We start from the raw sequence: 102,689 nt of genomic DNA on the forward strand, positions 1-102,689 counted from the left end.
GTGTGTGATATAGGACTGTGGTAGGAGGATCGTTGTGGTGGGCCTCTCAGACCCCCTCCCAGAGGTTTCTTCTCACTTCATCTGTTGACTTGACCTTGAGCCGCATTCCTCGCTCCTCCCTGGTTCCGTAGCTGGCATGCCTTATCAGAGACTAACTATTGCCCTTTGCCTTCCTCCTTAGAAACATGGAACAGAATATTAACTTTCTGTACTTAGTAATGTCGAGTCGTGTCAATTCGAATCTGGTATTAGAACAAATGATTTGGCAAAGAGTAACTCAAGTTTTCTTTGTTCTTTAATTATTGCAAACACGTCGGTGTGCAGGCTGGTCCCAGCCTAGTGACGCACTTCCTGTCGCCGGGTGTAGTTCTTGTCTTCAGCAGTTGATTTATCCGTAGTTTATATACTTAATATTGTAGCATAGCTTCCCCGGTATATTATATAGGTTATGCAAACAAATAGCCAGTTCAACCCTAACAATCCCCCTTTTCACACCCCTTGGGGTGTGAACATACTCCAATAAGAAATTTCAGGGAAATTTAGGATTCCCCCTTTGACACCCCCTAGGGTGTCACTCAACACAATTTGTATATCTCCATTTTAATGATTAGATGATTAGTAAAAAACCCTCACATCCTTCCGGCTACACCTCACTTGTACTAGGTTGACTACCAGTCACCCAGGAACTTCAAACCTTCACATAAGGAAAGACAAATAGTATACAGGATAAATTCAGAACATACTAATTTAAAAACATATAAAAAGAAGACCTTCTTGCGACAGTGGCTACACCTAACATGTGTGGGACAGACACTTTGTCCCAGTACTTAAAACCTTCACATCCACCTGCCACTACATTCAATACATATGAATTTATTGTGCATACGCTTTATTCAACCACTTCCTTAACAGCAAACCAAGGATCGTCCTCGGACAGATCCATCTTTTGCCCAGAGCTGGATTTAGTGTTCTCCGGGGTCAATTCCATCAAAGGCATCATTACGGTTGCTCTGACAACTTCTGTAAGAGACTTTCTTAAGCATGGGATTATACAGGCAGTACAACATATCAATAATAGGAACACAAGCACTAGGGTCAGAAATCCAGTAACCACCACAGATGTGTACTTGCCAAAAAAGATATTCATCCAATTCCCCTCGCCTACCCCTGCTACACCCTTCATCTCAGCAGATAGTTTGTCAAGTCTCAATAGGGCTTAAAATCATATAATTTCCATTACAATCCACCCGTTTTGCTAGATATTTCACATACATTATAACACATCTATTTTTATTGGATTCAGAAATTTCACACAAAATCAAACTAATTCATGAATCCCAATAGACGGTCTCATCTAACATGTGCTCCTCATATTTGAATGAATCCTCCACCTTGCTCGGCGGTAGGTACTTGTCGTCCCATTGGTCTGAACTTTGACTCGGTCCATATCTCACCATCTGCTCCGTTATCCATCTTTCTAGAGTTCTGGTGATTAAACCTCATACAGGTGAAAGCAGGCCATAATAAGGTTCTTACAACACTTTTTCATTTCCCAAACAAGAGCTGTGTTATCAGGAATGTACGTACAGCAATGAACCTAATCATTCTACTTACACCATCCTCTTTGCCAGTAACATATCGAAAGTCAGTCTATTTTACCAGGTCATGAGGGAGGTAGCGGATAATTGGTCAGAGAACCTCTTTAGTGCATCCCCGGTTTCATTCATGAATCTCTGTAGATTATAAAAGATGTCATTAATCCAATCCACATTTTTATTTATTGTCAACTACCAAAATAATGTAGTGTTAAATCCTTCACATATTTGATTCATAGCTTTGTATTCATCTGGATCTTCCCTGAGGATGCCAATAGCATCCATCTAGACAAAGCTAATCCCATCCTGGTCAAAACTCCTCCTGTGCCTACTTTAGCCTCCTATAACTGGCCTCTGATGACTAACTCGAACTGGTTGGACCAATAGCCCCGGGCGCAAGTTCCTAACCACCCTTTGTGGTAGTTTCTGTCGTATGCGTCCTTTGCTGGTACTAGCCCACCCTACATCAGTTATAGGTGCTGTGAGGTTAAGAATTTTCTATTCATCTTTCAAACCTAAGTCAGTCACATTAACAATTACTTTCCAGCTATTAAAATCATCCAAGTTCTCAGTGCCATTCTTGTATCTATAACACTGGAGCTCATCAGGAATTTAAGTGAACCTAGGTGTGTTGGCCGAGTACTTCAATCTGACCCACCCAGTCCCTGTACAGTTTTCTGCTTCACCAGGAAATTGTTTAATGTTTACCTTAAATCCTACATCTTGATCTTCTTTGACTCCTTATTCTGTAAGTCACTCATCAGTGTATTATATAGTTTATCTTCTACTTCTTCTCAATGACAACGGTATCGTATGATTAGTACCAGAAGGTGGTGGATCTGAATGTATCAGAAAGATTAGACTATGATGCAGCTCAGAGTCTCTACTCTTCCCAAAAACCGCCAACCCTCTCCTGCCCTTAGTCTCTCTGCTAGGTACCACCCCATACTCACACCTCTAGGAGCACACACAGTGATGAACGGTCGGGATAGGGAATCTTCATTAAGGAGGTATCCCCCGGACCCTGTTGGTACTCGGTTCTTCTCCTAACTCTGTGTGTGATCAGCAGTGCTTATATGTGTACATACCTTCTTGCAGTGGATAACGTGGACCCAAGTGACTCTCAGCTTTTCTAATGGCAAAGGCAATGGTTTAACAGAACCTGGTATGGGCCTTCCCAACGGGACTGCTTCCAGTTTTTTCTCCTCAGGGACTGGATCCACACCCAGTCTCCTGGTTGGATTGAGTGAATCATCTTCTCCTGTAATTCACCTGTTGGACACAAATTCCTGGACATACGGGTTTGGTTAACAAACAGTCTTCTCATGTGTTCTGCTAGTATTTCTTCAACTTCTATGTCTGCTTGTTCTATTCTCCCTAACTCTGGCATTCTATAGGCTCTACCTGATTAGCTAAAATGTCATCCATCATTTAAAGAGATAGATTTCAGTACCCCAACCCTAGGGATATTATCTTGTCCTAATTTATTAGTTACCATAATCATGTCCACCAAGTAAGTTGGGAACGCTTCTACCCATTTGCTATACTTATCTGTTATTGTTAAACACCCCTTCTTCCCCTTAATTCGGAATAGTTCAATAAGTCCATTTCCAAATGTTGGAATGGATATTCTACAAAAAATGTTTTTGCTTAAGTAATATGTTCTTGTTTAAGTAATTATCCTAACCTGTTCTATCGCCTGCTCTACCATACTCTCTACCATACTCCCCCTATTTATACATGGCTCAAGCCATGTATCAATTTTGCTGCATATCTAAACAATGTCTTTGATAAGATCAGTATATTATCCTTATGTCAGCCCTTCTCTTGTAGGATTGCCCTCTTTCATTTTCCACATGTCCAACTCTCCCTGGGGCATTCTTCCTTAGTTACCCTGTAACAATTCTCTGTCAAGTGTCTTAAGATTTATCTGTGCTGCTTTGTGTGGTTTTAAATGCCTATGTGCTTGTCTGTGTAAATAGTCAAATCTCTCCTTAGAGAATTTACCAAACATAAACTTAAAATCCAAACTAAAATACATGCCAGTCTCTCCATGTATTAATATCCTAACTAAACGAACCAAACAAAATTATCCTCTTATCTTCTATTCTTATGTATTTTGTCTGTCCCAGTGTTATTTCTGTCCTCACCTGTTTATAATTGAACTATGCTTGTTGAGATTTCTAGCTCACTCAGGAAAAGAAAAATAAATAAATATATATAAATAGATAAAAGAGAAGCAAATGGGTCTGATGTGTTCAATTAAATGGGGAACGAGTGATTTCCTTAAGTTTCTTAGATGCTCAGATATGTTACGTTATGTGCGCATGCGCAGCTTCACTAGAGACTTAAATAAACAGCACCTGGTAATCACTTCACCGTAGACAATCATCAGGAGCACACAGCCCGTTGGTATGTAACTGCGAACTACTCAGTCTAGCGTTGATGTTTGTCACTTATATGTTTGTGCACTGAACGTTTACCTCACTGTGTCGGTGTTAGTTGGCCGGGAGTAACTTGTAGCTCGCTGGGTGCGGTAGCTCAGCGAACCAGATGCTATATAGCATTAGGCTATTATTATCAGCCATTTGCATTGTGCTGATTTGTTCGGCGCACTCTGCTGGTTTCTGGTGGCGGTGGTGATAGCGGTGGTTTGGTTCGGTGATCCATGGTGGAGTGCCGCATTATGTTGCGTTTGTGTGTAAATCCTTTGGACGAGGCATGTGGTGGCAAGGGTTCTGTGTCCTGTGACAGCGTCCATAGCAACCTGTGACGGCAGTCACTGTGCGCATGCTCCTCTGGCGCTGGGCATTCTGGGTGATGTAGTCAGTGCTGTTTTAAGCCAGATTCGCAACATCTTTGATGGTGTTGCAGGCTTATTTGATTTATTATTTACATTATTATTATTATATTACTTGAATAACATACTAAATAATATATCTGAATAATATATTGTCATTACTTGTTTGTTGTATTTCAGGTTTTTGACCTGTGGTCATTTGATTTAAAATAAAATTAAGGACAAAACACGAGTCATGACATTGTGTGCTTCCTGGTGAGCCTTTTCGGAGGGCTAAATAACGAAAATCCGAACAATGCTGGTCTTCACTCACTAACTGTTATCTAATTCTTCTGTTTCACTTTTATCTTCTCTTCCTGGCTTATGCTCTCCTGCTACTTCCAACCCATCAAGGTCTCAGCAGTGCAGGGGAGTACTAAATGTCTCATTGTCTTATTACATAGCTACTTAAATTTATCTTGATACCCTCAATGATCCTGGATCACCTACAGATGACATATATTCCTGTCTTGTTGACAAAAGTCTACCATTACTAAACTTATTCAACAACAAAATATAATAATACTATTATATTAATTCCACAGCCTTGTTGTGTTAAATCTCTTCCACTGAATACAACCTCAGCTGACTTCCTAAGGGAAAATAAACTTATCTAGATAATGTAAAAAGTACCCTTAATTATCAAACGATATTCACATAACATAATCAGATCAAAATGACTAATCTGAACTACTCCACAAAGAAATTATTGTACCCTTATCGTCATTTTGTCTTCTCATTGGTTCAAATTTTCAATTGTGTCTAAGAACTTTAACTCCATCATAATTATCAGTTCTACAAATTTCCTTAAAGTCAGTTTCACAAATGACCTTAAATTCACCATCCAAATGGCTTTTCATTGTGGCTGATCAGACCACAAAAGGAAAAGTCACCAGAGGGGTCAAAAGTCATACCACCCTTTCAGAACCGTATTTCTTACTACATTAGACAAATGAAGGCTAAGAACTTTATCTACATTTTGTATCCCAGGTTCCCAGAACATTCCCTATCAAAAGAATTTCACGTGTTTAATAAACTCAGAAAACAAAACTTCCAAAATGCCATGTGTGTATACCCCTTTAAGATATCATGTCCCTAGGATTTTTTCCCCCAGAGAGCTAAGCGCTTCTTTTTCCATAAAATAACCACTTGGTCAGCGTTTCATCCTACCACACTGATTCAAAAACCCAAAAGTTGACTACAAACAAAACTTCATAGTACTTATAATTCCGTTGTACCCCCCCCCCCCCCCCCCCCCCCCCATTAGTTTTAAACTTTCTCAATGGTTTATGTGATTGAACATGCCTTTCCTTCCTCCCTCCTCTGAGTCTGGCTGTGGGCGCCTGACCTCGCTGTTTTTGTCTCAACCCCCTCTCTGGCATCTCTTGCCTCTGTTACTTCCCTCAGATCTGCTAGCCCCCACCCTACGAGGTTCTGTTTGATGGCACAACTTATCTCAGGACGCATTCCACTGAGGAAAGCAATTTTCAATTGCTGATAAAACGGGGCATCAAATCCATCCACTACTGGGGGTTCTATTAACCCACTATTAGCGTTGAACACGCCCTTTACTCTCTCTAGGTATTGTCTTATATTCTCATTGTCTTCTTGTTTACCCTCGTGAACCTTAGAGAAATCTGCTTACCATGTCGGTAATGGTGATCCCACAGATTATTACACAGCTGTGTGATTTTCTCGACATATTGTCCATCTGTCACCCAGGGCACTACTATCAAATCACCATGTCCTGGTACCCAATTCATTTGTTTAACCATTGACTCCAATCTTTCAACATTTAAAACGCAAATGAAAAAGGTATTTCAAATAACCAAATGCAACCTAGCTAATTTCCAAAGCATATGTAATTGTTTTATTACAGAGGTACCAAAACTATACTTCAAGGGCTCAGAGCGATTGACCTCACCGATTGAAACGCTATTAGCGCGCACCACCGCGGTTACACTCACCCCCCTTACTAAGAGCGCATCCTCGAGTTAGCTTGCGACTCTACGTCCTACAGGAACGCGCACGCCGGCCAGGCACACGCACAACTATAATTAATTTGCACTGTTCCTGCAAAATAAAATTAACTCGCCCTACTATCCACCTTTCTGACCTGACATTGTTTCATGCAATGGAAACATAATGTTAGCATACATTCACTTCCCTTTCATTTCACTGGTGTTACTAATCAATCAAACCACGAATCAATAACCAGAATTTATCACATCACAAAAAGCTTCTTTCCCGCCAAACATAGCCCAGCGCTTACACCCAACTCTCCTTTTTTCACCCGTAGGGAAAAACATTACCTCTTTTCAAACAGCGTTCTGCCTTACCTTTATCGTAAGATTAAAACCAATGTTACAACTGTATCTCTCTTTCGGCTTCACACTTATGAAATGTCTATGACCTTATATGTACCATGTAAATCGCCAAATTTATAAAATACTTAATACAACTCCCTTCAAACCTATCCGCTCATTATAATTCATTAGATTTCGGTAACTGTCTCTTCAATTTAAACTAAACAAGCCATCAAAACGTTCGGTTTATATCTTAAACAACCACTATCAACCGTATGGTTCCATTCAAAACAAAAAAATAACACAATTTTAGTCCCATGGTGCATGGGCTGGGATCCGAACCCGGGCCTCCTGCATGGCAGGCGAGAATTCTACCACTGAACCATCAATGCTATTACTTAGAGCTGCAATTTCGGTGGTTGTGTCCTACTCGGTCACAATGTTTACAGGGTGTTTTACAGTTTCTGGCGAGATGTCCCGTTCTATCGCAGTTAAAACACCGCTTCTCTCCGTCTCTGTCAGCGTGTCTCCCTGTTTTTCCCCTTCTGTCTACGGAGTCTCTGCTCCTCCCCGCTATTTCTCCTAGGGTTGCTATCAGGTACTCTGTTACCCCGACAGTTACTGTTAGATGCTCTATCTCAACCGATTCACTCTTTTTACAGTTTCGACTTATTTTATTGCAGTGTTTACACAGAACCTCACATTCTCTAGCAAAATGACCCGGTTTGTTACAGTTAAAGCATCCATCTCCCCCTTTCTTTTATCTATTCCTATCCGGACTTTGGTTATGGTAAACGAGTTTACTGAGGGCTCTGGGTTGTGCAGCACCACCAACACGCTCTCGACCCCTAGTTCTCATCATTATATCTCCCTCTGTTTCTATCCACTTTTTCAATAAAGTGGCTAAATCTTGTCCTCCTCCCTGTGTCTCTTCCTCTCTACCTCCCTCGGCTCCCTGAGGACCAGCATATGGGGGAGGGGGTATTGGTACGGGCGGCACTTGATGTGGTTGCCTCCGTCTCACTACCACCACCTCGTTATCTGGGTTCTCCCGCCACCCCTGGTCAGCCAGGGATGGGTATAATTTGGGTTTAGATGGTGTCTCTGTGGGAGCCGTGGGAGTCCTCTCTGTCTTTTCCTGTTCCTCCTCGTTACTTTGTTTTTTCCCCCCCCCATTTTCTTAAGTTTCTCTATCATTGTCAGTCCTATTCTCTCCTGTCAGGCTTTCTCCATTGCTTCCTTGATTTGACCTTTTCTGGGTTCTCCCGCTTTCTTCCATTCCCCCTCTGCTTTCTGAGTTTTCCGCTTCAATGCTCCCAGTATTCTACCTGGCTCACCTTCTGTGGGAACTCCATCGGGGGACAATACCCAACCATCCTCTATCCATTCCATATAGAGTTTCTCTCCTCGTCTCTTCCATTCCTTCCCTTCATTGATTTCGAGCGTGGATTTTAGAGCCTTTAATACTCTCTCCGCTTCTTCACTGGTAGTCATTTTTGTTTTACTGTATTATTTTCGTTTTTATTTCTAACCAATTTGATAATTAGTCCCTTATTTAAAGCACGTTAACCTATTTATTTAAATCAAATTGTTTCAACCTATTTAGTTAAACTCGGTTCTTATTTTAACCTAATTATTTGGAACCGGAGTTATTCAATACAATTCAAATATCAAATCAAATATCACTCCATAACATTTCAACCCAATTATTTAAACCCGTGTTTTAGTGTCAAGCTTCAAATATCAACTCAATTGACAAATCTCCAGTCGAGCCAACAATCTCTCATTTAAACCATATTTTCTTCAGACCCAACCACTCCCGCAGTATGGGCCTTGCCAATAGCCACAATTATCGTCCTACCTTTAATATTCCTCCAATCCATTTGATGTCTTTTTGTTTGTAAATTCTATCAGCTATATATCTCCTTTTATTTTACACCTAAATTTATCATATTATTTTATTTCCAATCCTTTTATTATACCATTATTCTCTTATCTTTAAATCCTTAATTCATTATTCCTCTTTTACCTCGCCTTATAACCTCACCTCCTTTCCCAAGATTTACTCTACCGAACCCAATCGTACCTTTTATATTTACGAATCTTGCCGGTCACCCAGTATTCTAAAATTTCCCGTTCCTTGCCGGGGTAATTCCTCGAACCTAATCGCATCTTTATATTTACTAATCTTGCCGATACCAATTATTCCCTATCTTCGAACCTAATTGTACCTTTATATTTACGAATCTTGCCGAATGATTTCAGTATTCTCCCTGAACCCAACCGCACCTTTATATTTGCGAATCTTTCCAGTGGACCAATACTCTATGGTACCATGGTACTAACAACACATTCACCACAGGTTTGCATGTCACAATAGTGACTCTATCTACTCATAACAATTCATAATTTAGTTCACTTACATCGAACAGGTGCTTCACAAAATTAATTTGGATAAAGCCAATATGCAGATCTTTAGTTATTATAACATTCGGAGTCTGCTTACCTCTTTTTAGTTGTCCGGACTTTTTGTGAAACACACGGTCCCACGACAGCGTTGTCCAATCGGCTGATCAATACTCAGCGACGTTCCTATACCAGACCACGTTCGGGGTCACCAATATTGTCGAGTCGCGTCAATTCGAATCTGGTATTAGAACAAATTATTTAGCAAAGAGTAACTCAAGTTTTCTTTGTTCTTTAATTATTGCAAACACTTGTATGGTAAATATGTTGTTCGTATATATACGGTCTCGCTGTGACACCACGCAGGGCAGACAGAGAAGAGAACGTCACATCCTATTGTTCTCCCTTATATACTCTGACAGAGATAGTTCCCGCTCAATGCTGGCCTGTCAGAGGGAGGATGAGCGTGGTTTAAACTTGCTCATCCTAACGTCGGCGTGCAGGCTGGTCCCAGCCTAGTGACGCACTTCCTGTCGCCGGGTGTAGTTCTTGTCTTCAGCAGTTGATTTATCCGTAGTTTATATACTTAATATTGTAGCATAGCTTCCCCGGTATATTATATAGGTTATGCAAACAAATAGCCAGTTTAACCCTAACAGTAACTTTTCATACATCATGTCCCTATCTACCCTTCATTGACCCCAGCATATACATTCCTTATACATGTAAAGTAATCAATAAGTTCTAGTGTGGATACATGAATAAGTATATTTCAAGCTAGAATCTAACAATAGTATGCCAAAAGTTCCCGGATGTTGTACTACATTCGCCAAAATATGAATTAAACAAGCACTGGACAATATTTCTGTGCTTTTGGAGCCCATAATGCTGCGCTAGCCTTACGAACCACGTAGCATATCATTACAGCAGTTGCTTGTATGTGCAGGTATGTTAGCTAGCTATTAACATTAGTTGGCTACTAATACATCAAACTCGCTAGTATATTAACTATATGCTATCTAACTAACTACCCCACATTTATTGACTTGATTATTCACGTCATTCTTAGCTTAGCTAGTGATATAGTCATTGTGCATTCTCAATAGACATTGTTAATGTAGTCGTAAGATGCTTAGCTAGTAATTTGTTAGCTATGCTAAAAAGCTAGCAAGAAGTTGCATGGCCACAGCATCAACTACCAGACAGCTAGGTGAAGCGCTAGTACACTCAACTGATAGGATACCGTTCATTTACAGTATACTAAAATGAACCAATAGTATGTAGTATATACTTATGATATACTTATGAAGTATGTAGTATACAGTATGTTAGTATGGGTATTCGAACAAGTCCTTCCTTGCAGCACTCACCCACACGACTGGGCAAAAATCAAGATTAGACAAAACTAGAGCCTGCAGAACCTACTTTTTGGAGTGTGGTGTCAAAAAAGCAGAGTATATCTTTATTACAGACAGACCTCTACCCATCTTTACAACAATTGAATCTACAGTATATGTTTTGACCATGAGACTTTACAAGGTGACACCAAGTCATTTTATCTCCTCAACTTAGCCACACCATTCATTACCAGATTCAGCTGAGGTCTAGAATTTAGGGAATGATTTGTACCAAATACAATGCTCTGAGGTTTAGAGATGTTTAGGACCAGTTTACTGGCCAGCCATTCCAAAAGAGACTGCAACTCTTTGTCAAGGGTTTCAGTGAGTTTCAGTTAGCTGTGGTTGCCGATGCGTATATGGTTGAATCCAGCATATATGGACACACATGCTTTGTTTAATGCCAGTGGCAGGTCATTGGTAAAAATAGAAAAGAGTTGAGGGCCTAGAGAGCTTTTCTGCGATACACCACACTTTACATGTTTGACATTTGAGAAGTTTCACTTAAAGAAAAGCCTGAGTTCTATTAGATAGATAGCTCTGAATCCACGATATGGCAGAGGTTAAAGAAGCCATAACACATAAGTTCTCATAATTCCATGTGTTATTTCATAGTTTTTATGTCTTCACTGTTATTTGACAATAGTACAAATAAGGAAAAACCCTTGAATGAGTAGATGTGTCCAAACTTTTGACTGGTGTTGTATTTTAATACATTGCATGTTAATATTGTGAACCTATGTCATATATTTTTACCTCCTGTTTCAGGAAGTGATGTCACTGAGTACTGCACCTATATATAGGACCTTCCACCCCCACCTGGGATATGGATGCCAGATGAAGACCTAAAGGTCAAAACGCTGTTATAAATTAAATCATCTGGGTGCATTAGCATCAGTGTGAAGCGTTTTCCTTTCTGTTTTCCAATGCAAGGACATAACATCTATAGTATATATTCAAAGCCATATCAATGTAATGCTTCGAAAATATCTTACGTCAAGGGTTTTTTGAAGTGTTGTGGTTGCAGGTTCAGTTGGCACATCTAAAGCCTTTTCTTTTGGGGTGTTGCTATAGGCCACCAAGTGCCAGTAGTCGCTATCTAAATAATATGTGTGAAATGGTTGATAGTGTATGTGATGTAAACAGAGAGGTCTACTTTCTTGGGAACCTGAATATTGACTGATTTTCATCAAGTTGTCCAGTCAAGAGGGAGCTTCTCACTGTAACCAGTGTCTAATCTGGTTCAGGTTATTACTACATGATTCCATGTGTGTTATGTCATAGTTTTGATGTCTTCACTATTATTCTACAATGTAGAAAATAGTTTATAAAAAGAAAAGCCCCTGAATGAGTAGGTGTGTCCAAACGTTTGACTGATACTGTATATGGTCATACACAAGGATTGTGATCAGTATTTACAGTAATATCTATATATACACAATATTAAATTAGTATAAAAACACAATCATTTGGACATTTGTCAAACTCCTCGTTAAGGCCAAGAGGAGGCAGTGTGTTGAACCTGTGGATCCAGAAAGATTCCCTTTGAATAAGTTTCCTCTCAATGTCCCCTCCCCTGTGTGACATCTTGACCATTTCTATTCCAATGTATCTCAGAGAACTAATAGGATGTCCAGCTTGTGCATGAATTTGCCTACAACTCCAGAACCTGTGGAACCTGGATGTGCGTATGTTCTTCAGCTTTTGTACATGTCCTTGTATTACTAATGCTGTATCATCAAATTAATTATCTATGTGAGTCTCAGAAATGGCTAATATATTAATGTTATCTGATGTCAGCAAGTTATTGATTTTATGACCCTTATTTCTAAGTCTACATATATTAACAAAGCTAATTTGAGAACAAGACTACCTAAATTCTACCAGCCCACTGATTGTTGTGCCTGCTCGAGCAAAACACTGGACCACTGCTACTCTAACTTCTGCAATGCAGACAGGGCCCTCCCCCGCCCTCCCTTCGGGAAAATCCGACCACGACTCCATCTTGCTCGTACCGTCCTTTAGGCAGAATCTCAAACAGGATGTACCCGTGACTAGAACCATTCAACGCTGGTCTGACCAATCGGAATCCACACTTCAAGATTGTTTTGATCACGTGGACTGGAAAATGTTCCAGGAAGCCTCAGACAATAACATCGATTTATACTCTGACTCGGTGAGTTTATTAGAAAGTGCATTGGAGATGTTGTACCCACTGTGACTATTAAAACCTACCCCAACCAGAAACCGTGGATAGAAGGTGGCATTCGCACAAAACTGAAAGCGCGAACCACCGCATTCAACCATAGAAAGAGGGCGGGGAAAATGGCTGAATATAAACAGTGTAGTTATTCCCTCCGCAAGGCAATCAAACAAGCGAAATGTCGGTATATGGACAAAATGGAGTCCCAATTCAACGGCCCAGATACGAGACGTATGTGGCAGGGTCTACAGGCAATTACGGACTACAAAAAGAAAACCAGCCACATCAAGGACTTCGACGTCATGCTTCCAGACAAACTAAACACCTTCTTTGCCCGCTTTGAGGATAATACAGTACCACCGTCGCGGCCCGCTAAAAAGGACTGCGCCCCCCCTCTCCTTCTCCGTGGCCAGATGCACAATCGAGAGCATCCTTTCGTATTCTGGCTACCCCAGAATACCACTGCACAATGTCTTCTTGCGCCTCTACCGGATGGAAACAACAAGTGTAATGGCTGCACTCAAAGCAATGGCACTTACAAATTTAGATCCTTCAAACACCCTTAAACAGGGAAACATTTCCCAATCAAAGATGTTTTCACTTTCTCCACTAAGGCAGTTATTTATCTAGTAATTGGGGTAAAAATTATGTGGGCAAAACAATGCCCAAACTAAAAGTACGAATCTCTGAGCATCGTAGCGCCATTAGGTGCAAAACTCCACATACCCAGTTTTTTAAGCGGACCGCTTTATTTCATCCCAATATCTGTCACGTCCTGACCAGTATTATAAAATTATTGCATCTGAGCTCCTAGAGCGTGCGGCTCTCCTTTTTTCTTTTTCAAACGATCTAGTCACACAACAGGACCGGTGAAGGTGACTTTGTTCCAGGTCGTTTAATACAGTAACAATGTGGCTCAAAGGAAACGGTACAATCAGTTACAGTAACTGGTAAACATTTATGTTCAGTATAGTAACAGTATGTAACCATGAGGTTCCTTACTTTGTCAGACTCCATTAGCGGCAGGCTGTGTGGAGAACCTCTCTATACCAGACAAACCCTGGTGATAACATACACATACACCATAGGCCATTAAACTAATCACATCACACACAACAAATAATACATTAGCTAGCTGCTAGAATGCAACAAGGTCAATCTACTGACCATTTTTTATTATCCACACTTGTGTTTCATACCCAACCCGCCTCATACAAAACACAATATTACATGTTTAAAAATTCTTGTGGATCAGTGGGACGCTAGCATCCCATTTCGACAACTTCCGGTGAAATTGCAGAGCGCCAAATTCAAATTAAATAACTATAAATATTAAACTTAAATGAAATTACAAGTGCAATACATCAAAATAAAGCTTAACATGTTGTTAATCCAGCTGTTGTGTCAGATTTCAAAAAGCTTTACGGCGAAAGCAAACCATGCGATTATCTGAGGACAGCGCCCAGCACACAAATGCATAACAAATCATTTTCAACCAGGGAGTTGCGACACATAAGTCAGAAATAGCGATATTGATTGGTTTTCATCAAGTTGTCCAGTCAAGAGGGAGCTTGACTGGACAACTTGATGAAAAGCAAGTTAATAAACAGATCACTGACCATTTCGATTCCCACCGTACCTTCTCCGCTGTGCAATCCGGTTTCCGAGCTGGTCACGGGTGCACATCAGCCACGCTCAAGGTACTAAACGATATCATAACCGATATCGATAAAAGACAGTACTGTGCAGCCGTCTTCATCGACTTGGCCAAGGCTTTCGACTCTGTCAATCACGGTATTCTTATCGGCAGACTCAATAGCCTTGGTTTCTCAAATGACTGCCTCGCCTGGTTCACCAACTACCTTGCAGACAGAGTTCACTGTGTGAAATTGGAGGGCCTGTTGTCCGGACCTCTGGCAGTCTCTATGGGGGTACCACAGGGTTCAATTCTCGGGCCGACTTTTCTCTGTATATATCAATGATGTCGCTCTTGCTGCTGGTCACTGTGTTAACTAACCTCCAAACGAGCTTCAATGCCATACAACATTTCTTCCGTGGCCTCCAACTGCTCTTAAACGCTAGTAAAACCAAATGCATGCTTTTCAACCGTTCGCTGCCGGCACCTGCCCGCCCAACTAGCATCACTACCCTGGACGGTTCTGACTTAGAATATGTGGACAACTACAAATACCTAGGTGTCTGGCTAGACTGTAAACTCTCCTTCCAGACTCATATTAAACATCTCCAATTCAAAATCAAATCTAGAATCAGCTTTTTATTTCGCAACAAAGCCTCCTTCACTCACGCCGCCAAACTTACCCTAGTAAAACTGACTGTACTACCGATCCTCGACTTTGGCGATATCATCTACAAAATATCTTCCAACACTCTACTCAGCAAACTGGATGCAGTCTATCACAGTGCCATCCGTTTTGTTACCAAAGCCCCTTATACCACCCACCACTGCGACCTGTATGCTCTAGTCGCCAGACCCACTGGCTCCAGGTCATCTATAAATCTATGCTAGGTAAAGGCTCAGCCTTAACTCAGCTCACTGGTCATGATAACAACACCCACCCGTAGCACGCACTCCAGCAGGTATATCTCACTAGTCATCCCCAAAGCCAACACCTCCTTTGGCCGCCCTTCTTTCCAGTCATCTGCTGCCAGTTACTGGAACGAATTGCAAAAGTTGCTGAAGCTGGAGACTTTTATTTCCCTCACCAACTTTAAACATCAGCTATCTGAGCAGCTAACCGATCGCTACAGCTGTACATAGTCCATCTGTAAATAGCCCACCCAATCTACCTACCTCATCCCCATATTGTTTTATTTACATTTCTGTTCTTTTGCACACCAGTATCTCTACTTGCACATCATCTGCTCATTTATCACTTCAGTGTTAATCTGCTAAATTGTAATTACCTCACTACTACAGTCTATTTATTGCCTTACCTCCTCTCGCCATTTGCACACACTGTATATAGACTTTCTTTTTCTATTGTGTTATTGACTGTACGCTTGTTTATTCCATGTGTAACTCTGTGTTGTTGTTTGTGTCGCACTGCTTTGCTTTATCTTGGCCAGGTCGCTGTTGTAAATGAGAACTTGTTCTCAACTAGCCTACCTGGTTAAATAAAGGTGAAATAAAAAAATGAAAATAAAAACACTTCTATATTCATGTGGATGCTACCATGATTATGGATAATCATGAATGAATCATAAATAACAATGAAAGGTTAGAGGCACAAAGATCATACCCCCCCCAATAAAATGCTTGTTTTGTCTCACTCCTCAAGATTCATTCATGATTTTTCTTAGAGGCATTATCGGGATTAATTTAGAGGTGTTCATTAACATTTTATCTACTCACTTAGAAGGAAAATTACCTGTCATCATAAAGTTACAATTGGGCAAAACACCTCCAAAAACAAACTGCAAACACTTCCAATGAGTGTGTAAACTTGATGTAGTCATTGCGTGCGAAGAATATGGGACCAAATACTAAAAACTTTTGAGTACTTTAACACACTATAAGTAAATTTGTCCAAATACTTATAACACCTTCAAATGAGGGTACTAGATACATAAATGACTTAATTTCTAAACAGTAAAACAGATAGGTATGAAAATACCCTCAAATAAAAGGTGACATTGTGTACTGTCCCCTCCTATGAAACACTTGATCTGAACTCCAAAATGTTGGAGTACAGCCAAATGTAACAATTTTGCCACAATGTCCAAATACAGTGGGGGAAAAAAGTATTTGATCCCCTGCTGATTTTGTACGTTTGCCCACTTACAAAGAAATGATCAATCTATAATTTTATTGGTAGGTTTATTTGAACAGTGAGAGACAGAATAACAAAAATATCCATAAAATTCTCTGGTCTGACGAAACCGAGATTGAACTCTTTGGTCAATCTTCGAGCGTCACATCTGGAGGAAACCTAGCACCATCCCTACGGTGAAGCATGGTGGTGGTAGCATCATGCTGTGGGGATGTTTTTCAGCGGCAGGGAGTGGGAGACTAGTCAGGATCGAGAGAAAGATGAAGGGAGCAAAGTACAGAGACACCCTTGAGGAAAACCTGCTCCAGAGCGCTCAGGACCTCAGACTGGGGCGAAGGTTCACCTTCCAACAGGACAACGACCCTAAGCACACAGCCAATACAATGCAGGAGTGGCTTCGGGGACAAGTCTCAATATCCTTGGAGTGGCCCAGCCAGAGCATGGACTAGAAACCGATCGAACATCTCTGGAGAGACTTGAAAATAGCTGTGCAGTGACGCTCCCCATCCAACCTGACAGAGCTTGAGAGGATCTGGAGAGAAGAATGGGAGAAATTCCTCAAATACAGGTGTGCCAACATTGTAGCGTCATACCCAAGAAGACTCGATCCTGTAATCGCTGCCAAAGGAGCTTCAACAAAGTACTTACTAAAGGGTCCGAATACTTATGTAAATGTGATAGTTTTTTTTATTTTTAATACATTTGCAAGAATGTCTAATATCCTGTTTTTGCTTTGTCATTATGGCGGTATTGTGTGTAGATTGAGGGGGAAAAAACTATTTAATCAATTTTAGAATAAGGCTGTAACGTAACAAAATTTGGAAATAGACTGAATACTTTCTGAATGCACTGTATGGAGGGGAGTGTGTCAACATTTGTGTATGTACCAATCAAATAGAGTTTTGCCCTTGTTATATAATTGTAATTTGACTGCAGGATTCTTCTGTTGGAGTGAAGAATTCATGTTTATATTGATACCACAATATTCCATGACATGACACAGAATATATATATATTTTAATTAAGGCAATGATTATTTTTTCCAGTTTTATTTTACACAGCAACAGGAAGCATGACAGCACTACAGTATGTGGACCAATGCCATAAAACAGACAAAACAGGTATGTAAGCATAACACTTGCTTGCTCCTAATGATGAGATAATTATACTGGTAAAATGATGATCATATGATACACGTCACTAAATTCTAAATTAAGTGTTTGAGTCTCGACTAAAAATATGAAATACATGATCAAACTGAGTGGCGAATTCTCCATTGTTAAAAACAAACACTGGATTTACTTCCAATTATACCTTTCCACGTGTATTTTATTACTCATGACAAGGCTTTAAGCCATCTCGGAAAGTTCCCCTGGTCAATGCACAGTAACAAACACACACTTATGCCTAAAATACTGGTAACCAGTAATGGGGATATAACATCCAATGAAACAATGAACTCAGCCTTCTGGACCATATACTATTGTTGTACTCGACATAAGAATACAGAGGAAAAAGTTCAATAAAATGGTTGAAATTCCATTAAAATGACTTTAAAAAGCCGTAATATATATATTGCTGGTAATCGTATATTTAAAAAAATATATAAATTGTGCGATTAAAGCTTACAATACAGTGCTGGCAGTAGCGCGGCCGGTTTCCATGGAGACCAAACAGAGCCATTCATGGAGGTGCCATACGTGTGCTGTCAGACTCCCGAGAAAGAAACAATTACGTGCCTCTACCTGCAAACACTACCACATCCCTTACACCAACTCTGTATGACGTTCATCAAGGTGAAACGCTGCAGAGATCACTTGGTGGATGCAGACGGCCGCAGCAAAAGTATAATATCAAACTCACACAGAGACAAATAAAGTGGCAGAGGGTGGGGACAGGGAGTGAGTGAGAAGCTGTAGTGTCTAGTCTGGTCCAGCGGGGGGCAGGCTAAGCATTGACTCAGTTGACTTGGTCCAGGGCACACAGCAGATCCTCGCCCTGCAGCAGGTGCTGGCGACCCACCACGGGGGCATTAACCTCACAGTCATACCGGGTCAGCTGTGGAAGGGTGAAGGGCGAGCCGCTGCCCTCCAAGGAGATGCCAAGCAGGCAGCTTGCCAGGTCTAAGAGAAACAAGAGAATATAAGGGACACTAGTGTCATTTTTTCATGTAAATGCTATTTAAAACAGAGTGCCTTCAGAAAGTATTCAGACCTCTTAACTTTTTCCACATTTTGTTAGGTAACAGACTTATTCTAAAATTGATTACATCTTTTTTCCCTCAATACACACACACACACACACACACACACACACACACACACACACACTACCCCATAATGACAAAGCAAAAACATTTCAAACATATTTTTGGGGGCTAATAAAAAAATAAACTGAAATATCAAAATTTACATAAGTATTCAGACCCTTTACTCAGTACTTGGTTGAAGCACCTTTGGCAGCGATTACAGAGTTTCTCCCATTCTTCTCGGCAGATCCTCTCAAGCTCTGTCAGTTTGGATGGGGAGCGTTGCTGCACAGCTATTTTCAAGTCTCTCCAGAGATGTTCGATCGGGTTCAAGTCTGGGCTCTGACCGGGCCACTCAAGGACATTCAGAGACTTGTCCCCGAAGCCAGTCTTGTGTTGTCTTGGCGGTGTGCTTAGGGTCTTTGTCCTGCTGGAAGGTGAACCTTCACCCCAGTCTGAGGTCTTGAGCGCTCTGGAGCAGGTTTTTGTCAAAGTACCTCTCTGTACTTTGCTCTGTTCATCTTTCTCTCGATCCTGACTAGTCTCCCAGTCCCTGACACTGAAAAACATCCCCACAGCATGATGCTGCCACCACCATGCTTCACCGTAGGGATGGTGCCAGGTTTCCTCCAGACGTGACGCTTGGCATTCAGGCCAAAGAGCTCAATCTTGGTTTCATCAGACCAGAGAATCTTATCTCATGGTCAGAGTCTTTAAGGTGCCTTTTGGCAAATTCCAAGCAGTCTGTCATGTGCCTTTTACTGAAGAGTGGCTCCCGTCTGGCCACACTACCATAAAGGCCTGATTGGTAGAGTGCTGCAGAGATGGTTGTCCTTCTGGAAGGTTCTCCCATCTCCATAGAGGAACTCTAGAGCTCTGTCAGAGTGACCATCGGGTTCTTGGTCACTTCCCTGACCAAGGCCCTTCTGCCCAGATTGCTCAGTTTGGCTGGGCAGCCAGCTCTAGGAAGAATCTTGTTGGTTCCAAACTACTTCCATTTAAGAATGATGGAGGCCACTGTGTTCTTGAGGCATTTCAATGCTGCAGAAATGTTTTGGTACCTTTCCCCAGGTCTGTGCCTCGACACAATCCTGTCTTGGAGCTCTACGGACAATTCCTTCGACCTCATGTCATGGTTTTTGCTCTGACATGCACTGTCAACTGAGACCTTATACAGACAGGTGTGTGCCTTTCCAAATCATGTCAAATCAATTGAATTTACAACAGGTGGACTCCAATCAAGTTGTAGAAACATCTCAAGGATGATCAATGGAAACAGGATGTGCCTGAGCTCAATTTCGAGTCTCAAAGTAAAGGGTCTGAATACTTATGTAAATAAGGTATTCCTGTTTCTGCAAACATTTCTAAAAACCTGTTTTTGCTTTGTCATTATGGGGTATTGTGTGTAGACTGCTGAGTATTTTTATTTTATTTCATCCATTTTAGATTAAGGCTGTAACGTAACAAAATGTGGAAAAAGTCAAGGGGTGTGAATACTTTCCAAAGGCATAAGTTTAATGTCAGGCCTTGGCTGTTGTGCATTCCAGGACTAACTACCTGTAGGTAGGAGCAGTATGGTCCTGTTGGAGGGAGCCTCAGAGCTGCCCAGCTCAGACACCTTGAGCTTTTTACCCGGCCCAGGAGGGTCCTGGAGCAATGCCCCCTAAGAAAAACAACATTCAAATTAGCCCTCAATATGCCAGATGTTATCAAACAGAATATCTCTGCTAAATGTTTTTTTTTTTATATGTATAATGTGATAAAAACATTTCTAAAGGTCCTACACACATTTACTATTCCGACAGCCTGATACAGAGCCAACTTTCTCTTGCGCTGTGAGTTCTGGGTGGCCAGTGTCCTGAGGTAGATCTCTATGTCCATCTGAGGCGCCCTAGAGCACAGAGTCACACACCATGTCAGCAGTCAGAAAACACTGATATGCTTTAGTTTTGAGGAAAGGGTAAGTTGGAAGGAGTGTGTGTATGTGGTGGGACTTACCTCATGGTGAGTAAGGAGGCAGGGCAAGGGCTAGCAGCCAGCTCCGGGGCTGGGGAAGCTGTCCGGCTGCTTGGGGCACTAAAGGTGGAATCAGTGTAGCTGTGGACATCCTGGGTGAGGTGCAGAGGAGAGCACAGAGGAGAGCTCTCCAGAGGTTGGGCTGGGCCACATGACAGGGGCTCCTCTGGGGACAGGGTGCGCAGCTGGAAGTCATCATCCATGGGGATGTATGGAGCCAACATCTCCAGATCCAGGTCCTCCATGCCCTACAGGGGGAAACAAAAACATATGTCAGATCAGACTTTACATGAATCAAGTCATATCCTTTAAAAGACGTTTAGAATCCAAGCAAGTTCAGGGAAGTGGTGGAATGGAATCACATCAATTACATCTCCGCCTACAGTATTTAAACCACACAACAGCTGATTCTCGTTTCATTTAGATTCACCATTGTACCAAGATGGACGCGTCCCACTGCCACCCCAGTCTCTTCCTTATATTTTTCACTACCTCCTCCAGCTACTGATAGTGTGTAACCCAAGCTCGTGACATTTTTCTGGTGACCACACGCTTTTTCAGTTCTGGCCACAGATTTTCTATAGGATTGAGGTCAGGGCTTTGTGATGGCCACTCCAATACCTTGACTGTTGTCCTTAAGCCATTTGGCCACAACTTTGGAAGTATGCTTTGGGGTCATTGTCCATTTGGAAGACCCATTTGCGACCAAGCTTTAACTTCCTGACTGATGTCTTGAGATGTTGCTTCAATATATCCACGTAATTGTCCTCCCTCATGATGCCATCTATTTTGTGAAGTGCACCTGACCCTCCTGCAGCAAAGCACCCCCACAACATGATGCTGCCACCCCCGTGCTTCACGGTTGGGATGGTGTTCTTCGGCTCCCACTTTTTCCCTCCAAACATAACGAGGGTCATTATGGCCAAACAGCTCTATTTTTGTTTCATCATACCAGAGGACATTTCACCAAAAAGTATTACCTTTGTCCCCATGTGCAGTTGCAAAGCGTAGTCTGTTTTTTTCATGGAGGTTTTGGAGCAGTGGCTTCTTCCTTGCTGAGTGGCCTTTCAGGTTATGTTGATATAGGACTCGTTTTACTGTGGATATAGATACTTTTGTACCTGTTTCCTCCTACATCTTCACAAGGTCCTTTGCTGTTGTGGGATGGATTTGCACTTCTCGCACCAAAGTACATTAATCTCTAGGAGACAGAACGCGTCTCCTTCCTGAGCAGTATAACGGCTGCGTGGTCCCATGGTGTTTATACTTCCGCACTATTGTTTGTACAGATAAACGTGGTACCTTCAGGCGTTTGGAAATTGCTCCCAAGGATGAACCAGACTTGTGGAGGTCTCGGCTGATTTCTTTACATTTTCCCCTGATGTCAAGCAAAGAGGCACTGAGTTTGAAGGTAGGCCTTGAAATACATCCACAGGTACACCTCCAATTGACTCAAATGATGTCAATTAGCCTATCAGAAGCTTCTAAAGCAATGACATCATTTTCGGGAATTGTCCAAGCTGTTTAAAAGGCACAGTCAACTTAGTGAATGTAAACTTCTGACCCACTGGAATAGTGATACAGTGAATTATAAGTGAAATAATCTGCCAAGAAATTTGTGGAGTGGTTGAAAAACAAGTTTTAATGACTGTGGCGGATTAATCAGAATTAGTTGGGCAACATAGATAATTAAGATGTCATCTGCATAATATGCTTATGTGATATACTTGTTATTAGAATGTATCCCTTTGGACTCTGGTGTTGGCAGTTGCACTTCTTCCCTCAGCTGGGGCTCAGTCACTTGGGGCCCAGAGAGGGGAGAGGTCAGGCTTGTCTTTTACATGTCTCTGGTGCTATGCAGAATATCAGAAAGGGAAGAGGACAGGATGGAACATTGTCTTCATATGTGAATGTGTCTTTACCTATTCTTAAACCATGTGAAGGGATGGCGTGATTAATGGGGAACCAATTACTTGTCTCCACAATGTCTGTGCGCAAGTCACTCCCTCCTTTGGCATTGGGGGGAGGTGTATGGCAGTGTATGGAACCATTGTATGTCCTCTGATGTTGCACTTATCCTGGGATAGTGTATGACCTAGAGGCTCACTCCCCTTAGTGAGCTTGTCCAGGAGAGAGGTCAAGAAGGAGTTTTACTTGAAATGGGAGTATCTAGAGTTGACAATTGAGTTATGCCATTGGATGAGTTGGTGTTTTTGTGCTATGAAGTACCAGGAACGAGATTAGAACCTCGTCTTAGGGACCAAACTGAACGATCATTTATAGTGAATGCTATCTGGCTACGGGATACTCCTTTCTCATTATAAAGTCTTCCTTTGTGAACTGTGCCTAATATCTGTGGTTTGTTATGTCGACTAGGGGGGTGGATCTTTGCTATAAAAGATCTCAGTAGCCATTGTGCTGTCACTATCAACGGTTCATTAGAAATAGGGAATCGTTGAAAGTCATTGCTATTGCAAAGCTCTTATTATTAAAGATGTAGTTTAAGTATAACTCTGACTGGTGTGTGAAGTTTGTCTCTCTCCTCATTTGGTAATACAGAAATTAACCACCACAATAAATTAACCATACACCACAAGTGTATGTAAACTTCCGACTTCAACTGTATGTAAATAAAGGGTATGTTTTTATTTTTAATACATTTGCAAAAATGTCTAAAAACCTGTTTTCACTTTGTCATTATGGGGTATTCTGTGAAGATTGATGAGGAAAATATTTTATTTAATCCATTTTAGAACAAGACTAACGTAACAAAATGTGGGAAATTTCAAGGGGTCTGAATACTTTCTGAATGCACTGTAGGTACCGTACCTGTGAGGTGAAAGGTGTCTTGGGCTCTGTGGCGATGGCAAACAGTCTTTCCACCAGGTCCAGTTTAAGCGCAGCACTGATGTCAGAGTCCATTGGAAAACAGAAGTTCAGTGGGATGTCAGGCTGCAGAGAACATTACATTGGTTAAAAACTAGTATTTGTGAACAGAAGTATTTTTGACATGGCAACTTTGCATTGCGTTCCTGACGGGCAGTTTTAAAAGTGGTCCGTCTGGACGTGGTATCCCTGCTCACCTCAGTTGAGCTGTGGCTGCCTGGGGTGCTGAAGGAGTCTGGACCTGCCTTGGTGTCCACTGAGGCGCTGGGGATCAGGGGCTGCTCACTGGGGGGCTGCATAGAGTGAGGCAGGGCCACCTTGTCACTGGTGGAGGGCAGCATCACATCGTTGTAGAGAGGCACCTCCTTCAGCAGGATGTCAGAGTCTGCAGGGACAGTAAAGAGGGGGTCAGAATGAGTTTGGGTTAGTAAAGTAAAGCGTGACTTTATCACTAATTATAAAGTTCATCTTCCATTATAAAGTTAATCTTCCATTAAAAAGTAACTATCACCCAAAGCTCCAGGCAGGGCAGGGTACTGACCGGGGCTGCTGAAGTCCAGGGAGATGATGGTGTCTCCTACGGCAGGGGCCAGAAGGTTGAGGGCCTCTGGTTCCTCCTTCAGTCTGTCGTACAGGCTGGCCAGCGACAGGGGCTCCATTGCCTGGGTGAACAGCTTAATCACATCCACCTTCTCCTCCTTCAGGAATACAGGGGACACCTCTGCCTCTGAGCCCTCGTCCTCTTCTTCCTCCTCCACCAGCTCCTTCTTTACAGACCTCATGTCCTCAGTCTGCTCCAGAGACAGCACCATCTTCTCCTCAATGCCACTGGAGCAAGAGGGAGACAAAAACAGTTACATATCATGTCTTACTCCACCTTACAAAGGGAAAATCTGATTGATTGGTTGAGTCAGAACCCAGTGGAGTCAGTCCACCAGACAGTTTAAACCCCTGATCAAACTATCCTCTAACACACTATGTAGACCATGACAGTACCTGAGCACAAAGTTGACAGAGACAACACACTGGGGCTGGGAGTTCTTGTTGTTGTAGATAACAGTGGCCTGAGTCTCCACCCACACAAAGCCACCTATCTTAGCCAGCATGCGGTACTGGCCTGTGCTCACCTGGCCCTTAACAAACACTGGCGAGAGCCAAAGAAAGAAGAAAAGGGTTAGAGAAGAGGAAAGAGAGACTGCAAGTAGCTACCTAGTACTCCAACATTATATGACGTACTGAAGTATATTGCCAAGCATTGGGCATTTTCAGACTACGTGTCTGCTTTAACGGGGAATACCTTTGCATTGTCATATTTATGTGGGGATGCTTACAGTTGTGATGGGTCTTAATGAGGTGGTCTGAGTCCAAGGCATGGTAGTACTCATACACAGAGCGATTTAACAGGTCCTCTGGATCATAGCCCATCAGCTCAGTGATCCTGGACAACACAGAGTTAGGGGACAGGTTTATCCTGCTGCTTACTGGAGTGTCATTCAACCTATTGGACACAAGGTGGCTCTGTGGCACTACATTCAGGAGCCACCTATTATTATAAATCACATCTTTGTGTGAATACAAGTCATTTAACTTTAAGGAAAAAATCTAACGCAACATATATTCTTACAACAATAGCCCCTATTCTTATATTGAGTAAAGCTTCGTGTTAGATTCAGTATTCTTCTACTAAATTATTCATGCTGCTGCTGCAGTCAGCGGAATGGTAGGTCTCAGTTTCACCTCTCGTCACAATAGGTGAACTTCATGTCCAGTGTGTGGCGGCTGAGGAAGGTCTTGGTGTCCAACGGCGCCTTGATGTTGGAGGGGTGGGGGATGGGGTCACAGACCAGCACCAGGTAGGACACGGGTGGGTCCTTGTGCCCACAGGGGTTCTGCTCAGCTGGGGCTTCATGGACTCGCACATGGCCTGAGCAGTGGAGAACCTTCCAGGTGGCTGATTTGACATTGACAGTGCGCCCCCTGCTGGTGAGGGTACATTTCATCCGCAGGAAGAAGCTACGCTCTGTGTTTGGTCCCTTGGACTTTTTAGAGGTCCCTGAACAGGCAGAGTAGAGAGAGAAGGTGAGACTGAGGTTAAGAAATAAACAATTACATTTAGTGTTGGTGTGATGTGCAAAAAAGGAACGGTGCCAGTGAAGCAGAGTGAATACCAAGGGAAAAGACAGTAGCCCACTAATCACCCTGACCTCAGGGCGTGGGAAAGGATAACTAGTTCTGACAGGCTCCGACTTTTGCTTGGAGCTGCTAAATTGAGCCCCACACTACTTGTTACACTGATATTCCAGAGTGCTGTGTGTAGCAGAGTCTATTCTCAGTAGGAACCTTTAGTTTGAGTGTGTTTTCACAGGGGTGGGTCTCACCTGTTCTGTGTACCAGGATCTCCCTTAGCTCCTCGTGGTCACAGGGGTGTGTGTACTCAAACACACTAAGTCCTGTCAGGTCAAACTGCACATGGACAGAAGAGGAAGGATGTTTAGAAATAACATATTCATGGCAAGGAAAGAACAGCAAATGTGACTCATTTCAGGAAACTAGGCATATGTCGTCCGTTACTACTTCACAGGAGAGCCATTTGAACGTAAACTTTTTTTGAAATCAAAATGCGCTTTTTGTCAGAAATGCCTTCTCGAACGTGAACTTTCATGTGCCTTAATAACAAACTTGTATGCCATCTGTAAATACAAATGATATTGTTAAGTTACGAGCCGAGTTGGTTATGCCACAGAAAGACAGGAACCTTCCCACTAGCCAATATTGGCTGAGATAATGGGTGGGCCATGTACCATGCTTCTGTCTGTAATATGAGCTGGTCAGTACGTGTTGGTAATCCTATCTAAGGCGCAACTTTTTTGAAAGAAATCATGTAGTAGAACTGCAAAGGTGTTGTTCTCCACTTTCTAAAGGATCGAGTTTTGAAATTAGTGGGATGCACGGTGGAATTCGAGTATGACAACAACACGTTTGAGTGCAAATATGCAGACAGAGTCGAAAAGAAAACACACGGCTGTTGTATAAAACACCTGTCTCCGGATTACATATTCAAACTAAGGCAACCATGGCATCCGTGACAGAGAGGGAGAAGCGTCCATCCATGTATACGGGTAAGATATGTAGCTACAGTGAGGGAAAAAATAATTTGATCCCCTGCTGATTTTGTACGTTTGCCCACTGACAAAGAAATGATCAGTCTATAATTTTAATGGTAGGTTTATTTGAACAGTGAGAGACAGAATAACAACAAAAAAATCCAGAAAAAGATGTAAAAAATGTTATAAAATGATTTGCATTTTAATGAGGGAAATAAGTATTTGACCCCTCTGCAAAACATGACTTAGTACTTGGTCGCAAAACCCTTATTGGCAATCAGAGGTCCGACGTTTCTTGTAGTTGGCCACCAGGTTTGCACACATCTCAGGAGGGATTTTGTCCCACTCCTCTTTGCAGATCTTCTCCAAGTCATTAAGGTTTCGAGGCTGACGTTTGGCAACTCGAACCTTCAGCTCCCTCCACAGATTTTCTATGGGATTAAGGTTTGGAGACTGGCTAGGCCACTCCAGGACCTTAACCTGTTGGGGGTAGGGGGCAGTATTTACACGGCCGGATAAAAAACGTACCCGATTTAATCTGGTTACTACTCCTGCCCAGTAACTAGAATATGCATATAATTATTGGCTTTGGATAGAAAACACCCTAAAGTTTCTAAAACTGTTTGAATAGTGTCTGTGAGTATAACAGAACTCATATGGCAGGCAAAAACCTGAGAAGGTTTCATGCAGGAAGTGGCCTGTCTGACAAGGAGTCGTTCTTCTTGTTTCTGTTTATTGAAGAGTGGGGATCTTAGCTGTAACGTGACACTTCCTACGGCTTCCATAGGCTCTCAGAGCCCGGGAAAAAGTTGAACGATGACGAGGCAGCCCCAGGCTGAAACACATAATCGCCTTTGCCAAGTGGCCGATAAGAGGACAAAGGAATTAGGCGCGTGCCCGATTCGACCCCGTGCTGTATTTTCTTTCGGCTGTTTACCTAATTGCAGATTCCCGGTCGGAATATTATCGCTTTTTTACGAGAAAAATGGCATAAAAATTGATTTTAAACAGCGGTTGACATGCTTCGAAGTACGGTAATGAAATATTTAGAAATCTTTTGTCACGACCGTTATTTACCATTGGGATAGTGTCTTGAACGCACGAACAAAACGTCTCTGTTGGAACATAACTATGGATTATTTTGGACCAAACCTAGATTTGTTATTGAAGTAGAAGTCCTGGGAGTGCATTCTGACGAAGAACAGGAAAGGTAATCAAACTTTTCTAATAGTAAATCTGACTTTGGTGAGTGCTAAACTTGCTGGGTGTCTAAATAGCTAGCCTTGTATCTACTGAGAATATTGCAAAATGTGCTTTCACCGAAAAGCAATTTTAAAATCGGACATATGGATTGCATAGAGGAGTTCTGTATCTATAATTCTTAAAATAATTGTTATGCTTTTTGTGAACGTTTATCGTGAGTAATTTAGTAAATTGTTAGTAAATTCATCGGAAGTTTGCGGGGGGTATGCTAGTTCTGAACGTCACATGCTAATGTAAAAAGCTGTTTTTTGATATAAATATGAACTTGATTGAACAAAACATGCATGTATTGTATAACATAATGTCCTAGGTGTGTCATCTGATGAAGATCATCAAAGGGTAGTGCTGCATTTAGCTGTTTTATGGGTTTTTGTGACATTATATGCTAGCTTGAAAAATGGGTGTCTGATTATTTCTGGTTGGGTACTCTGCTGACATAATCTAATGTTTTGCTTTCGTTGTAAAGCCTTTTTGAAATCGGACAGTGTGGTTAGATTAACGAGAGTCTTGTCTTTAAATAGCTGTAAAATAGTCATATGTTTGAGAAATTGAAGTAATAGCATTTCTAACGTATTTGAAAATCGCGCCACAGGATTCAACTGGCTGTTACGTAGGTGGGACGATTTCGTCCCGCCTGCCCTAGAGAGGTTAATGTGCTTCTTCTTGAGCCACTCCTTTGTTGACTTGGCCGTGTGTTTTGGGTCATTGTCATACTGGAATACCTATCCACGACCCATTTTCAATGCCTTGGCTGAGGGAAGGAGGTTCTCACCCAAGATTTGACGGTACATGGCCCAGTCCATCGTCCCTTTGATGCTGTGAAGTTGTCCTGTCCCCTTAGCAGAAAAACACCCCCAAAGCATAATGTTTCCACCTCCATGTTTGACGGTGGGGATGGTGTTCTTGGGGTCATAGGCAGCATTCCTCCTCCTCCAAACACGGCGAGTTGATGCCAAAGAGCTCCAATTTGGTCTCATCTGACCACAACACTTTCACCCAGTTGTCCTCTGAATCATTCAGATGTTCATTGGCAAACTTCAGACGGGCATGCATATGTGCTTTCTTGAGCAGGGGGGACCTTGCGGGCGCTGCAGGATTTCAGTCCTTCACGGCGTAGTGTGTTAACAATTGTTTTCTTGGTGACTATGGTCCCAGCTGCCTTGAGATCATTGACAAGATCCTCCCGTGTAGTTCTGGGCTGATTCCTCACCGTTCTCATGATCATTGCAACTCCACGAGGTGAGACCTTGCATGGAGCCCCAGGCCGAGGGAGATTGACAGTTCTTTTGTGTTTCTTCCATTTGCGAATAATCGTACCAACTGTTGTAACCTTATCACCAAGCTGCTTGGCGATGGTCCTGTAGCCCATTCCAGCTTTGTGTAGGTCTACAATCTTGTCCCTGACATCCTTGGAGAGCTCTTTGGTCTTGGCCATGGTGGAGAGTTTAGAATCTGATTGATTGCTTCTGTGGACAGGTGTCTTTTATACAGGTAACAAGGTGAGATTAGGAGCACTCCCTTTAAGAGTGTGATCCTAATCTCAGCTCGTTACCTGTATAAAAGACACCTGGGAGCCAGAAATCTTTCTAATTTGATAGGGTGTCAAATACTTATTTCCCTAATTATAATGCAAATCAATTTAGAACATTTTTGACATGCGTTTTTCTGGATTTTTTTGTTGTTATTCTGTCTCTCACTATTCAAATAAACCTACCATTAAAATTATAGATTGATCATTTCTTTGTCAGTGGGCAAACATACAAAATCAGCAGGGGATCAAGTACTTTTTCCCTCACTGTAGCTAGACTTTTCAGATGTTACACATTTCTAATTTTGTCAGAAAGTAATTTATCTGCCTGGCTCACGAGCTAACGTTACATGTATGATCTGTGTAGTAATATTATTTGTATCTCAGAGCCATTTCCAAATACACCTCTGCTGTCTTCAACCAGGATCTCAGTGATCACTGCTTCATTGCCTGCGTCCGTAAGGGGTCTGCGGTCAAACGACCACCCCTCATCACTGTCAAACGCTCTCTAAAACACTTCAGCGAGCAGGCCTTTCTAATCGACCTGGCTCGGGTATCCTGGAAGGATGTTGACCTCATTCCGTCAGTAGAGGATGCCTGGTTATTATTTAAAAGTGCTTTCCTCACCATCTTAAATAAGCATGCCCCATTCAAAAAATGTAGAACCAGGAACAGATATAGCCCTTGGTTCACTCCAGACCTGACTACCCTTGACCAGCACAAAAACATCCTGTGGCATACTGCATTAGCATCGAATAGCCCCCGCGATATGCAACTTTTCAGGGAAATGAGGAACCAATATACACAGGCAGTTAGGAAAGCAAAGGCTAGCTTTTTCAAACAGAAATTTGAATCCAGTAGCACAAACTCCAAAAAGTTCTGGGACACTGTAAAGTCCATGGAGAATAAGAGCACCTCCTCCCAGCTGCCCACTGCACTGAGGCTAGGAAACACTGTCACCACCGATAAATCTACGATAATTGAGAATTTCAATAAGCATTTCTCTACGGCTGGCCCTGCTTTCCACCTGGCTATCCCTACCCCGGTCAACAGCACCGCACCCCCCACAGCAACTTGCCAAAGCCTCCCCCATTTCTCCTTCACCCAAATCCAGATAGCTGATGTTCTGAAAGAGCTGTAAAATCTGGAACCCTACAAATCAGCCGGGCTAGACAATCTGGACCCTCACTTTCTAAAATTATCCGCCAAAATTGTTGCAACTCCTATTACCAGCCTGTTCAACCTCTCTTTCGTATCATCTGAGATCCCCAAAGATTGGAAAGCTGCCGCGGTCATCCCCCTCTTCAAAGGGGGAGACACTTGACCCAAACTGCTACAGACCTATATCTATCCTACCCTGCCTTTCTAAGGTCTTCAAAAGCCAAGTTAACAAACAGATCACCAACCATTTCGAATCCTGCCGTACCTTCTCCGCTATGCAATCTGGTTTCTGAGCTGGTCAAGGGTGCACCTCAGCCACACTCAAGGTCCTAAACGATATCATAACTGCCATCGATAAAAGGCAATACTGTGCAGCTTTATTCATCGACCTGGCTAAGGCTTTCGACTCCGTCAATCACCACATTCTTATCGGCAGACTCAACAGCCTTGGTTTCTCAAATGACTGCCTCGCCTGGTTCACCAACTACTTCTCAGAGTTCAGTGTGTCAAATCGGAGGGCCTGTTGTCTGGACCTCTGGCAGTCTATGGCGGTGCCACAGGGTTCAATTCGGTATCAGCTTTTTTTGATCCTCCAATAAATCAGTATCAGCGTTGGAAAATCATAATCGGTCGACCTCTAGTCTAAACCAAAGACTCCACTATGAAATTAACCATTTAAATAGAATTTTTCATGATGTCACTGTGATAACTGTTGATAGACGTAGCTGGTAAATTCGCTCTGGATATCTACTCCGATTTCAGAGCACTCGTCTGACTGTGCCAGAGCGCAGAATAACTGACGAGTTTACGAACGCTAACCCGTTGAATATGGCCGGTGTCATTAAAGGTTGGGGAATAAAAGTGTAAGAAAAAAGCGTAATTAAATTGTTGCCAGCAGCAGTCAGCAACGCTCTGGATAACATAAAGACAGCCTAACCAGCTCTGCTAGAGCAAGTAAAATGGTCAGAGTGAGCTGTTCCCTCATTTGTGTATGAAAGTAGCTAGCAAGCTAGCCAACGTTAGCTTGGGTGCTTGACTGCTGTTAGGTCAGAACGCTCGGATCAACCCTACTCCTCGGCCAGAGCATCCAGTGTGCGCACCGAACGCTCCGAGAGCGAAACGCTCTGAATTTACATAACTGACAATCTGACAACGCTCTGAGTTTGTTTACGAACGCCCAGGGCACACTCTGAGCACACTTTGGCACATCAGATTGAATTTACAAACACACCCATACTATAAACCAGGCTTTAGTCTTGACATTTTTGTGTTGTTTAGTACATGGCCTCACATGTGAATCCTTAAAACAGCTGGGTGGGGCTAAAGTTAAGAGGTTGTGAACGATGCTGAATGGGTGTAGACAAAGAGCTCTCCAGTAGGTATACAAAAACATTCAAAAGGCCATTTTCTCAAAAGTGAGGTTACAAGTTATTCAACTTTCAAAACAGAATTACTTTCCAATTGTTCCTCAACTGTAGTGAATGATATACCATTTTGTAGCTCTGAGTCTCTACTTTTATACAATGTAAAAAAAAAATCACATTTTGCTACATAAAGACCGAATCAAGCTGGTCAATCACAAATACAGGTAAGTTCAAAAATAAAGGAAATACCAACATAAAAAGTGTCTTAAAGGGATAATCCAGCCCCAAATCACAAATTCCAATGATTAACAATGTTAAATAGTGTTAAATGATACTAATATGTGAAAACAAGTTTTGGGAACAAATGTTTAATTTCGTAGTTATAACAAGGTTGGTAGAAACATGTGAAAATCCATTTTGGAAATCTGTTGTAGAGGTCGACCGATTATGATTTTTCAACGCCGATGCCGATTATTGGCGGACCCCCCAAAAATCCGATACCGATTAATCGGCCAATTTTTTTATATATTTATAATGACAATTACAACAATGCTGAATGAACACTTATTTTAAGTTAATATAATACATCAATACTATCAATTTAGCCTCAAATAAATAATGAAACATGTTCAATTTGGTTTAAATAATGCAAAGACAAAGTGTTGGAGAAGAAAGTAAAAGTGCAATATGTGCCATGTAAAAAAGCTAACGTTTAAGTTCCTTGCTCAGAACATGAGAACATATGAAAGCTGGTGGTTCCTTTTAACATGAGTCTTCAATATTCCCAGGTAAGAAGTTTTAGGTTGTAGTTATTATAGGAATTATAGGACTATTTCTCTCTATATGATTTGTATTTCATATACCTTTGACTATTGGATGTTCTTATAGGCACTTTAGTATTGCCAGTGTAACAGTATTGCTTCCGTCCCTCTCCTCGCTCCAACCTGGGATCGAACCAGGAACACATCGACAACAGCCACCCTCGAAGCAGCGTTACCCATGTAGAGCACGGGGGAATAACCACTCCCAAGTCTCAGAGCGAGTGTCATAAACAGCGTAATGCTTGAAGAATTGCGAAGAGCTGCTGGCAAAACGCACGAAGGTGCTGTTTGAATGAATGCTTACGAGACTGCTGCTGCCTACCATCGCTCAGTCAGACTGCTCTATCAAATATCAAATCATAGACTTAATTATAACATAATAACACACAGAAATACGAGCCTTTGGTCATTAATATGGTCGAATCTGGAAACGATAATTACGAAAACAAAACGTTTATTATTTCAGTGAAATACGGAACCGTTCCGTATTTTATCTAACGGGTGGCATCCCTAAGTCTAAATATTCCTGTTACATTGCACAACCTTCAATGTCATGTCATAATTATGTACAATTCTGGCAAATTAATTACGGCCTTTGTTAGGAATAAATGGACTTCACACAGTTCGCAATGACCGGGCGGCCCAAACTGCTGTATATACCCTGACTGCTTGCACGCAACGCAAGAGAAGTGACACAAATTCATGTTAGCAGGCAATATTAAATAAATATGCAGGTTTAAAAATATATACTTGTATTGATCTTAAAACAAGGCATTGATGTTTATGGTTAAGTACATTGGTGCAACGACATTGCTTTTTCGCAAATGAGCTTGTTAAATCATCACCCGTTTGTCGAAGTAGGCTGTGATTCGATGAGAAATTAACAGGCACCGCATCGATTATATGCAACGCAGGACACATTAGATAAACTAGTAATATCAACCATGTGTAGTTAACCTCTCTGGGCTTGGTGGGACGCTTGCGTTATTCAAATACCTTAGAAATGCTATTACTTCAATTTCTCAAACATATGACTATTTTACACCATTTTAAAGACAAGACTCTCGTTAATCTAACCACACTGTCCGATTTCAAAAAGGCTTTACAACGAAAGCAAAACATTAGATTATGTCAGCAGAGTACCCAGCCATAAATAATCAGACACCCATTTTTCAAGCTAGCATATAATGTCACATAAACCCAAACCACAGCTAAATGCAGCACTAACCTTTGATGATCTTCATCAGATGACAATCTTAGGACATTATGTTATACAATACATGCATGTCTGTTCAATCAAGTTCATATTTATATCAAAAACCAGCTTTTTACATTAGCAGGTGACTAGCATGTGACTAGCATTCCCACCGAACACTTCCGGTGAATTTACTAAATTACTCACGATAAACGTTCACAAAAAAGAAATTACTTTAAGAATTATAGATACAGAACTCCTTTATGCAATCGAGGTGTCCGATTTTAAAATAGCTTTTCGGTGAAAGCACATTTTGCAATATTCTAAGTAGATAGCCCGGCATCACAGGGCTAGCTATTTAGACACCCAGCAAGTTTAGCACTCACCAAAGTCAGATTTACTATAAGAAAAATGTTATTACCTTTGCTGTCTTCGTCAGAATGCACTCCCAGGACTTCTACTTCAATAACAAATGTTGGTTTGGTCCCAAATAATCCATTGTTATATCCAAATAGCGGCGTTTTGTTCGTGCGTTCAAGACACTATCCGAAAGGGTAAATAAGGGTTACGAGCACGACGCATTTCGTGACAAAAAAATTCTAAATATTCCATTACCGTACTTCGAAGCATGTCAACCGCTGTTTAAAATCAATTTTTATGCCATTTTTCTCGTAAAAAAGCGATAATATTCCGACTGGGAAATCGTTTTTTATTACAAAGAGAGTGAAAGTAAAAGCATGCTATCCCCTCATGCACGAGCCTCAGTCTGATGGCCCTCTGATAGAGCACTTGCCAAACGCGCTAGTGTGTTTCAGCCTGGGCCTGGAATTACGTCATTCAGCTTTTTCCCGGGTTCTGAGAGCCTATGGGAGCCGTAGGAAGTGTCACGTCATGCCAGAGATCCCCTGTTTTTGTTAGAGATGATCACGGAGGGCAAGAAATGGTCAGACAGGCCACTTCCTGTAAGGAATCTTCTCAGGTTTTGGCCTGCCAAATGAGTTCTGTTATACTCACAGACACCATTCAAACAGTTTTAGAAACTTTAGGGTGTTTTCTATCCAAAGCCAATAATTATATGCATATTCTAGTTACTGGGCAGGAGTAGTAACCAGATTAAATCGGGTACGTTTTTTATCCGGCCGTGCAAATACTGCCCCCCTAGCCCCAACAGGTTAACTAGTGATTATGTTAAGATTGATTGTTTTTTCTAAGATAAGTTTAATGCTAGCTAGCAACTTACCTTGGCTTCTTGCTGCCCTCGCGTAACAGGTAGTCAGCCTGCCATGCAGGCTCCTCGTGGAGCGCAATGTAAGGCAGGTGGTTAGAGCGTTGGACTAGTAACCGGAAGGTTGCAAAAACGAATCCCCGAATCCCCCCTGAACAAGGCAGTTAACCCCCGTTCCTAGGCCGTCATTGAAAATAAGAATGCGTTCTTAATCTGACTTGCCTAGTAAAAAAAAAAGTAAAATGTAAATATTAAAAATTAAATTACAAAATTTAAAATAAAATAGGCAAATTGGTGGCCAAAAATACCGATTACCGATTGTTATGAAAACTTGAAATCAGCCCTAATTAAAATCGGCCATTCCGATTAATCGGTTGACCTCTAATCTGTTGCATCTCAAATCTACTACAAAGCACACAATGCAATGCTCTCTCTCTCTGGGCTGGCTGGCTGGCTAGCTAGAACACATAGCTACCAGAGTCAATATCAGCATGTCAAATAGCTAGCTAGCTGTCAAAATTGGCTAAATAAAACTGCACTATCAATTTAGGAGGCTTACTTACCGAGTTCAACTTGAAGTTAGTCTCGGTCATTGAGCTATAAACTGCATCTCTGCCCAGAGCGAGAGCAGAGTAACGTTGCTTACTCACAGATACTTTTGAGGAGATGGGGAAACTCCATTAGAATCGTTTTAACAAGTTTCCCATAAGTCATCAATGGGCCGCGCAGGGCATTCTGGGTGATTCTGGGAGAAGGACACCTCTCCTTCAAGGAGTGAATGGGTTAATAGGGCGTGAACAATGCATTTTGTGAGATAATTAACTTGTTCTCTGAAATATCGTATAACTTTGGAATAGTAACATTACGTACATTTGAGGAAAATAGGCAGGTTTCTCAACACATACCCTGACTTTGGGAAGGTTACGTTTAGCTTAGCAACCGCGTGACACAGCATGACAACATGAATGCAATGGGTTGACAGTCAGTGGGTGGGGAGTTTCTTCATTCATTGCCCAAGTAGATTCCAATCGCCTCCATTCTGTAATATATCTCCATTTCCCACAGACACAGGGCACATTGCGACATGGTACTTGAAGGAGAAACGGAGTTGAACAATTTGGTACACCAATTTAGAGTGAGCACACCTAAGCGAAATATATATTCTTTGTCATGACAATATAAACGGATGGATGTATTCAAGACATGTATTCCCATACCATCTATTGGCTGATTTGGCGATCTGGAGTGCAGGTAATTGTTTTATATCGTGTGTTTTTCCCCATCTAGTGATGAGAATTATGTAGCTATGACTCAATCCTACACAATATCCTGATTTTCACAGACGGACCACTTATAATTTAAATCATGGGGAATTGTTTTATTTTACCCACTGACAGAACATAGGCTTTCACCAAATTGACGAATATAAATAATTGTATTTCTGGCGGTGGATTATCCCTTTAATAGGGTGTTGGGCCACCACGAGCCAGAAGAGCTTCAATGCACCTTGGCATAGATTCTACAAGTGTCTAGCACTTTATTGGAGAGATTAACACCATTCTTCCACAAGAAATTACATCACTATGTTTTGTTGATGGAAAACGCTATCTCAGGCACCGCTCCAGAATCTCCCGTAAGTGTTCAATTTGGTTGAGATCTGGTTATGGAGATGGCCATGGCATATGGTGTACATCGTTTTCATGCTCATCAAACCATTCCATGACCACTTGTGTCCTGTGGAAGGGGGCATTGTCATCCGATGGGGACATAGCTATGGTAGCCAAAATAGCCTGCCCAGCATTTTTATACATGACCCTAAGCATGATGGGATGTTAACTGCTCAATTAACTCACAAATCATCCCTGTATGGAAGCACCTGCTTTCAATATACTTTGTATCCCTCTTTTACTCAAGTCTTTACATTTTTGGGGCATTCTTTATCGGTCTATCCTAGTCAGTTCTGTCTCTAACGGGACACCAGACCTACCTGTGCCAGACCCAAGTACTTGTTGACATTCTCAGAGAGATAGATCATGTCCCCGTCTTCAGACAGCACCATGAGGAAGCCCTCCAGAGCCTTCAGATAGGAGACATTCAGCTGGGAGTCCATCTCACTCTCCTGCTCCTCTACTACTGTCTTATCATCTGGAAAAAGAGAGCGAGAGAGAGGGGTGAGGGGGTGAGAAAGAGAATAAGAGAGAGGGAGGTAGCAGAAGGGACCGCGTGGCAGACACAGGGACATGAAAAAAAGCAGGATATATGATTTCTAGCCAACACACATGCTTGTGTGGCAGGGTACTGCAACATACACAGAAACACTAAAAGGCTCCGTTCACATAGGCAGCCCAATTCTGATATTTGTTCCACTAATTGGTCTTTTGACCAATAACATCAGATATTTTTCAGAGCTGATCTGATTGGTCAAAAGACGAATTAGTGAAAAAATAAGAAGAATTGGCTGCCTGTCTAAACGCAGTCAAAAAGTGCCCAATTATTGACACCCTTGATAGAGATGAGCAAAAATGACAGTATAAAATAAATAATTGTAATACTGAGCTATCCAGGCTTTATCACATCCGGCCATGATTGGGAGTCCCATAGGGCTGCGCACAATTGGCCCAGGGTCGTCCGGGTGTGGCCAGGGTACGCCGTCATTGTAAATAAATAATTTGTTCTTAACTCTTACATCTAGATGTTCCGCTAGCGGAACACCTGCTCCAATATCCAATGATGGGCGTGGCGCGAAATACAAATTCCTCTAAAATCCGAAAACTTCAATTTTTCAAACATATGACTATTTTACAGCATTTTAAAGACAAGCCTCTCGTTAATCTAACCACACTGTCCGATTTCAAAAAGGCTTTACAGCGAAAGCAAAACATTAGATTATGTCAGCAGAGTACCCAGCCAGAAATAATCAGACCCCCATTTTTCAAGCTAGCATATAATGTCACAAAAACCCAGAAGACAGCTAAATGCAGCACTAACCTTTGATGATCTTCATCAGATGACAACCCTAGGACATTATGTTATACAATGCATGCATGTTTTGTTCAATCAAGTTCATATTTATATAAAAAAAACAGCTTTTTTACATTAGCATGTGACGTTCAGAACTAGCATACCCCCCGCAAACCTCCGGTGAATTTACTAAATTACTCACGATAAATGTTCATAAAAAACATAACAATTATTTTAAGAATTATAGATACAGAACTCCTCTATGCACTCGATATGTCCGATTTTAAAATAGCTTTTCGGTGAAAGCACATTTTACAATATTCTCAGTAGATAGCCCGGCATCACAGGGCTAGCTATTTAGACACCCACCAAGTTTAGCACTCACCAAAATCAGATTTACTATTAGAAATGTTTGATTACCTTTGATGTTCTTCGTCAGAATGCACTCCCAGGACTTCTACTTCAATAACAAAATGTAGGTTTGGTCCAAAATAATCCATAGTTATGTTCCATCAGCGACGTTTTGTTCGTGCGTTCTAGACACTATCCGAATGGTAAATAAGGGTCGTGCGCATGGCGCATTTCGTGACAAAAGATTTCTAAATATTTCATTACCGTACTTCGAAGCATGTCAACCGCTGTTTAAAGTCAATTTTTATGCCATTCTTCTCGTAAAAATGCGATAATATTCCGACCGGGAATCTGCAATTAGGTAAACAGCCGAAAGAAAATAAATCACGGGGTCGACTCGGGCACGAGCATGAAGCCCTTTGTCCTCTGATAGACCACTTAGCAAAAGCGCTCGTGTGTTTCAGCTAGGGCTTTGAATTACGTCATTCAGCTTTTTCCCGGGCTCTGAGGGCCCATGGAAGCCGTAGGAAGTGTCACGTAACAGCAGAGATCCTTTGTAATGGATAGAGAGAATCAAGAAGGGAAAGAAATGGTCAGACAGGGTACTTCCTGAACAGAATCTTCTCATGTTTTGGCCTGCCAAATGAGTTCTGTTATACTCACAGACACCATTCAAACAGTTTTAGAAACTTTGGAGTGTTTTCTAATTCTATGCATATTCTAGTTTCTGGGCAGGAGTAATAATCAGATTAAATCGGGTACGTTTTTAATCCAGCCGTGAAAATACTGCCCCCTATCCATAACAGGTTAACCTCTTACATATAGATGTTCCGCTAGCGGAACGCCTCACCAATATCCAATGATAGAGCGTGGCGCGAATTACAAACTCTTCAAAAATCCAAAAACTTCCATTTTTCAAACATATGACTATTTTACACCATTTTAAATACAAGACTCTCCTTTATCTAACCACATTGTCCGATTTCAAAAAGGCTTTACAACGAAAGCAAAACATTAGATTATGTCAGGAGAGTACCCAGCCAGAAATAATTTTGTTCAATCAAGTTCATATTTATATCAAAAACCAGCTTTTTACATTAGCATGTGACGTTCAGAACTAGCAAACACACCGAAAACTTCCGGTGAATTTACTAAATTACTCACGATAAACGTTCACAAAAAACATAATTATTTTAAGAATTATAGATACAGAACTCCTTTATGCAATCGCGGTGTCCGATTTTAAAATAGCTTTTCGGTGAAAGCACATTTTGCAATATTCTGAGTAGATAGCCCGTGATGGCCGGGCTAGCTATTTTGACACCCACCAAGTTTGGCACTCACCAAACTCAGATTTACTATAAGAAAAATGTGCTGTTCTTCGTCAGAATGCACTCCGAGGACTTCTACTTCAACACCCAATGTTGTTTTGGTTCCAAATAATCCATAGTTATATCCAAATAGCGGAGTTTTGTTCTTGCGTTCAAGACACTATCCGAAGGGTGACGCGCCGGCGCCTATCGTGACAAAAAAATGCAAAATATTCCATTACCGTACTTCGAAGCATGTCAAACGCTGTTTAAAATAAATTTTTATGCGATTTTTCTCTTAAAATAGCGATAATATTCCGACCGGGAGACGTTGTATCCGTTCAAACACTGAAAGAAGAAAATGGTGTCTTCACGTGCACGCGCGCACCCGTGTCATTGTTCTCAGATCGACCACTTTCCAAATCCCCTACTGTTTTTCGCCCAGGGACTGCAGAGTCATCATTCCCAGTTCTGGCGCCTTCTGAGAGCCTATGGGAGCCTTAGAAAGTGTCACGTTACAGCAGAGATCCTCTATTTTCCATAAAGAGGCTACAGAAAGACAAGAAATGGTCAGAGAGGGCACTTCCTGTTTGGAATCTTCTCAGGTTTTTGCCTGCCATATGAGTTATGTTATACTCACAGACACCATTCAAACAGTTTTAGAAACTCTAGGGTGTTTTCTATCCAAATCAAACAATTATATGCATATTCTAGTTTCTGGGCAGGAGTAATAATCAGATTAAATCGGGTACGTTTTTTATCCGGCCGTGAAAATACTGCCCCCTAGCCATAAGAGGTTATTCAACGTAGACAAACTGAGCATTGTATGTGTATATATATATCTGACTTGGCTCATAGTGACTTTGAGGCGAGCCTTGTATTTCGTTTTCAAAGTGGGTGACGGAAGCAAAACGGCCACCTTTCACCGAGATGTGCTCGACATGAAGATTTTGCTTCACACAGAGTTTGAAGAAGGATGTAAGGCAACTTGTAAGGGCCCTAATGATGGAAAATGGAGCAAGACAAGGGTCGGCTTGGGGCCAGAGGATGATGACTTTGTGGCTGAACTGATCTACAATTATGGAGTGGGAGAATATCGCCTAGGCAATGACTTCCTCGGTTTGACTTTGCAGTCTAGCCAGGCTGTCAGCAATGCTAAGCGGCTTGGTTGGCCCCTCACTGAGGTTTGAAAAGGCCTCTATCTGGCTGAGGCCCCAGAAGGTTATTGCTTCTACCTGGTGGACAAAGAACAGCCTCCCAATGATCCTGTCCAGAAGGTGTGTCTGGCGGGGACTGACCTGCAGAAATCAACACAATACACTGCTGCTCCTCCCTTCTGGGGATGAAGGTGAACAAGGGCAATGAGAAGACTGTGCTGATGGGATTCACAGACACTCACTGTCAACTAGAGCTTCACAACATTGTTGGGACAGTAGATCATGGGACAGCCTTCAGGCGGATAGCATTCTCCTGTCCACGTGAGCAGTTGGCAGATCTTGAAGCCTTGATGACAAAGGGAAACCATAAAATCCTTACTATCTTAGTTAGCCTGGACACCCCTGGGAAGGCTACAGTAGGTAATTTGGGCTGATTCAGATGCCCATGAGATCTGCTTTGTTGTTTGAGTGTTTATTGTGTTTATTGTGTTGTGGGTTCCCAGACACAAAATACCAATTAGGGGAACAAATATCACAATTGAGCTGCCTATGTGAATGGAGCCTTTAGTGTTTCTGTGTATGTTGCAGTACCCGCTCCCTTCTTTTTCCCCATAGGGTTTTCATGTCAAATAACAATGTGTTCAAAGTGCCTACTATTATATTCTAACTATAGAATTATAATAATTAGTGTTTTGATCTAAATTGCAAGATTTGGTTAAAAATAAGGCTTACATTTTTTCTGACAATATCCTGCAGAACTGTGTGACAATGTGGAATTGCAGCAATTGATGAAAATGCTGAATTGTTTTTATAAAAAAAATAATAATTGTAGGGGGTTAAAGTTTAATTGAACAGTATAAAACAATCAGAATGGAGAAAGACCCATTTAATCATTTAGAAATGTATGTGTTGCCAACCTAGGTTCACGCACTACTCATAAAGCAAATTTACAATTTGTATTATTCAAAAGCATCAAATACCGTCATACTGTGAACATTTTGAAAAATACAGTGATGTGATATTTTGGCCATATCGCCCATCCCTACTATTCATATAGGCCAATTCCCACAAGTCTAAAGGGTTAACACGGGCCCAGGACCAGTGGAAGCAAAATAGCCCCATAACATCAAAGCTCCACCACCATATTTTACTGTAGGTATGGTGTTCTTTTCTGCTTATGCATTCTCATTTCGATGCCAAACCCACCGCTGGTGAGTGTGGCCAAAGAGCTCTATTTGCATGTCATCTGACTAGGGCACCGTTTCCAATCCAAGTGCCAATGCCGTTTAGCGAAGTCCAGGTGGTGCTATAGTCAAATGACATGAAAATTGAGCACTTTGGCCACGCACACCAGTGGTGGGTTTGGCATTGAAAAACAAACATGCAGAAAAGTACCTCATACCTACAGTCAAATATGGTGGTGGATCTGATATTATGGGGCTATTTTGCTTCCACTGGTGCTGGTTCCTTGTTGATGTCAAAGGCATCATGATTTTTACCCAGTACCAGGACATTTTAGCCAAAAACCTGGTTGCCTGGAGGCTGAAACTTAGCCACTTGTAGATCTATCAGACGGTAACACCAAGCACATATCACAATCCACAAAGACATAGTTAATTGGCCACAAAATCAGCATTTTGCAATTGCCGTCTCAGGGCTTGAAACCAATTGAATACCTGTGGTTTGATTTGAAGAGGGCAGTCCATAAGCGCAGACGTAGGATATCATGGATCTGGAAGGATTCTGTATGGATGAATAGTCTAAGGTGAGGTGCTGTATTAAAAACAGGTGTCAATTTTGACTCCTACTTTTCTTGAGAATTTTTTTATTACTTGTTAAACAATCTCTTTCTCTAAGCAACTGTAAAATATGATTTCAACATTTTTTGAGCATGCAGTATTTAATTAATTTATTTTATTTAACCTTTTATTTAACTAGGCAAGTCAGTTAAGAAACCCCACCACCGATGTATTCATCCGCGATGCATAAGCAACATTTTTCATAGCCAACCTTCTCTCCTACGGCGACCAGAAAGTCCTCCATAGTGACAGTGGCTTCAGTAATGCACCTAAAGCCGTGCCAAGAAATACAATATACTTAATTCTACCACAAAAAGAAAAATAATGAACCTTAATCATGCATAGAAAAACAAGAAAGAAAACACAGGCAATGTAACTCCAGACAACACTCGCTCATACAATTCCTAGCATGCACCAAACACTCCCAGCAAGCAGAGAGAAACCGAGAGAAACCGAGAGAAACCGAGAGAAACCGAGAGAAACCGAGAGAGAGAGAGAGAGAGAGAGAGAGAGAGAGAGAGAGAGAGAGAGAGAGAGAGAGAGAGAGAGAGAGAAACAGACCGAGAGACCGAGAGAGAGAAACAGACCGAGAGACCGAGAGAGACCGAGAGAGAGAAACAGACCGAGAGAAACAGACCGAGAGAAACAGACCGAGAGAGACCGAGAGAGAGAAACAGACCGAGAGAAACAGACCGAGAGAGACCGAGAGAGAGAAACAGACCGAGAGAAACAGACCGAGAGAGAGAGAGAAAGAAACAGACCGAGAGAGAGAGAGAAAGAAACAGACCGAGAGAGAGAGAGAATGGATTAGAAAAAGCTATAAAGGACAATCAAAACCCATTGGACTCCCCAATTACTGACCAGGAGCTCTATAAGAAACTTCAGGCTCTCAAATTTAAAAAAGCCTGCGGACCTGATGGCATCCTAAATGAGATGCTCAAACTCACTAGTGCAAAATTTCAATTGGCTATATTAAAACTGTTTAATTTGATCCTGAGTGTAGGTTATTTCCCTGACATCTGGAATCAAGGACTCATAACCCCAATCTTTAAGAATGGAGAGAAATTTGACCCTAACAATTAGAGGCATTTGTGTGAACAGTAACCTGGGGAAGGTTTTCTGTAGTATCATCAATGTAAGAGTTCTAAACTTCCTTAATAAGCACAATGTCTTGAGTAAAAGCCAAATTGGATTTATACCAAAACATCGCACAACTGATCATATTTACACCTTACACACCCTGATAGATAAACATGTCCACCAAAATAATACCAAAATATACACTTGCTTTATCGACTTCCAAAAAGCATTTGATTCTATTTGGCATACAGGACTGTTCTACAAAGTTATTGAAAGTGGTGTAGGGGGTAAAACATATGACATAATTAAATCAATGTATACTGGCAATACGTGCAGCATTAAAATTGGTAAGAAAAGAACAGAATTCTTTAACCAGGGGCGGGGCCTTCGTCAGGGTTGCAATCTGAGCCCTGCACTCTTCAATATTTACATTAACGAATTGGCCACTATTCTAGAAAAATCCTCAGCCCCTGGTGTTAGTCTCCACAATTCAGAAGTTAAATGCCTACTCTTCGCAGATGACCTATGCCTGCTGTCACCCACAGCACATGGTCTACAGCAGAGCCTGGACCTGCTAGAGCAGTACTGCCAGACCTGGGCCCTGGCAGTAAACCCCAAAAAGACTAAAATAATGATTTTCCAGAGAAGATCCAGATCTCAGGGAATTAGACCAAAGTTCTCAATTGGTACAAAATATATAGAGTACTACACACACTACAATTACATAGGTTTAAAAATAAGCTCAACTGGACACCTTAATGAGGCAGTTAACCTGTTATGGTATAGGGGGCAGTATTTTCACGGCTGGATAAAAAAATGTACCCGATTTAATCTGGTTACTAATCCTACCCAGTAACTAGAATATGCATATACTTATTATATATGGATAGAAAACACCCTAAAGTTTCTAAAACTGTTTGAATGGTGTCTGTGAGTATAACAGAACTCATTTGGCAGGCAAAACCCTGAGACAGATTCTGACAGGAAGTGGATACCTGATGTGTTGAATTGACTTTAAGCCTATGCCATTGAAAAACAAAGGGGCTGAGGAATGTTTTGGCACTTCCTATTGCTTCCACTAGATGTCACCAGCCTTTACAAAGTGTTTTGAGTCTTATACTGTGAGATCTGACCGAACAAGAGCCTTGGAACGGTGATGGCCCATTAGACACCTGGCGTGCGAGTTGATGTTGGGTACTCTCGTTCCCATACGTTTTAAAAGAGAACCCAATCGTCCGCCTTGAATTTTATTCATGTTCTGGTTAAAAAAGGCACTAATGATTTATGCGATACAACGTTTGACATGTTTGAACGAACGTAAATATATTTTTTCCGTTCGTGAAGTGAAGTCCGGCTGGCTTAGATCATGTGCTAACAACACGGAGCTTTTTGGACATAAATGATGAGCTTTTTTGAACAAAACTACATTCGTTATGGACCTGGGATTCCTGGAAGTGACATCTGATGAAGACAATCAAAAGGTAATGGATTATTTACATAGTATTTTCGATTTTAGATCTCTTCAACATGGCGGTTAGTCTGTATCGCAAAGCGTATTTTTCTGGGCGCAGTGCTCAGATTATTGCAAAGTGTGATTTCCCAGTAAGGTTATTTTTAAATCTGGCAAGTCGATTGCGTTCAAGAGATGTAAATCTATAATTCTTTGAATGACAATATAATATTTTACCAATGTTTTCTAATATTAATTAATTATTTTGTTGTGATGACTTGACTGCCGGTTATTGGAGGGAAACGATTTCCTGAACATCAACGCCATAGTAAAACGCTGTTTTTGGATATAAATATGAACTTGATAGAACTAAAAATGCATGCATTGTCTAACATAATGTCCTAGGAGTGTCATCTGATGGAGATTGTAAAAGGTTAGTGCATAATTTTAGCTGATTTTATGGTTTTGGTGACGCCTGTCTTTGAATTGACAATACATTACACACAGCTATTGTCAATGTACTCTCCTAACATAACCTAACTTTATGCTTTCGCCGTAAAACCTTTTTGAAATCGGACAACGTGGTTAGATTAAGGAGATGTTTATCTTTCAAAGGGTGTAAGATAGTTGTATGTTTGAGAAATTTGAATTTTGACATTTATTTGGTTTCAAATTTGCCGCTCTTGAAATGCACCTGCTGTTGATAGGGTGCGCCACGGGTGGCACGCTAGCGTCCCACATAGCCCCAAGAAGTTAATGAACTGAGAGAGAAAGCACGCAGGGCATTCTACGCCATTAAAAAGCAAATTCAAATTGAAATACCTATTAAAATTTGGCTAAAACTAATTGAATATGTCATTGAACCAATTGCACTTTATGGCAGCGAGGTGTGGGGTCCACTTGCAAAACAAGATTTCATCAAATGGGACAAACACCCCATTGAAACCCTACATGCAGAGTTCTGTAAGATTCTCCTACATGTCCAGAGGAAAACTACAAACAATGCATGCAGGGCAGAATTAGGCCAATATCCACTAATAATAAAAACTCAAAAAAGAGCAATTAAGATTTGGAAACATCTAAAATACAGTGACCCCCTCTCATATCATTACCAAGCCCTGCAATGCCAAGAGCTGAGCAAAGAAAAAAGTCCCCTCATCCAGCTGGTCCTGGGGCTGAGTTCAAACCTGTTCTACTAACACACTGAAGCCTCAGGACCAGAACATCCAATCAATCAGAATAAACCAAATTACAACACAGTCAAAACAAAACTACATTGCTTATTGGGAAACACAAGCACAAACACAAAGCAAAATGCAGTGCTATCTGGCCCTAAATCGATAGTACACTATGGCTAAATATTTGACCATGGTTACTGATCAAAACCTTAGAAAAACCTTGACAAAGTACAGGCTCAGTGAGCACAGCCTTGCCATTGAGAAGGGTAGACACAGGAAAACCTGGCTCCCTGTAGAGGAAAGGCTGTGCAACCACTGCACAACAGCAGAACCTGAGACGGAGCTGCATTTCCTGACAAAATGTCCAAAATATAAAACAATTAGAGAGTGTCATTTCCCCAAATTTGAAACCCTTATTCAAGGTTTTAAAGACCTCTCTGATGAGGATAGGCTACCCGTCCTGTTGGGGGAGGACGCAGAGAGCTGTGTGTTGGCAGCGCACTACATTGCTGCCTGCCATAAGATGAGGGACAGTGTCTGACAGACCAATAAACCTGCACATGTACTCTACTGTATGATTATTGTTGTTACTGTTGTCCCGTTGACAATTTTTGATTCTCATTTTTATATTGTAAATATCCAAAATAAGCTTTGGCAATATGTATATTGTTACGTCATGCCAATAAAGCGAATTAGAGAGAGCGAGAGACCGAGAGAGCGAGAGACCGATAGAGAGCGAGAGACCGATAGAGAGCGAGAGACCGATAGAGAGCGAGAGACCGATAGAGAGCGAGAGACCGATAGAGACCGATAGAGACCGATAGAGAGCGAGAGACCGATAGAGAGCGAGAGACCGATAGAGAGCGAGAGACCGATAGAGAGCGAGAGACCGATAGAGAGCGAGAGACCGATAGAGAGACCGATAGAGAGCGAGAGACCGATAGAGAGCGAGAGACCGATAGAGAGACCGATAGAGAGCGAGAGACCGATAGAGAGCGAGAGACCGATAGAGAGCGAAACACCGATAGAGAGCGAGACACCGAGAGAGAGCGAGACACCGAGAGAGAGCGAGACACCGAGAGAGAGAAACCTCATGGGCGAAGGAGCAATGGCTCCGCTTGCAGCCAAATATGTATTTGCCTGCCATAGCCTGAGGGACACTGAATAATAACATCTGCATAGTAAGCAGTAACTTACTTATTATTACTATTATTGTTATTACTGTTATTATTGTTGTTTATCATTCCAAATAGTAGTGGTATGGGTAGTAATGGTAATGATAACAGTTTAATGATGGTAGTGGTAGTAGTAGTGGTAATGATGATAGTAGTTGTAGTACTGATGTAATGGTGAAGATGACCGTTATTTAGTTAGAAGTTAGTTATAGATTCATTTTCCATATTTATATTTATTACATTCTACTATTTTACTATTATTTGACTACTATTTTATTGTTATTATTTTTAATTTTGTATTATTATTTACTGCCATTTTATATTATTATTTGTTATTGTATTACAATGTATACATTGTTGCTTTGGCAATATTAACACAATGTTTTTCATGCCAATAAAGCAGCTTGAATTTGAAAAACCGAGAGAGAGAGAAACCGAGAGAGAGAGAGAAACCGAGAGAGAGAGAGAAACCGAGAGAGAGAGAGAGAGAAACCGAGAGAGAGAGAGAGAGAAACCGAGAGAGAGCGAGAGAGAGAAACCGAGAGAGAGCGAGAGAGAGAAACCGAGAGAGAGCGAGAGAGAGAAACCGAGAGAGAGCGAGAGAGAGAAACCGAGAGAGAGCGAGAGAGAGAAACCGAGAGAGAGCGAGAGAGAGAAACCGAGAGCGAGAGAGAGAAACCGAGAGAGAGAGAGAGACCGGCCGAGAAAGCGAGAGAGAGACCGGCCGAGAAAGCGAGAGAGAGACCGGCCGAGAGAGCGAGACAGACCGGCCGAGAGAGCGAGACAGACCGGCCGAGAGAGCGAGACAGACCGGCCGAGAGAGCGAGACAGACCGGCCGAGAGAGCGAGACAGACCGGCCGAGAGAGCGAGACAGACAGCAAAAGAGCTGAATCAAGTAATGGAGTAAATTATAAAAATTGACATTACACACACACTGCGTATCAAATTTAACAAACCAAACATTAAATATCATTATCGAAGGTAAAGTAAAAACCCAAACCGGTCCATTCATCAATACCGGTATATAGTCAAATACGCTATACCACCCAGGATAGGGCTAAATTGAAATATTTCTTAAAGAAGAAATAACCAAGGTAGCAATTGAAAGGGAACAGTTAATTGGAAAAGTATTAGACCAAAAGGAGTACACAACAGTTCACCTGACAAGACTGAATCCAAACATCACACTGTTGAAAGGTATTGAAACCCCTATCTTTCAAACAAAATCTTTCTATGAGCAATTGTGTTAGTATAAAATATACATTTCCCAATTTTTTTGAGCATACAATAAAGCTCAGTATTTCAATTATTTATTTCATACGGGCATTTTTGCTCCTCTTTATCAAGGGAGTCAAAAATGTCAGACCCCCCTGTATATCCTCCTGTCTGCAAGTTTGTAGATCTCCCAGGGCAGTCCAGGCCGCCCACGCTGCTCACCTCACCGCTTTTTCTCACCTCCCACTTCTCTCCTCACCCCCACCCCTTAACCCCCAAGGCACTTTGGACACTACCATATTCCTCTTCCTCACTCCCCCCAGGGTACTGACCTGTGCTCAGCAGTTTCCTCATGTGCAGGTAGCTGATGGCCAGTCTCATGATAGAAGCCTTGTCTAGGTTGGAGGTGACACTGTGGGGCAGGGGCAGCTCCTGGGCCAGCTCATAGAACACCTCCGACTCCTTCCCCCTCCGGTATCGCGCTGCATCCCGGGACTTCTCCTTCCTCCGCTCCGAGCTCACCCTGCTGTGGTAGACAGGCCGGTCAACAAGATGCAAGTCAGAGTCCGGGCCTAACACACACACCACCAGGGATTGCATCCTTGTTGTCTGCCTGCCTGCTCTGCACACTGTTCACTAAGCCACTGGCCAGACAATGGGAAAGGCTGCAGCGACTGGGGTCTGCAACAAGCTCCAAGTCCAACCGTCTCACCCTAGCAGGCTCATTTACAGAAGCTGGCCCAGCCTGCCATCTTATTGGCTGCAAACCAAAGGAAGCACAGTGAGCCCCCCCATGGCATCATTGGCTGGGAGTGGGGACTTGTTTGTGTGTGATACACAGTAGATTCTCCACTCTGCCTGCTTGGTGCACTGCCAAGCCTCTCCACCAATCATCCTGACATTTACTGCCAATGCTACAATCCTCCACTATTGAGGGACAGCGAGGAGGGACAGACGGTCCTCGTTTAGGGGACACACATTAAAAAACACAGGCTACTGGACAAATGACAGCCTCCTAAAAAAAATGGTCCACTTCATGCAACAACAACCATAAGAGGAACAAAAAGGAGGCCGGTTTGAACCACGTGAAAAAACAATGCGGGCTAGGTCTCTGCCAAGATCAGTCCCTCAAAAGGTCCAAAAATATATATAAAGAAATGCTGTACAAATATAGGCCATGATGCAATTCTCCATTGAGTGAGAGAATGTTAAAATATGTAGGCTAATATAAGATCTTAACTACACAGTAAAAAAATATCCTCTGGGAAAAAACGACAAGGAGACTTTTTAATTCCGTAGAAGGGTCTGCCGAAAACAAAGGCAACAATAAAACATTTCATTCCCCTTCAGAGTTTCTTGTAAAGAAATATATACACAGTACCAGTCAAAAGTTTGGACACACCTACTCATTCAAGGGTTTTTCTTTATTTTTACATTGTAGAATAATAGTAAACACATCAAAACTATGAAATAACACATACATTTTCCGTATTGACTGACCTTCATGACCCTAAGTAATGATGGACTGTCGTTTCTCATGAAGTAACCAAAAAAAGTGATAAACAAATCAAAATATATTTTATATTTGAGATTCTTCAAAGTAGCCACCCTTTGCCTTGACAGCTTTGCACACTCGTCATTCTTTCAACCAGCTTCACCTGGGATGCTTTCCAACAGTCTTGGAGTTCGCACACAAGCTGAGAACTTGTTGGCTGCTTTTCCTTCATTCTGCGGTCCAACTCATCCCAAACCATCTCAGTTGGGTTGAGGTCAGGGGATTGTGGAGGCCAGGTCATATGATGCAGCACTCCATCACCCTCCTTCTTGGTCAAATAGCCCTTACACAGCCTGGAGGTGTGTTGGGTCATTGTCCTGTTGAAAAACAAATGATAGTCCCACTAAGCGCAAACCAGATGGGATGGCATATCGCTACAGAATTCTGTGGTAGCCATGCTGGTGAAGTGTGCCTTGAATTCTAAAGAAATCACAGACAGTGTCACCAGCTAAGCACCCCCACACCTCCTCCTCTATGCTTCACGGTGGGAACCACGCATGCAGAGATCATCCGTTAACCTACTCTGTGTCTCACAAAGACACAGCGGTTGGAAGCAAAAAGCTCACATTTTGGCTCATCAGACCAAAGGACAGATTTCCACCTGTCTAATGTCAATTGCTCGTATTTCTCGGCCCTTGCCAAGAAACATAGTTGGATTTTTTTTATTTAACTAGGCAAGTTAAAACCTCTACGGGCCACGGGGGCAGTGTTGAGAATTTTGAAAAAAATATGTGCCCATTTTTAACTGCCTCCTACACCAACTCAGAAGCTAGGATATGCATATTATTAACACATTCGGATAGAAAACACTCTGAATTTTCTAAAACAGTTTGAATGGTGTCTGTAAGTATAACAAAACTCATATTGCAGGCAAAAACCTGAGAAAAATAGATTTTAAAAAATGAGAATTTTGTGGCTGTACTATTTAGTGTCATTGTTTATTAGATACCATAGTGAGAAAGGAGTCAGTTCGCAACTCCTACGGCTTCCACTAGATGTCAGCGATCTTTATAAAGTTGTGTGAAGCTTCTATGATTAACAGGGAGCAAATTAGAATGCATTGAAGTTGACGTCCCTGGGATGTCGTCACTTCCATTATGGCCTGCACCTGCGCAATCATGAGACACGAGACATTTAAAAAAAAAAACGTTTTTCTAGACACAGGTGAGGTCGGGTTGAAACATTACTGATGTTTCACGTTAAAAATGGCTCTAAAGATTGATGCTAAACAACGTTTGACATGTTTGAACAAACGTAAATAGATTATTTTTGTAACTTTTTTAACTTTTCGCCGTGACTTCACACACCCCCCCCGCGCTACTTTTTAGTAGCCACCGAAGCGCTAACAACATGGAACAACTTGGAGTTATTTGGACATCAATTATGAACTTTGTCAAAAGAAACCACATTTGTTGTGGACCTGGAATTCCTGGAACTGCCAATGGATGAAGATAATCAAAGGTAATGGATTATTGACAATAGTATTATTGATATTACATGGTTACAAGATGATGCTAAGCTAATTAGGCTAGCTTATTGTTCTTAGCACAGCACCCGGTTTATTGCAACTTGTGATTTCCCAGTAAAGTTATTTTGAAATCTGGCAAGACAGTATCATTTACGAAATGTTAAACTATAATTATTTGAATGACAATATTATAATTTACCAATGTTTTCGAATAGTAATTTTGAAAATTGTAACGTTGTTCACCGGAAGCATTTCAGAGAAGAAAAAAATCAGAATTTCACCGCTACTGTAAAATGCGGTTTTTGGATATAAATATGAACTTGATGGAACAAAAAATGCATGTATTGTATAACATAATGTCCTAGGAGTGTCATCTGATGGAGATTGTCAAAGGTTGGTGCATAATTTTAGCTGGTTTCTGCTTTTGGTGACGCCTGACCTTTAATTGAAAATGGATGTTTGTACTTTTGTGGCTATGTACTGTCCTAACATAATCTAACTTTATGCTTTTGCCGTAAAGCCTCTTTGAAAATCGAACAATGTGGTTAGATTAAGGAGATGTTTATCTTTTAAATGGTGAAAAATAGTTGATCGTTTGAGAAATTGAAATTATTAGATTTTTGATGTTTTGAATTTCCAGCCTTGCTAGCAATCCCGTCTCAGGGTTCATTGCTAACCCGTGGCCTCAACAGGTTTAAGAACACATTTTTATTTACAATGACAGCCTACAGCTGCCAAACCCGGATGACGCTGGGCCAATTGTGCACCGCTCTATGGAACTCCCAATCACGGCCGGTTGTGACACAGCCTGGATTCAAACCAGGGTGTCTGTAGTGATGCCTCTAGCACTGAGATGCAGTGCCTTAGACCGCTGTGCCACTTGAACTCATTTATTTGGGCTGCATTCTGATGCTGGTAACTCTAATGATCGTCTGCAGTAGAGGTAACTCTGGGTCTTCCTTTCCTGTGGCGTGGAGAGCCAGTTTCATCATAGCGTTTGATGGTTTTTGCGACTGCACTTGAAGAAACTTTCAAAGTTCTTGACATTTTCCGTATTGACTGACCTTCATGACCCTAAGTAAATGATGGACTGTCGTTTCTCTTTGCTTATTTGAGCTGTTCTTGCCATAATATGGATTTGGTCTTTTACCAAATAGGGCTATCTTCTGTATACCACCCCTACCTTGTCACAACACAACTGACTGGCTCAAACACATTAAGGAAAGAAATTCCACAAATAAATAAGGCACACCTGTTAATTGAAATGCATTCCAGGTGACTACTTCATGAAGCTGGTTGAGAGAATGGCAAGAGTGTGCATAGCTTTCATCAAGGCAAAGGCTGGCTACTTTGAAGAACCTAAAATATTTGATTTGTTTAACACTTTTTTGGTTACTACATGATTCCATATGCTATTTCATAGTTTTGATGTCTCCACTATTATTCTACAATGTAGAAAATTGTAAAAATAAAGAAAAACCTTGGAATGAGTAGGTGTCCAAACTTTTGAATTGGTACTGTTTATACATCTCCCACATGTGATGTGAACACATGCATGGCTATGTATTGAAGCATGTAGAGATTGTAGACAAGTCAAGGCAATGACACCAATGCATACCAGAGGCTGCTGCTGAGTTGTGGTCTTAACCCTACAGACAACAGCGTAAATCAAAGTGTGCAACGCTCTCCATGAAAATAAAAACATCAGTAAAAAAAAAAAAATCCCCCCTGAAACATAATTGCAATTGATCTCATATGGAGTTAGAGTCAAATAAATTATATTATTTGAGACTGTCTGTAAAAATCAGTGAAATGCTTCAGTTAGCTAATTGAACGGAATTTTTAAAATATAATTTACTACTAGCCTATATAGATTTGCACATTTCCTAACATTTTGAGTACAGAAAGTCCCTCCTAACAGTTGACAGAAACTGATCCACCTCAATGTACATCATGTGCACACACAAATGAGTAGGCTAGATGGAGGTCTGTTTTGCAACCCAAATATTTTGCATGCTCAGTGAATGTGTCTGCAGGTTTTGCATCATGTGCATGCATGATGAGAATAACCAATGTAATACCTTAACCTGAAGTCAAACTGACAGACAGGCAGTCAGTCAGTAGGTAGCAGTTTGTGCCTCTTTACCAAGCTGACAGACTGACTTTGCAGGTCAGGAGCTCAGTCAGCGGGGGCCAAATATTTACACTATCCTCGGTCAGATCTCCCAGACCACATGAGGTCTGCCTCTCTGGGGTCTGAGTTTGAAAGCTGATCCTCTGTGTAATGCAACCAGTTCTGCATAGTGCCATCACACTTCTCACCCTCCGCTACAGAGACCTTCCTGGTCACTTGCCATAGACCAGAGCAATATCTTTCAATAATCATTTCTTTCAACCAACCAACTACTGCTAAGTGAAGCAGATATATAAAAATTTAAATATGAGTATCTAGGTCTTCACCCGTGGAAAAATCGGCCACATGAAGGTAAAATAAAATCTAAACATATATCTGTGCTATGTATTGGAATCTATTGTGATGTGACAGACAAATATGGCTTATGAACAGAGAATACAGGAAATGTCTGGAAACCCTTTACCTGAAAAGTCCTGGTTTAGGCTGGACCACCAACTCTACAAAGTCAGTTAAGCGCAGTACAAACCAAGGCTGCTACAGTAGACGGGCTTCTCGTGCTGTTTTAATGGTGCGTCACCCCCTCCACACTACAGAGGGGAGGTGGTTGTCTTTTCTCTAAAAATGATACATCTCAGACATCACTCCAGGGTTTGGTTTGATGCTCTTGTGGAAATGAAGCTCATGAAATAGGTCCATCCTGTAGCTACAGGTTTAGTACAGAACAGGATTCAAGAGCTTTTCAGGCAACCAGCAGAATATCGACGAGTTCCCAACCGAGTACACAACTTGTCCCTTGTCTAGTCAAAGCTGCTAGCGCCTTCACACGAGGGCGACAGCCGCCGGTGACCATAGCAAACAAACAAAGATTATCGACGTGCAAAAAAAAAATTAAGCGCTTTAACGCCACAAGCATATATAAAAACGTATTTACATGCAACAGAAAAGGATTAGAAAACAATGATGGTTATTATTAAACGTGACTCTGTAAACTGATAGTATTCGTTAGTATTTGAGACTACATTTAAAATACCCAAATGCGGTACAACAGGATGATTTTGTAGGGACATTCGCAGGTGTAGCCTAGATAAACATTTGGCAGCACCCCCACACTAGTGATGGGCATTCCGACTCTTTTCAGTGAGCCGTCTCGTTCGGCTCAGCTCACCAAAAAGAGCCGTCTCTTTAAAAAAAACAAGTTTTGTATTTTTTCAAGTCAAACAGTTTGCGATAGTTTGACTATGATTGGTGTTAATTCTAATTCAATTATTAAATGAAATCACTCTACCTTAACCACAATGTATTTAAAAATGCATGGTTTGTTATGAAAAAGAATGCTATAAACATTTGCATTTAAAGTATAACTAATGTATATAAACAAAGTGCATATAAATCTAACCATTCAAAACTAATATAATCTGAACAGCATAATAGAATATTGCACCATAAAGAAAAATAAATAACGTGCTAAACTGCAGCATCCCACTTAAAACATTAACTTGTCTCTCTTTTCTCTCTCTTCTTTATTGCCATGTTATTACCAGCAGCACACAGCAATGCTGACCATATTTTGCTATTATGAGAGATTTGCATTCAGAAATGCAAGCTGCCTCACTTCTGAGGGGCTGATGTGGTTTCTTCTCAGTATTATTTGTCCCGTTTTCGAGAAGACCCTCTGAGGGAACAGATGTGGCCACTATGCTGAGTCTCCCTGTCATGACTTTAGTAAGCAGTGGGAAGACAGAGGCCTTGTTCTTCCACCAGCTCAGAGGATCTGCAGATCTTTGGAGGGGCTCCTCCAAATAAGAGGACTTTGTCCATTGATGAACATAGCGTGTCCGTCAACTCTGCCACGTCCTGTGGTTACATTTGCTTCTCCTCTCTGGCGACTGGCTGTGATTCGCTGGAGACCTTTACACAGGAGTATCATTTTTGAGACTGTCGCATAGCTGAAAAGAGAACAGTAACTTATTAGTTCAGGTTCATGTTTTGTCTAATGATACTACATTCTCTTTTACTCCTCATCATCATATATAATACTGGATGAAATGATGTAGTAACTGCTTACTGTACCTCTTTCTCCACAGTGACCTGGTCAAAGGGTTCCAGGACTCTGCACACCTCCTCCACCACCTCCCATTCCTCTTGGGTCAGAGCATCAACAAGTGCATTGACAATGGCCAGGGTAGAGATGATGGCATCCTTTGACTCAAGAAACCTCTTCAACATATAAACATTTTGAATTCCACCTTGTAGTGCAGTCTTGTTTAGGCCTCAGCTCAGGCATCCCCATCTGGCGTTGTGTAGACTTCAGTTTTTCCGCACCTACTGTGCTCCTGTGGAAGAATTCCACAGCTGCTTTCACTTTGTCCACAGTGGGCTTCATCACCTTCAGAGCATCTCTTACATCAGGTTGATTGTGTGGGCAAGACATGGATGATGAGTCCATTTTAAAAACCAAAGCCATGAAAGTTTGTTAGCTGCATTAGACAATAACATAACAGACCACTTTTCCATCTACTTGCCATTCTCTGGCCACTCAACAGTTCCTCTGCCAAGTTCTGAGGTGTGTCTGTTGTTGAACTCAAAGCAGTCCAGAAGACAGCTAGACACCTCTCTCTCCTCGGCTGCTAAGTGTGTGACTGAGTGAGTTGGCTCAGCCCTCCCTCACGCATCTTGGTTCATTGGTTGACACTGCGTGTCTGATTGATAGGAACAGGTGAGGCTGTTTGTCTTCTCAGACAGTCAGAACGAATGTGTGCGCTTGGGCATTTAGGCTTAAATTGTATTTATTTTGTCGTTATTTGAATTATTTCAATTAATAGAATTAACTCCTGATAATTCATACCTGAATTTCTTTTATAAAATAGAAGATTTTATAAATCTTCTGACATGCAAGCCGGCTCCTAACGTTCACCCGGCTCTTCGAACGACCCATCACCCCCCCCCCCCCATAAAATGTATTTATAAAGCCCTTCTTACATCAGCTGAGATCTCAAAGTGCTGTACAGAAATCCAGCCTAAAACCCCAAACAATGCAGGTGTAGAAGTACGGTGGCTAGGTTTAAAAAAAAAAAGGAAAAAAAATAAAAAATAAAACACTCCCTAGAAAGGCCAGAACCTAGGAAGAAACCTAGAGAGGAACCAGGCTGAGGGGTGGCTAGTCCTCTTCTGGCTGTGCCAGGTGGAGATTATAACAGAACATGGCCAAGATGTTCAAATGTTCATAGATGACCAGCAGGGTCAAATAATATTAATCACAGAGGTTGTCAAGGGTGAAACAGGTCAGCACCTCAGGAGTAAATGTCAGTTGGCTTTTCATAGCCGATCATTCAGAGTCCCTCAACCGCTCTTGCTGTCTCTAGAGAGATGAATACAGCAGGTCTGGGACAGGAAGCATGTCCGGTGAACAGGTCAGGGTTCCATAGCCGCAGGCAGAACAGTTGAAACTGGAGCAGCAGCACGGCCAGGTGGACTGGGGACAGCAAGGAGTCATCAGGCCAGGAAGTCCTGAGGCATGGTCACACACACACACACACACACACACACACACACACACACACACACACACACACACACAAATCCCCCTCTCGCTAATGGTGTAGTGCCAATGTCCTAGGTGCAAGAGAGCAATCAAAATGTAAATGACAATTTCAACACTTGTACCGACATTATAGAATATGCATAAAATGCCCGGGAGACCCATGAGGGGGTGCACAATTGGCCCAGCATCATCCGGGTTAGAGGAGGGTTTGGCCGGCCGGGATGTCTTTGGCCCATCTCACTCTAGCTACTCCTTGTGGGGGGCCAGGCCACCGGCACGCTGACTTCGGTCGTCAGTGTTTCCTCCAACACATTGGTGCGGCTGGCTTCTGCGGTTAAGCGAGCTTGGCAGGGTCGTGTTTCGTAGGACAAGAGTTGCAGCGATGGGACAAGACTAACTACCAATTGGATATCACAAAATTAAGGGAGAAAAAAGGGGTAAAGAAAAATAGCATTCTCCAAAATCTGACTATGCCCACACATTGAGCGTATAAAAAGTATTTTAAAACTTCAAAACAAGAAGTTAGGCATACCTTATTCCCAAATTGTGTCTACATGCCAATCATTTCATTTCAATCAGTTTCATGGGAATATGCATTCAGATCTTCTTGAATTAGTGTTACCTGAGCACATTAATAGCAGATGGTGTTAAACTGTATATAGCCTTCCTGTATTTTGTGTCAATCAAAGCACATTCTGCCTAGTGGCACACGTTGAATTTTGGCCACACGATTATAATTTTTTTCATGCCAGGAGATCGCTACCTGCCCGAATGCATAGTGCCAACTGTAAAGATTGGAGGAGGAATAATAATGGTCTGGGGCTGTTTTTCATGGTTCGGGCTAGGCCCCTTAGTTCCAGTGAAGGGAAATCTTAACGCTACAGCATACAATGAAATTCTAGACGATTCTGTGCTTCCAATTTTGTGGCAGTTTATGGAAAGCCCTTTCCTGTTTCAGCATGACAATGCCCCTTCGCACAAAGCGAGGTATATACAGAAATGGTTTGATGACATAGACACAGCCCTGACCTCAACCAAATCGAACACCTTTGGGATGAATTGGAACGCCGACTGCGAGCTAGGCCTAAATCGCCAAACATCAGTGCCCGACCTCAATAATGCCTGCAGCAATGTTCCAACATCTAGTGGAAAGCCTTCCCAGAAGAGTGGAGGCTTTTATAGCAGCAAATGGGGGACCAACTCCATATTAATGCCAATGATTTCGGAATGAGATGTTCGACGAGCACTTTTGACCATGTAGAGTATCTTTCAGTCGAATACGACTACTTACTTACAAAAAGTGTACTTCTAATGAAGAGCTACAAAAGTAAGTAGTTAGGTTTAACTGTCCTCTCCAAGTTTAGCTGGAATTTGGGCTAGTTAGCTAGCACGCGGTGTCACTCTAGTCTCCCACTGGCAGTACTTACGTATACCGGTCGCCTCACGCATGCCATTGGCCTACATTTCTTCTTGCGCACCAAATCAGAACTCAAAACGGATTGGAGGAGTGTTTAACGTCACCAGCAGGCTTAAGCTACCAGATAATTTGGAAAGTATTCAGACCCCTGTACTTTCCACATTGTTAGGTTACAGCCTTTCCCTAAAATGTATTAAGTTGTTTTTTCCCCCTCGTCGATCTACACACAATACCCCATAATGACAAAGATACATTTAAATGCAAATGTATAAATAAAACAAATCTCACATTTCCACAAGTATTAAGACCCTTTACTCAGTACTTGGTTGAAGCAGCGATGACAACCTTAAGTCTTCTTGGGTATGATGCTACAAGCTTGGCACAAGCACAAGTCTTGGCACAAGTCTCTCTCATTCATCTCTGCAGATCCTCTCAAGCTCTGTCAGGTTGAATGGGGAGCGTCGCAGCACAGCTATTTTCAGGTCTCTCCAGAGATGCTTGATCGGGTTCAAGTGTGGCCTCTGGCTGGGCCACTTAGGGTCATTGTTCTGTTGGAAGCTGAACCTTTGCCGTCATTGTAAATAAGAATTTGTTCTCAACTTTCCTAGTTTTAAAAAAATATTTAAAAAGTTTGAGGTCCTGAGCGCTCTGGAGCAGGTTTCCGTCAAGGATCTCTGTACTTAATGTCATTCATCTTTCCCTCGATCTTGACTAGTCTCCGAGTCCCTGCCGCTGAAAAACATCCCCACAGCATGATGCTACCACCACCACGGCTCCCCGTAGGGATGGTGCCAGGTTTCCTCCAGACATGACGGCTGGCATTCAGGCCAAGGAGTTCAATCTTGGTTTCATCAGACCAGAGAATCTGGTTTCTTATGGTCAGAGTCCTTTTGGTGCCTTTTGGCAAGTCCAAGTGGGCTGTCATGTGCCTTTTTCTTGAAGAGTAGCTCCCGTCTGGCCACACTACCATAATAGCCTCATTGGTGTAGTGCTGCAGAGATGGTTGTCCTTCTGGAAGGTTCTCCCATCTCCATAGAGGAACTCTAGAGCTCTGACAGAGTGACCATCAGGTTCTTGGTCACCTCCCTGACCAAGGCCCTTCTCCCCCGATTGCGCAGTTTTGCCGAGCAGCCAGCTCTAGGAAGAGTCTTGGTGGTTCCAAACTACTTCCATTAAAGTGATGAAGGCCACTGTGTTCTTGGGGACCTTCAATGCTGCAGAAATGTTTTGGTACCCTTCACCAGATCTGTGCCTCGACACAATCCTGTCTCGGAGCTCTGAGGACAATTCGTTCAACCTCACGGCTTGGTTTTTGTTTTGGCATGCACTGTCAACTATATAGACAGGTGTGTGCCTGTCCAAATCATGTCCAATCAATTGAATTTACCACAGGTGGACTCCAATTAAGTTGTAGAAACATCTCAGGAATGATCAATGGAAATATGATGCACCTGAGTCTCATAGCAAGGGGTCTGAATACTTATGTAAATAAGGTATGTTTTATAAATTTGCTATAAAAAAATAATAATCTGAAAACCTGTTTTCGCTTTGTCATTATGGGGTATTGTGTGTAGATTTCATTAGGATCTCTTTTAGTCCTCATTTGGACTAATCTTCCAAGAGTCCTTAAACATTAAAATACAATTTATAATACGATCACATTTCACGTATAACACAGTTACAAACAGACATAAAACACTGGCATATTGACCAGAAATACTCTAACAGTAGATTGATTGATTATTTTTCTACCATAGTCCAGCACAACTTGCCTATGCATTATATTTTTAAAATGGTTTTAAAGTATTGTTTGAATTTATAAATTGAAAAGGTTTCTGGTTTGCTCAGAAATTATTTAAATTTCTGTTGCTCTAAATCAAAATGTTATTTTGCCTATTTCTCTTTTCTGTCTGGAAAATACAGATGGTGGACAATCTATTCCTAGTATTTAGGGAATCTGTCTCTTACCAACTGAATACTGTTGTGAATGACATTTTAAACAGTGTATATTATGAAATAAAATATGTTTTTTCCCCCAATTATCTTGTTGGTTGACGACCAACCAAGAGCATTCAGCATGACTACAACAGAAAAACCATCTCTCTACCTTAAAACAATCCTTGCTGCTTTGTTCTGTACAATCTGCAGTCTAATGTCACTTGCTGATGCATTTCCCCAGACCATAGAACAGTGATTCACCTGACTCCCAATTAATGCTTGGGTTATTTGCTTAAGAATCTTTCCCGGTAAATATTTAGCTATCCTTCTGATCTAGCAGAATATTATTATTATTATTTTTTTTTTTACAAAGACGACCATGATAAGCAGTTGTCTAGCTGCACTCCTAGTAGTTTGGTTTCTGCCACTTCCTCAATTTGTACTCCCCCCCCATACTTAATTTTATCCCATGCTGTGTTGACCTTTTCCTGGTGGAACAGACCAACATAACTTTGGTTTTCTTGGTGTTTAAAACAAGTTTGTTGTGGCAAATCCACACCCTGATATTTTCCAAATCTACTTGTAGAGCTTGCTGTACGTGTTGAACCAATTGTCTTGCTGTATAAAATGTATCATCTGCAAATATAGTAGCTTGAGTTTCAGATAAGGAAGGTCGTTGGTATATATTAAGTAAAGTGGCGGCCCAAGGCAGCTGCCCTGCGGTATTCTACAGTTTAAAGCATGAGGGGAAGAATATGAACCATTGATATAGGTGGACTGTTTCCAGTCAGTTAGATATGACAGTACCCAATTCAATGCTTCCTGTTTAAAAACCTCACTAGGGTACGTGTTAACCTCTCTTGGGTATGTGGGATGCTAGCGTCCCACCTGGCCAACATCCAGTGAAATTGCAGAGCGCCAAACTCAAAAACAGAAATACTCAATATAAAAATTGATTTAAAAAAAAACATACAGGCGTTATCCATAGGTTTAAAGATAAACTTCTTGTTAATCCAACAACGGTGTCAGATTTCAAAAAGGCTTTACGGCAAAAGCATACCATGCGATTATCTGAGAACAGCGCCCAGCAGACAAATCATTACAAACAGTAACCAGCCAAGTAGAAGAGTTACACAAGTCAGAAATAGAGATAAAATGAATCACTTCATATGATCTTCATATGGTTGCACTCAGAAGACATTCATTTACTCAATTAAATGTTTGTTTTGTTCGATAAAGTCTCTCTATGTCCAAAAACCTCTGTTTTGTTCGTGCGTTCTCTTCAGTAATCCACAGGCTCAAACGCAGTCACAACAGGCAGACAAAAAATCCAAATAGTATCCGTAAAGTTTGTAGAAACATGTCAAACGATGTTTATAACCATACCCAAGGTTGTTTTTAGCCTAAATAATCTATAATATTTAAACCGGACAATAACGTTGTCAATATAAAAGGTAAACAAGAAAGGCGTGCCCTCGGTCGTGAGCATGAAAAAGCTCTGGGCCACTGCAGTGTCCACTCATTCAGACTGGTCTTACTCCCTCATTGTTCAGAATACAAGCCTGAAACAAATTTCTAAAGACTCTTGACATCTAGTGGAAGGCATAGGAAGTGCAATTTGAGCGATAAGTCAATGGATACTGTAGAGGCATTCAATAGAAAAGTTTTTTAAAAAAGAAAGAAATCCTACTTCCTGAATGGATTCTTATCAGGTTTTCACCTGCCAAATCAGTTCTGTTATACTCAGACATTATTTTAACAGTTTTAGAAACTTTAGAGTTTTCTATCCAAATCTACCAATTATATGCATGCCCTAGCTTCTGGGCCTGAGTAGCAGACAGTTTACTTTGGGCACGCTTTTCATCCAAAATTCCGAATGCTGCCCCCTACCCTAGTGAAGTTAAAACCATAATGCATTCATTTTGTCAAAATGATTTCATGATCCACTAAATCAAATGCTACACTAAAATCTAAAAATAGTACATCCACAAACCTGCCATTAGCCATAGCATTGAGCCATTTGGCCAGTCATGTCAACCAATGCAGTGGTAATGGAATTGTTTTTGCGATAAGCATGCTGATTGGCTGTAATCAGATCATTCTTTTCCAAGTACACCCACATTTGTCTACTCACAATACCCTACAATATCTTACTGAGTGAAGGGAGTAGACTAATTGGTCAACTATTAGCAGGAGTAATGGGCTCTTTGCTGTCTTTCGGGATAGGACACAGTTTAGCATGCTTCCATACATTTGCAAACATCCCCTTTTCCAGTGAACAATTAAATATGTATTTCAGTGGCGCTGCAATCTGGGGCACAGCATAGCAAAGTAAAAAAATTGTCCATAAGATCACAACCTGTATATTTACCATCAGGTAATGACTTCAATAGGTTTAAAACCTCTGACACCATTTGTAGACCCCCCCCCAAAAAATGCTTCTTTTTTTTAAAACTCAAAATATGATCATCAATCCATTGGACAATAGCTTGTTTTGAAGAATGGGTGTTTACGTTATCTTTTTTTTTTTTAACAAATCTACAAAATGATGGCAATACAAGATTGTTTTGTTATTGTTCTCCTGTCAACCTCCACACTAAATAGGCATGATGAAATAGATGTACCAAGTAAGCCCTTCGCTTACTTTTTAAGAATAATTTTTAAGAATTACATTTACATTTAAGTCATTTAGCAGACGCTCTTATCCAGAGCGACTTACAAATTGGTGCATTCACCTTATGATATCCAGTGGAACAACCACTTTACAATAATGCATCTAAATCTTTTAAGGGGGGGGGGGGTTAGAAGGATTACTTTATCCTATCCCAGGTATTCCTTAAAGAGGTGGGGTTTCAGGTGTCTCCGGAAGGTGGTGATTGACTCCGCTGTCCTGGCGTCGTGAGGGAGCTTGTTCCACCATTGGGGTGCCAGAGCAGCGAACAGTTTGGACTGGGCTGAGCGGGAACCGTGCTTCCTCAGAGGTAGGGGGGCCAGCAGGCCAGAGGTGGATGAACGCAGTGCCCTTGTTTGGGTGTAGGGCCTGATCAGAGCCTGAAGGTATGGAGGTGCCGTTCCCCTCACAGCTCCGTAGGCAAGCACCACGGTCTTGTAGCGGATGCGAGCTTCAACTGGAAGCCAGTGGAGAGAGCGGAATCATTTTTACAGTCAATAAAAGCATTTGTAAAATGTTTCTTACGATTTAACTGCATAATTACATAGTGTCCTACAATTCTGTTCATCAATTTCTTGTTTAAATTTGGCTGCTAAGACTTTTGACATATTTCTTTGAGAAAAAGCCTCACCCAGTTCATCATCAATCCATGGAGATAGAGTACAGTTGGGGCATGATGGTGCATTAACTCAGTGAGTAAAACAATAAAACATTCTGTAGCATGAATTAAATCATCCTCTAGATAAACAAGCTCCCAAGCTCCCAGGGTACAGCGGACAAATATTTTTGAAATAGTTCATGACCACAATCCTTAGAGGTTTCTTTGGAACCTTGGTGTTCATGATTATGGTCACACTATTATGGTCTGTCCAGCCCACTGGCATTGATCTGGCTTTTAAGCATTGCAATGGTATATTACAGAAGATCATATCAATGCATGTGTCTGAACGGTGACCTAACTTAGTTGATGATCTAGTAGTATAATTAACCATTTGTTTCAAACCACAGTTCTCTGCATATCTCATCAATTTAGTTCTATTTGAATTATGATTCTTCCAATTTATATTAAAATCACCTAAGATAAATACATCTCTGTTACTGTGGCCTGGTCAAACCCAGTGCATAAGTCATCCAGATAGGACACCTTAGAGCTAGGAGGTCTATACACACACACACACACACACACAATATGGGTGCCTGGTGAGGCAGATGTACTTGAGCCCATAGTGCCTCTATTTGACGTACATTAAGGTCAACCCTCTTAAAAAGGTATATGATTCTGAATGTACAGTGCTACACCCCCACCATTTCTATTCCTGTCCCTTTTAAGACAACTATATCCATGAATGTTCTTTTGCCCATCATTTACAGGTGCATCTAAATGTGTTTCGGTCAAATCAAAATTATTAATATTACTTATTTTGACAAAGTTAAAAACCTCATGTATTTTGTTAGGAAGGCTACATACAGTTGAAGTCAGAAGTTCACATACACTTAGGTTGGAGTCATTAAAAAAAATACTTATTTTTCCAACCGCTCCACAAATTTCTTGTTAAACTATAGTTTTGGCAAGTCGGTTAGGACATCTACTTTGTGCATGACACAAGTCATTAAATCAAAAGAAATCAACCAAGACCTCAGGAAAAAAAAATTGTAGACCTCCACAAGTCTGGTTCATCCTCGGGAGCAATTTCCAAACGCCTGAAGGTACCACGTTCATCTGTACAAACAATAGTATGCAAATATATACACCATGGGACCACGCAGCCATCATACCGCTCTGGAAGGAGATGCATTTTGTCTCCTAGAAATGAACGTACGTTGGTGCGAAAAGTGCAAATCAATCCCAGAACAACAGCAAAGGACCTTGTGAAGATGCTGGAGGAAACAGGTACAAAAGTATCTATATCCACAGTAAAACGAGTCCTATATCGACAACCTGAAGCACGGGGTGGCAGCATCATGTGGGGGTGCTTTGCTGCAGGAGGGTCTGGTGCACTTCACAAAATAGATGGCATCATGAGGAAAGGGAAATTATGTGGATATATTGAAGCAACATCAAGACATCAGTCAGGAAGTTAAAGCTTGGTCGCAAATGGGTCTTCCAAATGGACAATGACCCCAAGCATTCTTCCAAAGTTGTGGCTAAATGGCTTAAGGACAACAAAGTCAAGGTATTGGAGTGGCCATCACAAAGCCCTGACCTCAATCCTATAGAATATTTGTGGGCAGAACTGAAAAAGCTTGTGCGAGCAAGGAGGCCTACAAACCTGACTCAGTTACACCAGCTCTGTCAGGAGGAATGGGCCAAAATTCACCCAACTTATTGTGGGAAGCCTGTGGAAGGCTACCTGAAACATTTGACCCAAGTTATACAATTTAAAAGGCAATGCTACCAAATACTAATTGAGTTCATGTTAACTTCTGACCCACTGGGAATGTGATGAAAGAAATAAATCAATCCTTCTCTCTACTATTATTCTGACAACCCACATTCTTAAAAATAGTGGTGATCTTAACTGACCCAAGACAGGGAATTAATACTAGGATTAAAATGTCAGGAATTGTGAAAAGCTGAGTTTAAATGTATTTGGCGAAGGTGTATGTAAACTTCCGATTTCAACTGTACATTAACCTGAGATATATGCAACCCTTTCCATGTCAAGTGGAGATCAAGAGAGCATGTATTCGTTATAGTTGAAGTCATGAGTACACTACAACAAACTCAGATTTGAACATTGAATAAAAAAAGCCAGGGAGTTACTCTAGAGTTCCGATACACTTGCACATTGATGCAAAGTGTATCCATCACCATGGAGACTCGTTGATTGAGGCAACGCTTTTCCTTCATGATGGGAGACAGTTTTCTCCTTTCATTCATCTCCGTGGGGAATTGACCATTCATTGTAAAATCAGTGTTTGAGTTCTCTGCCCCTGCTCGTCGCCATTTCCTTTTGCTTAAAATTGTCGAAACATGCCCGTGGCCTATTCCCTGAGGCCTTACCCATTCTATGGACCCTTGAGAAAATGACATTACGCACAACATCTGTGGGCAGTTTCAGTTAGGTTGACAAGTCTCGGACAGTGTCACAGCTTCTGCTGTTGTCATTCTCCGGTAGCCCTGAAAAGATCGTACCGCATTGATCAACACCGTACATCAAGCAAGGTTTGTTTAAGCTGTTCTCCCTTTGCACCACCTCCACCGTGCCATGAACGGAGTCTGCAGTACCTTCCAGCTCCATATTCTCTTTCCTTAGATCAATCTGACAATGGCTGAATTCTGGACTGGCACACAATGCATTAATGTCCTCTCGTAATAAACTCAGAAAGAAAAAAAAGAAAACGTCCCTTTTTCAGGACCCTGTCTTTCAACGATAATTCATAAAAATCCAAATAACTTCACAGATCTTCAATGTAAAGGGTTTTAAACACTGTTTCCCATGCTTGTTCAATGAACCATAAACAATTAATGAACATGCACCTGTGGAACAGTCGTTAACCTGTTTGGGATAGGGGGCAGTATTTTCACGGCCGGATAAAAAAAAAAAAACGTACCCGATTTAATCTGGTTACTACTCCTGCCCAGAAACTAGAATATGCATATAATTAGTAGATTTGGATAGAAAACACTGAAGTTTCTAAAACTGTTTGAATGGTGTCTGTGAGTATAACAGAACTCATATGGCAGGCCAAAACCTGAGAAGATTCCATACAGGAAGTGCCCTGTCTGACAATTTGTTGTCCTTCTGTAGCATCTCTATCGAAAATACAGTTACTGTGCTGTAACGTGACATTTTCTAAGACTTCCATTGGCTCTCAGAAGGCGCCATAAAGTGGAATGGGGTGTCTGCTGTCTCTGGGCGAAGAACAGCAGGAGAATGTGTGTGTGGTCAGCCTGGGGACAGTGAGACAGAGGCGCGTTCACGAGAATTCTCCATTTTTTTCTTTCAGCCTTTGAATGAGTACAACGTCGCCCGGTTGGACTATTATCGCTATTTTACGAGAAAAATAGCATAAAAATTGATTTTAAACAGCGTTTGACATGCTTCGAAGTACAGTAATGGAATATTTTGAAATTTGTCACGAAATGCGCTTGCGCGTCACCGTTCGGATAGTGACCTGAACACACAAACAAAACGGAGCTATTTGAATTTAACTATGGATTATTTGGAACCAAAACAGCATTTGTTGTTGAAGTAGAAGTTCTGGGAGTGCATTCTGACGAAGAACAGCAAAGGTAATCCAATTTTTCTAATAGTAATTCTGAGTTTAGGTTGTCCCAAACTTGGTGGGTGTCAAAATAGCTAGCCGTGATGGCCGGGCTATGTACTCAGAATATTGCAAAATGTGCTTTCACCGAAAAGCTATTTTAAAATTGGACATAGCGATTGCATAAAAGGAGTTCTGTGTCTATAATTCTTAAAATAATTATGTATTTTGTGAACTTTATCGTGAGTAATTTAGTAAATTCACCAGAAGTTTGATGGGTATGCTAGTTCTGAACATCACATGCTAATGTAAAAAGCTGGTTTTTGATATAAATATGAACTTGATTGAACAAAACATGCATGTATTGTATAACAATGTCCTAGGAGTGTCATCTGATGAAGATCAAAGATTTGTGCTGCATTTAGCTGTGTTTTGAGTATTTGTGATGCATGCTAGTTGCTTGGAAATGGCTGGGTGGTTTTGTGTGTCTATGTACTCTCCTAACATAATCTAATGTTTTGCTTTCGCTGTAAAGCCTTTTGTAAAGCTTTTGTAAAGCCTTTTGGACAACGTGGTTCGATTCAGGAGAAGTGTATCTATAAAATTGTGTAAAATAGTCCTGTGTTTGAGAACTTTGAATTATGACATTGTGGTTTTAAATTTGTCGCTCTGATTTGTCACTGGCTGTTGAATAGTGTGGGACGATTTGGGAGACTGGATGGACAGCTGATCATCCTCGCAGCGGCAGACCACGTGTAACACCACCTGCACAGGATCGGTATATCCGAACACCACACCTGCGGGACAGGTACAGGATGGCAACAACAACTGCCCAAGTTACACCAGGAACGCACAATCCCTCCATCAGTGCTCAGACTGTCCACAATAGGCTGAGAGAGGCTGGACTGAGGGCTTGTAGGCCTGTTGTAAGGCAGGTCCTCACCAGACATCACCGGCGCCTATGGGCACAAACCCACCGTGGCTGGACCAGACAGGACTGGCAAAAAGTGCTCTTCACTGACGAGCCGCGATTTTGTCTCACCAGGGGTGATGGTCAGATTCGTGTTAATCGTAGAAGGAATGAGCATTACACCGAGGCCTGTACTCTGGAGCGGGATCGATGTGGACGTTCCGTCATGGTCTGGGGTGGTGTGTCACAGCATCATTGGACTGAGCTGGTTGTCATTGCAGGCAATCTCAAAGCTGTGCGTTACAGGGAAGACATCCTCCTCCCTCATGTGGTACCCTTCCTGCAGGCTCATCCTGACATGACCCTCCAGCCATACTGCTCGTTCTGTGCGTGATTTACTGCAAGACAGGAAAATCAGTGTTCTGCCACGGCCAGCGAAGAGCCCGGATCTCAATCCCATTGAGCACATCTGGGACCTGTTGGTGAGGGCTAGGGCCATTCCCCCCAGAAACGTCCGGGAATTTGCAGGTGCCTTGGTGGAAGAGTGGGGTAACATCTCACAGAAAGAACTGGCTAATCTGGTGCAGTCCATGAGGAGGAGATGCACTGCAGTACTTAATGCAGCTGGTGGCCACACCAGATACTGACTGTTACTTTTGACCCTCTCTTTGTTCAAGGACACATTATTCCATTTATGTTAGTCACGTCTGTAGAACTTCTTCAGTTTATGTCTCAGTTGTTTAATCTTATGTTCATACAAATATTTACACATGTTAAGTTTGCTGAAAATAAACGCAGTTTACAGTGAGAGGACGTTTCTTTTTTTGCTGAGTTTATATCCAAGATATCAAGTTTGCAAGCCTTTCATTGATGGATTTTAACAAGTGAACATCCATATCAGTGAACCTCCCCACGCACTCCCTCTTGTTTGGGGATGGTTTGGTGCCATTGTTGATACTTCTTGGCCAACTTGGCTTTGGTTTGTTGTCCTTAACAGTGCTTGAATCCTCCGAAATCAGCAACATGTTTCTTTGAGCTCGTAAGTATCTCTCGTCAATTAATAGTTCAAGCTCTTCAATGGATTCTGAATCATCCAGCGTGTTTGCAGGCAGAGTAAAACAAATAACGGATGTATCTTTCCGGACCTGTACAGGCTGTCGGTTGATACACGCAATACATTTTGTTTTACTATGTGTGTAGTAATGGGTATTTTGTCCCTCACTGTATGTAATGGGACAAGCTTATAGGTCCTTATGTAAAACGTGTTCCTCATGAGAAGATGCATGTACAAAATGTCACAAGATGGATGAGGAAAACCATTAAATGAATCCATTTTAGAATAAGGCTGTAACGTAACAAAATGTGGAAAAAGTCAAGGGGTCTGAATACTTTCCTAATGCACGTACAAATATTTTTTTAAAGATAGATAGATATATATCTATCTAAGCACAACGTGACTGTAAGAGACAAGTTGGAATGTTTGACTGACATGTCTAACACCCTGTCTGCGCCTTGAAGCTATCCCTATGCCAGAAAATATATTTCAGACCACAGCTGTGCAAAACGCCCATGGATCATTAAAGACCCATACTTGCACACAAAAATGCTATCTTAAATAGATGTTTTGTTCAGTGGACAGGCTTTTTACTTAAATTTGGCCTAAGCACAAAGAAAGTGTCAATTAAAGGCCTTTCCTGGCAACTAGTGAATTGCCACACACACTTTATGCCAGGAACTCCCACTGACGTCAGGCTCTCCGTGATTAAGACGTGATACAGAAATAACAAGGTCACAGCAATCCGTGGAATGGCAAACACTATAACATTAAAATAACCTTGATACTTTTTGCAATGGTTTTGATTTATGTTTTGATATAAGAACCTGCGGACAAAGCAGTGTGAAATTGTTGTGAAAGTAGGCAGAGAGCAAAGCACTACGTTAGATTCATTTCAGCAGTTTTAATACCATTACATTGGCCTATGGCAACTAAACCATCTAAATTATAGAGGCGCCAAACAGTATTATACGAGCAACCACTAACAGCATCTTCCAATACATTTCAACACCTTTACAATGAAGGCCAGAAAATGGAGACAACAGAATGGAGTTGACATACCTGGCTTTCTTGCCTGTTCTTGACTCAACATTTGAAAACCTCAAAGACACGTTTCAACAATTCCTCAAAAAGTTCATAAACTGCATTCAGCACCTCAAAAACAAGCTCTCACTATCATTCCTGTGCATGATGCGCAAGTCAAGTGACAGCAAGTGGACCCATATCTCACGACCTTTTAACACTGGCTGCCAGTGCTACTTATTTACGGGAGCCTTCTTAAAACAGTTAGCTAGCTACGTAGTTAGTTTAGTAGTTAACTGCCTAGCTAGCTAACGTTAGTTCTAGAAATTTAAATATCGAGTCGTCTCTAACATTTACTGTAGCTGGCTAGGCTACCTAACTAGTTCCGCAAACACGTCAAAATCTAAACCAAGCAAAACGAAACAACACATTACATCTAGCTAGATTGCTAGAAGCTAACGTACCTTTTCTTTTCTGGGACAACTCTTGTGTTCATTTTAAGGACGACGGACTTATTTTGAGCCTCAGCCAAGAAGGTAAACTGTGTTTCGAGCCCGTACAAAAACAAGCGAAAATTCACGTAGCTATTCAAATTAAATCCGTAATTTGTGTTTCCATAAATTGTTGATAAATGCAATGAGGAGAGGTCACGCCTCCATCGCTGAAAGTCAAAACATGAGTGCTGAAGAATGTGTTTTAATTCCTTCGAAATGGCATGAGGTGCCACGCTAGCGGTTGCTTGGAACAACGTATCTAGTTAGCTGAGCAGCTAGGTGAAATACCGTACAGTAAGATAGGTAGAAACTGCTTCTCCAATAGAAATCGCCGATCACACTTGTTGGCAAGCTAAATTCATGCGTAGAAACATGTCATTACGGGTCTAATGGTCGTCTCGCGCCCAAATGCGCATGTGCAGGCCGTCAATTCCTTTTGACGAAAATTAAAACGTGTCTGTTTGTCACTTTCACGAGGTTGGAGTAATAACATGTTTAACTACTTAAGACATTGGCTCGAATCTAGGTTGTGCCTTTAGATTTCGAGAAAATTAACAACTAACGAATAATTTTCACTTTCCTTGACTTCTCAAACCCCGGCCTGGTTCCAGGCGTTCCCGGAAGTCTCACGATGTCGCTCCTCTGGGTTTAGAAACTCTGTGGCTAGGTGATCAGCTGCTTATCAATTCACTTTCAATTACATTTAAGGGATGTATTGACATGGGAAACATATGTTAACATTGCCAAAGCAAGTGAAGTAGATAATAATAAACAAAAGTGAAATAAAACAAAAATTATCATTACACCCACAGAAGTTCCAAAAGAATAAAGACATTTCAAATGTCATATTATGTCTATATACAGTGTTGTAACGATGTGCAAATAGATAAAGTACAAAAGGGAAAACAAATAAACATAAATATGGGATGTATTTGCTTATCTCCCCCAGAGAAACTGTCCCCTCCCATTTCTTCTTTGTCTTTTCGGGAGCACGCGCAATCACATTCCTCTCCACCGGTGGCGCGCACGAGCTCTACGGTACTGTACATTCCATTTGTTTGGTTTCCCTCCTTTACACCAAGTTGACTGAACTGCTATTATTATAATGTAAGCATGACACATTTACCAGGTCTGTATGTCAGTTCCCTTACAAATTCAATGAAAGACTACCAGCAAACAATCTCAGTTCAATCTACAGAAATTAACAAAACATGAGCGTTTCCCTTTTACAATGAGAAGTGAGGCATTTTTTTACCAACCAAATTTTAGGCCTATGGTTCAAGAGTGGGGGGTTATTGCAGTATTACCACTCCAAACTCAAACTCTTTCCCAGTAAATATGACCAAAAACAGTTGGGGGCTTTCTTTGCACCACTGAGGATGTGTTGTAATTCATTATAAGTTTGATTATTCTTTTTGCTGCCTGGAAAGCTGCAGATGTGTTTCCTGGAATATGTGGCTAGCCGTTAGAGAAATTAGGGAATACTGAGGCTCAAATACTACAAGAAGTGGCCCCAAACATGAAAGTGGTCCTGTTTCAACCATGTAATTTGCTGTGTGGGGTAGCAATAATGCTTTTAGCCAGTTCGAATAGTCCCCAGGACAGAGGACAGAGGAAGTAAACTGAGATCCAATCAGCCGCTGCAGTCTCTGCCTGCAGCAATCAGAGCTAGTGTATAATGGCAGTTTGGACAAGGGTCATATGTCTATCCACTCCAGGGGCGGCTGGTGGGAGGAACTATAGGAGGACTAGCTAATTGTAATAGCTCGAATGGAACAGTATCAAGCATATGGAAACCAAAGGCTTCACTCTGTTCCATTTATTCCATTCCAGCCATTGCAATGAGCCCAACTTCCTATAGCTCCCCCCACCAGCCTCCACTGATCCAATCAGACCAGGCCTCGGGAAAAGCTGCTGGACTGAAAGGCATGGGGAGGTAAACAAATACAGGCAAAGAGTCAAGTGGTTTAACCCAATGTCCACACCAGTTCTCAAATTGCCATGGGTGGACGAAGGCGGTTTTATAGTAAAGCGATGTTATTTAACTGTAAAAACGTATTACCTTTTAATGTGCCATGACACAACCAGTCATGATGTTTTTATCTGATTGTCAAACAAATCACTTCAAAAAGTAGGTTTCCTTTGCACGTTCATCCAAAATAATTCCAGCATCTGAACAGTTCACTGTGCACCCGCCAACTTTCTTTCAATATGCAAGTGGCTAAAACTATCTCACCGGAGAAAGCATCCGAGCTAGGCAAAACAGCGCCCCTCTGTAACCCAAGTGGCTTGCGAAAGTATTCAACCCCCTTGGCATTTTTCCTATTTTTTTGCCTTACAACCTGGAATTAAAATTTATTTTTTGGGGGGGTTTGTATCATTTGATTTACACAACATGCCTACCACTTTGAAGATGCTAAATATTTTTTCTTGTGAAACAAACAAGAAATAAGACAAAAAAAACAGAACTTGAGCGTGCATAAGTATTCACCCCCCCAAAGTCAATACTTTGTAGAGCCACCTTTTGCAGCAATTACAGTTACAAGTCTCTTGGGGCATGTCTCTATAAGCTTGGCACATCTAGCCACTGGAATTTTTGCCCATTCTTCAAGGCAAAACTGCTCCAGCTCCTTCAAGTTGGAGGGGTTCCACTGGTGTACAGCACTCTTTAAGTCATACAACAGATTCTCAGATTGATGTCTGGGCTTTGACTAGGCCATTCCAAAACATTTAAAATGTTTCCCCTTAAACCACTCGGGTGTTGCTTTAGCAGTATGCGTAGGGTCATTGTCCTGCCGGAAGGTGAACCTCCGTCTCAGTCTCAAATCTCTGGAAGACTGAAACAGGTTTCCCTCAAGAATTTCCCTGTATTTAGCGCCATCCATCATTCATTCTATTCTGACCAGTTTCCCAGTCCCTGCCGATGAAAAACATCCCACAGCATGATGCTGCCACCACCATGCTTCACTGTGGGGATGGTGTTCTCGAGGTAATGAGAGGTGTTGGGTTTACGCCAGACATAGCGTTTTCCTTGATGGCCAAAAAGCTACATTTTAGTCTCATCTGACCAGAGTACCTTCTTCCATATGTTTGGGGAGTCTCCCACAAGCCTTTTGGCAAACACCAAATGTGTTTGCTTATTTTTTTCTTTAAGCATTGGCTTTTTTGTAGCCACACTTCCATAAAGCCCAGCTCTGTGGAGTGTACGGTTTAAAGTGGTCCTATGGACAGATACTCCAATCTCTGCTGTGGAGCTTTGCCTCTCCTTCAGTGTTATCTTTGGTCTCTTTGTTGCATCTCTGATTAATGCCCTCCTTGCCTGGTCCGTGTGTTTTGGTGGGCGGCCCTCTCTTGGCAGGTTTGTTGTGGTGCCATATTCTTTCTTTTTTTTTTGAATGGATTTAATGGTGCTCCGTGGGATGTTCAAAGTTTAAGTTTTTTTTTTTTATAACCCAACCCTGATCTGTACCACAACTTTCTCCCTGACCTGTTTTGAGAGCTCCTTGGTCTTCATGGTGCCCCTTGCTTAGACTCTGGGGCCTTTCAGAACAGATGTCTATATATACTGAGATCATGTGACAGATCATGTGACACTTAGATTGCACACAGGTGGACTTTATTTAACTAATTATGTGACTTCTGAAGGTAATTGGTTGCACCAGATCTTGTTTAGTGGCTTCGTAGCAAAAGGGGTGAATACATATGCACGTACCACTTCTCGTTTTTTTTGTTGTTGAATTTTTAGAATTTCACTTCACCAATTTGGACTATTTTGTGCATGTCCATTACATGAAATCCAAATAAAAATCAATTTAAATTCCAGGTTGTAATGCAACAAAATAGGAAAAACGCCAAGGGGAATGAATACTTTTGCAAGTCACTGTATCTGATGCTGGCTAGTCAAAAGGAGTATGACATGCCATACTCTTTTAGGCCAGACATCATCAGATACATGGGTTACACATGGATGTCCTCTGCCTCTGCCTCAAGGATGCCAGTATTATCAGCAGCACCTGTCTTTTTACTAAAGAAATGAGTTAACTTAGGTACTTTTTCTGTTCAAATGAAATCTTTTCTTTTTCTATGCCCCGCTCTGAAAGCTCCTCTTTGCTGGAGCTTAATTTCAATGAAAGTCACATTTGCAACCATATTGAGTGAAACAATGCACAGGAACTCTGTCAGGGTGGAATAGTCTATTATTATGAATCAGTCTGTGAGTGGTTAATGACACTTGTTTCTACTATTATGAGAAACTATGTATGGAAATAAATGATGGTCTATTATGAATTATTATTCGGCTGTATGGATTCATTTACTTTTTTGAGGCCTTTTTAGTAAACAATGTAGCCTCTTTATCCACGAGTCTCCCCCTGGTGGCTGATCTGCTGTACGCCACAATATTTTTTAAAAAGTATTACTAGTATTATTATTTTTTTATTATGCTCAGCTCACTATGCCCCTTAATGAGGCCTGAGGGGTTGAATTTTTGCAAGGTCTGATTAAACCAGATTAGTAGCCTGCACTGGTGCCTCCCGAGGTCAATGCTCTTGAACTTAAACCTTGAGCTAAACTGATGCTCCAGTAAGTCATAGAATGAAGAAGATAGAGGTGGGATTATGTTAGTTTAGTGCTGGCAAAGTTTTACTGGGATATTGAGAAGGGATTGAAAGTTCTCATTAATCCAAATATTTCAGCGACTTTAAATTTAGAGCCGTGCAAGGCATCCTCTTTCAATTGAAAAAAGTTGACATAAGTCATATGTGTCTTTGTAGCACAGGCTAGTGGGACATTACTTGTGCTCTGTTTAGAGGAGAGCTATTTCCTGCCATTGATTTCAAACAATGCTAATTTTATATCTTAGGAATTTCTTCCAGTAGGATAAATCAGTGATTCTGGTACTGAGTCTGAAGACTTCCAGTGCTAAATGACAGGAAGTTCCCATCCTATCTGAACATATCAGTGCACATCTCCGGGTCAAGAACATCGAGCTCTGAGCAGGTTCAACATAGGGCAGCAAATTGTTTCTACTGACTGCTGGGATTTCCTTTAGCGTCAGAGAAGTGTTGTTTTCAAACCCATCTTCCATCTCCTAGACCAGCTGTTTATTAGCACAATGCTTTGCCAATGTCTAAGTCTCCCTTTCAACGAACAGTAACCTCACCTTCCTGTAGCTATCAGAGGCGACAGTCATGACACTGTAGTTTCCTGTTTATCCATTTATTGTCTGTGACGACAGTAAGAATGTAAGATATACAGTACATGATGGCTCAAACAGAGGATGGATCTTCATGGTTAGGGTTGCAACTGCATTTCCCTTCTCTCTCTCACCATCTCTCTCAAGAGATCCATAAAGAAACATATAAATAATAATCTGATGCAGTCTCTTATAGTCTCTTGTTGCTATCCTGTACCTGTCCCGCAGGTGTGATGTTCGGATGTACCGATCCTGTGCAGGTGTTACACGTGGTCTGCCACTGCGAGGATGATCAGCTGTCCATCCTGTCTCCCTGTAGCGCTGTCTTAGGCGTCTCACAGTGCGGACATTGCAATTTATTGCCCTGGCCACATCTGCAGTCCTCATGCCTTCTTGCAGCATGCCTAAGGCACGTTCACGCAGATGAGCAGGGACCCGGGGCATCTTTCTTTTTGTGTTTTTCAGAGTCAGTAGAATAGCCTCTTTAGTGTCCTAAGTTTTCATAACTGTGACCTTAATTGCCTACCGTCTGTAAGCTGTTAGTGTCTTAACGACCGTTCCACAGGTGCATGTTCATGAATTGTTTATGGTTCATTGAACAAGCATGGGAAACAATGTTTAAAACCCTTTACAATGAAGATCTGTGAAGTTATTTGGATTTTTATGAATTATCTTTGAAAGACAGGGTCCTGAAAAAGGGACGTTTCTTTTTTTGCTGAGTTTACATATCTACTTCAATTACCTCGTACCCATGCACATCGACTCGACACATCGAGGATAGCTGTGCTGCAAGCCCAGCTTCAGACGCAATCGTTAGGCAAGGGTAATTTCAGTGTAGGAAAGGATGAAACAGCGTCTGTGCCACAAGAAAGTACAGATAGTAGTATAAATCCCCTCTCACAGTCCCCGCAGCCGGACAACTTTCTCATGGCTTCTGGAGGGAAATGCTGTAGGAATGTTCAACCGGTGTCGCTCATTCAGCCGACAGAAACTTTCAACCGGTTCTCCCCATTAAGCAGCGAGTCGGAGTCAGAGGCCGAGCCTTCTCTGGTCTCTACTCCTCCCGTTACGGGGTCTGAGACGCCGAAGCCTCCCGCCATTAGCTCTGACAAATTGAAAACCCTAGTCATTGGCGACTCCATTACCCGTAGTATTAGACTTAAAACGAATCATCCAGCGATCATACACTGTTTACCAGGGGGCAGGGCCACCGACGTTAAGGCTAATCTGAAGATGGTGCTGGCTAAAGCTAAAACTGGCGAGTGTAGAGAGTATAGGGATATTGTTATCCACGTCTGCACCAACGATGTTAGGATGAAACAGTCAGAGGTCACCAAGCGCAACATAGCTTCAGCGTGTAAATCAGCTAGAAAGATGTGTCGGCATTGAGTAATTGTCTCTGGCCCCCTCCCAGTTAGGGGGAGTGATGAGTTCTACAGCAGAGGCTCACAACTCAATCGCTGGTTGAAAACTGTTTTCTGCCAATCCCAAAAGATAGAATTTGTAGATAATTGGCCCTCTTTCTGGGACTCACCCACAAACAGGATCAAGCCTGGCCTGTTGAGGAGTGACGGACTCCATCCTAGCTGGAGGGGTGCTCTCATCTTACCTACAAACATAGACAGGGCTCTAACTCCCCTAGCTCCACAATGAGATAGGGTGCAGTCCAGGCAGCAGGCTGTTAGCCAGCTTAGTGGAGTCTGCCACTAGCACAGTCAGTGTAGTCAGCTCAGCTATCCCCATTGAGTGCCTCGACCTAGGTTGGGCAAAACTAAACATGGCAGTGTTCGCTTTAGCAATCTCATTGGAATAAAGACCTCCATTCCTGTCATTATTGAAAGAGATTGTGATACCTCACATCTCAAAATAGGGCTACTTAATGTTAGATCCCTCACTTCCAAGGTAGTTATAGTCAATGAACTAATCACTGATCATAATCTTGATGTGATTGGCCTGACTGAAACATGGCTTAAGCCTGATGAATTTACTGTGTTAAATGAGGCCTCACCTCCTGGTTACACTAGTGACCATATCCCCCGCGCATCCCGCAAAGGCGGAGGTGTTGCTAACATTTATGATAACAAATTTCAATTTACAAAAAAAACAGTTTTTGTCTTTTGAGCTTCTAGTCATGAAATCTATGCAGCCTACTCAATCACTTTTTATAGCTAATATTTACAGGCCTCCTGGGCCATATACAGCGTTCCTCACTGAGTTCCCTGAATTCCTATCGGACCTTGTAATCATGGCAGATAATATTAACATTTTTGGTGACTTTAATATTCACATGGAAAAATCCAGAGACCCACTCCAAAAGGCTTTTGGAGCCATCATCGACTCAGTGGGTTTATTCCAACATTTCTCCGGACCTACTCACTGCCACAGTCAAACTCTTGACCTAGTTTTGTCCCATGGAATAAATGTTGTGGATCTTAATGTTTTTCCTCATAATACTGGACTATCGGACCACCATTTTATTATGTTTGCAATCGCAACAAATAATCTGCTCAGACCCCAACCAAGGATCATCAAAAGGCATGCTATAAATTCTCGGACAACCCAAAGATTCCTAGATACCTTCCAGACTCCCTCCGCCTAATCGGGGATTTAGATGCACTATTGTAAAGTGGTTGTTCCACTGGATATCATAAGGTGAATGCACCAATTTGTAAGTCGCTCTGGATAGCACACTAGGAGAGTGGGGGAAGAAAGGACTCCCGTGTTATTGTTGACGGTTGCAGAGGTAACAAGAGGGAGTTCAGTTTTGTGCCCGACAGGATACAGCCAGACCCGGAACCCAGAAGACGGTATCCCGGAGAGGACGTCAGAGTACAAAAATCAGTTAACCTCTTATGGCTAGGGGGCAGTATTTTCACGGCTGGATAAAAAACGTACCCGATTTAATCTGATTATTAGTCCTGCCCAGACAAGACAAGACTCTCGTTAATCTAACCACATTGTCCGATTTCAAAAAGGCTTTACAACGAAAGCAAAACATTAGATTATGTCAGGAGAGTGCCCAGCCAGAAATAATCAGACACCCATTTTTCAAGCTAGCATATAATGTCACAAAAACCCAAACCACAGCTAAATGCAGCACTAACCTTTTATGATCTTCATCAGATGACACACCTAGGACATTATGTTATACAATACATGCATGTCTGTTCAATCAAGTTCATATTTATATCAAAAACCAGCTTTTTACATTAGCATGTGACGTTCAGAAAAAGCATACCCCCCGCAAACTTCCGGGGAATTTACTAACAATTTGCTAAATTACTCACGATAAACGTTCACAAAAAGCATAACAATTATTTAAAAAATTATAGATACATTACTCCTCTATGCACTCGATATGTCCGGTTTTAAAATAGCTTTTCGGATGAAGCACATTTTGCAATATTCTAAGTACATAGCCCAGCCATCACGGGCTAGCTATTTAGACACCCACCCAGTTTAGCCTTCACCAAAATCACATTTCCTATAAGAAAAATGGTCTTACCTTTCCTGTTCTTCGTCAGAATGCACTCCCAGGACTTCTACTTCAATAACAAATGTAGGTTTGGTCCCAAATAATCCATCGTTATATCCAAACAGCGGCGTTTTGTTCGTGCGTTCTAGACACTATCAGAATTGTAAATCACGGTCGCGTGCATGGCGCAGAACGTGACATAAAATTTCTAAATATTCCATTACCGTACTTCGAAGCATGTCAACTGCTGTTTAAAATCAATTTTTATGCAATTTATCTCGTAGAAAAGCGATAATATTCCGACCGGGAATCTGCAATTAGCTAAACAGCCGAAGGAAAATACTGCACGGAGGCGAATCGCGCACGCGCCTAATTCTATTGTCCTCTGATGGGACACTTGGAAAAGGGGATTCTGTGTTTCAGCCTGAGGCTGCCTCGTCATCGTTCAGGTTTTTCCCGGGTTCTGAGAGCCTATTGGAGCCCTAGGAATTGTCACGTTACAGCTAAGATCCTGACTCTTCAATAAACAGAAGCAAGAACAACAACACCTTGTCAGACAGGGTACTTCCTGCATGAAACCTTCTCAGGTTTTTGCCTGCCATAGGAGTTCTGTTACACTCACAGACACCATTCAAACAGTTTTAGAAACTTTAGGGTGTTTTCTATCCAAACCTGAACAATAATATGCATATTCTAGCTTCTGAGTTGGTGTAGGAGGCAGTTAAAAATGGGCACATGTTTTTTCCAAAATTCTCAATACTGCCCCCTAGCCCGTAGAGGTTAAGTATGCTCTAATTATTTATTTATTTCTCTCTCTCGAAGGGCCTGAGCCCTAGGACCATGCCTCAGGACTACCTGGCCTGATGACTTCTTGCTGTCCCCATTCCACCTGGCCGTGCTGCTACTCCAGTTTCAACTGTTCTGCCTGCGGCTCTGGAACCCTGACCTGTTCACCGGACATGCTACCTGTCCCAGACCTGCTGTTTTCAACTCTCTAGAGACAGCAGGAGCGGTAGATATACTCTGAATGATCGGCTATTAAAAGCCAACTGACATTTACTCCTGAGGTGCTGACCTGTTGCAACCTCGACAACCACTGTGATTATTATTATTTGACCCTGCTGGTCATCTATGAACATTTGAACATCTTGGCCATGTTCTGTTATAATCTCCACCTGGCACAGCCAGAAGAGGACTGGCCACCCCTCATAGCCTGGTTCCTCTCTAGGTTTCTTCCTAGGTTCTGGCCTTTCTAGGGAGTTTTTCCTAGCCACCGTGCTTCTACACCTGCATTGTTTGCTGTTTGGGGTTTTAGGCTGGGTTTCTGTACAGCACTTTGAGATATCAGCTGATGTAAGAAGGGCTTTATAAATACATTTGATATGATTTTGATTTGACTCGGTACTGGTAGCCCGTGTTGATAGCCAAGTAACGTTACTCATTGTGTATTTATTTCTTGTGTTATTATTTTTCTATTTATTCTACTATTTCTCTTTTTTTCTCTCTGCATTGTAAGTTAATCTACACCTGTTGCTAACGAAGCCCGTGACAAATAAAATTTGATTTAATTTGACAGGGCACAGGATGAGATTTATTCCTAAAAAACAGGGACAAAACAAGTGTGAGACCCCCTTCCCCCTCCTCAGACCACATCCCTGTGTCTGATATGAAAGGCGAAAATGACTGACATTTATTGCCATTGTGTTTGAGTGTGTGTGTTTGTATTACTATCCTCGTGGGTACGGGAAATCCCCCAAAATCCCCACAAGGATAGTAAAACAATTAAAATTCTCCCTCGTCCTCATGAGGACAAAGGCTATTTTAAGCTTAGAGGTTAGGTTTATGGTTGCAATTAGGGTTAGAATTAGGGATAGGTTTAGGGGTTAGTTTAGGGTTAGGAGTTAGGGTTAAGTTTAGGGTTAGGGAAAATCAGAAGTTTTTTAGGTCCCCACAAGGATAGTAAAACATATGCTGTGTGTGTTTGTGTTTTCCGGGAAGGACAGAGGAACTATTTCACATGGACCCCTCTGCAGTTCTTCCAGTATTTTAAAGAGCAGATCAGCCGTTCTGGTTACGTTACCATTTTCCCTGCTATCGTTTATGTGCTGGAGTCACAGTCAGTTATCTTGACTAATGGTCACAGCCAGTGGCGACACGTCATTCAGCCAACAACCTGTTTTTTTCATACTTAGTTTTTATTGTAGGAACACAAATAAAGTAAAATAAAAGAACAACAAAAAAGATCTGGCAGTTATAGTGCACATCATACCTTCATCATATTAGTTACATTGACATCTTTGAATTAGACCTTTTCCAAGTAGTTGAGAGAATGAATCCTCGCCAGGCAAGGTGAGCCATGTTTTTCACCCGTTTTGTGTTCACATCTAGGGTCTGGAGGGCGTTCATGAAGCGTCTGGGGATCTCGGTCAGCCTGACTTTCACCCTGAGAGTAGTGGGCAGGTGGAGAGAGTTAACCAGGATGTGGGTAGGTTTCTGCGGTCTTATTGCCAGGACCGGCCGGGGGAGTGGTCGGTGTTTATCAGAGATGGCCCAACATTCCCTCCGCCACTCCCCCACTAACCTGTCTCCATTTCAGTGTGTACTAGGTTATCAGCAGGTTCTGGCACCGTGGCATCAGAGCCAGATCGAGGTACCTGCGGTGGATGATTGGTTTAGGCGCTCGGAAGACACCTGGAATGCTGCCCATGTACGCCTGCAACGGGCCATCAGGAGACAGAAGGCGAGCGCCGATCGCCACCGTAGTGAGGCCCCGGTATATGTACCGGGAGACCGGGTCTGGCTCTCAACCCGAAACCTGCCCTGCCAGAAGCTGGGTCCGCGGTTTGTGGGGTCATTTAAAGTCCTGAGGAGATTGAACGAGTTATGTTATAGGTTACAGCTTCCTACTAATTATCGTATTAACCCCTCGTTCCATGTGTCTCTCCTCAGGCCGGTGGTGGCTGGTCCTCTCCAGCAATCTGAGGTTCGGGAGGTCCCCCCGCCCCCTCTGGACATCGAGGGGGCCCCGGCGTATACTGTGAGAACGATCATGGACTCCAGGCGTAGGGCTAGGGATCTTCAGTACCTCATGGATTGGGAGGGGTACGGTCCGGAGGAGAGAAGCTGGGTGTTGGCGGATGACATAACTAGACCCTTCCTTGATGCAAGATTTCCACCGTCGCCGCCCAGATCGCCCTGCGCCTCGTCCTCCATGTCGTCCCCGACGCCGGTGTCGTCGCCCTGCTGGAGCTGCTTCACACCTGGTTCCCATTTCGTTATGATTACTTCCCTATTTAAACCCTCTGATATTCAGTATGTTTTGTGCGTTATTGTTTTACTGTTGGTCGTGTTCGTTGTATGTATAGTTATTGTTTTATCCCTGCGTGGATTTTGTATTATGAACTTTTCATAGAGTAAAATAATGTATGTTTTACTCAGTTCGGTGTCATGCGACTGACTCTATTTCTCATCTCATATACACGGACACTGACAATAAGAGGGTCTTTGTATTGACTATGAGATCGTTCTAAGTTTCTTAGTGTTTCCTGTAATTTCAGCAGTTTCTGTGCTTTAATCTTTTTCTTGAGAGATGTGGCTATGATCTTTCCTCTCATAACCGCCTTAGCTGCATCCCACAATGTAGCAGGAGATACTTCCCCGTTATCGTTATTCTCTAGATAGATGTTCAATTCTGTCTTTATTGATTCCTTGAATGCTGCATCATTCCGCATGCTTGTATTAAGTCTCCATTGAGTATTTCTTGGTTTGCTATCAAGGTGTAGAGTAAGGTAAACTCCATTATGATCTGATAATTTGCTCTGCCCGATCCTACAATCCTTAAGCCTGTGTCTATCTGCACTCTACATTAAAAAATAGTATAACCTGGAGTATTCAGTGTGGCGGGCTGAGTAAAAAGTATATTCCTTATCGGTCTTGTGGGTGTCACGCCATACGTCGAGCACGCCTAGATCCTGCAATATCCTATTGATCTTTTTATCAACTAGACTCATTTTCCTATTTTGATTTGTGCTGTCCAATTTTGAGTTTAAAATCGTGTTAAAATACTCTCTACAGATAAGAGTGCCAGAGGTTTCTGTGGCAATTAGATCAAACACCTTCCTGTAGAAGACCATGTCCCTCCCTGGGGGTGCGTATACATTAAATAATGTAACTTCCTTGTTATCCAGTTTACATTTAACAAGTATAAATCTACCCTCGTCTTTTATTTCTGACAAACTCAAAATTAACTGAATTTGGGATCAAGATTGTAACTCCCCTTCTACCCATTTTGTAAGAAGAAAAAAAAGTATTCCTATATCCCATTTTCTTGAGTTTCTCATGTTCAGGTGTGGATAAGTGAGTTTCCTGCCAGAATTAGTATGTCAACTCTCTCCCGTTTCATCTTTGCTATTACCTTACTTCTCTTGATGGCACTCCCCAGTCTGTTTACATTGAGACTTATGACCTTAATAAATTCCCGATGATGCATCGATATAAATTTAAAAAACTGCACCATATCTGCCTGCTTATCTTGAGCCTAAAAATGAACGAAAAATCAAGAACGATAATAAAGTAAACCAAAGTGGGAAAATACTTTGGTATTTGGACTCCCATGTCAGAGGACTGCCTCTGGGGTTTGAGGGGATGAGCCTGTCCGCAGGAGGGGCCCCTCGCTCAGATATTAAAATGCGTGACGTAGTCACAAACAAGACCTGTTGAAAACGAAAATAATAAGGGCGCCTATTTCGTCGCTTATACACATCGGTTAATTACAAGTGAAAACTATATCAGTCATGCGTGCATATCATGAATCCTCCCCTTGATATACCCTTCTGTCACTCCGTTGTCAATGTGTCATTAATCCTTAGTTAATATATGTTATTAATGTGATGCTACTTAGTGTGTTCATAAAGAACACGTACTTTTGGCTACTCACCCTTGTTCAGCATTGGAGGAAAATAGGGGAGATATTTTACCTATTGCGATGCCAACCGTAACAACCCAACGTCTTAGCAGCTCGCGGTAACTATTCATTCTGTTAAATCCGATTCAGTTCCATCTTCCCGTTGGAAATGCCTGAGTCTCTCTCGGATGTGAACGTCCTCTCGCTGAGGTGGTTTCCCTCTTTCTCCAAGGCACTGCTTGTCGATAACGATCCATGGGAGAGCCTGCTCGAGTCTTTCCACCGGTGATGTCGCCTTTCTCCTAGCAGTATACTCCACTGGGATGCCCCTTGACTTCAGATCCTCAGCCGCCTCGTCTGCATGCTCGTATGTAACCGGGCCATTTTTCAGAAATACCTGCATTTTTGCCGGGAATGGTGTTTGGAAGCGTATACCCTTCTCTTTAAGTGCTTTCTTAATGGGGGTGTATTCTTTCCTTCTTTTCAGTATCTCTCCCATGTAGTCATGATCAAAGAACACTCGTTGGCCTTGGAAGCTAACAGGCTTTTTCCAGGTTGCATACTACTACTGATCTTGGTGGGGCGCCGCTGGGGGGTTTTGGGGCCAGAGCTCGGTGTGCTCTCTCAATTCCCAGGTCAGTGTCGTCTTCAAGTATGTCTTTGAATAGACCCTCCACGAGTTTGGGAATAGAGTCTTTTTCTGCGCCCTCTACTACGTTATAAAGTCTGTTGTTTCGACGTGAGAAACCTTCGAGTTCTGTCACTTTTGCCTGTAGTGCGTGTTGGTTTTTCAGTGACTGTTCAAGTATTTCCTTGACTGCGGAGTTCCGTGTGTCCGTTTCCCCAATGCACTGTTCTGCGTCCCCCATTCTTGTAGATATGCTGTTTAGTTCTAATTTGTTTTCTTCAAGTTTCTGGTTAATGTCTTTCTTGAACTCATTTAGTTATTTTCTTACATCTTCTCAAAGTTCCTCTCATAAGCCTGTGAGCGCCTCGCGCAATTCCTCCTTTATCACCTCACGAAATGAGGGTTCTTTTACTGCTGCTATCTTATTTGCGCTAGCATTAGCCATCTCGGGTTCATCGACGATTATATCTTCTGCTGTCTTGTTACGGGCTGTTGTTGTAGCTCCGCGACCTTTTCCTATTTTCCCCTTTTCCATTTTGCTTAAGTTATTACAATGCTCATAGTAAATACTTTAATTTAGGGGGGGAAATACCCAACCGATGTGCAGTATGAAAAATTAGGCAGCCATTTCCTAAGTTGCGTCACCGGAAGCCCAACCTGTTTTGAGCCCCACCTGTTTAGCTTATTGAATTTTTTTGTGCCTGTCTTGCATGTTATTTTGGCTTTAATATTCTATCACATATCAGTTTGCAAACAATGTAAAGAAATTAATAATGAGTTAATAAAGCCGCATGCAAACATGGTCTCTTTTTAGCTTTCTTGAGTAAGGCAGCTCCAAAATGCAGATGTTTTAGCCTAACTCAGTGCTTTCTGTGGTGCTGGGACAGCCAGCGGAAAATACGGAGCGTAGGGGTTGGTAATGTTCTGTGTTCTGTCACTCATGGGGACACTACGTCACCGCAAAATCTACGGGTAGAGCTCGAATATTCAAGCCCCTTGGGTGCTGCCATAGACTTACATTAGAAGTGCCCATCCAAGAAGTCTCAAGGTCATTGGCCATATATCTACAGTAGCTTTGATTGGACTGATCATGTCAACATCATACTTTCAAAATCTTAGCTAGCAAGCTAGACAAGCAGTCATCATCATAAATCAAGTCGACAATCTACTAGCAATTCCTTTTCAATCCTTGTCACATTAAAATAAATTATACACTGCTCAAAAAAATTAAGGGAACATTTAAACAACACAATGTAACTCCAAGTCAATCACACTTCTGTGAAATCAAACTGTCCACTTAGGAAGCAACACTGATTGACAATAAATTTCACATGCTGTTGTGCAAATGGAATAGACAACAGGTGGAAATTAAAGGCAATTAGCAAGACACCCCCAATAAAGGAGTGGTTCTGCAGGTGGTGACCACAGACCACTTCTCAGTTCCTATGCATCCTGGCTGTTTTGGTCACTTTTGAATGCTGGCGGTGCTTTCACTCTAGTGGTAGCATGAGACACAGTCTACAACCCACACAAGTGGCTCAGGTAGTGCAGCTCATCCAGGATGGCACATCAATGCGAGCTGTGGCAAGAAGGTTTGCTGTGTCTGTCAGCGTAGTGTCCAGAGCATGGAAGCGCTACCAGGAGACAGGCCAGTACATCAGGAGACGTGGAGGAGGCCGTAGGAGGGCAACAACCCAGCAGCAGGACCGCTACCTCCGCCTTTGTGCAAGGAGGAGCAGGAGGAGCACTGCCAGAGCCCTGCAAAATGACCTCCAGCAGGCCACAAATGTGCATGTGTCTGCTCAAACAGTCAGAAACAGACTCCATGAGGGTGGTATGAGGGCCCGACGTCGACAGGTGGGGGTTGTGCTTACAGCCCAACTCCGTGCAGGATGTTTGGCATTTGCCAGAGAACACCAAGATTGGCAAATTCCCCACTGGCGCCCTGTGCTCTTCACAGATGAAAGCAGGTTCACACTGAGCACATGTGACAGACGTGACAGAGTCTGGAGACGCCGTGGAGAATGTTCTGCTGCCTGCAACATCCTCCAGCATGACCGGTTTGGCGGTGGGTCAGTCATGGTGTGGGGTGGCATTTCTTTGGGGGGCCGCACAGCCCTCCATGTGCTCGCCAGAGGTAGCCTGACTGCCATTAGGTACCGAGATGAGATCCTCAGACCCCTTGTGAGACCATATGCTGGTGCGGTTGGCCCTGGGTTCCTCCTAATGCAAGAGAATGCTAGACAATGAGCACATCTGGACATGTCTCGCTCCATCCACCAACGCCACGTTGCACCACAGACTGTCCAGGAGTTGGCGGATGCTTTAGTCCAGGTCTGGGAGGAGATCCCTCAGGAGACCATCCGCCACCTCATCAGGAGCATGCCCAGGCGTTTTAGGGAGGTCATACAGGCACGTGGAGGCCACACACACTACTGAGCCTCATTTGGACTTGTTTTAAGGACATTACATCAAAGTTGGATCAGCCTGTAGTGTGGTTTTCCACTTTAATTTTGAGTGTGACTCCAAATCCAGACCTCCATGGGTTGATAAATTGGATTTCCATTGATTATTTTTGTGATTTTGTTGTCAGCACATTCAACTATGTAAAGAAAAAAGTATTTAATAAGATTATTTCATTCATTCAGATCTAGGATGTGTTATTTTAGTGTTCCCTTTATTTTTTTGAGCAGTGTATATAAAATGTAATGGTGCTCATCGGCCATTGGACATAAACATTACGCAAACAAGTTGGAAATTGCAAATTCAACAATGAGTGCTGAGGCGCGACTGCAGCCTCGGGTTCTATCCCTGGCTGTGCCACAGCCGGTTGTGACCTGGAGACCCATTGGATGGCGCACAATTGGCTCAGCGTCATCCGGGTTAGGGGAGGGTTTGGCCAGCCAGGATTTCCTTGTCTCATTGTGCTCTAGCAACTACTTGTGGCGAGCCGGGCACCTGCACGATGAATTCGGTCGTCAGTTCGATGGTGTTTCCTCCGACACATTGGTGCGGCTGGCTTCTGGGTTAAGCGAACAGTGTGTCAAGAAGCAATGCGGCTTGGCTTTCGACCTTCGCTGAGTCCGTAGGGGAGTTGCAGCGATGAGGCAAGATTGTAATTTCTGGCCCATGACGTTATATGTGAATGTTTATCCTTTAAAACCTGTTGGGGATAGGGGGCAGTATTTGCACGGCCGGATAAAAAACGTACCCGATTTAATCTGGTTACTACTCCTGCCCAGTAACTAGAATATGCATATAATTATTGGCTTTGGATAGAAAACACCCTAAAGTTTCTAAAACTGTTTGAATGGTGTCTGTGAGTATAACAGAACTCATATGGCAGGCAAAAACCTGAGATGATTCCTTACAGGAACTGGCCTGTCTGACCATTCCTTGAGCTTCTTGACTCTGTTTATTGAAGACTGAGGATCTTTGCTGTAACGTGACACTTCCTACGGCTCCCATAGGCTCTCAGAAGGCGGGAAAAAGCTGAATGATGTAAATCCAGCCCCAGGCTGAAACACATTAGCGCTTTTGGCAAGTGCTCTATCAGAGGACAATGGGCTGAGGCGCGTGCACGAGTCGACCCCATGTTTTTATTTTCTATCGTCTTTGAACCTGATAAGAGAATTATCTATTAAAGGTAAATGAATCAATAGACCATGATGAATTATTAGTCATACAGAATGGTTAATGAATAATCAATGTAATGATCAATGTAGGGATAGATAAGTTTGATTAGTTCTGGAAAGTTCAGGAACCATGTGATAGGGAAAGGAATGTGTATATGCAATTACGAGGGACACCAGGAGACAGATGGTCCTGGGAGTGGAAGCTTCAAAGCATTTCTTATCTTGAGGGAAAGGAACAGGCGAGCTCGGGAGAGTGATAAAGAGGGTGAGAAGTTTGTGGGGGAGACAGGTCACCAACAGTTTGTGTGTAAATGCATGTGCGTAAGAAAGCAAGAACTATATAATGACTGTTTTGTTATCCTGACCTCAGAACGTTCTCTGAATAAAGCTACAGATACCTTTTGCAGAAAGCTGAGTCCTTGCCTAATTATTTTAACCCATTGTCTTACAAACCTTGGGCATTAGTCAAGGCGAATTGGTTATTGATTATTATCATCAAAGATATAAAATTCCTTTTACAGAACCCAAACACAAATTCCCGGTCGGAATATTATCGCTTTTTTACGAGAAAAATGGCATAAAAATTGATTTTAAACAGCGGTTGACATGCTTCGAAGTACGGTAATGGAATATTTTGTCACGAAATATATTTTGTCACGAAATGCGTCGTGCTCGTCACCCTTCTTTACCATTCGGATAGTGTCTTGAACGCACGAACAAAACAGAGGATATTTGAACATAACTATGGATTATTTGGGAGTGCATTCTGACGAAGAACAGCAAAGGTAATAACATTTTTCTTATAGTAAATCGGACTTTGGTGAGTGCTAAACTTGGTGGGTGTCTAAATAGCTAGCCGTGATGGCTGGGCTATCTACTGAGAATATTGCAAAATGTGCTTTCACCGAAAAGCTATTTTAAAATCGGACATATCGAGTGCATAGAGGAGTTCTGTATCTATAATTCTTAAAATAATTATGCTTTTTGTGAACGTTTATCGTGAGTAATTTAGTACATTTTTTGTAAATTCACCGGAAGTTTGCGGGGGGGTATGCTAGTTCTGAACGTCACATGTGTCATGACTGTCCTGATCAGGTCAGGGTACAGGAGACCACCACCCTACAGATTATCTCCCAAACCCCCAACAGAGGAGGAGAGATCTAGGGGTCTGAAGATGTGGGGGTTTTATGACACCTCACGCCCATAATAAAACTTAGGCCACAGAGAAATTCCTTTGTCCTAACAATGGAGAACTGGCCTCAGAACATTAAACATGCAATAAAGGGACTTTGGAACAATGGTTTCCGTCAGCCACAATGGTGGTTATGACGAAAAGTGGAATATTAAAATGTATGTAACTTTTGTATTTGTTTTTAAAGGTTAAGAGATTACGTTATTATGAAAACATTGTACCTTTAAGAGTTTTCCCAGTATATGCCTGATGTTTATACATTGTACGCTGTTTGGAAAATATCCAAATCAAACAGAATGTTTTGGTAAAGATGAAATGTGAAGTTAGTGTCTAAAATCGGATTTTTAGCCAAATCTAAGCCTTGCCCCTTTACTTGGTCCGCCCAGAGAATTGCCCTAAAGGCGGTTACACCCACTTCTGACCCGAGGGTATAAGACAGGAGAGTGAAGAATTAACATAGAAGACTATTGACCCCAAGCTGCAGCTAAGGTCTAACAAAGTCGACGAACCCCAAAACGAAACACAAGGTTGAAGACAAAGAAATATTTTTCTACACGAGCTACGGACGAGTAGCTGTGTCTAAGCGGGTGAATTCAAGCCGAACCACCCAGCCTCCACTCTCCATTGAATCGTGGTATCGACACCATTCGAGCCGAAGCTGTGAGCTCTGAGCTACAGAGCTGTCTGTCCTCAGAAGACCCCTTTCCGATCAAGGGTGAGGATCAGACCACTTAGCCAAGAAGGACACTGACATCGTGAGGACAACCAGAGAGTTGCGCCGGAGAACTGCGTCATTTAGAAGCCTAAACGACCACGCGGAGCTTCCCACCTGAGAACTCCAACACGTAATTACATCATTATATTCTGACCCATAAGAGCGGCAGTTCGGGGCAAGGCTAATTTTAAATAAGCATGGCTGACAAATGAACCCAAATGTATATTTCTCTCGTGTACTTCCTTTATTTCTCTCTCTTTAAAATCCCCATTTTGGGTAACAAGCGCCATAGTGTGTTGGCCCGTTATACTAAGTCCTAATCAATAGCTAGACTGTGTTTTGTGTATGTGCATTTTTATCATCATTTTAGCTTGCTAGTAAATAAATAATCAACTAAGATTGGTGTGGTAAATTCAGTGGTAAAGCCCGGGTCCGTGCAGATTCCCGGATTATACGACGTTCAGATTATGAGACTGTAGAGGAAATTGATTAATTTAGCGACTGTTGTAATCGATATTCTGATATCCTTTGAGTTAATTTGGGAAATAGAAACTCAATCAAAACAATGTTCCCATGGTGCCCCAGGTTAATGAGTTAATAATTGCTTGATTCATTGCTTAATTCATTTAATCACGTAATTATAAACCGTTAATCATTCGATGAGCAACAGTCGTCACATTAACTAATACAACGTCACGAAATATGGCGCCCCGTGTGAGGCATCTAAGATAGGACTAGGCCGCACTGTTGTGTTATTCCATATCAATTGTGTAGCAATATATATACATTCCATTAATAGCTATAGGCAGGACTAGTGCGGGAGAGAAGTGTGGGTGTGTCGTTCCATTTGACCCAGATACTGGTCGGGAGAGAACGACCCCTGTTGTATATCTGACCAAAGCCAGTGTGAAGGGGGTCTACTGAATGCTACGAGCTAGGGCATATGTACCAGCCGATGCAGGCATTCTGAGAAATAATACTAGTTGGGCCTAACGTAGTGTTATTTCTGTCGATCGCTTTCAGGAGTGATCTGACTCGGTCATAAGTAATTCCTAGAGCAGAGGACATATGAGCCAGCCATTACGGAAATTAGAGTAGATATATTCGTTTGACCGAAGCGAAGTTATTATCTCTCTACCTCTCGCGTTGGGTAACGGGGAGAGGTTAAGGGTTGAACGTGAGACGTCACCAAGTAAACCCGTTCCCTTGTTGGAGGGAACATCCCTTGTGCGGCGAGGGGGAAACCCCGCGCAAGGAAAGCTAAGCATTGCGCCAGATGCTAAGCTAACAAAGGGGAGCCGCCATTTTTGTTTTCCTCTTTGTTCATAGTGAATTCCCGCGTTTGACGGGAATCCTGTGTGATCTCAGCTTGGGCTATCCGTAACCTCTGGCGAAGAAACGCCAGTCATTTTTCGTGAAATAAGTCAGGTTACGCTGTACGATATCTAACCAGTCTCAACTGATTGGATATCACTGTCTCATTCAATTTAATATACATTAAATTGCTACACTACCTGTGCACGTTGGTTAGGGGAATAATACACACACGAATGTGCCATAACCAATGAGACATTGTTAAACTGTTCCACGTTAACTTAGATATAGCAACTATTTCAGGTTAATTAAAGCTAATTCCTTTAGCCTATACAGGGTTGACTAATCATTCAAATTGATTAATAGATTAAAGCTGTTTTACCAGCTTAATGGTGTTTAGGTAGACTTTTTAACAGTTTTGTAAAATTCTATTTTCACTGGTACCCTGTCGATTTTAGCTTGTGTTAACAGTGACCTCCGGTGGTGAAGAATCACCAGTAATTATTTTTAAATAATTCAGGTTATGCTGTACGATATCTAACCAGTCTCAACTGATTGGATATCATTGTCTCGTTCAATTTAATATACATTAAATTGCTACACTACCGTTCAGGTTGGTTATTGGAATAATACGCAAACTAATGTGTTCTAACCAATGAGACATAGTTAAACTTTTCAATGTTAACTTAGATATAGCAATTACTTCAGGTTAATTAAAGCTAATTCCTTTAGCCTATACGGGGTTGACTAATCATTCAAATTGATTAATAGATTAAAGCTGTTTTACCAGCTTAATGGTGTTTAGGTAGACTTTTTAACAGTATTGTAAAATTCTATTTTCACTGGTACCCTGTCGATTTTAGCTTGTGTTAACAGTGACCTCCGGTGGTGAAGAATCACCAGTAATTTTTTTTTTTTAATAATTCAGGTTATGCTGTACGATATCTAACCAGTCGCAACTGATTGGATATCATTGTCTCGTTCAATTTAATATACATTAAATTGCTACACTACCGCCCAGGTTGGTTATTGGAATAATACGCAAACTAATGTGTACTAACCAATGAGACATAGTTAAACTTTTCAACGTTAACTTAGAGATAGCAACTCTTTCAGGTGAATTAAAATTAAAATTCCCAAATAGCCGATACAGGTTAGATTTATCATTAAAATCGATTTAATCAATTAAACCTGTTTTGGCAAGTTCAGTAATAACCAACTCACATTACTGACCCAGTCTTGATGATTCACTGACGTTTACAAACTGAGTTAAATCGTGTTTGCAGCCTCCAACTAAAAACCCCAAACATTACGTAAATTGAAATAACTGACAATCATAATAATGAGCAATCCATCAGATGGGTTTCCACCCATTTCCCCTCTAATCAGTGGACCTTCACCCACGGAAAGATTGATCGCGGACCTCAGCAACGATGCAAATCCTAACTATGCCGAGGGGCTTAAAATGTTAGATTTCAATGCCATAAGCGAGAAAAATGCAGACATTGCGACAGACGCTCTTCAAAATAGACCATCAGGCGGAGGCCTTGTGAAGGTTCTCTCCAGTTTAGCCCTCAACTATGCCCACCAGCAGAGATGGACAGTGCACCAGTACCTCAGTGCCCAGCAGAGGCACGAGCAGGAAGCTGGGGAGTTCAAGGTACAGGTGGAGAGAACCAGGGAGCTGGCATCGAAAGCCGAAAAAGATAAGCTACTGCTAGCTGAGGAACTGTGTGTGAGAACAGATAAATTGGAAGATCTGTCTAACACTTATAACAAAGAACGCGAACAAACTCTTGACCAAGTCCGTATTCTAAAAGAACAACTCGGTTTAGCCAAAACTAAATACGATGAAGTCCACGCGAAACTAGATGAATCGGACGAGCTAGCTAGAAAACGGGGCGAGCAAATTGATGCCCTACAAACGGTTGTGAATGAAACCACTCAAAGCAATAATGCTCTATTCCAAAAGCTGCAGACCAAAGACGATCAGTTAATGAACACAATGACCAAGTTGGAGGACAAAACAGCAGAACTCATTGAAGTCGCTGATTTAATGAAGGATGAGAAAGACCAGGTGAGAAAGTTGGAAAATGTGACCTCTAAACAAAAGGAGGACATCGCATCACTGGATCTCTCACTCCACACTCGCGACCTCTCCCTGCAAACCATGACAGATAAGTATGAGGCCGAGCGAAAAAAGGGCGACACCTACGTGTCGAAAATAAACATCCTCAACTCCCAGGTGTACTCTGCGATGCAGCATAACACCACCCTTAGGTATCATCTGGAGGAACTCCAGAACAGTCACGCGCTATCGCAGGACAACCAAACCAAGCAACCTAGCTCACATTCGGAGCTAAGAGAACGAGGGAATGTAGATGACAGGAGATTTCAGCCTCTTTCTCTTGGCCATTCGGCCCACAGTGAATTGGGGCCTCCTCGCCAACACAACCACAGCTTGACTTTTCCTCTTGGCCTCTCGGCCGACAATTCTCCACGGGAGAGTGCAGATGCTCCCCGCGCACTTGGCGGGGATCGCCTTGACAAAATCGTCAAAAACTTCCGCCTCTTCGACCCCGTTCCGGGAATGCCAAACGACACTGAGACATTCTTAGCCGACATAGAGGACGCCTTGGATGGCTACCCAAACGCTACGAATGCAGACAGGCTCTATCTTTTGAAGCGAACGTCCAACAGACACGTGACAAGGTTCATCCGTCTACAAGAGCAACACGTGCAAACGACTATGCTAAACTTGCCACGGTTTTGAAAATAGAATTCAGTGGTTCTGCGACTCGCAAACACGATAGTTCGTTGGCTAACAATATCAGACAAGCTCGAAATGAACACCCACAAGCCTACTATCACCGGCTTCGTTCAGCTTACTTTGGCATGCTCACTGAAACAGGAATGGAAGACCTATTACCGTTCAAACAACTTTTTCTGTCAAACATGTCTCCCAACTTCATTAACTACTTGGGCCCTACTGCCCACGTCGGGTTGCCAATCTCGACGCTCCGAGAGCTGGCAAGCACCGCTTTTGAAGCATCAAAAGCAAGCCGGGCTAAGAGCCCGGACACCTCGACTTTCGAGCTTAGGCGGGAACCATCACTCGAATTAGAAGGGGCTGCATCAGGGACATATGCTGTAAAAGAGGACGATCAAAGGGGGTGGCTACCAAGTAACCACCACCCCGACAACCACCGCCGTAACAATAGCTACGATGAACGTCCCCAATCTAACAGGTCCCGTAGAGATCAACCTAGCCGACATGCCCCTCCGCCTAACTCTCACAAAGGGTCAGGACACAAGGGTAACAAGCGTAACAAGGGCAACAAAGTGTTCAACAATGATTTAAACGCTAACCGAAATGATATAGAAGCTCTGATAAAAGATGTACTGCATCGTAAGAAATTTGAGAAAGAGGACAAGGATAAATCCTCATGACTAGGCGTAAAATCGTTGGAAACCGAGTCCGCCGAAATTCATGCAATTCAAGAGGACGCAAACATTTCCATTACCCCCGCCCCCACTCGAATCCCTGTCCAGGTACCGCCCGTTCTAGACACAAGCCCGCAGGTTTTGTCTACAGACTTGGACACGGAGGTGGAGATGCACGAGATAAGCAGCTTTGCAACAGATGATTCCTCTACCATTCCGATAGAGGACCCACTGGGTCACGTAGGTGACTTATCTGTCTTGGAAATCGACGCAGATTACAAACCGCTCCGTTCTCCCAACCCACTCCATTTTGTTGGGGATATGACGAGAAAAACCAACTCGAACAGGCCATACCTTAGAACAGTCCTGGAGGACTGTGTGACCTGTCACGCTCTGATAGATTCGGGTTCAACAATTTCCCTCATATCCGAAACCTTGCTGGATGAACTAAAAAGGGCAGTGGACCCAACAAAACGTTGGTTGAAAACGGAACATTGCGATACGAATCTTCGAGGTTTCACTCAAGCTACCTCGCCCCTAACCAAACGTCTCCTACTTAAACTCAACTTCGAAAGCGTGTCACTGATACACCCAGTGTATGTGACTAGCATCGAAATCGAACGAATGCTGATTGGGAGTGATTTAATTGACCGTTTGGTACCACTAATGGATTGGAAAACCAATCAAATCTGGTCACAGATACCTATGCCAACTCCGTTGACTTCGCCGCATTCTTCCAAGGCTACCTGCCTTACATTGTGCAACGACGTGGGTCCGACGTCAGCATCTGACGCAAACCCTGTGAACTTGGCCATGAGCCCGCCATTTGTGGCAAAGGACAATGTGAGTTCGACTCGGAACTTAACCGAACATATGGTTTTTTTGTGCGGCTTGGGTGATTCACCAGCCGACACTTACCGCCCTCCTCTGATAGGGGGCGTGTGCCTAAACGGCACTAGGGCTGAGGATACCAGGCTGGCCACCTGGTCAGAAAAATCCGCAATCAGTTTGGAAATGTTCAACGAAATTTCGAAAACGGCTAACTGCCATCCCCTTGTGCCGAAAACGTTTAGATTTCCACTGGGAACGACTCCCCAGACAACACTCACCGCAATAGGGGTGTGTGCGCTATCGATCCGCATTGGAACCAAGGAATTATCCCACTACCTACTGGTTGTCGCGGACCTCCCACATACAGTCTATGTGGGAGCGGACATTTTGGTAAGATTGGGTGTTAAACTTGATACCATACACCAAGTTCTTTGGTCTTTGGCGCAGCCAAACCAACATGCCTTGTCTTTCGACCCGGTGCGAATGGCTTCCGGGCAGACAATTCCTGAAGCTTGCAAGACGATAACTGAGTCCGCCATGTTGATACCGGCAAGAACCACAGAGGTTTCTGTAAGACTGAACCTGGCGCCCGGATACCGGATGGAAGGCACCACTGCATTCTTCCAACCCTCTCCAAAACTATTCGACTTGGGGCTAACTATCAATGGCAACCCACTGTTGGAACTAACCGCTAGATCCACTTACCTCCTGGTACAAAATCTGACTCAAGCGGATATTTCCATTCCTCGGCACACTCAGCTAGGAACATTGATCGATTACGCCTTCCATGATTTTGAACTAGTTGTTCCTGTGATTGGGCCTCTTCCGTCCTCCCTAGACCTAGATGGCGAGGGAGGTACGCTGTTTACTTGTCAGTCAAAAGCAATAGCACTAACTCCTGTATTGCCACTGGACGACACATCGGCATTCCGGCTGGATGTCGATCCTGACAGCAACCAGTTAATATACTCCATCGTCACGGAGGATGATATTGCGTCTCCTCCTGCATGCGAAGTACACTCTTGTGAGGTAACAACCGATGACTCTTCCAAAAGTGACATGCCGTCACCACCCGATGAAGACCTGTACAATGTCGCCGAACCATATCCTGGTTTCCATGCACAGGTAATACAACTACTGTCGGAGGCTGATGCACTTGTCAATGACACTGAACGCCATCAGTTGAGAGAATTGTTTAACAAACACAGTGAGATCTGGTCGACAGACTCGCTGGATTGCGGGGTTACGGGTATCCATGTGGTGCGTATTCCTACGCCACCCGGGGCAACTCCTACGTTCGTTAGACAATACAAAATCCCGCTCGCAGCATACGCAGCAGTACAAGAGATTATCGATTCCTTATTAGCTAAACGGATAATCAGGGAATGTAACAGTACGTACAGCGCTCCCGTGTGGCCCGTTCTGAAACCAACGGGTAAATGGCGTCTTACCATTGACTATAGACAACTCAACAAACTGGTTCCATTGTCTCGTTGGCCAATGACACAGCTCGACCAAGAGCTGCCAAAGGTGGCAAACGCCAAGTACTTCTCCACAGTCGACGTGGCAAATGGTTTCTGGACCATGACAGTCGACCCGCGTGACCAACACAAGTTGGCTTTCTCTTTCTCGAACAAGCTCTTCACGTTCAATCGTTGCCCATTCGGGTATGCGAACTCCCCCTCAGAGTTCAACATCTTCCTGCACAAGGCGATGCCAGACGCAGCCTCTAGGGGGACGATAATTTACGTGGACGACGTTCTCATGAGAAGTGAGACTTGGTCACATCACCTCAATGAAATGGACCACGTTCTCACCCAACTCGGGACTGCAGGGGCTAAGTTGGCCATCATGAAAGGGCAATGGTGCAGGACCAAGGTAAACTACGTTGGGCTTCTGGTGGGTGCCGAGGGCATCCTGCCACAGTCTAACCGAATCCAAGCAGTCCGCAACATCAAAACACCTACAAACCTTCACGAGGTGCGCAGCTTCTTGGGAGTATGTAATTACTCCCGTCAATTCATCGAAAACTACGCCGACTTGTCAAAACCGTTGACTCACCTTCTTCAGAAAGACACCCCATTTGTTTGGGATGTCACTCACAACGAAGCGGTGGCTTCCTTGAAAAACCTGCTTTGCGAGGCACCCTGCCTGGTATACCCCAACAAAGACAAGACATTCTTTTTGGAAGTCGGTTTCTCAGAGCACTGCCTTAGCGCTGGGTTGTACCAAAAATACGACCAAGACAAACGTGTGGTTGCTTACGCGAGCAAAACACTCAACCCCGCCGAACACAAATACTCAGACTGCGAAAAAGCGCTGCTGTCGACAGTCTGGGCGATCAAACACTTCACCAGTTATGTCGGCGGACAAAAGGTGATCATAGAAACATGTCACCAGCCTGTGACTTTTCTGAAAAGCCAACGAATCCGTGAGGGTGCTGTACACAACAGCAGGATAGCGGCTTGGCTCATGACGCTGCAGAGCCATGATGTAGTAATCAACTACGCAAAAGCAAAGAACCTGCCTTTGGGCAGTGCTTTGGCGGTGTGTCAACACTGTGGTGACGATGAAACCGACTCCGGACCAACCCCGCGTGACATCGCTCCGCCATTGCCTTCGAACCATCACTATTTCGAAGAGAACGTGTGTCTCGACATGCCGATGGCATTTGTAGATGGCTGTTCTTACCGCCATCTAGACCACTTGCAAGCTGGGGTGGGATTGGTATGGCACAACGACATTCCGTGCAAACCACTTCAATTTCAGCTTGGCAACAAGACCAGCCAGTTTGCAGAAGTGGCTGGCGTGCTGATCACCCTGCAAACAGCGGTGAAACACGGATTGGCAGAACTGGCGATCTGCACCGACTCTAACTACGCGAGACTCACCTTCTTATGCCACTTGCCGTTTTGGAAACAAAAGCACATGACTACTTCAAGTGGTAAAGAGGTGAAAAACAAAGAGCTCATTCTAGCTTGTGATGATCTCATCACCAAACACGACATACAGGTGTATTGGAAGAAAGTCAAGGGACACTCCAAATCACCGGGTCGTGACAAACTTGGCAACGACCATGCTGACAGCATGGCGAAATCTGGTGCAATTCACGGCACCCCTTGGGTGTTTGCTGCTCGAGACGAAAAACCCACTGAGGAAGCTATGGTGTCTGCGGTAACGCGTAGCCATGTAGCACCACGGAAAACGTCGTCGCACAAACATAATGTGTTGCTAACGCATTTATTCATGAATGGCGACCTGGTAGCAATGCAACACCAAGATGAGTCCCTCGCCACTTTGATGGCATTCCTGTCGGATCCTGTCAACCACCCAGTGTCCGAACTGGCTTTGGCAGGTTCACACGACTTGCGTTCGCTGTACGCAACTAAACAGCACCTCACACTTGTAGATGACCTATTGGTGTATGTTTCAGAAACCGACACCGCTCGAAGGTGGGTGGTTCCTAAAACACAGAGGGGGATAATGATAGCTCATGCCCACGACGAGCCATGTGGAGGCCAAAGGGGGTCAAGGCTACATGTGAAACATTGCGACAGGTGGCCCACTGGCCTCACATGGAACAAGATGTGGCACGATACGTGAGGGGGTGTCTAGTTTGCTGCCAGTTTCAACCCACCAAGCCACTTCACAGAGCACCCCTGCAACGCAAGGGTGTGTCTTACCACTGGAGCTCGATCCAGATCGACTGGGTCGGCCCAGTTGCCAGGTCTGCCAGAGGCAACAAGTACCTCCTCACAGTGACTTGTGCATTCACAAAGTGGGTGGAGTGCCTGCCGGCGACCAATGACACAGCGGAAACCACTGCCGTTCTTTTGCTAAACCACGTTTTCAGTCGTTTCGGCCTGCCAGGAGAAACCGTGGACAGCGACAGAGGAACCCACTTTTCGGCAGCTGTAATGACCGAACTGTGGAAGCTCCTGGGAGTCAAAGCTAAACTCCACATCGCGTACCACCCTAGGAGCTCGGGGTGGGTAGAAAGGAGCAACCAATCAATTGTCAGAATCTTGAGGAAATATGTGGCAGCCAACCACAAAGATTGGGACCTCAAACTCCCATTGGTACTGATGGCAATCAGAGCCACACGCAACAGGTCTACGGGAATGACACCCTTTGAGATGATGACGGGCCGGCAAATGACCCTTCCACTGCATCTCCTGTACCAACCGGGAGATGTCGCCGCAGCCACCGCCTACACGGCTCATCAATACGTGACCGACTTGCGGAACCATCTCCAGACTACCTTTGCGTATGCTCAAGGACAACTGGAAAGAAGTGCAGAAGGTGACAAGACCTATTACGACAAAAAAGCCTCACACCAGGTGTTCGAGGTCGGAGATAAGGTGTGGTACTACATATACACCAAACCCGCGGGCGTCGCAACAAAGTTCCTGCCCCACTGGACGGGGCCACACGAGATTGTGGTGAAGCTATCACCTCTAGCTTACCATATCAAAATCAGCAAAGGTCGACAAAACGCCACATTAAAGTGGGTCCACCGGAACCAAATCAAGTTGTACACTCCCCCCATGGGAATAGAAGGGGTGCTAGCCAGCACCGAATAGATAAAAACCCTAGGAAAAAACCAGAGGTACTAAGAAAATTCTTAAGTACCCTCAGCTGATCCCTTCCAGGAGACCAGTACGTTGCAGCTAATATCTTTTATTCTCTTCCCAGCTACCAGATATACATCTGTTGTCACTAGTGATATCGTCCTGCGCTGTACTGATTAAAAATAAGAAAAACAGAAAAATAGTTGTCAAAAATTTTTTGTTTACGAATACAAATAACTGAAATAATCCAACAATCTCTGATTATGCGTTTCTGTAGGATGGAGTTCCTTTGGATGATCCTGACACTCTGCGCCCTGGTCAAAACCAACCCAGCAGACGTAATCACGAACGAACCCCCTACGGGAATCGTTCTCCGCGACGATCCAGGACTCCTCATAACTAACTGCAGAGTACACACGCAGAGGGTATATGTCCGCCTAGATGCAGAGAATGTGTACCGCCAACACATTCCACCTGCGGCGCATTTGAGTTGGGCCGGGGCTGACTGGACCAGCCAGGCAATTAAGCACGCCCAGCTAGACACTGCCCATATGTTGGCCCAACTCCAAAAGTTCACAGTAACCCAGTCAGAACTAGCTGAGCCCAGGCGAGAAAAACGATTCGTCGGGGCGCTACTATCGATAGGGGCAGCCGTAGGGTCACTATTTGCCCTAGGTACCACTGCCGTCAACGCAGTCAGTCTAGCCACAGTCAAGAGGAATGTTAGGGAGATTACTGAAGAGATGCCACTTATCCAGCAGCAGATGAAGGCACAGGCCCTTAGGTTGCAACATGTGGGAAAGTCTCTCCAGGAAACTATTCTGGTGGTCAACACACACGCTACTCTCCTGAACAAAACTATCCTGTCTGTAGGAAAGCTAGCAGAGGTCATGAACCATGACTATGCCCATGTCCAATTGGTTCAATTGTTACTGGAGGATTTTCTCCGTGAAGTTAGCTCTTCTATGGACCACTTGGCCATGAATAGAATCCCCTCATATCTAGTGCCCCTCTCAATGGTGCACGACATATTGACCTCAGCTACTTCAACCACACTAAGGCCGTTACAATCACATTTGGCCTATAGTCTGGGGTCGGCCATCCCAATACACGTTGATGTTGATCGTAATGAAGTGGGTTTTCTACTGACGCTGCCGGTTGTTGAACTGGAGAATATCTATAGATTGAAAACGGTTCTCAATGTAGGATTTTGGCGCGACAGTACCCACGTAAAGATTGCCACGCCCCCAGTTGTAGCTTACCAGGAAAACAACCCAGATTTCTATCTCACCCCTAACCTGCTAATGTGTACTCTAACCAAAGATGTCCACTACCTTTGTCCTAGCAA

At 42.5% G+C, this 102,689-nt stretch overlaps 1 protein-coding gene and 1 pseudogene across 1 annotated transcript; one reads left to right on the forward strand and one right to left on the reverse strand.

Annotated features, from left to right (window-relative positions):
- Positions 1 to 17,539: 17,539 nt before the first annotated feature.
- Positions 17,540 to 55,305, reverse strand: LOC115161803 (hypoxia-inducible factor 1-alpha). The gene is made up of 15 exons (XM_029712578.1): positions 55,213 to 55,305; positions 54,646 to 54,716; positions 49,358 to 49,551; positions 37,336 to 37,493; positions 26,066 to 26,150; positions 25,425 to 25,740; positions 25,019 to 25,125; positions 24,684 to 24,831; positions 24,229 to 24,515; positions 23,885 to 24,072; positions 23,631 to 23,753; positions 20,784 to 21,049; positions 20,574 to 20,676; positions 20,343 to 20,448; positions 17,540 to 18,660 (listed from the first exon to the last, which is right to left on the reverse strand). Exons 1-15 carry the CDS (start codon positions 55,303 to 55,305, stop codon positions 18,497 to 18,499), a joined length of 2,409 nt encoding a protein of 802 aa, XP_029568438.1. The 3' UTR covers positions 17,540 to 18,496.
- Positions 37,628 to 41,595, forward strand: LOC115162695 (glyoxalase domain-containing protein 4 pseudogene; annotated as a pseudogene).
- Positions 55,306 to 102,689: the final 47,384 nt, after the last annotated feature.

Source organism: Salmo trutta, chromosome 25 (assembly GCF_901001165.1).
Source record: "Salmo trutta chromosome 25, fSalTru1.1, whole genome shotgun sequence".
NCBI classification, from domain to species: Eukaryota; Metazoa; Chordata; class Actinopteri; order Salmoniformes; family Salmonidae; genus Salmo; species Salmo trutta.

What these genes read in the sequence shown, in the direction of transcription:
- LOC115161803 (XM_029712578.1), bottom strand. Translation starts at nt 55,305, where the DNA reads ATGCCCATCACTAGTGTGGGGGTGCTGCCAAATGTTTATCTAGGCTAC. An exon ending in CATTAAGACCCATCACAACT is followed by an intron (nt 24,832 to 25,018) that starts GTAAGCATCCCC and finishes GGCTCTCGCCAG; the next exon opens with TGTTTGTTAAGGGCCAGGTG. An exon ending in CATACTGCTCCTACCTACAG is followed by an intron (nt 18,661 to 20,342) that starts GTAGTTAGTCCT and finishes TGTTTCTCTTAG; the next exon opens with ACCTGGCAAGCTGCCTGCTT.